Source organism: Panthera pardus, unplaced genomic scaffold (assembly GCF_024362965.1).
Source record: "Panthera pardus isolate Hobbes unplaced genomic scaffold, ASM2436296v1 HiC_scaffold_24, whole genome shotgun sequence".
NCBI lineage: Eukaryota > Metazoa > Chordata > Mammalia > Carnivora > Felidae > Panthera > Panthera pardus.
Window position 1 is genome coordinate 129,079,892 of NW_026526810.1, and position 111,623 is coordinate 129,191,514.

The 111,623-nt window shown below is 51.4% G+C and overlaps 3 protein-coding genes across 8 annotated transcripts; all 3 read right to left on the bottom strand.

The window, feature by feature from the left end:
- Nucleotides 1-8,602: 8,602 nt before the first annotated feature.
- SERPINA11 (serpin family A member 11) lies at nucleotides 8,603-23,893 on the bottom strand. Of its 2 annotated transcripts, none has more exons than XM_019462165.2 (5): nucleotides 23,760-23,893; nucleotides 19,566-20,211; nucleotides 13,716-13,989; nucleotides 10,818-10,965; nucleotides 8,603-8,951 (listed from the first exon to the last, which is right to left on the bottom strand). In XM_019462165.2, exons 2-5 carry the CDS (start codon nucleotides 20,206-20,208, stop codon nucleotides 8,748-8,750), a joined length of 1,269 nt encoding a protein of 422 aa, XP_019317710.2. In that variant the 5' UTR covers nucleotides 20,209-20,211; nucleotides 23,760-23,893; the 3' UTR covers nucleotides 8,603-8,747. The 2 variants fall into 2 exon arrangements, with proteins under 2 accessions (XP_019317710.2, XP_019317711.2); XM_019462166.2 differs by lacking the exon at nucleotides 23,760-23,893 and adding an exon at nucleotides 22,645-22,800.
- Nucleotides 23,894-43,188: 19,295 nt separating this feature from the next.
- Nucleotides 43,189-57,054, bottom strand: SERPINA9 (serpin family A member 9). Of its 3 annotated transcripts, none has more exons than XM_019462170.2 (5): nucleotides 56,999-57,054; nucleotides 53,298-53,930; nucleotides 47,174-47,447; nucleotides 44,846-44,993; nucleotides 43,189-43,459 (listed from the first exon to the last, which is right to left on the bottom strand). In XM_019462170.2, exons 2-5 carry the CDS (start codon nucleotides 53,911-53,913, stop codon nucleotides 43,256-43,258), a joined length of 1,242 nt encoding a protein of 413 aa, XP_019317715.2. In that variant the 5' UTR covers nucleotides 53,914-53,930; nucleotides 56,999-57,054; the 3' UTR covers nucleotides 43,189-43,255. The 3 variants fall into 3 exon arrangements, with proteins under 3 accessions (XP_019317715.2, XP_019317713.2, XP_019317714.2); XM_019462168.2 differs by lacking the exon at nucleotides 56,999-57,054 and adding an exon at nucleotides 56,797-56,925; XM_019462169.2 differs by lacking the exon at nucleotides 56,999-57,054 and adding an exon at nucleotides 56,787-56,902.
- A 9,117-nt stretch (nucleotides 57,055-66,171) lies between these two features.
- SERPINA12 (serpin family A member 12) lies at nucleotides 66,172-80,678 on the bottom strand. 3 transcript variants are annotated; one of them, XM_019462171.2, is made up of 6 exons: nucleotides 80,444-80,678; nucleotides 75,242-75,365; nucleotides 74,041-74,691; nucleotides 72,042-72,312; nucleotides 68,222-68,369; nucleotides 66,172-66,643 (listed from the first exon to the last, which is right to left on the bottom strand). In XM_019462171.2, exons 2-6 carry the CDS (start codon nucleotides 75,249-75,251, stop codon nucleotides 66,452-66,454), a joined length of 1,272 nt encoding a protein of 423 aa, XP_019317716.2. In that variant the 5' UTR covers nucleotides 75,252-75,365; nucleotides 80,444-80,678; the 3' UTR covers nucleotides 66,172-66,451. The 3 variants fall into 3 exon arrangements, with proteins under 3 accessions (XP_019317716.2, XP_019317717.2, XP_019317718.2); XM_019462172.2 differs by lacking the exon at nucleotides 75,242-75,365; XM_019462173.2 differs by lacking the exon at nucleotides 75,242-75,365 and having other exon boundaries at nucleotides 74,041-74,707.
- Between the last annotated feature and the right edge of the window lie 30,945 nt (nucleotides 80,679-111,623).

Consider the following 111,623-nt stretch of genomic DNA (forward strand, 5'->3'; position numbering starts at 1 on the left):
GTGACAGTCAGCTTCAAAGAGGTGGAGAAGGCCTGGAAATACAGTAGATCTGTGATAAAGGCTTCTAGGGGGTTGAACAGAAAGGACGGTAAATCGCGGCAGCAAAAGAGAACTATTGTTCGGGACTGCCATCCGCATGACAGAAACTGAAAGAGTTGAAGCAGCGTACTTCTCAGAAATTTTGATGGTTTTCAGTTATTTTTAACGACTTGCCCAATTCTTAGAACTGGAGGAAAAAGCCATGCGTTTTTGTTCTCTAGACAATTTGCACAATCTGCATGCCGCTTTTCTTTTCCTTTTTCCACTCCAGGATAATGGAAATGATGATTCTTTTTGTAAGGGATTCTCTGGAGCTCCTCTTGTTGAGAGTAGAAGGAACGGACAATGAAAAGCAAAGTGAGTAAGAGGCCCTGGCTATAGAATTGGGAACCAACAGAAAGAAGCAGGTGGGGAGACAGTATTTAAAACATCAGTCATGCCAGCTCTCAACACCCACCCCCCCGAGCGTGATTCTTCCAAGATACTTACTGCGGCCTGAAATCTCACCGTTGCGTTCAGGTAGAACAAGATCCAAGAGAAAATTAGGGAAAGCCTCCTGGTCTTGAATCTCTTCCCGCTCTGTCCGAGACCCCACAGACCACTTAAAGAAAGCAAAGCTTCACATTGACAGAGCACATGGTGGAAACAACAGTCAGCTGTCTCGAGACACACCCTAGGGGCAGGAGGGGCCGGGGAGCTCAGCGGAGTGCAGCTGGGCATCCTCCATCTGGAAGGGAGGGTGGCTCTCTCAGGACAAGGGGCAAGGGGGCTCAGAGGCTGCCAGAGTTCATGTGATGGGGGAGAAAAGGAAACTGTTAATCAGGAGCTCTTTCGTGCACAAAAGTCACACATGTCTACAGGTGCAGATGAAACTAGAAGACTAGGAGGCTTTGGGCCAGGACAGTAAAAAATCCAATTAGAACATTCCAGCCAAGGCTACCTTTTGCTGAGATAGCTGCTCAACTCTGCCCCCAGCCCGTTTGCAAATCCAAACTTCAAGATTCTTCCTTCCCTCTCCGGCCCTGAGCAGAATACCCTGGGCGAGGCAACAGAATACTCATTATATGCAGACGCCGTGCGTTATCGTGATGGCAAAGCCAAGAGAAAGCCTGGAAAGTTGTTGGATGCAATCATCGTGTTCAAAATGTTCATGGAGGTGGTCAGTTGAGATGTGAGCCTGTAGTTTTCCTGTATATGGCATAAAAGGCGGTCATCGGACGGAAGAAAAGGTCTTATGCACAAAAGCAACAAAACGTACAGTATGCCCGTGGATAATAAGAATAAGAAATGTGCAGGAGTTTTAGGAAAAAAAGAATCAGCATAAAGAAAACCTCAGCATAAAGATAAGGGTAAGAAGAGCTTCTTCTTGTTCTTAGATGGGAAGACTCTACATGTTATAGGGTATAAATTTCTTCGAGATTGATTTATGGATTCAATATAATTCCTATCCACATTCCAGCAGAACTCTTCCTGGGTTCTGACAAAAGGATTCTAAAATTCATCTAGAAGGCTCATTTTGTTTTTAAGAAATCCTAGAAAAATAACACAGGACACTTTTCTCCATGAAGTAAAACCACCGTATTAGCACGTAAGGTACCAGGGCTCAAAAACACAGACGCTTCATTCTAGCCAAGAGATTCAGGAAACAGATCCATGTGTATATGAGAGTTCGATTTACAAAAGATCACGGCTCAAACAGCCTATGGCTATCCAGTTGATCTGGTAACAACTTTCGGGGAAGGTAATCTGAACGAAGATGCTTCAGTGTCCTGTAATCTGCATGTCCTTTAAGTGAGCAACTTGAATTCTACCTCTAGAGTTAAAGGGTATGCATCTTGGTGTTTTTAAAATTTGGAAACAACGGAGAAGCCCATTAAAAGAGAATTTTCAAACTAAAAACTTATGGCACACCTAAAATTTGGAAGACTATACAGTTATTAAAACAATACATTATTATGTCTAAAAAATGTTTAAGGAGCAGTGTGTCTATCTAGAAGGGGTCCATTTCAGTGTGTGTGTGTGTGTGTGTGTGTGCATCTATTTCAGCCTGAATGTATTTACATAAGAAAAACATATAATAAAAGGCTAATGGGACTCAGTCTGGGTGGTGGGTTTTTGAGGGACTACATTTTATTTTTCATATTGCTTTTATGGCTTTTATGAAGTGTGTATAATGGGCATGTATGATTCATGGAACTAAACATTAATAAAGGCAGCTTTTGTAGAGGGGCTTGAAAAGCCTATTGTTGGCAGAGCAGCTCTGTCTGTCTTCTCCTTTGCTAAACCGTACAATTGATGACATTAAGTGTCTTACTCATCTAGCTACAGGGCACGTTAGTCCTCAGGAAGAGCCCTCTGGGGGAGCGGAAGTGTCTTAGTGGACACTGAAAAATCTGCACCCCGATTTAGCTTCCTATTTGTCCCGATCACCTGAAACCTGAACTTCAAATTCAAAGCCCCATTGTTCGGACGGTCTTATCTCATCACGCTAAGTCAGACGTCCGTGGCGTACCCTTGATCTTTTTGGAGCCATTGGAGGTGTCACTCACTTGAACAATACTTCTGTGTCTTTTAAAATCAGAACAGAAAGAATGGTGCCAATATAAAGCCCAATTCAATCAGCGCTGGATTCCAGGAAGAGACGATGAAAGCGTTTTGTGCCCACAAACATCCATGCTGTCTCTTGTCACTAAAAGCTATGTAGGTCACATATTTCCCTTTGCTTCAAGAGCCAAGATCTTCTAACTGAATTCAGTGCACAGTGTGGGTGATATAAATGAGTGCCAACATTTATTTCTGCTTTTTTCAGACTCTTTAAAATGGCCTTTTTTATCATTATTTTTCATTTTGAGATACCTTCTTTCATACCGTTTCGTTCTGTAAACAGCCTCACACCTTGTCGGAAGAAGCTTAGATTTGGAGCCCCTTTCCAAGGAGGCCGAGATGACAAGGACACTGTGATCTTCAGAGACATGTATAGCCCCACAGGCTTGGAGGAGCCCAGTGCTGCAGGTGGGGATTCAGCCCCTAGGCTGGTGGGAACTGGAGACGGGGTGTCCTGGGGGTTCTGTCTGGTTTCTCTCATGCCTGCAGGGAGCTTCCTGAGCACTCCCAGCCCCAGGAGCTCGGGCTTCAGCCTGGGGGGTGACCCCAGAGAGAGGGCGCTGCCGTGGGTGGAGGCATTTGAGCCAAGCATGTCTCCTGCAGCACGCGAAAGGCGGCAGGGACTGACAGCGAGGCCCAGTGGTGGTGGCCACAATGGGGACGCTGACTCCATCACTCAGCGACAGGGCACTTGTGGCTACGTCCCTGTCCTTCGGGCCCAGTCCTGACTCCAGGGGCTCTGATTCTCCAACAACGCCCCTGACTCCCGGCCCATCTGCCAATTCATTCAACCTGCTCTGGCTCGCGAGCGCCCCCTGCCCCTGGGGACCCGCCTCTGTGTCCCCGGTGCAGAGCATCCCTGAGCATGCGCGCAGAAGAGTCTGGCCGGATGCAGAGTTGAACTTCCCCAAGAAGGGACTCTGTCCCTCTTTGGTTTCCCTTCTCCTTCAACCCGGAGGATTCTCTCGCCTGCCTCTCAAACCCCGTCATATCTCAAACCGGTGCCTTTCACTTAATGCAGGGCAGCGGTGGCTGCTGTTTTAGGTTTTCTGCGTGTAGGGTGAGCGTTTCTAATGCTGCCTGCTAGTCTATGCTGGGAAGGCACCAGGCTTAGTCCAGGTTTTCCCGTGAGTCCCAAGTGACCTTGGGCAGAACAACTATGTCTTTTGGCTTCAGATGTTTCTTTAAAGAAAATGGGTGGAGGGAGGAGAGAAGGAAGGAGAAAGAAAAAAAAGAAAAGACTCTAGATACAGACAACGCAGACCACAGAGTGCCATTCCTTAGAGTGGGTCACACAGAGCACCCAATCTGTGGGATGCAAAGAAGTTTTATAGGAAAAAAATATTCCTGTGATCCAATGTCCTTGGTAAGTACTGGACTAAAGAAAGCAAAGCAAGTTTCTCACTGCAGGACTTATCTGTGCCTTTGACATGATTATGCATTTAAAGTCTTTTTTTAATTAAAAAAATTTTTAATGTTTATTATTTTTGAGAGAGAGAGAGACGCACACACACAGAGCAAGCAGGGGAGGGGCAGAGAGAGAGGGGGGGAGACACAGAATCGGAAGCAGGCTCCAGGCTCCGAGCTGCCAGCACAGAGCCCGACGCGGGGCTCAAACCCACGGACCGCGAGATCATGACCTGAGCTGAAGTCGGCCGCTCAACCGACTGAGCCACCCAGGCGCCCTGCATTTAAAATCTTTAAGAGGGAGGTACCTAATGAGGTGCCCCCCAAAGTTATTTAGATCTAAGCTTTTCATAGAGCTCCTTAGGGGACCTGTGTGTCACACAATCCGTTTTGGGAACATGACAACAGTGCCCTATTTTGTTCTCCCCTACAACCTTGGGACCTCCAGCACTACCTGGCAAATGGCGGTACTCAATGAGTAGTTTCTAAACAAACGAATGAGTGAACGCATCATTGACTGAACAAATACGCTGCCTGTGCACATTAGGAACTCAAAACATATTTTTAAGTTAAGTTTAATTGATTAGCTGAAGTCATTCCTAAAATGCAATTCTATTATGAGGGATTTGACTTGGCCTCTCCTCAACTATATTCAATCCATAAACCTGAATTCTTTATGAAGCAGAATTTGGGAGGCAGGGGCCTCGTCTTGGTCTGGTAGGTATCCCCCCGGTAATGGGGTTACTGCAGACAAGGAAAGTCAATCAGTGCAGAGAAAGGAACCGGCGTTGAGGCGGAGCTCAAGCAGGAGAGAAGGTTCTGGCATAAGGGTCTTCAGCTCCCTAGACCCAGAGATCACCAGCAAATTCCCGGTGCCAGTGCTGAGTGCGAGAAGGGCCACTCTCTCCCCCTTCTCTCTCCTGGGCCACTCTGCGTCTCTCTGTGCGTCCGTTTCTTCTAAGCTTTTCCATGGCCTTTAGAGACCCATGACCTTGCAGCTCTAACCCACAGCACTCTGACAAATTGCCAGGAAGGCCTTGATTGGTCCAGGCCACACTACTCATGGGCAGTCAGCCAGTGGAGCGTTGGTTGCCCATGAGCCTGGTTCTTTCCCCGGCTGAGTTGGCTCTCCAGGGCTGGAAGATTCCTGAGATGGAAGGCATGAGCAGGGACCTCAAAACCTGCTGTGTCAGTCCTTGGGGAGAGGACTGGGGAGAACTCAGAAAATTGGGGCGCTCGGACCCTCAATCTGTCACCCTGTCTTCTCCGTCTGGAATTCCCAAGTCCCATCACCCCCCCCCAACACCCCCTCTTTGCGTTGGTTACCTATGCTGCATAACAAACCATCCGGGAGTTAGCTCAGGAACCTGCAGGCCAGCCGAGCGGTTCTGGTACGGGCCGAGCCGGGCTGACCTTGGCGCGGCTCAGCATCGACAGTCAGCTGGCAGGTCAGCTGGGCTACTGGTCTAGGTGGCCTCACAGTTTTGTAATAGGCTGGATATCAACCTTGGTGTTGGCGGCACCTGAACCAGATGTCTCCAACCCCTTAGCAGACCAACCTGGGTTCGCTTACACAGCAGACGCCGGGGTGCTGAGCTGGAACCATCTCACAGTTCTCTCTTCTCTGAATCCTCTTTTAACCAAACTCACTGCTCCTGCCACCCCGGTGCCCTGGCTAGCCTTCCCTTCAGCTTGATGAACTTTCTTTTCTTCTGACCCTCTCGTGAGTGTGGACCATATATACCCTTCCCTGGGTGGCCTGATTTACAATAAAAATATAGGGCACCCTGTTCAAATAACTTGAGTATTACGTACACAACAACAAAAATTTTTTTTAGTGGAAGTGTATCCCAAACATTGCCTGGGATATACTTATACTAAACGAGTATTTGTGGAAATTCAAGTTTATCTGGGTATCGTGTAGTTTATCTGGCAACTCTCCCCTCCCACAACTCCTGAGCCCAGCCTCAGGAGAGAAGAGGGTGCACGGACGTGCTCCTAGGGTGCATCTAGGACCCTCTGTAACCAGCAGGGGGCAGGACTAGCCTTTGACGATGGGGGAGTAGGTGTGGGATCAACATCTTTCTCTCTCACTGCTTCTTTCCATGTAAGTAGTGGGTGATAAAATGTAGGCTGAGGGTCGCCATGGTTTGAGGGGTCCCAATTAATTTGAGAAAGATTTCACTCTCAAACGTGGCGTTAATGGAGGCACCGGCAGGGGTGCGTAAGAGTCAGTGTCGCCTCATTCACTGTACTCTGTTTGGTACTGAAGTGGGTGGACTTCTCAGCCCAGGGTATTTGTTATTTGGACATTTAGGAGCCTGAACGTTTTGTAGTATTTCAAGCTGGTGGCCCACAAGCTGAGTTCGGGACCTGGATCGGGAACTTCGCCCATGTGCGCAGACCCCGTGGGTTAAAATGTCAGTCGAAGGATGTGCTCTCGTCTTTGGCTTTCCGTCCACACAGGAGAAGGCTGGGCTACCACACCTACTTTCTAACAACGTTGTGTGAGTCCAGGAGTAAGGGGGTCCAGGGCAGAGCCCTTCAAGCAGGCTTTGGTCACCCCTTCTTCTAACTCGGGGGGAGGGTTTTCTTGCTTACGTGGACAGCCAGCCCTTGTCACACATTCAGCATGAGGCATTGGGGGAAACATTTGTCCTAGAAAGTAAGTCCTATGGGCTGGGCTTACTGTTTGCTCTGTTCACTGCTCTGTTCCCCAGCCTAACTACAGGTGCCTGGCACACAGCAGGCGTTCAGTAGGGCTCTGAGGGAGCAGGGAGTACGTGTGTCCCAACAGCCCTGCGTGTAGCCAAGAAATAGGTGCCCACACGCTTTAATAGAAGTACTTGTCCAGAGTCTATCTCCCCTGGGAGTCTGTGAGCCCCGTGGCATGAGACCCACGTTCATCAGGTTCTCGACTTCGCTCAGAATCTTCCAGAATGTCTGACCTAATATAAAATGTTCGATTCCGGAAGCTCTTCCTTTAACATCTCTGACTTGCGTGCCCCCAGGAAAATTAGTCACTTACTTCCGCAGGAGCCAATTCCACAGTTGGAGAGAGTTTTGGCAGATCTTCAAGCGTTTGAAGGTAGCTAGTACTCAATGTCTAGTTCAAAGCAACAGAAAGATATGGCGTGTGTTAGATTGCCCAGGGCATGGGGTGGGCTCTCTGGGATTCCTTCCTTTCTAATAAGAGAAGTCGTGTCCACAGGACCAATAGGCAGGGAGTGTAGGGTGGGGAGGTGCCGAGGGCCACAGGGGTCTGGCTGGGACAGGGGACTAGTGTGCCGGTGGTCTGTCAGAGGAGGGATATGGGCCAGGACAGGGTGTGTGGTCGGGTGGACCCCGGTGTGGCATCTTCCCTGCCGGCCCCCACCCTGGCCTCGCCACCCTGGGTCTTATCTAGACTCAGCTCTCAGATGATTTTCTCAGTTACACTTTGTCCGCATCCGCATCTGCTCGCTGGCCCACAGCTATTCCCCACCGTCTGCAGGACGAAGTCCACGCTTCTTATCTGGTATCTAAAGCCTCCAACCTTGGACGCCAAATACCTCTCCGGCATTACCTTCCACTGTCACCCTACGTGAACTTTCTATTACTGCAAAACTGGGTCTCTCTCTTTTTTATCAGAGCATACCCTTCCCTTCCTTTCTCCTTTACCCATAGAGGGTCTCCACCCTCCCCCAGACTGTCTTACCTTCTTACCTTTTATTTGTGGTTTACCTGGTTTTCAGGATCCAACTCAAGTCTGACCTTCTTAGGGTGTGGATAGGAGTATTTCTTCCAGTGACACTTGTTGCGATGACTCCTTCCTAGATGTGACCCACCTGCAGCTACCCTCTAGGTCTTGGTACCAACTTCACTATGGGGATGAGTATTGTCACATGCGTGGCACATACGTGCAGCTAGGTTGACATCCTTTGGGTTCCCCCAGTAGATTCAGACAGATGCCTCCCTGAGACTGGAGGGGCGCTTGTGGCAGTGGAGGGAGCCTCCAACCGCTAAAGAGGCTCCATTGCAACTGGTTATGGCTCCCCAGTGCATCCCACAGACCACGTTTGTGCCCACCCGGCCATGTTGACCCTCGCACTTTCTTTCATCTTGCCCTTGGGCATTTGACCTCCCATGCTGCATTGGCCCATTATTGCGCTGGCCATCCCCACCCCGCCCCCCTTCTTTTCACAGAGCGTGATTTGGAGCCCCTGCCCTGGCCCCAATCTCCTCTGAAAGTGATCTCGTCCCTGACACCGGGGCCCTGACATTTCAGGACGGCCTCACTTGGCTGTAGAGCCGAGGTCAGCCACCGTGAAGGGAGAAAGCTCTTCATTCCTCCTGATGTCCTTTGTGCCTTTTCCTGGGACCCTCAGGAAAGATCCACTGTGATGGAAGGGGTGGTGGGCATCTCCCATGGTGGGGGGGTGGGCACGGCATGAGCCGTTTTCATTTTTGACCATCCAATCACGGTCTATCCTGGGTTCCACGAGATCATAGGACATACGGCTCAAGGCTGCTCTGCACGCTGACCTTCCCTTGTAAACATTGCACCTCAATGTTCACAAAACCCAAGATCGACTTTATTGGGATCTTTGCACACTGAGTAACTGCTCCTCACGGCAGCCCACGGTGCAGGCTGCCCATCTGCCGGCCTTCCTGATTGTTCCGGGGCAGACAAACCGCCACCCGGCCTCCCACTACGGTCACCCTGCAGCCGGGTTGACGACTTTCCCCAGGAAGAGCAAACTCTGAGTGGTCACCTCCCAAAAGAGCACCAGGAAAGGCCTGTTGAAACGTGCCTGTGGGGCCCAAGTTGTGTTCAGAGCCTGAGGCTGAGAGAGCAGGCCCGAGGCAGCCGCTGCCCTGGTTCCCCACACGTTCATGTCCACTGCCGCCTCGTGTGACACCTGGAGGGGGAGAAGGGGACAGGGACAGCATCAGCCCCGGGCGCTTTCAGGGGACAGATCCCACCTGGTGTGGTTCTAGGGAGATGGAGGTAGAGTCACCCCCTCGGGCGCCTTCCAAGGAGGCAACTGCAGCCTTCGTTTTTCTTGCTTCTTCCCTCTTCCACATCCCGGGGGCTGGCCTTGATGGTGCTGTTTGCTCTCTGGCAGAAGACAGATGGGCTTGAGCCGGGCCGAGCATGAACCTGGCCGCAAACTCCCAACGGCAAGTTCTGGGAGCATGACAGAAGCATCTGGGCACAGGCGACACGGGCTGAGGGCCATTTTCCACTCCGAGCTGCACACACATTCTCTAAGCCTCGGTCGCCTCTTCTCTATAACGACTTGCTCAGCCTAAATCAGTGGTTTTTAACATGAGCTCCGGGAGCCGGGTTGTCTGATGTGCCAAACCTTCTATCCTCCTCTGTGAGAAGATTCCCTTTTTTTTAAACCCTCATTGTCACACAGTTTCTTCGGAAGAAAGGATTCTGAGGCTTTAAAAAAAAGTTGAAAAATTTTGGCCTTGACAATCCCTTTCACTTCTAAAAAGTTCTATGAAGGGATACACTGAGAAATAAGTTCTTTAAAAAGCCAAGTTATTTCTTTTCCTTCTTGTTCACACACATGCACGTACACACTCCCGTGCACACACACACTCCCGTGCACACACTCCCTATTGCCTTGTTTTACGTTCCTGATCTCAGCTGATCTTTCCCAAGCAAAAGACAGAATGCTTTCCTTATGAAGTTTGTAGCAAAGGGTGCCTGGGTGTCGTTAAGCCTCTGACTTCAGCTCGGGTCATAATCTCACGGTTCGTGAGTTCGAGTCCCACATCAGGTGAGCACAAGCCCAGCTTTGGGTGAGCTCGAGCCCTGCTTTGTGTGAGCCCTGCTTCTCTCTCTCTCCCTCTGCCCTTCCTGGGATTCTCTCTTTCTCTGCCCCTCACTCCCGTCTTTTCTCTCTCTCTCTCTCAAAAAAAAAAATTATAGCAAAGACTCAAGCGACAATTAATGACTCTCTCCTAAACCATAAAAGATAGAGCAGGGGAGGAAAATTGCATGGTTATCCCCAGTGGTTAACTCTCTCTTCCTATTAGAGAGTCATGGATCCCCACCCACGCCTTGTGACTACCAATGGCCTCCTTCTGGAAGAGAACACAGACCCACCCCACTGATGGCCATCTTGACTACGGGACTTGCTTTGGCCAGCAGCACGTGAGGGGCCTTGACACAGGCCACAGTGAAGAGAAACGCGGAGAGCGATCACACAGTTTCTCTTGCTTTTTTCCCATCACCGTGGGAATGGCATGTCCCATACAGGGACTTCTCCTTTCTCCTGCATCCTGGAAGGGAGACGCAGTGTGAAGTAAGTCTACAGGCCTGTGGTAGTAACATACCTCTGACATGTACCGTAGACAGGAAATAGGCCACTGTCACCATAATGCACTGAGATTTGGGGCTTACGGGTCTCTGCAGCAAGGCTGATGGATACATTTTTGTATTCATGCCCCACTACTCTCTCTAACTATAACAAAGACAGATGGAGTTTCAATGCTTGCCCTTGGGGAAGTATGGGGAATGAAGGCAAAGCTTTTCCCACACCTGGGAAAATTCTGGCACTGTGGATGACCCCTAGCGCGTGTCTCTTCAGGACTCGGTGTCCCTGCTCCGAAGGATAGAGAGGAGAGGTGGAAAGAGCGCTGCCCCTGAAAATAAGCCTTGTAGATGGCGATCAAGACCCAGAATAGGAAAAGAAAAGGGAAACTTGACTTTCAAACGCACACTTCAAAGGAGAAAAGACTGTCCCCTCCATCCATATTTACCACCTTACCCGGGAGATGGTTTTGTTGAGCTGCTCAGTGATTCCTGATAAGTCAGCTTCTAGGTTGAAGATGTTGGTGAGACCAAGGTGGGGAAGTATTTTTTCAAGGTGGTATGTTCCAGAAATGGAAAACCTTGGCAGGTGTAAATCCAACAGGCTGGAGGGAGAATCAGACAGAGAGGAGGTGTGGTTTCATTAACTGTGCTGCTCCCGCCTGGTCTGTAGGCCGTCCCCAGCTTTGGGAGGGAGAAGCGTTTCCCAGGGTGAGGGGGAGCCGGGCCTACCACAATATTCCCTGCTGTGAGAGAACATTCCACCCCCCCCCCCCCCCGCAGCTCCCTCCTCTTCGGACCTTTCCAGACCTCTTGTGACCTCCTCAGCCCTCCTGTGTTTGGATCTGAGAAGACTCCCAGCATGGCTATGTGTCCTCATCTCGGGCACGTTTTTGGAGGACTTTCTACATCGGGCAAGGGATTTCACAAGGCTTAACTGATCGAATGCAAATAACAGCCACGCAAGGTAAATACTGCTAACATTCTCCCGCCTCTGCATCCAATTAATCATCAGGTTCTGCTGGCCCCGCTTCAAAACTGAATCCTGAATCTGTCTGCTGGCAACCCCCTAATATAAGCCACTGTCAGCTCTTCCTGTCTGGGCCTCGGGCCATCGTGAGGATCTTACGACCGAAAGCGTGTGTAGAATGTGGGCCAATCTCTGCCCCACGACTGGCCTTTGCCATCAGATCAGCACCCTGCCCGTGGTAAAGTCACAAGTCTCCTTTGACACTAAGTCTGTCCTTCCATTCTTGGGATTCTTCTTCTCGATTATTGCTTGACTGTTGCCAGAGCAGGGCACCTGCGAGCTGGGCTAGGTAAGAACCGGCTTGGAAACCTTTGCTTCTGATGAATTCAGACCCTAAAGCTGCTGATCACGTCCTTGCCAGTTAACTGCTGGGGCAATAGGAGTGTCCAGATGCCCAGGGGAAGTACGAGACAGTTGGAAGTCAAGGGTTGAACAGCGAAGAGCTGGGGAAGGTCGTGGGAAACAGAAAACAAGGCTGTCTCGGCCCACTCGGCAAACTGTCCGCAGGGAGCCCTGAGGGCAGGCCCAAGCCATGAAGGGGTCTGAGTCGAGTCTAATAGAGGCGTGTCTGGCTGAGAGCCCAACACACAGCAGGTGTTCGACCCACATCAATGAGGAATGAACAGGTGCCAGTGAGCCCGAGTCCCCTGGGCAAGCGAACCTTCCTCACAGCTGAACGGAGGGAGGCCTGGCAGTCTGAACTATTCGTGTCGGAAAGCCGCCCGGTGTTGCTGTGGTATCATAACTTTCTGGCGCGAGGACCAGGAACAGGGGACGTCTGAGGCTTAGAAAAATAACTTCAGTTGGTCTTGCTTCGTGAAAGTCAGAGCGAGAGGTCAAAACAGACCTTCTGGAGGGAAAATCTGTTGGTCTAGAAGATGCTATGGTATTTCCTTCTGTGCTGGGGGGAAGGGACAGGCTCACCCCAGGGGGGCTTGAGAATATGGGGCTGGAATCAGAAACCAGCCACAGTTATGTGGATTCATAGACAACAGGGCTGTTCTCTTCTCGTCCTCTCAAGGGCAGAGGTCCTTGACCTCTGTCTCTCTTACTTGGTACTTAAATCTCTGCCCAAACACAAACACCTTTTCCTACCCCTCAGTGCGGTTGGGGAGCTTAGGGGAGGCTCCTGTGGGCACAAGGGCGGCTGGTACCTACCAAGTGATGGTGTATTAGAACTTCAAGTCGGCCATCAGGTTTTGGTATATGCACCCTCCCCCCACACCAGGGTGGGCTCCGTGACTGCTCCGGCCGAAAGAATATGACAGAAGAGACACTTTGGAGCCCAGATCTTCAAAGAGCAGGAATTTTCGCTGCCTGTCTTTGGGAACACCCCTTCCCGGAGACCTGAGCTGCCATATAATAACATCAGCTGCACCAAGCTGCCATGCAGGAGCCCAAGCTAGTCTCCTGGAGATGCTGCACGGAGAGAGAGACACCTGTCAGCCCTTATCTGAGGAGACAGCTAGCCCAGGAGACACCTGAGGCTTCAATGCTCTAGCCCCAGCCAGCATCTGACTCTAGTGCAGGAAAGCCCCAAGTGAGAACCACTCGGCCGAGCCCAGTCCACCCACCGAATTGAGAGAGAGAACAGATATTCTCTTTCCTTTTCTTTTTTAAGTTCGTCTATTTTGAGAGACAGAGAGTGAGGGTGGGGGAGGGACAGAGAGAGAGGAAAACAGAATCCCTCACTCCTGTTCATTCAGCATTACACCACCCAGGAGGTGCACTAGCAGATTGGGCACCTAAATAAAACCTACCCTGTTCATGGAGATTCTCGCAACTGTGTCACAGGTAGTGGTGTCCCTTTCTTCTACGTTTTGGTCAAATGAATTTTTAAGTAAACTAAAAAAAGTAGGAGCTCTTTTGAGAAATATACACTGTTCCGTGGGAGTCATAAGTATTCTTCATAATTGTCCTTCATCTGATTTTTTTTTGCCTACACTTCGCTACATTCTGGTGGTAAATCATTCGGGGAAAAGGGAGACACCAGAGGAAGGACAGTTGGCCAGAGAAACCCTCGGGAAGGGATACGAATGATGCATGCCTGCTGAGCACTTATCGTGACCAGTCTCAGGACTTTATATGTATTAACTTGATCAATCTTCCAAGCAACCCTATGGGGGCAGTTATTATGACCTCATTTTACATTTGAGGCGATTGGAGACCCAAAAGGCAAGAAAATTGCCCCAAACCCACATAGGTTAGTTGACGGGCAGAATAATGAGCCAAACCTAAGGGTTGGGCTTTTGCAGTTGGCATCGATCAAGGCCGTCCTGGATTCTTGAATCAAGTCTGCTGGGGTCCTTCTGCTCTGACACTTACCTGGGCAGAAGCCGTCGATCCCATTTTCTCAGGGTCTCTGGCTCCAGAGCTGCCTCCACCTGCTCCATTTTCCCTGGGTCGGGGAGGATCAGCAGGGCCAGGGCGTTTCCACTGTATTCTATCTGCAGGACGGTGCAAGCCATTTCCTGGTCATAGAGGAATCTGTGCATTTCCTTCTGGTGCATCATGGGGATGCGGAGGGAGGTCTGCTCGTCCACAAAGAAGCTTTCTTGCTTCTGGGTCTGGTAGCGATCAAAAGGATGCTTCCACTTAGCTTAGGACACAAAATCGATAAACTATGAGAACACACTCCAAGAGAGCAACTGTGGGCAGACACGTACTAAGCCGCACTGGTTTGGTGATTCCCTCTTGGGGTGTATATAAATATAAGGCAGAGAAGTGGCGTGGATACAGAATCAGGGGGCCAGAATTTAGGGCCGGCTCAGCCGCCAGAGTGAGCCCCCCAGAACTTAAGCTCCAATGGTCTACGATTTTGTTCCATTTCAGAGCAATGTAACTTTCAAGAAGCTAAAAGGTTCTTCTATCTATTAACCACCTTCCATGTGCAAGGCATTATCTCTTTACATCTGCATGAACATTAATATTAAACAAGTATTAGGATCTCCATGTCAGCAACGAGAAGCTGAGTCCCTGGGAATTTATAGAAGCATACCCAATTTGCAGAGCCATTAGGTGGTAGGACAGGGACTGGAGCTTGACCGGCTCCCCAGCTCATGTTCTTTGCACACACTGACTTGACCCTTCACTGCCACACTAAACAATCCCCTACAGAGAAGGTCAAGAGCCCCCCCGCCCCTCTGAGCTTCCTAATACTCAGGTTGAAAAAGGAGAAAGATTTCAGTTAATAAAATGTTACGTATCATGCCAAAAAGCTCATTAAGACACAAGAAATGTGGCATCTGTGGGTCACAGCCTTGTCCACGTGTGCAGTATCCTCTCTTTCTCCTTACGGTCTCCACGCACCACAGCCTCCAGACTTGGCCTCCTGAGAGCCCTGGTCTTGGTGATGGGAAGCTGGCTCATCCTGTCCCTCTTGCCCACATCCCATCACTGGCCAAGTATTGCCGATTCCACCTCCAAGGCTGCAACTTTATCCAAAGCGGCCACCTTCCTTACTTTGGAGCCCTTCGAGAACCTCCTGACTAGTCTCTGTTCTCCCACCCTTCCTCTCCTCCAAACCATTTTCCAGATTGTAGCCAGACTGATCGTTTTAAAACAGATGTGATCATGCCACGCCACTGCTTCAAACTTCTTGGTAATTCTGGTATCCTGCAGGTAAATCCTAGAATTCTCCACACAGTTCCTGCTTATCCTTTAATCGCAACTCTTGATACTGTCCCCCAGGCACTGCGCTCTTGTGTTCTGTGTTCTAGTCTGACTAGATTCATTTCAGTTCCTTGAAAGTGCCATAGTTTTTTCTTTTCCTTGGACCTCTGCACGCACTGGGCTTTCAACCTGAGCCCTCTTTTCCCCACCTCTCTTACGGCCTCTTGGCTTGAGTAAATCCAACTCACTCTTCATGTCTGGGCTTAGATGCCTTCTCTTCCAGGAAGCCTTCCCTCACTCGCCAAGTCTGGAAAGCTGTATCTTTCGAGAGCTCCATGGCACCCATGCCGACTCAAGCAGAACTTACTGTCCCATTGAGTTGCAATGGCCTTTTTACTTATTTGCAGCTCTCCTGGGACTATGAGCTACGTAAGGGTAGGAAAACTCTATCTTATTCATAAAGTTCCCCAAGACGCTAACAAAGTCCCTGAAACGTAGTAAGTACTTGATGTATATTTAATTAATTCATTCATTAATTTATTTATTTTTAAATTTACATCCAAGTTAGCATATAGTGCAATGATGATTTCAGGAGTAGATTCCTGAGATTCATCCCCTATGTGTCACACCCAGTGCTCACCCCACCAAGTGTCTTCCTTAATGCTCCTGGCCCGTTGAGCCCATCCCCCCACCTACAACCCCGCCAGCAGCCCTCAGTTTGTTCTCTGTATTTAAACATGAGCGTCTGCTGTGTTTTGCACCCCTCTTGTTTTTATATTATTTTTTATATTGTTTTTATATTATTTTCGCTTCTCTTCCTTGTGTTCATCTGTTTTGTATCCTAAATTCCACATAAGAGTGAAGTCATACGGTATTTGTCTTTCTCTGACTAATTTCGATGTATATTTGAAAACAAATTGGGGCGCCTGGGTGGCGCAGTCGGTTGAGCGTCCGACTTCAGCCAGGTCACGATCTCGCGGTCCGTGAGTTCGAGCCCCGCGTCAGGCTCTGGGCTGATGGCTCGGAGCCTGGAGCCTGTTTCCGATTCTGTGTCTCCCTCTCTCTCTGCCCCTCCCCCGTTCATGCTCTGTCTCTCTCTGTCCCAAAAATAAATAAAAAACGTTGAAAAAAAAAAAATTAAAAAAAAAAAAAAAGAAAACAAATTAATGAATACCGTTCCTAGAGGCCTCAAAACGAGACCTAAGTTCGACTTGAAATCATTCACTCGGCAAACATTTTAAACATACTTGACCTCTCTTTCCCTTTGACTAGGCGGCTGAGTGGTTTGGGGGCCGTGGCCTTGTGGCAGAGGCAGAGAGGCAGAGCTTTGTGAAGACCTTGACGGGCAGCCCCATCACCATCACGGTCGAGCCCAGTGACACCCCTGAGAATGTCAAAGCCAAAACTCCAAGACAAGGGGGGCATCTAATTTTTGCGGGCAAACAGCTGGAGGATGGCCGTCCTCTCTCAGGCTACGATGTCCAGGAAGAGTCACCCTGTGCTCGGTGTGTCACCTGGGAGGTGGCATCCCTGGGCCTTCCCACCGCCAGCCGGCCCAGGAATGGGACTATGACAAGGTCATCTGCTGCAAGTGCCGGTCTCGCCTGGGTCCCCATGCTGTCACCTGCCACAAGCACTGTCCCCCAAGAAGACACTCAAGTAAGTCCCCTCTCCCAGCTCTTCCTTTATCTGCTCTAATGGAAAAATAAATAAATAAATAAGGAAATAAATAAATAAACAGCTGAGTTCAACAACAAGACTCAAAGCTTCCAGATACAAAGCAGGAATGTGTGTCTCTGATTTGGAAGTCATTTGGCTCAGGGGTTATCAGAATCAGATACAGCCCTTCAGGGGTGGTGCTTCATGCCTTCTCAGGGGAAATAAATAAAATTCAGGACCACGCTTGGGACCGATCTCTCTGTAAATAGTCAAAAGCTACGAAAGGCAATCCCTTCCCCGTCCGGGAAGACTGGATTGGAAAACTCTGTCAAGCAGCCCAGGGATGAGGTAGGATAGGTCACCACATTCCCGGGCTGAGGGGTGGATGGGAGGAGTCACCTGCTCTGGGTTCTTTGTTGTTATTACTCATTCGGGGCAGGGACTCCCCAACCTAGAAATTAAAATAGAATCAGGGAAACCAATAAGACTATACCAGAGGCAAATGTGAAACTGTCTCCCAGAGACCTTGCCACAACAGGCCATAAGAAACTCACAAAAAGATAATTTCCACTGAAGATGAGCTCAAAGCTGAAAATCTCAATCCTCTCCTGAAAGAGAAGGAGTTGGGGTAACGAACCCAAGAATTCACAGTTCAAGATCTCCAGATAACAGAATAATCCAAAAGACATTTTTAAAAGTGTGTTAAGGGGCGCCTGGGTGGCTCAGTCGGTTGAGCGTCCGACTTCGGCTCAGGTCATGATCTCGCGGTCCGTGAGTTCGAGCCCCGCGTCGGGCTCTGTGCTGACAGCTCAGAGCCTGGAGCCTGTTTCGGATTCTGTGTCTCCCTCTCTCTGACCCTCCCCCGTTTCTGCTCTGTCTCTCTCTGTCTCAAAAATAAATAAACGTTAGAAAAAAAAAATAAAAAAATAATAAATAAAATAAAAGTGTGTTAAAAAAACGGAAGGACTAAAATTCATCAGATGGGCCACTGGGACGAAACGATAGGCAGATTTGAAAAACTAAGACCTCAAGGCGAAAATACAGTCAGTGAGATCGAGAACTCAGTGGATGGGTTTGAAATAATAAGTAGCATGGCTTTTGAGGTAATTAGTAAAAGGGAAATTGGGTGGAAGGAATCAGCTAGATGGCAGCATGGAGAGACAGAGACGTTTTCTGGGTGGGGGGGGGGTGGGGGGGGGTGGGGCAGGAGTTATAAAAGATGAGCTTGAGGTGTCCTGCCAGAAAGCGAGGAAGTGCTCCAGAAAGGAAAAAAAAAAATCAGCAATGATGGGGGCATATCAAGGAACCAACTGGAAAGTTCTCCTGATGATCAGTGCCAGAAAATTTTAACCAACAAAACTAAGTATTAGTGGATTACAACCCAGAATATGAAATGAATACCCTTGAGTCCATAATGATGTAAGCAAATGATTGAACAAATAAATGCGAGAGAAGAGAAAAATCTCCCATACCGAAGAATTCCAAATAATTGAGGTAGGTCCTCCTTTCTCAAGGAGAGGGAACATAACTTCCCACTCCCGAAGTGTGGGATGCGCACGGTGACTTCCTCCAAAGAGCACAGTCTGGCAATTCGGAAAAGGGTAACTTCACAACAGAGAAATATGACAGGCGTGACCCTTAGCCGGACGGTCGAAGTCAACATCAACAGTGGTAAGTCACGCCGGGAGTACGTGTCCTTGGCGTGATGTGATAAGAATGGCCCTTCACCTGTGTGGCCCTCCTCTCCCTGTCCCATTACCCCAGTTTTAATCATGAGAAAAACAAGCAAGTCCCAACTTACAGACATGCTACCGAGCACCTCGCCGAAACTGGCAAGGTCATTACAAGCAAGGAAAGTCTGAGAAACCGTCACAGTCCAGAGGAGCCCCCAATGACGTGGCGATCCAGGGTAATGTGGATCCCGGAAGAGACACAAACATCAGGTAGAAACAAACAACAGCTGAAGGGACCTGAGTTTAAAACAATGGAGGAGCTCACTTTCCTAGCATCACAATCGAGATACATGCTACTAAGTCAGGAAATAACCCGAGTAAAAGAAATGAGCCCTACAGGGAGCGAGTGTTCACCTGGCAGTCACAATAGGCTAATAAGCTGTTCACACAAATTAAGATGTGGTGAGGGCACTAAAACATAAGCCCGAGGTAATATGTACAGGATGATACAATTCTGGTAAAATTTAGAACGCATGGGACAGTGGTTGCCTCTGGGAGGAAACGGGACCAGGGAAGGGTGCAAAAAAAAAAAACAAAGGGTGCAAAAAGGGTGCAGGTGAACTCTACCTGCAACATTGCATTTTTTAAAAAAATAAAATAAAAATCTGAAGCCAATGGTAAAATGTAAACATTCATTCCTGGCGGGGGAGTATATGGTGGTTTTAACATGCTATACGCTTTTCTATGCTCGGGAGCGCCTGGGTGGCTCAGTCGGTTGAACGTCTGACTTCCGCTCGGGTCAGGATCTCGCGGTTCATGGGACCGAGCCTCGCACCGGACTCTGTGCTGACAGCTCAGAGCCCGGAGCCTGCTTTGCATTCTGTGTCTCCCTCTCTCTCTGCACCCCCCCCCCCACCCCACCCCGCTCTCTATCTCTCGCTCTCTCTCAAAAATAAACATTAAAAAAATTTGTCTATGCTCAAGATAGACAGTCATACAAAAAATAAAATTTTTCTAAAAGAGGAGTTATTCCTAGGAGAGCAGGATAGGGTGTATAACAAAAAATAAGTAAAAACCGAACAGAAGGAAATGGCAAGAGCAAACGAATGTCGGTAAGTCAAGAAGTAGCCCTCTAAGACGTTTTAAATATATGGAGCCGCTGCAGGGCTTCAAGACAGGTGCCTTTCAGGGGCAAGGAGGCGGAAGGGATTCGGCCCGAGCCAGCCCTCACCTTTGAAGAAGATGTAATTCAGGACAACCATGAGTGTGTCTCGCGTGAACTCCTGGAGGCAGTCGGCCACCTGCCCGTACGTCTGCTTTCTCACGTACTCGTTAATCTGCCTCCTGGTCGTGGCGGGATCTGTGAAGTTGGCAGAAAAAGCAAACGCTCTGTACAGCTCCCGGACGGTGTCCAAAAAGTGCTGCCGAGGCTTTAGCTGCTTGTCCAGAAACAAGGAGTTGCCTACTTTCAGTTCAAGTTTGGGGCTGGGCAGGTCAAGGGTGCGGATGAGGCTCTGGAAACCCCGGTGGATGTCCGCTTCCGAGATCTCCGTGAGGTTGAAGCCAAGGCCCTCCAGGATCTGAGTCGGGGTGTCAGCCTGGGCCCCCAGAGAGAGCAGGGCCAGGGTGGTGGAGATGCTCACCGGGGAGAAGAAGATGTTGCCCGAGGCTTCTGCGGCCAGCTGCTTGTACAAGCGCAAGGCGAAGTTGGTGATGGTCGGTGTGATTTTGTGGTAGGCGGGGGCTGGCGCGGACAGCTGATCGCTGGGGGCTGGAGGCGCCCCCGGACTCTTATCTCCACGGGCAGGAAAGGGCCGACAATAGACAGAGGGCAGGATCGCTGCTCCCAGCAGCCACAGCCAAGCTGGACCCATCCTCTGAAAACAAGACAGTGAGCACGCCATTCTACCGCGTCCGGAACCTCAGGGTCCCCGTGGCTCGCCCAGTGAGCCTCACGCCCAAGCTGTACCCCGCACAGGTGTCGTGAGGGGCCCTGCAGAGGACGAGGTGGGAGGTGAGCCGGCGGGGCTCTGTCGCTCTCCCCCGAGTCTGAAGAGCTGCCCTAAATCTGCTTGACTATTAATACGTCTACAAGGTTTGGTTGACAAAAGGACTTGGGCTATAAAAAGAAACTTCCCTGGTTTATTCTCTCTTCCTCTCTTCCCCCACCTCCGACCTCCCTCCGCCTCCCTCCTCCTCCCTCCCTCTCCCTCCTCCTTCCTTCCCTTTTCCTTTCTTTTTCTTCTTTCAAGTATTTCTTTGAATCACTCATCACCTTTCAAGGATTGGGGTGACTACGGAGCAGACGTTCAGGACACTGTGACAGTGAGGGACGCTGGGCCTTGCTAGCACCGAGGTGTGGCCACATCAACTTCCACCCTTGCCCGTTGGAAGGGAGAGGATGATGGGAGCCGCTCTTGGGTCAGGTCCCCAAGGAAAGGGGAGTGTTCGCCAGTGTTTGGGGTTTTCATTAGCTGGGGCGCTGATGTGGTGGTGAGTCACGGGGGCCCGGTGGACGCGGGCCACCCACGAGGGGTGGCAAAGCCACACGATGGACGGAGCCCGGGAGCACAGACCGACTCCGTCTCCATCAGACTTGCTGTCTGAAGCAGCAGCTGTCGCATGCAGCCCCTGGTCACATGCAACGGCTGTATCTTAATTGATGCAGAGGGTTAGGGAAGATGCCTGTTGACCTGGGTTGAATTGTGCACCCCCCAAATTCATAGCTCGAAGCTCTACTCCCCAGTGTCTCAGAATGCGATCTTGTTTGGCAATGGGGTAGTTGAGGTATAATTAGTTACGACGAAGTCATTAGATGGGCCCTGATCTAATATGATTGGTGTCCTTCTACAAAGGGGACACTTGGGCACAGACTCGCACACAGGGAGACGGCCCTGTGGAGACAAAGGCAGAGATCGGGGTGATGCTCCTACAGCCGAGGATGCCAGAGGTGGCCAGCAAACCCCCAGCAGCTCGGGGAGGAGCCTGGAGCGGGTTCTCCCTCCCAGCCTCGGAAGGAAGTGGTCTACTGTGGACACCTTGATCTTGGACTTCCGGCCGCCATGACGGTGGGGCCATACCTGTCTGTCATTGAGACCCCCCGGGGTGTGGTGCTTTGTAGCAGCAGCCCTAGGAAATGAATACTGTCTCTCTTATACTTCAGGTTATAGAATGTGCCAGAGAAGCCTTCGAGCTACTTCCAGGGAGTCAAAGTGGTGCAGGGGCAGGAGACTCCTTCCTCAGGGGATGGAACGGAGCTCCAGCTCGAGGTGACGCTGCAGCATAGACGTGGCTGACCTCTGCTCATTCTGACCCTCGTCTAGTGCCCTTTCAGGGTCTCCATGCACACACCGCACATCTTCACAGCGCACACGCTGTCACATGGCCACCTGGAGCCCTCCCCCTCTCCCCCCCGGACCTCGATATCCTCAGTAAGGACAGTGTCGTCCCCCTGCTCCCTTCAGAACTGACCCTTCCGCTGACCACACGATTCTTGGTGCTCCTCTGTCTTGATAACATTTGCGTCTTTTTAAAAAAAATGTCTTTAATTTATTTTTGAGGGAGGGAGGGGCAGAGAGAGAGGGAAACACAGAATCTGAAGGAGGCTCCAGGCTCCGAGCCGTCAGCACAGAGCCCGACGCGGGGCTCGAACCCACGAACGGCGAGGTCGCGACCTGAGCCGCAGTCTGATGCTCAACCGACTGAGTCTCCCAGGCGCCCCACATTTGTGTCTTAATCGGCACCGTTTGCGCAAACCAATGTTTTCTGGGTCCCTTACAGATGCCACGGTGGTGTGGGAGAGTTCGTATTTTTAGACGGTTTATAGCACTCGGGGCCCTAAATGCCCCAAAGGCCGGTTGTTGGGAGGGACCGGTACAGCCTGATTATCAGTTATGTTGAAACTTTGCTGGACAAAGTACTGCGGGCGATTTCCCAAGGCCGTGACCTCCCTCCCTCCCGCAAAGCTCTGGTGGGCTCCCTTAACGTCGGGTTCCATTCACGCTGGGAAGTCAAACAATTTAAAGATCAGTTTGCTCCTGGAGAAAATCAGGAATACAGCTGCCGTGGGGCACCTGGGTGGCTCAGTCAGCAAGCGTCCGACGTCAGCTCAGGTCACGATCTCTCGGCTTGTGAGTTTGAGTCCCACATTGGGTTCTGTGCTTCGCTTCTGATCCTCTGTCCCCCTCTCTCTGCCCCTCCCCCACTAGCGCGCTTTCTCCTTCTCTCTCAAAAATAAATAGACATTAAAAAAAAAAAAGAAATACAGCTGTAATAAAACTGGTCGGTTCTTTTTATCCCGCTGAACTCACCGTTTTCTACCCTTCTGCACCCCCAGGATCGCCAGACTTGCAGAAGGTTCTATTTCCCCAAGAGGATGAAAAGTCGGAGGGCTTGGGTTTGAATTAAGGCTCTGCAGTATCTCACTGTGGGATCTGTGGATCCCACTGTGGGAAGGAAAACTCTCTGACCGGCAGTGTCCACATTTGCAAAATGCAAAGGACAATGCCCACCTTCCGGGGGCGGAGTCACTTAGGGGTTACAAGGCATACGGTGTGTGAAACACCCGACATGTAGGAAGCGTGCAATTGAATTGTCACTGCTTTCTACAGAAGCTGGGTGTAATTATACCTAATCTATTTCTTTATTTCTCTTCCAGAAAGATCCCAGGGGAAGACTAAGAACTCCAGTAATTGATGATAATATTCCCACTTATTGTTTATTTTGTGTGGGGATATTTTATCTGGTGTACCACAGCCTCCTCCCAGCCAGGTGTATTCTCAAATGCAGGGGGATCCGCTATATTTTTGGATCGTCTCAGAGACTGGAGAAGGGCGTGCTATTGGAGTTGGGTGGGAGAGAGAAAGCTCTCGAAATGCCAGAACAGTCCCAGGCAGTGAAGAGTGGCCGGTCCAAGTGCCAGTGCGCGAAAGGTACTTCGCGCGTGTCACTAGATTGAATCCGTATGAGAGCCTTAAGACACAGGTATTGGTGCCTTCTTGTGCCTATGGGGACACTGGACGCAGGCTCAAGATAGGCACCTGTTAAGTGGCTGGAGGGTGGTTCGGATTCCAGACAAGGGCTCTGAAGCTCAAGCCTTTTGCTACAACCGAGTCTCTAGTAAATTTGCTGCAGCAACGTTGTCGTCTTGCTTTGGGCTGTGTTACTCTGCTTTCTTGTCTCTCCCAGGAATACTGGGAGTTCCTCTCTCAAAATTTCCGATGACCAAGCTTTCCGTAAAAGGTCACTTGAAACCTGGAGTTCCGACTCAAAGCTCAGAAGCAGTACATCATCGTATTTTTCCTTTAGGGGCCTCATTTCTCCTCTCCCTGCTGCCAAAGCCAGAGGAGGGGGAGGAGGAGGGACAGAGAGGGACAGGGAGGGAGAGAGAGGGGCAGAGCCGCCCCCGCATAAGCCAGGTACTCACAGCAAAGCTCCCTGGGCTGGGGGCCCCGGGTCGTCAGCACCGCGTGGCTTCCTACCCACAGGAAATGGTGTCGGAGGGTCACAGCGTCCTGGTCAATATTTGCCAGGTCCATTCCTGGAACAGTGCAAAGACTGTGCGCGGCGAACAGGAAGGGACCTTTTTTTTTTTTGAAGGCTCTGTCCTGCCTGCCTGCCCTACAAACAGTGAGTCATGATTCCGGACTCAACTCCCCTTGAGGATATTCCGATACCGGTGATGACGGCAGGGGTCGCGATGCGGTTGCTGCTGAACCATCACGGGTGTTTTGTGGGTTCCGGACAGCGTACTTTCCAGATCACCCTCACGATAAGAATGCGAGACGCTAACGCCTCCTGTTGGGGTCATCATTTCACCACATGCGTAAACCCGACCATCATGCCGCACCCCTTGAACACACACAGCGACGTACATGGGTTATTTCTCAATAAAACTGGACAGAAAAAGAATGGGAGAGAGGCACAATCATCCCTACCTAACAGATGGGGACACTGAGGTTCCGTGAGGTTAAATTACTTGCTCGTGAAGTGGGTGGTGAGGCTCCAATATCTTATTGATTCTTACCATTCTAATCCTTTACTGACACTTAAAAATTTATTTTTTAGAAAGAGGGTAGGCACAGGGGAGGGGCGGAGGGAGAGGGAGAGAGAGAATCCCAAGCAGGCTTCTTGGCCAACACAGAGCCAGACACGGGGTTCAATGTCATGAACCGTGAGATCGTGACCTGAGCTAAAATCAAGAGTTGGACACCTAACTGACTGAGCCACCCAGGCATCCCTTTACTGATGCTTTAAACAAATATTGTCCATATGTAGAAAAAGAAAAAGATAGACGGAAATTGGAAAACGGAGCAAAATCTTCTCTCCTGCTATTTTGAATCCCCATAAAAGGTACCACTGGGTCTTGTTCACCATGAATCACCCAAGATCTAGAACGAAGCCTGGAACTAAATGAGTATTTCGTGTGAGTGAAATTTTGGTGATGGCAAGTCACCTTGGGGTGACTTTTATGTTCTTCTTTGTAAATTTTTGCATTCATCTAATTTCTCACAGAGAGCGAGTATCTTATTTATACAAACCCCCGCCCACAATAAAAGGTTAGAGTAGAATTATATTATCATATGCATAAAGCAAAACAAAAGCACGTCCGGGTTGGCACAGTGGCCCCAATCAACAGGCACTCTTTTTTTTTTTAATTTTATTTTTTATTTTTTAAAATTTATATCCAAATTAGCATCTAGTGCAACAATGATTTCAGGAGTAGATTCCTTAGTGCCCCTTCCCCATTGAGCCCATCCCCCCTCCCACAACCCCTCCAGCCACCCTGTTTGTTCTCCATATTTAAGAGTCTCTTCTGTTTTGTCCCCCTCCCTGTTTTTATATTATTTTTGTTTCCCTTCCCTCATGTTCATCGGTTTTGTCTCTTAAAGTCCTCATATGAGTGAAGTCATATGATTTTTGTCTTTCTCTGACTGACTAATTTCACTTAGCCTAATACCCTCCAGTTCCATCCACATAGTTGCAAATGGCAAGACTTCATTCTTTCTTTTTTTTTTTTTCAACGTTTTTTATTTATTTTTGGGACAGAGAGAGACAGAGCATGAACGGGGGAGGGGCAGAGAGAGAGGGAGACACAGAATCGGAAACAGGCTCCAGGCTCCGAGCCATCAGCCCAGAGCCTGACGCGGGGCTCGAACTCACGGACCGCGAGATCGTGACCTGGCTGAAGTCGGACGCTTAACCGACTGCGCCACCCAGGCGCCCCAAGACTTCATTCTTTCTGATTGCTGAGTAATACTCCATTGTATATAGATACCACATTTTCTTTATCCATTCATCCATCGAGGGACATTTGGACTCTTTCCATACTTTGGTTATTGTTGATAGTGTTGCTATAAACTTGGGGGTGCATGTGTCCCTTCGAAACAGCACACCTGTGTCCCGTGGATAAATGCCTTGTAGTGCAATTGCTGGGTCGTAGGGTAGTTCTATTTTTAGTTTTTTGAGGAAACTCCATACTGTTTTCCAGAGTGGCTGCACCAGCTTGCATTCCCACAACAGGCACTTTAAAACACAAAGGCCCCCCAGGAGACCGAATCTGCTTCTTGGCGGGGACGGGGGCGGGGGCGGGGGTGGGGGGGACTGGAGGCACCTCTGGCCTGTCCTGTGTGTGTCGCACAAGAAAGCCCTGGGAGGAAAGCTGTAGGTGCCCAAGGTAGGACTCGGTCAGTGTGCGCTGTTGAGATGAAGGTCAAGGACATTTGGACCAAGCACTGATGGGGTCTGCTACACCCACCGACATTTGAGACCCTCCCCCTGGGTCTAGAACAGTGCTGAGAACCCACTAGACGTTTTGTAAGGACACATTTGCAGTACAAATAAATAAGACAATATATATGGCTAGAGTTTTTTGTTTTGTTTTGTTTTCTCACCTAATAGGAATCCAATTCATGCTTGGCTTGCACATAAGTTACTCGGCCCTTTGCAGTACCTTATAGCACGCTAGGGGAAGGAGAACTAATCCTGGGAGCCTTGCATTTTGGATTCGATTCCAGACACTGGCACGGCAGAGCCCCCCTCCTGCAGCTGTGGTGGGAAGCAAAGGCGATTTTATGCGGGCAGGGTCTCCGCTGTCCCTGGCCCACAGCAAGCAGAGAGCAAGAGGGCGGGAGAGTGAGAGAAATATTAGGGAACTGATTATGGACGATGACGAGTTCAAAATCTGCAGAGCGGGCCCATGAGGCCGGAAACCAGGAAGAGTAGACGTTGTAGTTCAAGTGCGACTGCCGGTGAGATTCCCTCTTGCTTGGGGGAGGTCTGTCAGTGGACCTTCAACTGATTGGATAAGGCCCACCCACATCATGGAGAACATTCTGCTGTACCCAAAGTCCACCAATTTAAACACCGATCTCCTCCAAAAACACCTTCGCAGCAACATCCAGAATAACGTTTGGCTACGTATGTGGCCGCCCTGGCCCAGCCGAGTTGACACAAAATTAACCATCACACACGGCACGTGCTGGTGGGAAAGAGGTTTGAGCCGCATCTCTTAGGGGATCCTCGCCTTCCTTCCTGGAGCGAAAACCTTTGACCTTGGTGCACAGACACCTCATCGGTACATCCCGTCTCAGAGTCCAAGAACGTGAAAGTGTGCTTTTACACACTTTCAGGGATGTTAACTCATTTCATCTTCAACTTCACCTTGGAACCATACCCGCTCATTGCCACAGGCAGGAAAAAGCCTATCCTGGCCTCCCGTGAAGGCGTCACGTGTCGTGGCACCAAGGTCTGTGAGGAGGCGCGGTTTCCTGTGACCCTGGGGCAGCCGGGCTTTGAGGAGCCGACGGAACTCACTTGGGTGCCTATTTCTTCTCTGTCCTGCCCTAGCCTTTTTCTTACATGTGCCAGTGTGTAGATTTATTTTGTCTCATGGATCACCGCCCACCCTCCTTTAGCACGGGACACCAGGGCCCTACCACCCTCCACGCACACCCTTCAGCTTACGGGGCACGAGGGCTGAACGGTGTCTGTGAGTGCCCTTCAGCACGAAGGACATGACGCTCTCACTGTCCTCCGTGGACACCATCTACTCTGTAGGACACGAGGCCCTCGGCCTCCTCTGTGAGCATCGCCCTCCCAGCTTGGACGTGAAATATTCACAAGCGGGGATCTCCAGGCCTCCGTCCATCTGCTTACGCTGTGGACATCACTTCCTCCACATATTCTAGAACAATCTATCTTACTGCTCTTCTCTCAGGTGAGCGTCTTGCCCGAGCTACTTCTCCGGGCCTCTCCTCTCTTGGAGCTCGTGTGCTAAGTGGGATGCATATGGCAGCTCTTCCCCGGGCCATTTGGACATACTTGTTAAATGAAGGAAAGTCCAAGCCCTGAAGCGACTCCTCTGGTAACAGATGGGGTTCCCTCAGGGTCACGTTGTCCCCGGAAAAGAAGAGACTTGTGTCCTGTCCTCGATTCCGCCACCGCTGGGCTTGCAGTGGACCTTTTGACTCTGGCCTCCCTCCCCCCCGGTCCTGGCTCCAAGATCTAATGCCCCACCTCCAGGTGACTCCCACTTGGTCACGTCTTTACGTGGCTTAGCAGCCCCTGGTGCCCCGTTTTTGGCATCCAATCTCATCCCTGGCCTTGCCTTTCCAGCATGGCCTTCCGGCTCTCTGCCAGCCCAGGTCTATTTCACCCTCTGACCTAACCTTCTCTGGGTTACTGAACCGAACTAGCCCACCCAGGTGAGGTCCAGCCTTCTGGACGTCACTCTTGGGTCAGCTTCTTTGCTCAATGTCTTTGCCAGACCATGCCCATGGTCTGACCCCTGTGGTCAAATGACTTGCTGCTATCAGACCCCATGATCGTACGTCCATGGGGCAAGTCATGGCCAGCCAGGTGGTATCCAGGTCCCAGGGTCCCCTACACACACACACGCACACGCACACACCCCATTCTGTGCATGACTGCCTTCCTGGCTCTTTCCACCTCATCCATTTGACTTCTTATTCTGGGGGGTGGGGGGCAATGATAACTTTCTCATAAGGGGTCTGGACAGAGAAGTTGCTGCCGACATACTTGGGGGCCTTTGCCTTCCTAGGTGCCTTATTTCCCCATGGAGCTGGATGGACACACAGAGGCCCACTGAGGTGTTTGTGGGTGCTGTCTGTGGCAGGACCCTGCCTCTGCACACCCAGCTTCCTGCCTGGGGCTGTCTGACAGGGTAGATGAGGGGACAGTGTCTGACTGCCAGCTGGGCAGGAAGCAAGACCAACGAGATGGCCACATACAGAAGAGGCCCTCTCGCACCCAGCTCACACCCCTCAGCGTCGCTTCCCTGCCCTTTCTCAGGACAGAAGACACACCCATCAAACGTCCCTAGCAGGCCCCCCACCTCTCCTTGTCCTGCCCTGTTCCAGGACAGAAGGCCAGCAAAGACGACCCATCCCAATTCCATTCTCAGACCACAGCTCTCAGCCTCAGCTTCTTTGGATTCAATAGCAGTGGATTTTACCCACTTTATTCAGAAGCAACTGGATTCCAGCTTCGCGGAGCCCGGCCCCATCTCTACTCTGCCGCGGGGTTGAAGACGTTGCCCATGAGGAGGGCTCTCTGAGTCATCCAGTCCAACACAAATAGGAAGAAGGGTCTGTTGAACTTCGCCACCAAGGGGGCTGCTGTATGTGAGTGAAGGGGGATGGCCTTATCCGCGTCTGTGACCTTGCGGGCGTCCAGCTCGCCTTCCTTGCTCACCTCCATTGTGGCCTCATGTGTCACCCGGGGAGAAACAGGTCCCGTCTCAACTCTGGGTGTGAGCTCGCCTGGCTGGCTCAAGAGCAAGTCAGGGCCGTGTGCCAAGCTGGCCCAGCGCGGCCCAGGGCAGGGAGGCCGGCTCCCTCCATGGCTGAGGCAGGTGGGGGAAAGCTGACGCCCATTCCAGAAGAACCACCGGAGGCTCTCCGCTGTCTGACCCGCCCTTGAAGGCCAGATGCCTCAGGGAGGGGTTCGCACTAACTGCTGAGCTCGGTCTCCCCAGTGTAGGCAGAGGGCTTGAGGAGTTTGGGTGTTTACATGAGAGGAAAGGGGGATTAGAGTTCAGAGGGAAGCTGGGTGGTCTCAAGGCTTAGGAAAAAAACCCTGTAGAATCACTGAGGGAGGGGCCTTTCAAAGGCTTTCGGGAAGGATCCCCGGAGAGAAAGGGCCGGAGGGGGCTAGTTTTTCCTGTCTCCGTGCAAGCACACACAGTTTTCCCTCTGTGGGGGAGCACTTGGGTCAGAACACCCAGGTCCACCCCTCTGATCTATAGGAGGCCTTGGGGGGTGAGGGATGTGTGGTGACATGGCTCCTGTACGGTGAGGGGCCTGGCATCCTTCAGACCCGGCCCCACACCCGCACTCAGGGAGCACTGGCCCACTGGGTCTGTTTGAATGGAACACAGTAGGGAGAGCTTATACCCGCGAGAGCAGCATCCCAGCCGGTCTGGCCCTGGGAGCTCCACGCCGCCGTGCCTTCCATGAGTGACAGCTCGCTCAGATCCTGTCCCCTCCCCCGGGGTCGTTGGGAGAGTCAGGTGAGAGAAACCTGCAAAAGTGCTTTGTGAGCTATCGAGTGCTGCGCGGTGGTGAGGCTTGCGATCGCCGCTTACGTCCAGGGCGGCGTGTCACGGGGTGGGGGGCCCAGAGCAGCGGGTCAGCGGTGACCTTGGGGGAGTAATTGGCGGGCAGCGCCTCATGCCCACAAACGCGCCACGGCGTCTGGACGTCTAACAGGTGTCTGGGGCCGGGAGAGCCGGTCCCTGCTTGCTCATCCGCACCCCGCCCCCCTACCTCGGGCCCTGGTAGCGGGAGCTGGTGTCTCTGACTCTTCCTTCCCTGTACCCCAGCTCTGTCTTCAAAACGCACGCAGAGCTCCGCACCTCGGCTAGCGCTCCGGCCGACGCCCCATCAAGCCCGGTTCACCCCTCCCCTGGGTCATCAGCCACCCCTCCTCCTCACCACGGTGGGTGGTCTGGCATAAAACACACGTCAGCTCACGGCAGCCTCGGACGCCCCCCATGTGAGTCAGAGCAGACCTCGGGCCTGTGCAGGACGTGGGGACCCATATGGCCCGCCCTGCCTGTTTTCCACACTCGCCCTCCGCCCCTCTCCTGCCCACGTGCCACGCTAGCTGCGTGGGCCTCCTTGGGGGTCCTCGAGGATGTCAAGCCCACGTCTCCCTCAGGACGCACTTGTTCCCTTTGCCTGGAACGTGCCTCCCCTCGACGTCCCCTCCAGGTCCCCTGGCCCTCTTCTTCCCTTCCTCAGGCCTTCCCAGCCCCAGGCCTTTCCTGGCTGGCCCTCCCCAAGTTGCCCACCGCACCCGGCACATTGTTCACAGTTTCTCTGCTTTCCCGTCTTCACAGAACGTGTCACTGGTTGACATGATACGGACCTACCTGTTGGCACGCTCACTGTCTGACCCCGTCGGGAGAACGGAACATCTGCGAGGGTGAGACTTTGTCTGGCTCGCTCATAACTACATCCTCAGAGACTGCAGATGTGCTTGATGTAATGATCTGTGAATATCTGTGTGACTGAAAAACCCCAAAAGCCAATGGACCAAGATTTATAACTGCTATTTTCTGAAAATTGTTTTTCTTTTTTCTTTTTTTTTTAATGTTTATTTATTTTTGAGAGAGAGAGAGAGAGAAGGACAGAGAGAGACAGAGACACAGAATCCAAAGTGGGGTCCAGGCTCTAAGCTGTCAGCAAGAGAGCCCGACATGGGGCTCGAACCCACAAGCCGTGAGATCATGACCTGAGCTGACGTCAGAAGCTCGACTGACTGAGCCACCCAGGCAAAAAATTGTTTGTCAATCAGGACGGTTGTGAATAACACAGAAACTCTAGAAATTGCTCTGCGCACCTCAAAAACAGCTGGGAAATCCTCCTGTGTGATGCCGGAGAAGTCCGCTGCTGGAGTAAACACATTTCTGATGCCCACCTTGGGAAGCAGTTTTTTTAAGTCTATCTTGGAGGAGATCTTGCACTTGGGCATAATTAAGTGCACCAGTCTGTTAAGAGCGAAACCCCCAAGGAAGCTGAAATACGTCTCTCTCCTTGTCCAGGGGAAGCATTTTGCTTGGGCTTTAAGACCTCTTCCAAGAGAAAGGGGAGAAAGGGCGGGGCACGAGTGCGTGTGTGCCGAGGGATGAGTGGTGTGGAAGCGTGGGCCGCAACCAAACACATCACTTCTTAAAATCTTCCTTACTATTCAAGCTGTGCCCTCCCCATCCCAGAGAAGACGAGGGTCAGGCCAGGGGATCCCAGCCCTGTGTCTGGGCAACCCTCCAGCTATAGGCAGGGGCGTAGTTGCTCAGAGAGCAATATAGTTTAGCCTGTGCCAATGTGATGTTAAGCTTCTGGCTGGATAGTAACCCAGTTATTAGTTGGGTTCCTCTGTTGGTGTACCCCCCGCCCCCCCCGTTCCAGCCATGACATGGCATGAAGTACGGCTGTGGCAGATGATGGCACGCACACTCTCTCAGGGCCCTCAACCGCAGCAGGTGCTTCCTGGGCAACGGTCTGGGCTTCCACGTGGCACGGGCCGAAAACTATCCGGAGATTTCTTCCCAGTCTACGCATTTACTGCCCGAAGACTGCCCCTGCCCCCGCCAAGCTCAGTGGGCCTTTGAGAATCACGCTTTCATTATGTGATCTGTCCATATCCGCTTGGGCCATGGTGGACACCTTACCTAAGCTGGATCAACCCGGTTCTCCCTTCCAGGAATATGTAATTGGAACCGAAATAGGTTAGACTCACTCCGGAGTGGAGCATTTGCTTGGCTGGAAAGCAGCCGTGTCTGCCCATAACGGTCTCCGCTGAAAATTTACCTCTTGGGATCCTTCCCCAATCATCATACCTAATTAAGATCCCCAATTCATACTGAATCTTGTCTTCTATCTCCCTACTCATTCTCTCCGTAGCTTTCAACGCAATTCGAATTTACACCTTTGTTAGTGGACTCACTGCCTCTCCCACCAGATGGAAAATCCCACAATGGCAGAGACGCGTTTGGCTAGCCATTCTGTTCCCAGCACCAGGGGGTGTCTGGTGTGGCGTAGGTGCTCAGAAAACATGTGTTGGGTGAGTAAACCACGCGCTGCATGGACGAGAGCTGGTTTGCTGAGCTAGAGAGGTTAGGAGCAAGGATGAGTGGGACATCAGGGAGACGGAATTTCTAATGACATTGCTGTCCCATGTCTCATGACACCTGGCTGTGTCGATGCCCTTGCGTGTATCTTTCCAATACGTTCCTTTCTTTACCCCCTTGAGCACGTATGAAGTGGGTTTCTGATACATGCAGCCCGAAGAACCGTAATTAAGACAGTTTAAGGGGCGTCCGGCTGGTAACAGAAGCCAGGCCACCATTGTCCCTGCTTGGCTTGTTTCATTTTCCACAAAGATGCTTGGAAGTAAGCAGAATCTCAGTTCCCCAGAAATAAGACTTTTGCACAGAGGAAGTGAGATCTGAGCAAAATTTCAACGTGAATCTAGAATGTCCCTCCAGAGTAGCATACCTCGTGCCACTGGATTTCAGAAGCGTGGCGTTTTGAACAATCATGTGATTTAGGGCAGAGTCGGGCTTTCCCACATCTGGGAGCATGAGGACTAGGGACACGTTTCCAATGTTAGGAATTTTGACCGTTGTAGCAAACAGCTCCTCCAATCGGCTATAAATCACTTGTTCTGTCTTCCACATCATGTCCACCCGCACTGTGGTGTGTGCTCATCCACAAAGAAGTCCTCCTTGCACATGAGGTCGGGATGGAAAGCCATTTCCCAGATGCCTAGGGGAATCGGGAAGGAAGAAATCAAAGAGTGACCTCTTGGAGAAGGCATCAGCACCCACATGTTTGGGGGACCCAAGAGGGGATCATCTAGCGAAGGGAGCAGTCTCCTTCCAGTGATGCCTTGACCTCAGTGAACAGAATATTGAAAATTCCGGATTGATGCAAAGGAAAGAAAGGCAAACACATGAATTTTGAAAATATTCACCATAGGCTTTCTTTAAATCTGTGTTCCTCAGAAGATGTTTACCAAAACGCTACCTGCCTCTGGACCTGTAGCACCAAGAAAGGATTCTCCTGTCAAATAATTTGGGAAACATTGAGCCCAACATCCCTTCTTTGAAAACTCCCAATGCCTCTTAGCGTGTTAAGAGTTCTAAGAAGTCCTATGACAAAAGAAATCTGTTTGATATGGTTTAACTTATTCAAGGAGGGAAATGTTTCGTCAGAAAAACATACACCTGCGTGCACATGGCTGCCCACACACTCCTGCATGCGATCTGTTTCTACCATCAAGAGTTACTCCATTTTACTCCAAAATATCTTAAGTATGGCAAACGATATGATTGAGAGGGTTGGGAGCAGAAACACTTAAAAAGGCGAGACAACACAATGAAATTAACACAAATCAAAACGTTTCGGATCTGCTGGTCTATGGGAAATGGGATATAATTACAAAAACTACATGTGTTTCTGACTGAAATCTTTTAGGAAGTGCAAGGGCAGACGTTATACCCAAACAGGAATTCACGCACTCGATAAACCTTACCTTTGAAGAAAACGTAGTTAACGAGAAACGGGAAGGTGTGAGGGTTCAGAGAGGTGATGAATTCCTTGGTTTTGTGTGCATTTTTTTCAGCCACAAAGTGCTTGATCTGCCTCTTGTTTTTTTTCTGCATCTCGAAAGTCAGTCATCTGGGCCTTCACATCATATACGCCCTCTGTGTCCCACGGGGACATCGAGGTGAACTTCCTATCACCATCGATAAAGAGGATGTCCCTGTGCTTCAGATGTCCCTCCCTCTTCAGCCGGCTCAGCATCCGAACGACACTCTGGAACCCCTGGTGGATGTCCCACACCCTGATGACTTTGAGGTCAAATCCAAGGCCCTCTAGGAGGTTAGTGCACGTTGTGGATCTCGTACCCAGGGAAGTCATGGCCAAGGAGGCAGAGATACTCAGAGCGGAGAAGATGCTATTCTTTCTGGGATGCTCCACTAATGGAGTTTTGGACAATTTGTGGGTGAAGGCCTTATTGCCAGCTTCTAGCTTGTGGTGCAGAGGTGAAGTCAACCAGACTCTTGGCCCTGAGCAGCCTGCCCTACGCCCTCATTGTCCCCTCCAACCCCCAGCAATGGCCCCCCTATCTCCCACGCCCTACCCCCATTGCCCCAACAGCCCCCATCCTTCACTGCCTTCTTCATCCGCCTCGTATGAAGGGGGGATGGGGCGGTGAAGGGTGGAGGACACTGTGGTTGAGGAGGCCAGGGAACGGGAGGGGGCTCTGGGATGGGGAACAGTGGATGGAGGAGACCCCCGAATAATACACACACGCGCTTATTACGCTGGATCTTCCATTGTCTTCCCTCAGGCAGGTACTACCTGAAACATGGCAAAAAAGAGCAAGAAAACACAGTCAGGTGGAACCCACTCTGTCCCCAAGAGAAAGGTGGCTTACCTTCCAGAGGAAACTGCTGTTGCCACAAGCTCTTTGCATCTGCCCGTGCCATATTTATATGGCCGCTGGGGCAGTGGAATGGATAAACCTGAGTTAATATTAATGACCAACAGATCATGTTCAAATACTGTCCAAAGCAAACCACAACTGAATCATTTATGTTATTTTCTTCCTTGCGCATCAGTCCCCCCCTGAGCCAATGAGCAAATTAATGGTTACGGGGCCATTTGTGTTACTGGCCATGAATTTGCTCAGGCAGAGTTTCGGCACACATCTACTTAGGGTAGAGAAGGACCCAGTGAATGACCTGGGGCCATCAGCAGAGGGTGGCTACCTTTCATCTAGGTCTTGAGAATTAACGCAGGAGTCTACACATCCTCAGGGAAGTTTGAAGAGGGAATTCTAGGTGGTGGGGTATGTATGGTGGGGGCGCCTGGGAGTAGGGGTGGGGAATCAAGGCTATGTGTGTAGGGTCATTCCGAGTGTAGAAGGAACTCACTCCCGGCGTGTTGGAGACAAACCACTTACGAATCCTCTTCCCAGTAACAACTAAAGAGCTGGATACAATCGTCAAAAGCAACCATTTCTGTGCTCTCGTGATCTACCAAAGGCCTGTGGCAAACAGAAGCATTCATTCATGAAGAGTACGGAATTTTGAGGAAGCACAGAGTGAGTCTGTGACATTTTTGTCTGGGGCTGCTTCCCCCCAACCCAGATCTGGTGGTGGGTGGTGAAACCACTTGATTTGGTACGTTGTCTGTTAAAGCAACGATCTCGGTGGTGAGCAGTGTGTGTGTGTGTGTGTGCAGGGGGTGGGATTGTTGGGGGGCGGGAGTTCTGCTGGTCTGTGGTTGGGTTGGGGGCACTAAATAGGCCAGCGGAGTAGCAGGAGGTTCAACAGGGAGTCCCAAGAGCTGTGGCCACTCCTGGGGGCCTGATGAGCCCTCTTCATATCCCAGGTGGTGGGGTGGGGTGGGGGCCCTTCGTGTGCCCAACAGAGACTAGAGAAGGTGAAAGCTACACATAGCTACACATAACTCCCCGGTCCAGGGAGAAGCGAGAGAGAAGAGTAGAATGTACAATCTGGGGGGTACTTGAGGGCTGCCTGAGGTTTAAATGGGCTCACCAGCCTCCGTACAGATCCATCAGCAGGAAGTGGAAGCTTTATTGGCTCAAGGTGTTTGAACACAGTTTCTAACCAATATGTGGCTGAACGATAAGCAACACAATTACAGGGGTGACCTCTAGGAGTCAGGCTTATATATAAAATAAAGACAAGAAAAACAGAAAAAACATCAGTGGCCAGATCACAGAGTCCGTCCAGGCAAATTACTAAGTCGACAAACAAACCAAATCATCCAGGTAAATGACTAAATCTCCCCAGGTGGGAAGATTCAGAATCCAGAGTTACTATATTATCTAAAATGTCCAGTATTCAAGAAAAGAAAAATCACAACACATGCAAAGAAACAAGAAAGGGTGGCCCATACTCAGGAAAAAAAGGAGTCAATAGGACACTGCTGGTGAGGGTCTCCAGACACCGGACTTTGCAGCCAGAGACTTCAGAGCAGATAAATAATAATAAAAAGAGAAATAACCCAACTTAAAAATGGGCAAAAGACTCTAATCGGCATTTCACCAAAGAGGATGGCCAATAAACACATGCAACTGTGCTCAGCATCACCAGTCATTGGGGAAATACAAATTAAACCCACAGTGAGATGGTATTACGTACGTGTCAGAAGGGCTGTAATAAACGAGACAGGAAATACCAAGGGTTGACAAGGATGTGGAGAAACCGGGACTCTCGCTCATTGCTGGTTGGACTGCAAAACACGACGCCAGCCACAGCATGGACGGACTCTTAGAGCGTTATAGTGGGTGAGAGCAGTCGCTCAGAGCCCTGCACACTGTCGGATTCGATTTATACGAGAGATCCAGAAAAGGCACATTTTTAGAGAGAGAAGGCACATCAGTGGTTGCCTGGGGCTGAAAGAAGGTGCCAGGACAGACCGAAAAGGGGCTTGAGGACAGGCTTTAGTATTGTTGCAAATGTTCTAAAGCTGGGTTGAAGTGAGGCTGAATTGACTAAAAATCGTGGACTTATACACGGCCAATGGGTGGATTTTATGGTATGCACAGTAGTAGCTCAATAAAGCTGTTAGGAAAAAAAAAAAGATGAGCAGTGGCAACAGGCTTTGTTGGAAAGATGGTGGGCCTGGGGGTCACATGGAGCTGGAGGTGAGCGCCAGTGCCCCAGCTGGCATTTACGGGGCCACCTCGAGCAAGTCATTTCTCGGAGCGCTGGCTTCCTCATCCGTCGTGGAGGAAATAGTGCCCATGCTCAAGGAGATGATGCACGTACACAGCGGGCACCTCATCCGTGACACCCTCCTGGCTGACATGTGATGATGTTCTGTGGGGTTCGGAGTCCCCTGGTGGCCAACCTGATTGGGGAATCTCTGATGCCTGGTCCCCAGGTATCTTTTGCCCTTGTGCGCTAGAATCTCCCCGTTCCCCATGCCCCGATTTCCAGAACTGGGTCTCTGCTCTGAGTCCCATTTGTTTGTGTGGCTGCCTGTTGGCTGGCCTCCTGTCGGGCGTCACTGTGTTTCTCCTTTTCTACAGTGCCTCCTCGCTGGTCCTGGCTTCCCACTGGCCCTTGTCTCTCTACTACCTGCCTCATGGCTCATGTCTTCTGCCTCGTCGCTGGCCCCCTGTTTGCAGGAGAGCCACCTCCATGCATTCTCCAGTCTGGTATGGAATCGGCCACTTACCCAACTCCAAAGCCTTCAGTGGCCCCTTTCTCCCAGGACCCTCATGATGTGCCTCTGCTGACGGCCAACTTCCTATCTCACCGCTCACTTCCTCAGGCCTCTGCTCTCCAGCCGGGCCAAATCCTTGCCGAGAAGCAAAGAAACCAGGTTTTTTCTTAGCGCGTGCCGTTCTGCCTGCCCGGAACCCCACTTCTCTGCCTTCTCAGGCTAACACAGCTCCTACCTACTCGTCAGGATTCACTTCTGATCTCTCCCTGAGAAAGCCTTTCCTGACAGCCACCTCTCTGTCCTTCCACCCAGGCAGAGTTAGGTTCCGTGGGCTCCCATAATACCACGTTCTCGCCTCTCGCATATCATGCTGGCTTGCAAAATACATTGGTTCATTTCCTGGTGGTCTGTGAAAACTTTGTTGGAGAAATCTGTACATAATATGATTGCCTCCTTCATCCTGGCCCACAGGATGTACAAATGGGTGTACAACTGTTCCGTAAATGAACACACGAGTGTATTATATTCCCCCGGGGGACTCCGTCTTCTCCATAGAGAAGCCCTCGTTCCCTTCCAGGGCCATTCCTCTGCCAGTAGGAGGTGGGCCATTTGGGGAGCTGCTCCGTTGCTTGGGGAGCGAGCCCTCCCTAAGTCCCCTTGTGGTGTCGTACAGGAACAGTGGTTATCCCCGCGCCGAATGGCACCGCGTGCGGGGCTCCCTCATCTGCAATCAGGCGTCGCACCCCCGATCTGCAGTATCTCACCTAACGCCCAAAACAAACGTGCGAGGCCGCTCCTGTTATTACTGCCCCCATTTTAGAGGGGGGCACCCACCTCTCTGATGCTCAGTGACTTCACAGTCCCCCAGCGGAGCTGGGGACTCACACCCACATCTGCCTGACACCGCAGCCGTGCTCCCAACCCAGAACCCCCTGACCAGAGATCTCCTCTCTGCGGTAAGCGGGCCCTGGACTCAGTGGGCGGTAGGCAAACTTTTACGGGTACGGGCGTGGGGCTTGAACCCACAAGGGTGAGATCATGACCTGAGCCAAAGTCAGATGCTTGGCCGACTGAGCCACCCAGGCGCCCTGTTGTGTCATTTTAAAGCTGGGCCTCTGAACATATTTTGTATGGGATCGGGGGTGCTGAGGGGCCAGGGGTGTATTGGTACCAGAGATCACACACACCCCAGGGAACAAAAAGGGGGGTTGTAGATGGTTCTGAGACCTGAGTGGGACAGAGGATGTTGGCCGCACAGTGTGAGCGATGCTTCAGGGGACGGAGGCGGGGGGGGGGGGGGGTGGTGGGCAACATTCTGCGGGAATGCCTGAATTTTCTTCTGGGCTCTCAGCTGGGAATTGAGCTGGAAAAGGACACCTTTTTTGAAAGGTTTCCAATATGGGTAACAAATGAGCACAACGACTTTTACAGGTCACACTTCCTGGGCACCAACAATTTGCAAGGTATTGTCCTAAGCACTTTCTGTGTGTTTACTGCCATGACAACCCAATGACGCAGGCACCATGAGTGTTTTCAAGGAGGGTGAAGCCCAAAGAGATTCCCTAAGGCACTGAAGGTCCCGTGGTTCCACGATGGTGGGGCTGGGATTCTGGAACCTCATGAAATCCTCTTTTCTTGAGTTCTGTCTTCCTCCGCCCCTGCCCCCCCCCCCCCCCCCCCCCCCCCCCGCATCTGAGCTGCGTCCATCCTGCCTGCGAGGTCACCGATGCCACAGCCCCAGGAACAGCTTCCGTCTGCCTTGGCACAGGGGTGGCCACCAGTCGCGCCAGGGGCGGCGGCACCAGTTGGGATGACTACACCGTACTTCTCAGTGCTGGAGACCAAGCCGGTCCTTTTGGCCACATCAGTAGCTTCACTTCCTAGTCCTGGAATTTAGAGAAACGCCATATTGAGGCGCCATACTGGCGATGTCTCCCCCGCCTCCTCTCTGGATTGTAAACTCCATGGTGCAGGCAGCTCTTCGTGGGACCCGAAGCCTCCGCTCATTCACCCGGATGGCAGCACAGGTGGGGAGGCAATACCCACCTGGAAAACTGAGATGGCCCGGGGGCTGCTGGGAGCTCTGCCGACCTACTAGCTATGCAGCCCTTTAAGACACTCCAGCACAGACAGGAAGGAACTGGTAATGATTTTTACTTACATTCTGGGGGCAGTTAGTCAACCTCCTGGCAGATCAGGAAGATACAGGGCAGGAAGGATACAGGATACAGGAAGGTACAGATACTTAGCGTTTGAAAGATTCTAATCAGAAACCCATACTCCATACTTCAAGATTTGGCTAGCTAGAATCAACTAGTTTGATCTGGAACACTAGATTAAGAATCAACACTAGTGAGGGGCCCCTGGGTGGCTCAGTGGTTGAGCAACGAAGCGATCAACTCTTGATTTTGGCTCAGGTCATGAGCCCAGGGTGGTGAGATCGAGCCCTGAGTCCGGCTCTGCACGGGGCATGGAGTGACTGCCTCTTTCTCTCTCTCTCTGTCCCACCCACACTCGCGCTCTTGCTCCCTGGAAACAAAATCAACACTGATAAAAGCCCACGGATGACTTTTTACAAAGTGATTTTCCAATCATGAACTGGCCGTACCGTCAGAGGTGTGGGTTGGCTAGAAATATTGCATGGGTACCTCTGTCCCTGGCCTCAGGATTCTGAGCTTGTTTTTTGTTTGCCCCTTTAGATGCTTTCGTGGGGTTTTGTCACCTGGCTCTGACGAGCACGTTCTCTGAATCTGCCTTCGGAATATTGTTACTTCTGCCCTGAGGGAAGCCTTCACGCAATTCTGTAAAAATCATTCCCTGATGTTCCGAAGTTGATTTGGCATCGTTAAATCATGGGTCGGACTAACACCTGAAGCTCTTCCCCACCGCGGGGAGGCTGCGTTTTCGCCGACACACGAGAATCTGATGACGAACCCGCCAGCCGCGTCCTCAACGTCTGCGCCTCGCCTCCTGCCCAATGGGGTGTTGTCCCCACCGAACCGCTTCTCCGCACTATAGCGATAAAGGCTCGTGTCCGTCTTTCCCCTTGCTCCTTCTGCCTCCCGACCACCCCTGGGGCTCCAGCATGTGGCCCTGCGTGGTGGACGTGCCTTCTCTTCTTGGGAATTGCAGGTAATCCAGCTTCTCTTAAAGGCGGCCGTGTCTGCGCCTGCCATGTTACCATACCTTTAAAAAAGAATTTTTTTTTTTTTTACATTTATTTGTTTTCGAGAGGCGGAGAGACAGAGCACAAGTGGGGAGGGGCAGAGAGAGAAGGAGACAGGATCCCAAGCAGGCTCCAGGCTCCGAGCACCGCGCACAGAGCCCGACGCGGGGCTCGAACTCACGAACCGTGAGATCATGTCCTGAGCCCAAGTGGGACGCTCAAGCGGCTGGGCCACCCGGGGGCCGCTGCCATTTTGCCATATTTGATGAGGGCGAGTCATGCACATGTTTCAGAACAAATGCAAGGGGTGGGCGTCTGAAAAAACAAAAACTACAGAGAGAGCTGAGAGCTGGCAAATCGGTTTTATGACCGTTCTTGCCCCTGCTGGCTAATACAAGTGTGAACGGGCACAGGAAGCCTGCCAAGGCCGGCTTTCACTGTCGTGGGCCACCTGGGGGCGAGGCTGCGGGGAAGGAGGCCGGCCGCCCTCCGCCGCCCTGACGACTGGGGGCTCCGAACGGTCACAGAGCTAGAAGCTGGGCAGGGCAGATGCGTCTTTCCCCGGTTCCTCACGCCTGCCACTTCCTGCGTGCATGTGCGCGGAGTCGGTTCCTCCCCAGGTGCTCCTCAGAGGACAGCATCAGTGGCTCAGCACCGTGGTTTCGTGGGCAGAGCCCTGTGCGTGTGGCAGGGTTCGGGACAGGCAGCATGGTGGAAGCCAGTGCGGGAGTCCCCGGTAGGAAGATATTTAGAATATTCTCCACCACGAGAACTGGGCTTTGGTCCCGGTTGTCGTGCAGCCCAGGGAGGCCCTGTGGTTAATTCCGCTCTCTGTTCTCCTGTGGGAGTGTGGAGGTAGGGGGTTCCCCCGGAGCTTCTCTCCGGCTATCCGGCATAACCCCCTTCTGTCTTGTCTCTTCCTGTGTAAAAGGGCTCAGAAAAGCCAGTGTGAGGGCCCTGGCATGCTGAGGTCGTGTGAGGCACCAGTCCCCCCCCCCCCACCAAAAAAAAAAAAGAAGTCTCTGGATCTGATGGGCATGGGGGTTCCCGTAGAGGCTGCAGGAGAGACCCGTGGTGACGAAAGGTGAGGTAGAAGGAGCCAGAACGGCCTGTCCGGAGGAAAGCAGGGAAGGATGGAAAGGTTGTTTCGGCCTGGAGCTGCTGTGGCCCACTGCACCACATGAGGCTTTCGGGACTCAGAGTAAGAGAGCCTGGTCGTTGTCTCCAGGAGCCAGCAAGGAGGAGGCTGAACACCCCGAGGGCTCTGTCTGTGTGTGTGTGTGTGTGTGCGCGCACGCGTGTGTGACAGCGTTAGAGCCAAGAAGGCAGCCAGCCCTGACAAAGCCTGGCTGGAGAACCATGGCACCCACTCAAGAGAGGTCATCATACCCAGACACTAGCCTTCCAACTTCTTGTCTGAGACACTCAACTGGTTTAGTGGAACCCGCCCCCACGAAACCCAGACCGCTATCCTCGGCCAACAACGCTGACCTCTCCGACCTCGACCTCGGTTCTACCATGCCAGTCACAAGGACCTCCTTCTGTCCCAGCATGCCTACGCATTGTTGACTCAGGCTTTGTGCTCACAGAAGCACTTCCTCTGCTCCGCTCCCCTCTTGCAATCACCCTATTCTCTGCCTTCACAGCCTCCATCGTTCTTTTTTTTATTAAAATTTTTTTTTAATATTTATTTATTTCTGAGAGAGAGAGAGAGAGAGAGAGCATGAGCAGAGGAGGGGCAGACAGAGAGGGAGACACAGAATCGGAAGCAGGCTCCAGGCTCCGAGCTGTCGGCACAGGGCCCGACGCGGGGCTCGAACCCACGGACCGCGAGATCGTGACCTGAGCTAAAGTCGGATGCTTAACCGACTGAGCCACCCAGAAGCCTCCATGGTTTGTTTATTTATAGGTTTGGTTATATGTTTTGGTTGTGGACTGTCACCCCCGTCTAGGCCCAGGAGTGCAGGGACCTTGTCTGTCTGATTCACTCCTAGCGCGTATTAGGTCCTCAGTGAGTTTTTGTTGAAATGGATGAATGAATCCACCCAGCCGCTGAACTATCGCGTCGTGGCACCCTGGCCACTGGGAGTTAACGGATAAGCCATTATCGGATTAGGGCCCTGAGGGCATGCGGGAGCAGTGTTCTTGGCTGAATTCATGCTTTAGACTTGTTGAGTTTATTACTTTAATTTTTCAACAAAGGTGACTGACCTGCATATTTCCATGCCCAGGGGCTCCGAGGAATGGGAATAGGCCAACCAGAAACATCCATGAAGCTAGTTACCTGGTGGGATTTGTAGAGCACTGATTGGGTCTCAAGCTTTGGTCTGAGACCCCGATCTCTGCGGATCTGATGGCTGAGCCTTAAAAGCGGCATCCCAGAAGAAAATGCAGCTCTGCCAGGGTCAAATGGACCCTCAGAGCAGGAGGGGACACGTCCTAAAGTCACACCGGGAGCATCATACAACATGGTTTATTTCCTGGACATTTTCAACCTGTACTCAGCCAGCAGGATAGTTCCACCTAGGATTTAGTTGGATTTTCAACTTTCCCTAGGAAGAGAATGGCCTCTGTGGTTTTGTTTATCAGCAGCAGCAGGAAGGACCTATTGAAGCGGATGACGGTGTAAGAGGGGGTGTCCTTTGACCGGACTATGAGCTTGGTGGCGGTGGCTGCTGTGGCCTCGGTCCCCTCCTCGCTGACATCCAGCACAGCCTTGTGGGCAACCTGCCAGGGGAAAAACAAACGTCAGTGGTCCCCGGGGGAGGGGCACCTTTACTTAACTGAGCTTTGGGGTTCTGCCTGGGAATGGCGATGCCCCCCTGTCGAGGGGCTTCAAGCTTATATACGCCAGGTGCCTGGCGTTAGGTTTGCGGCTCTCATTGGTACCAGTCCACTGGTCTTTAAGTGTGGAGTTGAGATTCACACCAGAAATGACCCAGGTTTGACTCCCAGTTCTGCCACTTATTGTTGCAAAAGATATTTAGATGCTGCAGGCTTCACTCTCCAAATCTCTGGAAGGGTCATCATAATGGTGTATATCCCACAAGGTCATTGGGTGAATGAAAGGAGATCACACAAAGTATGTGTGCGGGGAGTGTTGCTGCATGCGTGCCCTGGAGACATAAGGAGGTGTTTTTAAGTGCTGGATCCCTTCTGGGTCTCCTAGGAAAGAGACTTACCCTGGGGCTCATGTTCTCCCAAGCTTCAGGGGGGCCTGAGGACTCCCAGAAATGACAGTCATTATTGTTCAGATGTGCCCATAAACACGTAATGGGAAAAGGACCATCACGCCCAGCGTATTCCATTGGGACCTCCGTATTCTTTCCCTGGACGCCAATGACAAAGCTCCCCTTCCATGACCCGGGGACGCTTCTGACCATTATGATGTATTATCAAAATACACTTTTAAGTTGGGGATCAGAAACCCATGAGCAGACAAGGACTAGACAGGGAGACCTCTTGTCAGAGCAGGGAGCCCACAGGGGACCTGGAGGGCGCACCCTCACTAAAAGGGACACTCACAGCTCAGCTCCAGCTGATGGGTGCTATGTAGGGCATTGGGCTCACTGTTGCCGTGCGGGAATTGGACTCAGAGATTTGTTTCAAGACGGTCAGAAATCTATAATTTCAGGTACAATATCCTACATGATAGAAGTGGGCTCTCTTTCTTTTTAATACTAGAGGTCACACACAACCCATCTGCAGGGTAGTAATGGCCCATGGGCAGCCAATTTGACTGCAGTGGGAAGTCCCAAGCTTCAGGGGTGAGGTCGAATGCCAGGGGGCATCTGCTTATCTGCATGGGTATCGAGGGAGCAGAGTTACTTTCCCAAGACAGGACTGATTTTCACAGAACTGTGTGGTTGGACCTTAGGGACACTTGTTTGAAGAGGGATAAAAGTTGCCTGTGTATCAGAGGTATGATGGCCATAAAGCCACAGACAGGCCTGGCAGCCATGAAATTCAGCCCAACTTCTGCCCCAGAGAAGTCACTGTGCCTCTCAGGGTCTGCGTTTCCTTATCAGTGAGATGTGAGAGCTCGATTAGCCAGGTACTGGAAACTCTTCCTGCTCTCCCTGCCCAGGCAAATGTTCTCGTGGACCAACTCACTTTGGAAAGCTGCAGGAAGTCTGTCTTTGTGATTCCAGAAAAATCAGCATTATTATTAAAGGCATCCCAGATGCCCATCTTCGGGAGGATGGTTTCCAGGTCATAGGAGGCAGAAATGGAAAATTTCGGAATGAACACCTCTATCCACCTGCAGAGATGGAGAAAAGGAAAAAGTGAGGTCACAAGCCCCTTGGTCTCTATCTCTGCTTCTAGGTGGCATTTCGGGAGACTCTGTTCTTCCTCTAGGCTGATGCCGAAGCAGACAACCAACCCAGGTTGCTCTGGGGGTAAAGCCCCCTATCTAGGGGCAAGTCTGGCCCTGAAGATAAATGAGATGAAAGGGAGGGCCCTAATGAAGGAAGGTACAGAGAATACACGGGGATCCAGCGAGGGAGCCTATGGCAGAGACCAATGGGGGACACCAGGCAGTGATGGAAGTGTGTCTGCCGTCCCTGGCCCAGCACATCCCCCACCCCCAGCCCCTCCCGAGACAAACTCTGCTAACCCCTGAGAGCAGCAGAGTCCAACAGAACTTTCTGCAAGCGTGGACACAGTCTCTATTTGTGCTGTTCCACATTTTAGCCATTAGCCACGCGTGGTTATATCGAACGGCTTAAATGTGGCTAGTGCCAGGGAGGAAAACATTTTTTTTGTTTTACTTATTTTAGTTAACTTAAATTTATATAACTACAGGGGGCTAGTGGCTACTACGTGGGATAACACATCCCTCCAGGTCAACATAAGTTTTTCTTCCTCAGCAATAATTTCCCTGAACCAAGAATGAACAGCCTGAATTTACTGAGCATTTACTATGCGCCAGGCATCGTCCCAGATAATTTTAGTCATTTCCATTTTAAAGATGTCAAAACTTACTTGTAGTGCTTTGCGCAAGGTCATGTACTCGGTGAGTCACAAAAATGAAAGCACAAAAGTGTTGGATGGACACTCAAGTCCTCACTGATGGGCATCATCACAACGGACAGCTCTCTCTTTCCTCTTGCTTCTCCAGCACCCGCCTGGCCATCTCCTCCCTGCTCTGTCTGCCGCTCTTTATGAACCGCCCCCTGCCCCAGCCTCCGTGCTGCCTCCTCTGTCCAGCCCTGGTTGCAGTCAGAAAAGAGAAGAAACCTCTGAAGGATCCTACAGTGTTCCTTAATTCCCAACTTCACCTCTTTGCCAGGGCTGTTTCCTTTGCCAAAAGTGCCCTGCCTCAGCCTCTATGTCCTGTCCATCCCTCCACGTCCTATCTATGCTCCTGACTCCAATGTATCATCTCTTCGAAGCCTTCTTCCGTCTCAGCTAAAAGTGATCTCTCTTTGCTCTGAAGCTCCTTAGCACTTTGCCTGCCTCCCCCTGGGCATTGATCTTTGTCTTTCTTAAATTACAGTTATCTTGACCCTGTCTTCTCTCCTCTTGGACTGTGGGCACCTGGGAATGATGCCAAGAATGCCAAGAAAATATTGCTAAGAGATTGTATGTAAGGCTTTGATAGTCCTTTGTATCTTATGGTTAACATCCTCTTGATACTCTCCATAATGGTTACAGAACTAATAATAATCTGGGATGCCTGGGTGTCTCAGCCAGCTAAGCAAACGACTCTTGATTTCGGCTCAGGTCATGATCCCACAGTCCGTGGGTTCAAGCGCCATGTTGGGCTCTGTCCTGGCAGTGTGGAGCCCGATGCTTTCTCTCTCTCCCTCTCTCACTGCCCCTACCCAGCTCATTCTCTCTCCCTCTCTCTCTCTCTCTCTCTCAAACTAAATAAATAAACTTAAAATAAAAAATAAAATACAAAACTTAAAAGGGAAAAGGAAAAGAAAGAAACTAATCAGCTATGTACTTTATGCATAGTAACTCGTTTTATCTTTTCAACAACTTATGGGCTCAGTAATATCATGATTCTCATTTTATAGGTGAGCATCAATGCTTTCTTTGCTTGTTTATTTTTATGGAATCAGTCCATGGAGTTTAATATTGGATTGGCTGATAGGGTGAGTTCTGCTAGCCATGACGGAACAGCTTCGCAAGGACATATTAGCTACGTGGCTGTGGGCAATTCACCTCCCTTCTCAGAGCCTCGACTTCCTTACGTGTGGGTGGGGGTGACGGTGCTCCAGTGCTCTTCACCTGTCGGGTGACTGTGAAGTTCAAGTGGGAACACACACGCACGGCACCAAGTTCACCATCCAGCGTGCAGCTGCCGCTCAGTTGGCAGGAGCGATTACTCAACAGCTGCCACCCTCGGATGTACGTCCTCATCCCTTGCCCCATGCTTGGGTGTACACCATCACCTGCCCCAGGAGTCTGGAAATGGACACAGATTCCCACCTCTTCTGGAGTAAGAGTCTCCATCGCCTCAGTGTCCCGGCTGACAAGGCCTGTTCCAGCTGCCTCATCTTGCCCTGGCCAGGGAGGACAAAGAAGGCCACGGTGTTGCCACTGTAGTCCATCTGTAGTACAGAGCAGCTCAGCTCCGGATCCACCCCAAAAGCAAATTGTTCCACCTGGTGCATCATTGGGACCTTCACAGTGGCCCCCTGGGCCACCAGGAACGGAGAGCTCTTTCTTGTATATCCAGGGTGAAAGGGCTTCTCCCACTTGGCTGGCACAGAGAGAAAAGAGAGGTCTTTGTGTCAAAGTGCTGTCAGCAAAAATGATGAAGTAAGGATCTCTGAAAACTCTGTCCTCCATAAAAGCAATGGGAAAATTGCCAACAGTGATCAGAATGGGCTTTCTTAGAACTCTAGAAATTAACTAAACTCTTTCAGCAAATTAGGGAATGGTTTGTTCAAGTGAAGCAGCTAAATCTTGGGAAGAAGGTGAACTTTGGGGTATTTTAACTTGCCCTCGTTCCATTCCCCATGTTCTAACTCTTCAGGAGACTTGAAAAACAAGAGTGTGCATTTCCAGTGAAATCCAGAAACCTGGCAGCCCCAGGAGGGGAAAAATAGGGCTGGAACCCTTTCAAAGACTCAATCCCTAAACACTGTTATTTGACCTGTCCTGTGCTTCCCTGGGAGGCATCATTTGCAGAACTGTCTGTACTTGATCTGATTTGGAGCTCAACCAATGCAAAAAACTCTATTCCTCAGAGGAAATTAGTCAAAAGCAGTCACAGGCAGTGATACATTTTGCAGCTGCCGGGGGCAGTAGATAACACTTGAGGCAAACAATAAACTAGTCAAAAAGGTTAACAGGACAGGCTAGGGGTAGGGGTGGGGGGTGACATCTGCAAAAACGACAAGAGTAAGGACCTCTGCATTGTCACCCTTCCCTAAAGACAATAAGGAAAACTGGCAAAAATATTCAGAATCAACTTCTTTGGAACTCTGGAAATTAATCAAAGTCTTATAGCAACCTAGGCAGAGTTCATTCAAGACAAATGGCCGAATTTCAGAAAGAACAGTCAATTTTGTGGTTATTTTAACTTGTGCCAGTCCTGTCCTCTACTCTCTAGCTCAGCAGTAGCCTTGACAAATAGCAGCCTGTGTTCCCACTACCATTGGGAGAGGGATTGACCTGGAGGTCTTTCAAAGACTCATTTTCGAAGAATTATTATCACTTGACCCGTCAGATAGTTAACTGGAAGCTCTCACTTCCAAGGTTGATTGGTGCACAGTCAGTGATTAAAGCCTTCTCCCCAGGGGGCTGGAAGTTTTTTGCTAGAAACAATTACAGACAAATGTTTTAGTTTTATGGTTGCCTGGGTGGGGATAACAGATGGGGCAAACAACAAAGTGATAAAAAATTCTGGAAGGAAAAGCTGAGGCATAAGATGTCCATTGGAGCTTTGGAAAGCTCCATTATATCCTGGGCATCTAGAGGCTTCATGCATGTGTAAAGCTGTGTGCGTATTTGAGAAAAAATATGAGAAGGCTGTAAGTTCTCACTTACGGCTGACCTTGAGGGTCTGCAGAAATAGAAAGTGAAGACTGGGTCAGAGTTATAAACTGCCTGGCTGGGTGTTGATGACAACCCCACCATGCACACAAGAGTCCTCAGCAAAGACTAGGAGATTTATTTGGTCCAAGCACTTAAGAAATCTCTGCCCAAGGGGGCGCCTGGGTGGCTCCGTAGGTGGAGCGTCCGACTTCGGCTCAGGTCATGATCTCGCGGTCCGTGAGTTCGAGCCCCGCGTCGGGCTCTGTGCTGACAGCTCAGAGCCTGGAGCCTGTTTCAGATTTTGTGTCTCCCTCTCTCTCTGCCCCTCCCCAGCTCATGCTCTGTCTCTCTCTCTGTCAAAAATAAATAAACATTAAAAAAAATAATAAAAAAAGAAATCTCTGCCCAGTCATGACAACCAATTGACTAACCAAGAAGACACTTTGGTGGCCACACATGACAAAGTATAGACTTTAAAGAATTAGCTCGGAAAAGTCACTCAAGAAACAACTATTGCAACAAGCAAAAACAACAAATCCTTGGGATGAGGTAAATCTGATTTTCAGAGCTGCAACATTGCATTATTTTAAAAATCCAGCTTTTACAAAAAAATATGAGGCATAAAAAGAAAGTATGGGCCATGCACAAGAAAAAGCCAATCTGCTAATACGAGAAATAAAAGAAGGGACACTGAAAAAGATCTTATGGACATTAAAGGAAAATAAAGGAATACTACAAACAACTCTATGCCCACAAATTTGATAACTGAGATGAAATATTCCAATTTTCCAAACCTTAAGTAAGAATAAATAGACAATGTGAATAGGTCTATATCTATCAAAGAAATTGGCAATCATTAAAACCTTCCAAAATAGGAAATACCAGGTCCAGATGGATTCACTAGTGAATTCTACCAAACACTCAAGAAAGAAATTACAGGGGCATCTGGATGGCTCAATCGGTTAGGTGTCTGACTTCGGCTCAGGTCATGATCTCACAGTTCGTGAGTTCGAGCCCCACATCGGGCTCTGTGCCGACAGCTCAGAGCCTGGAGGCTTCTTCGAATTCTGTGTCTCCCTCTCTCTCTCTGCACCTCCTCTGCTCATGCTCTGTCTGTCTCTCTCTCTCTCCTTCAAAAGTAAATAAAAACATTTAAAAAAAGAAAGAAATTATACAAATTCTTTACAATCTCTTTCAGAGGATAGAAGCAGAGAAAATACTTCCTAATTTGTTCTATCAAGCCAGCATTCCTTTAATACCAAAATCAGACAAAGACATTGCAAGAAAACTACAGGCCAGTATCTTTTATGAACACAGATATAAGAATCCTGCACAAAATACTAACAAATCAAATCCGATAATGTATAAAAATAATTATACGCCACAACCAAATGGGGTTTTTTCCGGGTTTGTAAGGCTGGTTCAACATTTGAAAATAAATTAATACAATCCATCACATCAAGAAGCTAAGCAAGAAAAATTAATCATATGAATAGATGAAGCAAAAGCATTCGACAAAATCCAACACCAGTCATAATAAAAATTCTCAATAAACTAGGAATAAAGGAATAACTTCTTCAATTTGATAAAAAAAAATAGCTACAAAAAGCCCACAGCTGATATAATACTTAAGGGTGAGAAACTCAAAGTTTTCCCACTAAGGTCAGGTATAATGCAAGGACGTCCCCTCTTGCCACTCCTGTCCAACATTTTACTGGAAGTTCTAGTTAATGCAATAAGATAAGAAAAAAGAAATAGAGTGTATACAGGTTGGGAAAGAAGAAATAAAACTTTCTTTGTTTGCAGATGACATGATCATCTATGTAGAAAACCCAAGAGTCAACAAACAAAAGAATCCGTGGAACTAATGAGGGAGTATAGCAAAGTTGCAGGATACAAGGTTAATATACAAAAGTCAATTGCTTTTCCATATGCCAGCAATGAATAAGTGGAGTTTGAAATTAAAAACATAATCTGTTTTACATTTGCATCCAAAAAAATACTTAGGTATAAATCTAACAAAATACATGCAAGATCTATATGAAGAAAATTACAAAACTCAGATAATGAAATCAAAGAACTAAATGAATAGAAGGATATTCCATGTTCATGAATACAAAGTCTCAATATTGTTAAGATGTCAATTCTTCCCAACATGATCTATAGATTCGATGCAATCTCAATCAAAATACTAGCAAGTTATATTACAGATATTAACAAACTAATACTAAAGTTTATATCAAAAGCAAAAGACCCAGAATAGGCAATCCATTATTGAAGAAGAACAAGGTTGCAGCACTCTCACTAACCAACTTCAAGACTTACTATAAGGCTGTAGTACGCAAGACAGTGTGGTATTGGTGAAGAATACACAACTAGATCAATGGAACAAAGAGAGAGCTTACAAACAGACCCATGTAAATATAGCCAACTGATCTTTGACAAAGGAGCAAAAGAAAGCAACATAATAGAGCAAAAATAGTCTTTTCAATAAATGGTGTTGGGACCACTAGCATTTGTATGCAAAGAGAAAAAGAAGAATCTGGACACGTACTTTACATCGTTCATAAAAAATTAACTCAAAATGGGCCACCTGGGTGGCTCAGTTGGTTGGGTGACCAACTTCAGTTCAGGTCATGATCTCACAACTCGTGAGTTCGAGCCCCGCATCAGGCTCTGCGCTGATAGCTCAGAGCCTGGAGCCTGTTTCGGATTCTGTGTCTCCCTCTCTCTCTGCCCTTCCCCCACTCACGCTCTGCCCCTCTCTCTCAGTCAAAAATAAACATTAAAAAAAAATTAACTCAAAACGGACCACAGACCTAAACATAAAACACGTAGAAGATAATATAGGAAAAAAACTAGATGTCCCTGGGTACGGCAAAAAATGTTTAGATACAACACTAGAGGCACAATCCGTGAAAGAAATCCCTGGTAAGCCAGACTTCATTAAAATTTAAAACTTCTGCTCCGTGAAAGACAATGTTAAGAGAATGAAAAGCCAAGCGACAGACTAAGAGAAAATATTTGTAACAGATGCACCTGATACGAGACTGTTATCCCAAATATACTAAGAACTCTTAAAGCTTAGCGATGAGAAAAACAGATGACTGGATTAAAAAAGTGGGCTAACCACCTCGACGGATACCTTGTCAAGGAAGAGAGGCAGGTGACAGATAAAGATGAAAAGATGCTCCATGTCATATGTCACCGGGGAAATGCAAATTGAAACAGCAACGAGATATCAACAAAACACCCATTCACGTGGCCCAGATCTGGAACACTGACAGCACCAAGTGCTGGCAAGGCTGTGGAGCAACAGGAACTCTCACACATCGCTGGCATGAATGCGAAAATGGTACAGCCACTTTGGAAGACAGTTTGGCGGTCTCTTTCCAAACCAAGCATGTTTTTGCCAAACAATCCTGCAAGCATGCTCCTTGGTATAAGGAATTGAAAACTGTGTCCCCACAAAACCCAGCACATATTATAGGATTCTGTTTATATGAAATGTCCAGAAGAGGCAAACTATAGAAACGGAAAGTGCATTCTTGTTTCTGGGGAAGAACATAAATGAAGAGTGAGTGCTCACGGAGAGGTGATGGGAATGTTGTGGGGTCACGTATGGACGTATTTGCACAACCTTGTGGGTATACTAAAAACAAGACCCACTGAACTGTACAATTTAACATAGCGAATTTCGTGCTGTGTGACTTTTTTTCAAGAAGAAAATAAGATTAAGTTAAATGAACAACGTAGATAAAGCACAGAGGACATAATAGGGGCTCACGGCATATTGATTCTTTTTCCTTCCCCTCCCTCCTTGCAGAATGGATGGAGAAATGGGTGGAAAGGTGAGCGGGTAGATAGAGGGAAAGATAAATGGGGGGTGGGGGGACGGCAGGAGGGAGAAAGGAAGGGAAGGAGAGAGAGGAGAAGCAGGGAGGGATGATACAATGGCATCCATGATAACTCAGCCCTGAGTGTCCAGCACACCAGCAGAAGCAAAAGCCCATGGTGCTGGCTGTATCATCACCCATCCGGTTAGTAGACAGACTCACACATTAGGCACATGCCCGGGACCATGGAGCAAGTAAGGGGTAGAGGTGGAATCCAAACCCAGGGCTGTCCGACACCAAAGCCGTTGTCCGTTCTGTGGCAGCACAGTGTCTTTGCAAACTGTAAAGCTCGAGACATTTGCCCAGGGGGTGTGAATGGCAGTTAAGCTGGCCTGTCTACACTTCCATACACTGGCCAGTCTACACATCCACCTATAAAAGTGCTCTCACCTTTGGATTTGCTGGGCTGCCCACGGAGGCCAGGGTCAGCCTCTCAGGACGCATAATCAGGCTATCCAGACACAGAGCTGAATGACCCCCCGCCACCGTAATTGATAAACTAAAGCTAGCAGAGGGAACAGGAGGTCTCATGCAGCCAGCTTGTGACACAGCTGATTCAAACTCAGGCTTCCCCTTACTTCACCGTGCTGTCTAGGGCTTGTCTAGTTTGCTTATTCAACTGGGGGTAAAAAGAAACAACATTAAAATCAAAATCAGCCTCTCCAGAGCCTTACCTTTAAAGAAAACGGGGTTCACCAGGACCATGGCCGTCAGAGGGTCAAGGTCTTGGATTAAGTCTACAACCTTCCCTTTGGTCTCCTTCTCCACATAGCTGTTGATTCTCTTCCGGGCGGTGGAGGTGCTGGAGAAATCTGTAGAAAAGACCTTCGAATCATACAGCCTCTTGGCGTCGTCCAAGAAATTTGTCTGTAGGCGCAGCTCCTTTTGGATGAAGAGGACGCTCCCCATCCTCAAGTCTAGGCCTTTGCCGGGGACACTGAGCGAGTGGAGCAGGAGCCGGAAGGCCCGGTGGATGGCGGATTCCGGCTCGTGCGTGAGGTTGAACCCCAGGCCTTGGAGGATCTGGGTCTTGGTGGCTGAGCGGGCCCCGAGGGAGAGCGTGGCCAGGGAAGCGGAGATACTCAGCGGGGAGAAGAAGACGTTCTGATCCGGGGTCTTCAAAACCAGCCTCCGGTAGAGGCGGAAGGCAAAGTTGGTGTTGCTGGAAGATACCCAGGCGGTAGCGCTGTTCCTTGTGGGGGAAGGGCAGGGGCCACTGGATGGGGGCACACAGTAGACCGGAGCACAGACGCTGACGACCAGGAAAAGTCGATAAAAGGGAGAGGCCATTTTGGGACGAAACAAGTCTGCAAGAGAGGAAAGGACCGCCGAGGGAAGGTAAGCCGAGCGTCCAGCCTGGAATCAGAGACCTTGCGACACCCCGTCCCCATTCGCGATAGAACTGGGACATGCTGGACGGTGAACAAATCTCTCGCGTAATCTCGCTGCCTCTCGCAACCCCCCTGATGCAGATATTATTGTTGTCCTTGTCTTACAAACAAAGAAACAGGCCTCAGAGAGGTTGTGTGATTTAGGCCACGCAGCTGGGTCGTGTTCTGTCTGGGATTCAAAGCCGGGTCTTAAAGCCACAATCTCAGATCCCACGCGCTTTGCTGTTTCTTTTTTTTTCTTTTTTTTTTCAACGTTTTTTTTTTTTTTTTTTTTTTTTAATTTATTTTTGGACACAGAGAGACAGAGCATGAACGGGGGAGGGGCAGAGTGAGAGGGAGACACAGAATCGGAAACAGGCTCCAGGCTCCGAGCCATCAGCCCAGAGCCTGACGCGGGGCTCGAACTCACGGGCCGCGAGATCGTGACCTGGCTGAAGTCGGACGCTTAACCGACTGCGCCACCCAGGCGCCCCTTTTTTAATTTTTTTTTTTTCAACGTTTTTTTTTTTTTTTTTTTAGCGCTTTGCTGTTTCTGCTTCGCAGGCTTATCGTTCGGAAAGTAACACAGTGAGACCAGATGGTACAGTCCCAATCGTCGCAGCCAGACGCGCCCTCTTACCCCTGAGAGAACCCTCCAGATATTCTTGGTCCCTTTTGTGAGGACACGATCACAGCTCTCCATGGCTGCCCACCTCATGCCCCAGGCATCTGTTGGCATGTCCCTCAAAAAGTGGACACCCCGGGGGGGGGCCCGGGTGGCCCAGTCGGTTAAGCGTCCGACTCCTGATCTCAGCTCAGGTCATGAGTCTCACGGTCTCACGGTCATGAGTTCAAGTCCCGCATCGGGCTCTGCGGGGATATTGCAGCGTCTGCTTGAGATTCTGTCTCTACTTCTCTCTGACCCTCCCCCACTTGTGCTCTCTCTCTCTCTCTGCACTTGATCTTAGCCAAAAGGCCGAGAAGCGATCTCTCTTTCTCAAAATAAGTGAACTTAAAAAAAAAGTGGAAACCCCAGGCTGGAGGCTGTCCTGGAACCAGAGGCCTGCACAACCCCTGGTATGCCGCGTGTCCTCCCGGGGTGCCCCCCTCGCTCCCAGGGTGTTCCCCAACCCCCCATCTGTGAAGAAGGATGGCTCCGAGGAAGAAGTGAGAGGGTCTGTATAGCACCCAGAGCCATGTCTGGCCCGCGGAGGGCATGAGGTCAAAGCTGCTCCCCCCCCAACCCCCACCCCGGGTGGCTGCTGTTGTGATTTTGCCTTCCTCACTTGGAAGCAAGGTGAAGGGCAGGCTTGTCCCTGGATCTTCCTGACTGTGGGAAGGGAGGGGGTTGAGGGATGAGAAGGCCAGCCGTGCCCAGGGATGAGGTGCCACACGAGAGGCAGGGGCCTCTTGAGGCAGGTGCGGGTGGGGGCGGGGCTCTCGGGGCACCTGCTAAGGCCGAGGATCCACACCCCCATCAGCAGACATGGCCTTGCCAGAGGAGATTGGTTCTGTGTCCCAAGTCGCGGGCTGAGCAGGGGAGACCGGCCTGACCGGTAGCCCCGCCAGGCAGTCGACTAGTAAATGTCTCGGCCCCTCATGGCCCTGACCTTAGGCAAGCGGCTGCTCCTCTCTGAGCCCCAGGAAGGTGGCCTCAAAGGGGTCTGTGGCCATGGGTCTCAAGGGGGAGATCCTTATGCTCTTGAGGAAAAGCTTCACAGAAGCTTGTTCATTCGGCTCTTGACATCCAACCTCCTTTGACACTTGGCCTCTCCCCATCCCCCACTCCTGTCCCCCTCCGTCCCCCCACCCACTTTTCACCTTCTCTCCCCTGCTCAATTTCCCACTTGGCTCCCAGCTGCAGTCACTCAACCACACTGCAGACAGGGGGAGCTTTCTAGCCACAAAGCTCACGTGTCCCTCAGCTACTCAGATTCCTCACTGACCTTGGGAGGAAAGGCCAAGCACCTGTCGTTCGCGGTCCTTCTCTGTTGGGCTCCGACTTACCTCCCCAGCTCATCCTCAAGCACAAAGCTGTTCCAGTTCCCGGGAAAGATGGCATGGCCCTCAGCCCCGCCCCCCCTGCCCCGTCCTCATCGGCCTCCTTAGCTAGCTCGACTGTCTGAGGGCTTCATTCCATTGTAAAACCCTACCCTCCCTGTGACGCACACTCCTGGCGAGGCCCCAGACCTGGAAGAACCCACCCGTCTGCTCCTTCTTTGCCAAATGTTGGACAGACCGTGGCTCAGCAAGGCAGCTTGGTCCGCGGTGAATCCCCAGTCCCCAATTTTTATTTGCCTGGCAGGAGAGCACGGTCACCTCACCCTCCCGTGGACTAGAGGGCGCAGCTCAGTCTTTTCCGTTTCCTTCGATGGATTCCTCGCCGTCCACGAATGCACGTGTGCGTGTGCACACACACACACACACACACACGTCAGACCGCCTCGTCTCCTGCGTCCCATGCAGGACCCTCAGAAAAGGAACCTATCTCACTCCTCCCCTCCACCCCTCTCCAAACTTCAGAGAGCATCCGTATGTCCGTCCCGGGGCCCTCACACCTCTCTCTTCCGTACTTAAAACGCTCCCCCTCAACTACGTCCGTGCCATCGGCCTTTAAACATGTTCCCGGCTGGGACGAATGGCCCACCGCCATCAGCCCAGCGAAAACCTTTCTTCAGCCCCTCATTGCCTTCTAGCTGCTGCCCTGTCTCCGTCCTCCCCATCCTGGCCCGAATCCTCACGAGCTGTGATTCGGATCCCGGCCCGGATCCTTCACGGTCCTCATGGTCTTACTTCCGCTCACCCTTGGCCCACTCCAGTCTGGCCTCCGGGTCCACAGAGACGGGACCAGCCTGCAAACACGTCTGGGTTCACCTCAGCTGCCTTCCCGGTAGCATCTGACACTGGAGGCCACCCCCCTCTTCTTATCCAGTCCCTCCCCGTGGCTCTGTGACACCACGTTCCCCTGCGTTTCTCCTCTCGCTCTGTTCCTCCTCCTGAGTCACCTCTGTGCTTTCTGTCTCGAGCCCGGCCTCTGCTGTGTTCTCCACCTCCGCTGATCTCATCAGTCCCGGGGCTTCATGACTGAAAAGCAAATTGCGTATTATTTTTAATCCCCAGCCCACACCTTTCCTCCGAACTCCGTATCTCTTTTTAAAGTTTATTTATTTATTTTGTGTGTGTGTGTGTGTGTGTGTGTGTGTGTGTGTGAAAGGTGGGGGGAGGGGCAGAGAGAGAATCCCAAACAGGTTTCATGCTGCCAGCACAGGGCCAGACAGGGTGCCCGAACTCGTGCACTGTGAGATCACGACCCGAGCCAAAACCAGGAGTCAAACACTTAACCGACTGAGCTACCCAGGCACACTTAAAGTTTCTTTTAATGTTCATTTATTTATTTTGAGAGAGAGTGAGAGAGAAAGAGCACACATGAGCAGGGAAGGGGCAGGGAGAGGAGGAGAGAGAATCCCAATCCTCTGCTAGAGCAGAGCCCGACGCGGGGCTCGAACTCACAAACCGCGAGATCGTGACCTGAGCCGCAGTCGGACGCTTCACCGACGGAGCCACTCAGACGCCCCACGGACTCTGTATTTCTAACCACCTACTTGATACTTTCTCCTGATGTCACAAATGAACCTGAAACTCAGTAAGACCCTAACTGAACTCACACGGTTTGCCAAACCCCATCTCCCAGTAAAAGTTTCAACTGAGACTTTCTTTGAACATCTCCGTCCACGGCGCTCCCGCTCACCTAGTTATTCAAGCCCAGGGCTCATCTTTTCCGTCCTTCTTCCTCTTTCTCCATGCCGACACATCGCTTACCTCTTTTCACGTGTTCCAGTAGCCTCCCATTTTCCAGAGCGGGTACCAGTGTCCCATCCAGCCTGCACAACCTGGGATCCACCGGCCCCTCTAACTTTAGTTCAGATGTCAGAGCCCCTTGCTCGGGACTGCTGCGTCCAACCGTTTTCCCCATTTTTTTGATCCTCACAGGTGATCTTTGTTGTGCCCTGCTGCCCTCACCAAACTTTCCTTGCCCTCCCCCCCCCCCCCCATTAATTTCTTTCTACTGTTTAGGTCCTATGTCATGTCATACCCTTAAGGAAGTTCTCTGGCACTCAGATGAGGAAAATTCCCCCCTCGAAACGTTTTTACAGTACTGTTAATTTTTTAGTGAGATACTTACCATGGCTACAATTTCACATTTCTTTGTGTGATGCAAAATTAAAGGAGTCACAGGGAACTTGCCCCTCTGGTACCTGCTGTACATCACGGTGTGGCCAGTACAAAGGGCTCAGTTAAGGGTTTGAGGAAGGAATGAATTGAAATAAATTAAGTGGGCAATTTACCTCTGAGAGGTGATACTGCTTGGAAATCAGCGAGAATGACCCTTGCAGGGTCTTAATTAAGGTGATACTTACATGGCATCCCCATCTATGAAATTTGAGTTGACTTATATTTCTGGCCAAGACAAAGTAACTGACACTGACCTTGGACAAAAGGGGCGCCTGGGTGGCTCGGTCGGTTAAGCGTCTGACTCTTGATTTCGGCTCAGGCCGTGATCTTCCAGTTCCTGAGATCGAGCCCTGCGTCGGCTCTGAGCTGATAGCATGGAGCCTGCTTGGGATTCTCTCTCTCCCCCTCTCTCTACCTTTTTCCTGCTTGTGCTCTCTCTCTCTCTCCCAAAAAGAAGTAAATAAATAAACTTAAAAAAAAAAGAAAACTGGGGGCGCCTGTGTGGCTCAGTCTGTTGAGTGTCCAACTTCGGCTCCTGTCATGAACTCGCGATTCATAGGTTCGAGCCCCATGGCAGGCTCTGTGCCGACAGCTGAGCCTGGAGCCTGCTTTGGATTCTGTCTCCCCCTCTCTCTGCCCCTCCCATGCCCCTCAAAAATAAATAAACATTACAAAATTTAAAACCATAGAAAATTAGGTAAAATACATGAAATAATCGAGACCCTAAAAAATATGTGAGACAATTCAGACATTGGACAACAGGCAGAGAAGGCAAACAAATCAGGGAAGCCCTGTGATTGTCCCAATATTCTGTCTAAAGACACTTTCCGGATACAAGGAGGGAAACTCAAGCAGAGGCTTGCTGATGGTCTCAGAGTTTAGGAAAGTGGAAGCAGCTATGGTTTGTGCAGCAAAAGTGTGCATTAGCTTCGGTCCGAAGCTAAGCACTCAGCGCTGCGTGCGTAAAGTGAAATTCCACCAGGATGGTCCGAAAGCAAAAGCAAAACCCCAAAACCGCCGTGAAGATATAAACAGAACAATTTCCAGAGTTCTCATAGCACGGGGAGGGAGGGAGGTTCCGACTGGACACAGCTGTGGGATGTCAATGAGCATCTAAGGCATTCAGCAGAGACCCTAGAAGTGTCACATCTTGATGTTAGGGGTCAACTAACTTTAGTTTAAAGCCGCTGTAGACACCTTAACACACTTGATCTGCAATGCAACATTTTATCATGAGAAGATGATAAACCATGATAAGATCCTGGACAGGATTAAACAAACAAAAAAAAAAGTCCTGCGTGTACTTGTGTTGGCTGTTCCAAAACAAGTGTCAACACGTTGTAAAGAGAGACAACAAACTCCAGACCACAAAGATTATAAGAGAAAATCTAAATGGTTGAAAGAAAAGCTCAGTGAGCTTGAAAACACATCAACAGGAGCTGTCCAAACTTAAAAGAGAGCAGGTGGGGGGAGGAAAATAACAGAGCCCAGTGATCTGTGAAATGAAAGCAAGCGGACGAACAGATGGGCAGCTGGAGTCCTAGGCAAGGAGGGGGTGGGAGAGAAAAAGCCTGGAAGAAATAACAGGCAGAAATATGTGTGCCCCTTACTCTACGTAAACGAAGTAAAAAAAAGACTAACTACAGTAGAATGAATACGGCCCTGTCATTTCTTCCCCCTGAGCTGTATGGTTGCACTTGACTCTCAGTCTGTCTAGGCTGCTCTCCCCTCCCTCCCCTTCTGACAAGCTGCTTTGCATCCTGCCGGCTCCAGCTCCAAACTTCCCACCCCGCAGAGTCTTCCAGATCCCACGGAAAGTCAGCCCCTCCCTTCGCCCACACCTGGAGCAAACCATTGCAATTTACCTCCTCAGGTCTCTGTCTCCCCGAGTGCACAGTCTGGATCTTGTGTGGCTTCCTCCAGGGCAGGGACCATAATCGGTGAGTGACGGGGAGAGAGGGAGAACAATAAAGGGAGTATAAAGTTGGGGGAGGAGGTGGGAGGGCAGTGGGAGGAATGTAGGGAACCCGAAGGGCCAGGCTCTGCTGACTGGCCCACACCCAGGGACTTTTGTAAAGGCCTACAGTTGGCGAGACAGGTTGGCATCCTGAAGGATGGAGTTTCCCAGGCTGGGTTAATTGTCAGGAGAACCTGTGTTCTCATTAAAATGCACATTCCCAGGCCCCGCCTAGAACTACTGAGTCAGACTTTCCAGGGAAAGATGAGCCAACTTAGGAGTGAGGGGCGCTGGGTGCTTCCTTCCCGCACGACTTCCGCTCAGGTAGCGCAGAGAATCTCTCTGGGGCTTCTCTGAAGCTCTCAGAGATATTCTTATCTCTGGCTCTGAACACCTCAGGTCCTGGGAAAAGCAAACCCCTGTTTCTCCCCAAATTCACAAGACCAATCCTGCTGCTGGAGAAATGATGCCTCGGACGCAGATCCCACGGGCCCATCCCAGGTCCCATCTAGATGGAGCCTTATCCCAAGTCTGTCCATCTCCTCGGGGCCTCTCCTGCCGCGCCTAGGCTGCTCTAGACTCTTCTGTTCCTGGCTGTCAGATCTCCTGCCTACCTCACACATCTTTATGATTCTGCCCCATTTCTGGTTTATATGGATCTTCCCATCACTTTTTAAATCTGGCTATATCTTGGTACTTTTTTCATATATTTTTTAAAGTTTATTTCTTTATTTTGAGAGAGAGAGAGAGATGGCACAAGTAGGGGAGGGGCAGAGAGAGAGAGAGAGAGAGAGAGACAGAATCCCAAGCAGGCTCTGCACTGGCAGCACAGAGCCCCCATGCGGGGCTCGAACTCAGGAAACCACAAGATCATGACCTGAGCCGAAACCAAGAATCGGCTGCTTCACTGACTGAACCACCTGGGCGCCCCGCATATATATTTTTAACGTCGCCTATTCCTGCTGGGACCGTGGGGCACATGGGACACCTGGAGGCTGGAATTTGCCATGTCACGTCAACCAGAAGCTGCTGTTCAGAAGCTTGCCAAGAGGGCGACCCCACAATGTTGTCGGGACCCAACAATACCCAGTGTGGACGTGAGCACCTGTCCTGTGGTGGGGGTGCTCCCCAGAGCCCCCTGCGCTCTCTTGCTGCAACCCTGCTCATCCCTTAGCCCGCCCAGAGTGGCCGCGTGAGCGGGGCTGAGGGTGGGAAAGGGGGTAGATCCAGACGGACCCTCAGGCCCTGAGGAGTTTTGTCTAATTGTTCCTTTGTTTTCTGTTGGTTTTGGCAAAGAGGTCACTGTTTCAACATTCCAAGAGACACAGGCTTCCTGTTCCAGGAAGGATCTTCACCCTGCCGGGACTCTTTCCCAGCCCAGTCTTGGAATCTGGGATTCCTTCATTGGCATCCCACCAAGAGAAACCAACTGAAAGGTTACCTGTGCTGGAAGGTTACCTTGAGAGACACCCACCCAGTAGCCTTCCTCCCTGGCTCTGGATGCCTTTACCAGGCGTCACTAATGCGGATGGGTGCCTACTGTGTGCAAAGTAGGTTCATATGCATTACATTATGTAACCCCCTCCCCCGCCCAAATATCCTCTGAGATGAATATGATGATCCCCGCTTCACAGAGAGGAAAAACCAAGGATTGGGCACAATTAAGTGCCTTGCCTAATGTCACGAACCAAATACACAGCAGAGCTGGGATTCGAACTTCAGCCTGTCCGACTCCGGGACCTCCCGCCCACCTCCAGCTGCTTGAAGCCCCTGACAAAGTCCCTGAAATGGAAGACGGCCGCACCAGGCGTCATGGCGTCCTGGGATGTATAGATGATGTATATACGTTTCTATAGATGATGCCTATCATCTATAGAAAACCAGATATTAGTTTTTCTGTTCGAACCGGTTGCTTTCTTTTTAACGTACACTGATTTAAAGATCCATCTTGAGTAAAGAGTAGCACAAAAGAGATGTGGATTCAGCCGCAATATCAAGAGCAGCTTGGGACTGAAAGTAAAGGAGGAAATTGAGTGGAAATAGACAGCATGTTTCCCGAAGAGAAGGGAGTCCCGGCCTCACACTCCTACTGTCGCCCCTGAGCACCGATGTGACCCAGCTGGGCCTGAATGGGAGGCAGCAGGGCCACGGGTCCCTAAGCTCTCATCCGGCTTCTCCACGCCTGGGACCATGCTTGGCACACTTAATGTTTAAGTATTTGCTGGCTAAATGAACGCATGGCAGTGAAACTTTGGAGCAGGCTCTATCGTTTCCAAGACGAATGTCAAAGTGTTGTTGGAGATAGGAGGGCTTTTGGAGATCATCCGGGGCCACCCCGTCATCGCAAAGGTGGGACACTGATGGGGGCACTTCCCTTCTTGGTTGGGGCTGTAACCCTGCTCCTATCGTCAAGTACGCTCTTGGTGGGCATTCCTGGGGCCAGAAGTCTCCGGAAGCTGATCGTGCCACAGAAGCCGTGGAGAGCAGAATCACAGAATCTACTGTCTGAGCAGTAGGCCTCCTCTTCTCAGGGAGGCCGAGCTGACCCCCGCCAGCGCCACCGGCACCTCGACCACCCTCACCTGTCTTCTTCATTTATTAACCCTATTGTTTATCATATGCCTCTGTCTGCTAGCTTGGAACCCTTGGGGGGCGGGCAAGGAGCTTTGTATGTTTTGTCCACTGATGCGTTTCAAGCCCCTAGAACGGTCCCTGCACAGGACGGACACTCAGAAAATATTTGCTGGATGGGGGGGAGGGGGTGGACGAAGAAAAACTGAAATGCTCAGGGGACTTGCATTTAGTCCCAGATCTGTGGCTTTCCAGCTGTGGGAACTTAGGCAAGTTACGTGGTCTTCCTGAGCCTCGGTTTTCTCATCCGTAGAATGGAACCGTCGCCCAGCTTGAAGGGTTGGTGGGTCGGTTTCTTGGTGGAAAAACCGACACGATGCCAGTCCCGTGGGAGGCAGGTAGTCAGTGTTGGTTGCTTCAACGGCGAATTTACTCACTTATTCATCCGTGGGGTCAGTCCCTCCACAAACAGGTGGCCTGTGAAGGTGTTCTAGCAGAAGTAGGCGTGGATCTTTCTGGAAGCGGGAGTAACGCGCTGAAAGGAGCTGGTGGGTGTAGCAGAGAATGGGGAGCAAGAGCAGGGTGGGGTGGAGTGAGCAGGTGCAAGGAGGTGGCAATCCCCAGGGGGAGAAGCAGGCCTGGCCAGTCCCCCCGGGCGGTGGCCTTCAGTCCCAGAGGAGTGGGGAGCTCTCGAGGGGGGGCTGGCCGTGTCCTGAGCAAGGGGACTGCTGTGCCAGTCTTTCATTGCAGCAAACACACACATGGCCCAGGCAATGGGGCCAAGGGACGCCCCAGTCTGCAGCCAGAGGGACACATGTGTTTGCCCAAGACACCCTCCAGCTCAGCACCGGTGACAGCTCACCGTGGTTCTTGGGCTAAAGATCAGCGTTCTCCCTGTAGCCCCCGAGGCCCCAGGCTCACTCACTGCCCACCTCCTCCTGCTTTATTTTGTTGTTCTGGCCAAATTAATCTCGTTTCAGTTCCTCATCCCTGCCGCTTGCCTGCCCCAGGTCCTCTGCACCTGCTGTTTCCCCTGCTTGGCGGAGTCTGTCTGTGTTCCCACTCCACGTTCTTCCTCTTTCTTTCCCCCACGATAGGATTTATTTCTGTCGTGCAGAGCAAAAGTATGTCTGTGAAGGTGGGACATCGTCTGAAAAGTATTTAAGATGTGCAACAGTCACTTTGACAATAAAGTTGGTCAGAGGGAAGACCAGTGAGCATTGGAGCTTGTGCTCAACTTCTATCTGGAAGCCCAGCCAGCATTTTCTAGATCGCTAACCACACTGAGGCAGTCATACCTGCGTGCGGGTTTAACTGTGGCGATTCAAGAACAGATAAGCTCCCAGCATTTGGAGCTCTCTCAGCCTTCTCGGAGCCCCCAGACCGGGTCGGACCCCCGTTACCTACCTTGGAAGGCCCCCAGGGTTGTCTTTTTTTTTCATGCTCACCGGAGCTCGTGATCAGAAATGCACGTGTGTGTGTCTGCAACTCACGGCTGTTTCTCCCGCTGGATAGTAATGTCACGGAGGCAGGGGCCAGGTCTGTTTGTAACGGCCACCGGTGCACAGGCTGTCGCCCCATAAATCGCTGCTTAATGCAGGACTGATTGCCGCCCGCGTGGGGGTGGGGGGGAAATTCAGACCCAGGAGCCACGGAGGTGAGTGCTTTATTGAGGGGCTGCTTGGAAGATGCCGGAAAGGTAGCGACGGTCTCATAGAGATATCCTAATGGACTGGGCACTGGAGGACGAGCAGGAGCTCGTTAGGCAGGATGAGGGCATTCCCAGTAGAGGGGAATGCCAAGGCAAGGGCCCGGAGCACTGAGTTTTGGAAAAGAGCTCGTCATCTCAGACGCTTGGGGGACGGTGGGAGGAGAGCATAACAGGGGCCACTGCCGAATGCCTGCCATGTGCCGGGCATGGATTGCATGTCATGCCTTGTGACCCTCAGAGCTCCTCAGCCCCAGGACCTAGGTATTATTGCACGTGTTTTAGTAAAGTAAACGAGGTTCAGGGGGGTTAAGTCACATGTCCAAGCCACCCAGCTACTATGTGGCTTGTCTGACTGTCCCTTGTCCCCAGTGGATAATGTCGCAGACCCGAGCCGACCACTGAGGGTTCCCGTGTGTATCTGGTGTCTTCCCACCCCCACCCCCCCAACTCCCTCAGGCTGGTGCAGGGGAAATGGTGACCGTCAACAATGTGCTCTGCAGGGATTCCCTGCTTTTTGCCCCACATCTGTGTCACTGGCACAGGGTCTCAGCCTTCTTTGTCTCCCACCCTCTCGAAGAGGGGTGTTTACTCCGGTGCCCCCCCATCTTAGCCCTCACCACACTGTAAAGTAGCCCAATCCCTCTCCAGACGACCTCCTCTGCCAGCCCACGTGTGGGCTGCATCTCCAGGGCCTTGAGGGTGCCCAGGACGGAAGAGAGGGTGCCCGTTGGATACACCCATGCTGAAGTGGACTGGGCAGCTCTCTTAGCTGGGACAGGAGCTCAGGAGTGGCTAGCCAGGCCCCCAAGTCCACGTGGAACCCCTCCCTGCCCTGGCCCAGAAGACAAGTGCTTGTGGCCCACGGCAAACCACAAGGCTGTAGGAAAATCACTTTATGGCTCTGCCTCAGTTTCCACGTCTGTCCATTCTGGCCACCCCACGGGGCAGCTGTGACCAGAACACAAAAGGCACAGTAAGCGGTGAGCTGCTAGGCACCCCCAGGGGATGCCAGCTGATGCCAGCTCAGGCTTCTTCATGGCCACGCCACTCAGGACCCCCTCCCCCCAAAACACGTGGGCAGTGGGCATTTACTGCAGGAGGCAAAGGAATCAGCTGCTGGAAACGAGGGCCCCCATGCTTCTGATCTAGATAGCTCCATGGGCATGCGGGACAGATCTTGCGGGGCCACATTTTCTAGGCAGGTGCAGGGAACCCCCTCCCCCCACCCCATTCACTCTTGAGCTGAGCTCGATAACAGGTTCAAACCCCAGGCTCTTCTCTGTGGGCTCTGGAATCAGATACACCAGGCACTGAACCCTCGTCCCTGCTATTCCAGGCTCCACCCTCCCAGCGCTGGGCCAGCCCCACCCCTACTTTACCCTCCAACTAGATGCCTGGCTGATCCTGGAGTTCCCATGGGGACACCGTGGGCGACATAACTTTGTAGATTGCATACCAAAGATCCAAGGCTAAGGGCTCACCAAGGGGAACTAACTTTTCTAACGAAGGCTGCTAGTTTCCTCAGAGCCCCAGAAGGGACTTGTCACTGCCCTCGTTTCAGGAACACAGAAATAGAGGCTCAGAGGAGGTATGTGGCTTTCCCAGAGACACTCTGTTCCTAAGATGTGAACCCAAGTGTCTCTCCCTCCAAAGTCTGGATGCTCATGTCATCTCATTGCTTTCCCCAAATTATCCACCAACAGACAGCAGAACTGAGGGGGTGTTTATTAAATCACGAAGCCCCTCTGCCTCTCCGGGGAGAGAAGATCACAGCCAGCCAAGTGGGTGGTGGTGGGGGTCCGAGTCCTACACTAGAAAGGGCAGGGAGAGGGCTGAGGCACAGGAGCCCCCAAAGCCAGCCGTGCTGCCTGTGTGGACGGTGGTCTTGGGAGCTCTTGATGGTGTAGGATTGGATTAGAAGGTCCTCAATCCCGATCTCAGGCAGACAAAACGTTCTCAGCCCCGAGCCATCGCTGGAAGTCCCCGTTACGCCCCAGTAGGATTAGTAATCTTTCCCATGAAGATTATAGTAGACAGGACGCTATCCTCAATAAGCACCAAAAAGGATCTGTTTAGAGTGATGGAGAGAGGCTTCTCCATGGGCAGCGTCTGTGCTCCGGAGCCCGCTGCGCCCTCCGTCCCCTTCTCATCCATCTTCAGCACTGCCTTGTGCACCGCCTGCAGAAATCAGGGGTGGGGTCAGTGTCACCAAGCTCCTCGGAGCTCTGGAGAGGGAGAGGTCGCGGCCAAGGCTGCCCAGCACGGCAGTAACCTGGCTGGTGCCAGCTGCCCCGGGGCTCCTCGTTCTTCTGCCGTCATTGCAGAAGGTTATGGGCAAACAGCGTGAAGGAAAGAGTGAGGCGAGGGGAGTGCCAGCTGCAGCGGGGAGGGTGGGGTGGTTTGCTAACCTTCCGTGAATTACAGGGAAGCGTCGAGGGGTGTAAGGGCAGAAGGAGTCTATTGAACCTCAGCTAGATGGAAGGGAGGGGATCGTATCCCCACCAAGTCCTGTCCGTAGTCCTCTCATCTGCCTGGAGGACAGCGAGGAAGGAGCCAGATTCTGGGGGAGCCGTTGGAGATGACTGACACCCCAGATCTACCCCAGGACACCGACATCTGTGACCAGGTGACCCGCCCTGGGGGGGATGGATGGGCTTCCCGGAATACTGACGCATTGCATTCCACTCTACGGAATTCTACCAATTTCACTAGCGGGCGGGTAGCCGTTGTTGACACATAGAATCACAGCCATCAGCACGTCTAACTGTGGAAAAGAAACGAGCCACTGAACCGAATAAAAGCCTGCCGGAAAGGGGTAGCTGGCATTGACTCTTTACGGGAGGAAGAACTTAAAAGCAAGAAAATTCTATTAACTGTCTTTCTTCCTCTGGCAGAGTGGGAAATAAATCCGAATCAGTGCCTGGTGTCAGCTGGGCTTGGCAACCAAGATCTCTCCCAGATCGGCTTGAACTTCCCATGTAGCACCAGCCAGTCTCCACCACTCGGGACGCCGTGCTCTCCAGCCTGCAAGGCTTTGGCCAAGCCGTTCCCTTTAATGGAAGATCCTCCCTACGCCTATCCCTGCTTGTTGAAATCTCCCCACCCCCAACGCCCTTTTATCTTAAAAGTAGAGTTGCCAGATAAAATATAGCATGTACAATTCAAGTTGAATTTCGGGGAAATGATGACTTTCTTCTAGTGTAAGTATATCCCATATTCTGGACTAAAGAAACTATTTGTCATGTATCTGAAATTTGGATTTAACTGAAGGTCCTGTCTGAGATCTGCTATATCCCAGGACACTACCCCATGCGGTTCTCTCTGCCCCCAGCACACAGGCGTTCAGCCTCGTTGGAAATCACGAGGCCCTTGGCCTGCTCACGTAGAACATGTTTGCGGCTTACTCCCAACAAGCCCGTGAGGCCTTTGGGACAGACTCTGGGTCCGAGCTAGACCAGTCCTAGGCCTTGATAAATGTTCCAGGCCCTGAGCAGTCATTCGTTGCGCAGAATCGACTTCCAAAATACCATCAGGAGCTTGGTATTTCCAACTCCAAAGACCAGAAACATGAGGCATGGGGAAGTTATGTGGTCCCCCCAGGATGACATGGCTGGTTAAGGACAGAGCTGGACTGGCACCCGGCCTGACTGGAGGGATGAGACCTGGCTCATACAGATGCTGTGACAATGGCTTTGGCCCAGGGCTGTGCGAAGGCTCCCCGTGGGAGGGGGTGGCATCCAGGCCAGGCCCGCTTACCTCACCCACTTTTAGGCTTCGATGAGGGGAGATCCGGGTGAGATCACCATGCTCCTCAAAGATTTTGGTGATACCCAGGTAGGACAGCGTCCTCTTCAGGTCATAGGTCCCGGTGATGGAGAATCTGGGCAAAGATATGTCCACGACCCTGGGGGAGATGGGAGAGACAGGTGAGCAGCAGGGTGTCCCTGCTTCCCTGGGCAGGTGCAGGGCAGGGATGAGTGGGACATTGGCCCTCTCAGCACTGAGGGTCTCAGACCTTCTCTCTGTCCCCAGAGTGAGGAGGGACTCTGACCTTGGGACCCTGGCTTCAAAACACCTCTCAACTATGTCCCTTCTCCCTATCAAACCTGTCCCAGAGCCCTCATCCACAGAAATGTTCTCAAGTTTTCACTGTTTCAGGGCCCTGTGGGCCACAGACGTTGAGGCGTCCCCACCGCGGTCTCAGCCTCGCCCAAGCCCTGAACCAGTCCTGACCCAGCGAGCCAGATGCCAGAGGCAGCAAGGTCCTGGGATCTGAAGCCGGGCAGAACTGAGTTCAAATCCATTCTGACTCTTGGAACAAATGATCTCACGTCCTTAAGCCACTTGGGCGAAATGATGATGCCAATCACGGCAAGCCTGAGGCAGGAAGCATGCTAAAGCAAATGCGTGTAGGCACTGAGCAGCTGGTGACCAACCAGCAAGTGTTTCTCGTTTCACCCATGAGTTGGTGGCTTCGCATCCTCTGCAGGTGGAATCCGGATCGGCCTCTCCACCTGGGGCTTGGGGCCAGGGGCCCTGGGGTACCCGTGGGCCCTGGGTTCCTGTCCGCCTGGCTCTAAGCTCTATTTCTTGTTGCCTATTCACAACCTCATTCCTGCCCACGTTTCTTCTCTTCTTCTGCAGCCCCATCATAAATGGTATCTGCCCGATCACCCCCCAGGAACAGGTCATGTTCTCTGATGACCTCTATCCTACAGAACAGAAGCAAACTCATCTCCCCTGGCCCCGAGTCACCTCTCAGCTCCCAGCCCATTTCTTTTCCTCCTTTTCATAGCAGAAATTAATCATCTCTGCCAGAGATCTCTACTTCTCCCACTATTTCTCGGCCCACTCCACCTAGACCTTTGCCATCAACATCCCACTGTCCAGGGCCACCGTTGACCTCTGCTTGCTTGACCCAGGAGACAGCTCCCAGACAGTGGGTCCCCTTTCTCCATGTGGAAGCATTCCAACCTGAGTCCAGCTCTCTCTCCTTCACCGGCCACTCCTTCTCTCCCCCTTTGCCAGCATCACCTCATTGCCCATCTGTACTGTCTGTGATGTTCCAAGCCCCACCCCTTCGGTCCTCTTATTTTCTATCTTTCCTCCCTCCAGAAGGATCTCATTCAGTGTCATGGCTTTAAATACAAGCCACAGGCCTGTGGCTCCAAGACTTACCTTCCCACTCATTCATTCACTCAACAAATTAAGTGCCTCTTGTATACAGGGGGTGGTGTTCGAGGTGCTTGGATGCATGTGTGAATGAAAGAGGCAAAGCTCGTGACCTTGAGTGTGTGCTCTAGCAGGGAAGACAGACAAGAAAACACGGATGATGAAAAGCATCCCATAAGCATCGATGCATAGACGGGGAGCCTGTGTATAAGGAGGCAATGCATGCAATGGGAAAAAATCCAGATCAACTTGGGGGAATTAGGGGTGCTGAGACACAGGGAAGATTGGAGAAACTTTGAAGGAGACAAAGGAATCAGGCAAGCTGGATCATTTTTTTCTGAGTGAAATGGGGAGCCACAATAGGGTGCTGACCAGAGAGGCTCGACACGCTCTTGCTTAGGGCTGAAAATGGTCATTTTGTCCACTTCGTGAAGGATATGCTCCTGGTATGGGGCGGGGGTCACAGGAGTTGGTGCCAGGAGTCCCCTGGGAAGCGGTTGCAGTCCTACCGTGATGTGGGAGGGTCAGGAACAGGAGCCAGCTAGGATGCACTGTGGAGGAACCCCTATGAGCCGCCTGTGCTTGGACTTCACAAGAAGCCGCTTCTATGCGCTATGAGTATCCCCGGGCCTCTGCGAAGATCTCTGGTTGTGTTAAGCCCAAGCCTCCAGGAAGGCCTTTGTTGGCCTGCAGGAAATCTCAAAGGGCCTATCTCACAAAGGGTGGAGTGTGGGCCCCTCTCCCGGAACCAGAGAGATGGCCACAGTTTTCCAGGAACCGGTGTCCTGATGGCAGTCTCAGCTCCAAGGGCTGCAGAGGGGCTTGGGCACAGGCCACACGCAGCACCAGTTACTGGGACCAGAGCTGCGCCCCATGGAAAACTGGTAGGAATAGCCCAGAGATGGGGATGTTGAGTCCCTCCAGGCCAGCTGCAGGGTCTCTGGTCATCATAATTTGAATACTAAGAGAAATGTGACCTTATGGAGGTCACGTCTCATGAAGCCAGGACTTCTGGATAAAGTGTGGGTGGAGGGTGTGCAGCCCACTTTTCACACCCTTCCATACTCTTCATTCCCCAAGGCACCTCTGTGAACTCAGAAATTGGAGGGCACAGGCTGGAAACTGCCAGCCTCCTTGGTGGCATCCCCAGGTTAAGAGAGATGTGCCTTCATCTTCAACCGATGGGCTGCCATCCCGGAGGTTCACCACGTAGGTAAGGGGACCAGACCTACAAGACGCCAGTCTTTCAATAAACCTGAAGTTCAGATGCTCTTCTAAGAACTTTGGAACCCTGCCTCTTCAACCCGTTGGAAGGCGAAGGTCTGTGCCTTCCGTGGGGTCATGATTTGCTACGGCACATTTGATCCCCTCAAGAGTCCTTTGAGGCCGGCGTTAGTGGACCATGCCACAGAAGAGAAAACTGGGTCTCAGCTAAGGTTGGAACCCAGACACTTCTTCCCGTTTCAGGGGCCAGATGCCATTACCCACCGCGGGCCCTGGTTTTCAGCAGGGAGGATCGGGGGGTTGCTGTGCAGATCCCAAGACATAGCAGCCCTCTTGGGAAGACCTACCATCTAGCCTGCTGTTCCTCCCCTTTCTGATACAGTGACTTTATCTGAGGCCTTCAGAACTGGAATTTCTCTTTCATGAGCTTTCCGCTCAATTTAGAGATCCAACATGTGTTCAACAGTTGCTCCGGGGATACGCTCCTGTGCACTTCCAGCTGCCATATGCTTGTCCTGGCCCTGAAGCTCCCCAGGCACCATGCACATCTACACTGACACCAAGTCGACACTGATGCCGAGTCCCCAGCCCTTACTCTTCCCAAGAAAATCTACTATTAAGCCAGTGCCTGAGAAGAATTCTGTAGGCTCATCTTAAATCTGTTCTAATTTTATGTTTAAAAAAATTAGTTACTCACTTTAGTCCGTCAACTGTTATTAGTATAACTTATTTAGGCTGCACTTCACCCGTTTTATGATAACATTACAGTTAAAACCATGATTCTGCGTACAACAGACAACTCCCTTTGACACCTCATGTTTGTCCCTGCAGTTTCTCTCTGCCTAGGATTCCATCACTTCTTTCTCATCCGCACACACCACTGTTCAGCCTTGAAGACTTAACCCCAATGCCACCTGCTCCATAGAGCACCGCCCCCCACCACTGCCCACCATGATTTTTCTCTGTCCACTCCACTCTTATGATATAACCATCTCCCTCTAAGAACAAGTGTTTTGCTTTATTCCTAGGACTCGTTTTCTGGTCTACTTCCTACCAAAATACAAGTTCATCACGGAGCCCAAAAATAGGACTTGGTCATGGGGTTAGAGCTCAATAGATCTGGACTAGAAGAAGTGAAAAGGAGGAAGGGAGTTGCTGAGTATGGCAGGCACCCTCTTACTTTCGTGTTGTTAGTTTTTTCCATCTGGCCAAAGTGTCCGTCTTTATGGCCTCCTCCACATTCTTCATTTTGCCCTTATCAGGAAGAATGAAGATGGCAGTGATGGTGCCCTGGTAGGGCATTTCCAGGACAGTGCAGGAGAGCTGTTCATCATAGCCGGCTTCATATATGCCCCCGCGGAACATCATGGGCACCTTCACTGACTTGTTTCCATCCAGGATGAAGTCTTCCTCTTTAGTTGCTTTTGGATCAAATTCTTGTTTCCACCTGGCTTAGGATTGAAGAAGGACAAAGTCACATGAGTTTCCTGAAAGGGAAGAGGTGACTGGACCCAGCTAACCGATGATCTCTATCCACGTGGATTCAAGGACGGGGTTTGGATACTCTGGGATATCAGGACACGTCTCCAGGAATCCTTGCCCATGTGCCATACCCTGAAATCTCCTGGTAAGGTGGCATGGGTCTGACTGTCAGTTCCCAAAGAAGCCATTATCAGGGCTGCGGGGCTGAGAGGGAACCTGTGGACTGCCTGAAGCCCAGGTGCTGCTGAGGCTGAGACAGCCCTTGGATTGTGTCCCAGTAGAGAGGCCTGGGCTATACTTAGTAGGAACTATTTGGTCTTATGTGAGTGAAAATACTCAGCTCTGTTCTAAGTCAGTCCTGGAATAGCTGCCCTCAGGTAGGACTGAGAAAACTGATGGAACAGGCTGCTTTGGGGAGCCTACCAAAGAGAAGAGAACACTCAAAGCTGGGTGTTTGGACCCCTCCATTTTGATCCTGACTACTCTTTGATACCATTTAGCATAAAGTGAGACCTCGGTCTTTTCACACCCACTAATCTCAGAGCCCCCAGTATGGCACCCTGAGGGCCAAGTCCCTGAATTCAACTTCTGACTTCACTGTTCCAGAAGGATGACCTTGAACAAGTGTCTCAATTGCATTCAGCTTCAGTGTCCTTGTCTGAAGAATGAAGAGATTGATGAGTACCTTAGAGGGCTGCTATGTGACTGAGTGGGAAAAGCAGCACAGATCAATGACCTTGTACACTGAGTATTGAGTGCATGCTAGTCATCATCAGCATCATTGTTGCCATTGCTTTTAAAATCTAGGGGATGTAGAAACTTTGGGAAATTCCAGATTCTCCTGTCTCCCTCTGCTCTTTTCCTCTATGCCATCAGTCTCACTGTGGATTTGGGAAGAGCTGAACTTCCATATTCAGGACCATGTTTCTGATAGCCCCGCCATGATCTTGCCTGATCTGAGGGCTGTTGGCCTCTGATTCTTGCCTATGTTGGCCAACCTTTGAGTGTGCATGTGGCATGTGAGTGGCTGTGTGTGGTGGTGATTGGCTGGGTGGGTGGTAAATGAAACTTAGATTTGGGAATATTCTTTCATCTTCTTTTTCAGTCTCTCACCCTCAGATTCAGTCTCTCACCTTGTAGATTTGTCACATCTACAAAATGTGACAAGGAGACCAGGACACCCACCAAAGTGAACCTCATCGCCATCATCAACACAATTACCATCCTGGGTGTCTACTTGGAGTGCTATAAATGCACAGCCTGCGGGTCAAGAGAAGTAGATTCTAGTCCTGACTAGAATCCAGTCCTGGCTAGTCCTGCTTTGACTGGCTTTGTAACCCTAAATCAATCTCTTTCCAAGCTACACATCCCTCATCTAAGAAATAGGGAAAAGAATGTCACTCCAATCTCTACAACCAATGTTGTATTAGGATAATCAGTAATAATGAAAATGCACATATGGAGAATAATTTAGACTTCCCCAAATTAGTTTTTCATACATTTTTACTTTGGATCCCAATAAATGCCCTATGAGTTGTGAATAAAGGTACTCATTTTGCAGATAGGGAAAGTGGAGTTCTGATAATTTCATTACATACGAATTAAGGTCACAGAGCAAGCAAGTGGCCAACCCAGGTTTTTAATCTAAGTCTACTGGTCATCCTATCCTTTCCATGCCAACATGCCCCAAGCCTTACCTAGAAAGAAAATACAATTTGTAAGAAGCATCACAGTGCCGGGATCTATATTCTTGATTAGGTTGTTGATTTTCCCCTGGGTTTTCTCATTGATATAGTCATTGATCTGCCTCCGAGTATCTTCCAAGTTCTGGAAGTTGATGGGGACGGTGTCTGCATTGTACTGGTTCTTGACATTTGTCAGAAACTTCTTCTGTGGCTTCAGCTTCTTGTCGATGAACAAGGTGTTTGTGAGGTTCAGCTTCAGGTTCTGGCCCTCCTGGTTTATCCTGTGGATGAGGTAATGAAAGGCTTCATGAAGGTCTTTCTCTGGAATATCCCTGAAGTTGAAACCCTCCTTGATCTCATCCAGGGTGGAATCCTGGGCACCCAGAGAGAGCATAGCAAAGGCTGAAGAGATGCTCAAGGGGGAAAAGAAGATGTTCTTGTCGGGGCTATTGGACGCCAGCTTCCTGAAAAGCTTGAAGCCGAATTCTGTGTTCCGCTTTGTGAGCTCCTGGGCTGCCCTCCTTCCCTTCCATGATTCAATCTGGCTCACTGGTACATGATTCTTCAGAGGGAGGTTGGGCTGCTGAAGACTTTCCACAGTAGGAAGGCCAACCAAAAGTATGCCCAGGCCCAAGATGGGGTTCATTTTCTTTGGCGATTGTCCTGTTGAGTAGTAGACCTGAGGTTAGTAGAAAAAAGAACAAAACAATCCTACTGCCCTTATATTATTCATAAAGGCCAGATGAAAGAAGCAGCACAGTGAGGTTTATAAATTCTTTGACATCCATTTTAGCGTTTACGCTTTACAATCACTCTGGGGACTAGAAACACTTGTCCTTATTTCATAAATGAGAGGACTGAGCGTAGAAGAAATCTCTTGGTTTTGTACTCCTCTCCCCATCCTATAATCATGGTATCTCAATTCCTTTGAGAAACTCCCTCCACTACATTGGATCATAATAAGACTACCCCACACTGTGGGCATGTGACTGGGGCTAGGCCATCAGAATACTCCATCCACTGCCACACTGATTGGTTAAGGGATGAGAATGACCAGCATCAGAAAAGTCGTTGTCTTTCCCTGAGAATGCACAATACTCTTAACTTTGGGGTGTCTGGCTTCATTATACAGTCCTGGAACTCAGTGTGGCCATGGGTTCCATATATAGAAGGAAAGAAGAGAGAGAAGGATGGAAAGAAAGAGGAGACATACTTGGTGACATCTTTGGAGTCCCTGGATCAAGCTTCACCCGAAGCTCACTCACTTCTGTTTCTCCAAGTTATAAGAGCCAGTAAATTTCCCTTTATGGGTTGGCTGGTTTGAGTTGGATTTTTTCCTTAAAACCAAACAAAAATCCTGACTAATTTGCAGAAATAAATCCCTTTGTCTAATATCGCATGGTCTATAAGTGGTGGATACCCAGCCCAGGAGAGCCCAGGTCTCTAATAAACCTCTTTCCATATCCCTTTTCCAGGAAAGAGAGGCAGTGTTATAGAGAAGAAAAGCCAAATCTGCCTGGCCCCAGAACTCCTGCTCCTTTTTGCCACTTCTCAGCACGGCATCTCCCAATAAGCCTGAGCTTTTGGGGGACAAAAGTTTCATTTTCTGCTTTTCCCCAATGTCTAGTCCTAAGGCTACAGAGAGATGCCAAAAGCATGATATTCTAAAAAGTGTGTTGACTTCTCTGGCTGGACATGCTACTGTCAATGATTTTTACACCAATTTATATTTCTTTGCTCTGTCCTTTGTTTTTACTGTGTATTTTCCTGTAACTTATATTTCTATTTATCTGCAATCCATGGGAAATAATGTGCTCCTCAACAGTCAAGACTGTTCATGGTTGTCTTAGAGTGGGTTCCCAACAAGCAGAGCCCACAGTGAGAATTCAGGAATTCATTGCCTGTGTAGGCGGAGTCCCTCGGGAAGCAAGGCAAGCAGGACAGAGAGGGAAAGAACTGAGCACGGATGTGGCCCCATGTAATATGGAGACTTGGCCTGATCCACAGGAGAGGGCTCTGGAGCATCAACCATATGGCAGCACTGACCCTGTGAGACAAAAGGGGCTGGCTTTTGGACAACTGTCAGTGGCTATGGTCAGTCTGCACCCCAAGATGCAGGGCCTGGGGTAGAACTTCCCAGGTCAGTTAGCTCCTACCCACCGAAGGCAATTTTCCAGAATGGGGAGGGGAGTTGTGAGCTATTAGCAACCAACCTCAGGATCCCCAGCCTAGGGGAACTGAGCCCACCTAATGGGCTCTTTCCAGTTGAGTGACTAAGAAGGTAACTAAATACCTGAACAGGATCTACACCTAGGGGTGCCCTGAATCCCCAAGTTCTTCATGTCCTCAAACCCTCGATGCCAGGTCCTTTGGACACAGCCTTCAGCACCGTGGACAGGGTCTTCAAAGAGGCTCTGACCCAGTGTTTGAAAATTCTAGTGAATCCTACCCATTTCTTCCATTTTCCTAACAGGACTTTATATTTCTAGGTATCTCCCGCTCCTTAGACAGACAGCCCATGTGCCTCAGGGGCAGGGCCCTATCTCCAGCTCCAAGGGGGCCCTGACTGTGGTGGTTCAGGAGCTGGGCCCAATCCAAGCAGGATGCGGTGAGGTTCTGCCCTGATGGCTGTTCAGGGAGGGGCACATGACTTATGTGATCCAATGAATGAATTTTGGGGCTCTTTGTTGGCATATGGGGGTGCTGCACTCTCTCTTTCTCTGGATGTCCTGGGCAGGAAGGTGTGGATGCCAGGGACTACCATTTGCCCCATGGGGGAAGTGACTCTGGGGCAAAGCCAACACAGAGAAGGGACATGCAGGGTTCTGCAGAGAAACCAGAGCTGGGCCACAGATTAGGTGAACTCAGAGCCCGCCCTGCCTCCAGACTCCCAGTGGTGCTGGTGTGAGTCATGTAGTCAGCTACTCAAGGCCAAAAGCATCCTAAAAAATACAAATGTATATTTAAAAATGCCTGAACGACCAAGCAGTAAGGACTCTGGGCTCTGATCTCAGATCTCTTGGCTGTGTGACACTCAGAAAGGTCATCCCCCTCTCTCAGCTTATGTGATCTCTCAGCATCTTATACTCCTCATGATGTACATTTTAGTAAAAATTAAAAATTGATGGTGATGCACAAGGGCTCTAGGAGCTGTCTGAAAATAGGTAATAAAAAGGAAGATTCATAAAATCCCTGAGGATGTTTCAGATAAAGGAAAGAACACAGAAACTAGAAAGGAGTCGATCTCTCGGGCTAGTGGGTTAGACTATTTATAAAATTTGTGTGGTTTAAAAATAGAAGCTTCTTGTATTCAGAATAGATAATCGCCTGTATGGATGCTAGTTCTCGATACCCAGGAGTGGAGAACTTATCCACCTCAGTCAAGGAGCTGAAAGAACCTACATTCTCGGCAGTAGGTTCACCAGCCAGGTGAGATGCAAAGCCTTTGGGCAACTTACCGGGAGTGGAGTATGGGTCTGGGCAGGGGGCCAGACCTTGGAGCAGAGAAGGGAAGCTGCTGGAAGCTTCTGGCATAGACCACACACACACACACACACACACACACACCCCACATTTTTAAAGCGATGTTTGGTTAGTGGTCCCTACAAGTGTTTTCTACTTCTCCAAGCTCTTGGAACAAGAACTGATTAGGGAATTTCAAGTGTAGATATCGGTCCTCTCCTGCTTGTGGGTCTGTTAGGTGGCGTGGAATAAGCCTATTAACCCTTCAGAGCCTCAGTTTCTTCATCTATTAAATGGGGAGGGGAGTGACATTTTGACTTCCTCCCCACCAGTTGCGGCTACTCATCTCACTGCCCCTGGCCCTGCAGACGCGGACCACACCCCGGCCGGGTCTCAGCTTCCCCCACCTCCATGAGCCTGCGTCCCCCACCTCCTCACTGGCCTCCTGCACCACCTCCTCACCGGCCTCCTGCCCCACCCCACTGAGTCCCAACAGCCTGGCCTCTCTTCCCCCCAAATGGCCCACAGTAGCCCCATTTCTGGGCCTCTCCATCTATCATCACGGGCTCTAAACTGACTCAGACTTGTCAGATGGGCTCTGGTCCCAGATGCCTGAGTAGGCTAACTTTTATTTCATTCATTAAAATAGCTGAACAACTGGTTGTTTCCCAATAAATTGATAGACTGCCCGTGTTGAGCAATTCTTTGTTGGTTTTTAGTTTGGAGTGAGCGTGTGTGTGTGTGTGTGTGTGTGTGTGTTTTGTTGTTTCACGAATAAAATAATAAACAGAATAAGAAGAAAAGATCTGAACCTGGTTGGAGCCACGTCGGGGGAATCAATCTTTCAACTCTTCTCTGACCATCCTGGTCCCACACTTCCTATTAATTTCAGGAAACAATTCCCTCCAGTTAGGAATAAATAGTATGGCCCTGACTCAGGAGTCATTCCTCTTGGAGACAGGTCCAAGCCAGGTGAGGAGCCCTCTGGATGAGCAGCTCAGGTACCCTCAGTCTGCATGTGGAGGGCCGCTGTGGGGAGAGGCCAGGCAGGGGGGCTGCGGGGAGAGCCCAGGCAGGGGTGCCTCAGGGAGAGGCCAGCAGGGCTGCTGCAGCGAGCTCTGGTCTCCCCTCCCACACCCTACTGATGAGCTCAGTAACTGGGATCTGCCCATCAAAGGGACTAAGGGGTGGGCAGAGTGGGACATACTATCACTTTCAACAAGAATGCTGAAAGTCCTTTCATTCTTACTCTTACCAGTAGTTTGGGAAAAACAATACAGCGGCCACAGCGGTTGGAGGCTCTTTGGAGCCACCTGGCAAGAAAAAGCTCATGTAGTGTCTGTCTTCACGCCAACGAGACTGAAAAGTTCAGGGCGCTTTGGATGAGCTCCCCTCCCCAGTGGCCGGAGCCCTGCTGAGTGACTGCCAGCCAGCTACGGTGCTATTTGCTCCCTGAGGGGCCTCTTCCTGCACAGGCTGGACAGAGGCGTCCTGCCATGCCCTGTGTAACCACAGGCCCTCTGAGACCCCAGCTTTCTTCCAGTCCCTTCCAGAGTTCTCCATGGAGGGCACAGCACTTGCATAAACTTAATGCCTTCCCTTGGACTGCGGGACCTGAGGGACCCTTCCTAAAGATGTGCCTTGGCATCCCGGAAGACCGGCGCCAAACCCTGGGCTTGAGGAGATGTCCCAGGCACGCTCTGCGGTCTACCTACTTTAAGGGGTTAATACCATTTTTTAAACAATTTTTTTAAACATTTACTGACTTTTGAGAAACAGAGAACGAGCAGGGGAGGGACAGAGAGAGATGGAGACACAGAATCCGAAGCAGGCTCCAGGCTCTAAGCTGTCAGCACAGAGCCCGACGCGGGGCTCGAACTCATGAACTGTGAGATCATGACCCGAGCCGTAGTCAGTCACCTAACCGACTGAGCCACCCAGGCGCCCCAGGGGTTAATACCGTTTTAAGAAGAGATCGCTTTAGACAGAGTAGACAGTATTATTTTTTGAAGCAAGTTGAGAACGAAGTAGTGGTGAGACATACCCTCCTTCCCCTGCTGGATGTGAGAGCTGACCCGGGAACCAAATCTGATGACTATTGTAGGAGACTTCGTTCTCCTTCCTGGGAAACAAAGAGGGTAGAACACAAAGACATCGTCTCATCCCCAAATTTGCCCTGGAGATTTCTGCCTTCACTCTTTTCCTTTTTAATGTTTGTTTATCTTTGCGAGAGATTGAGAGAGAGAGAGAGAACGAGCAGGGGATGGGCAGAGAGACGGGGGGAGAGAGCATCTGAAGCAGGCTCTGCACTAACAGCAGAGAGCCCGACGCGGGGCTCGAGCTCACGAACCGCAAGATATGACCTGAATCGAAGTCAGAGGCTCAACCGACTAAGCCACCCAGGTGCCCCGTGCCTTCATTCTTTTAAGAGATATTTTGAGCCTTCCCTCCGTGCCAGGCACAGGGGCAGAGGTGCAACGCCCCCTGTGACCTTCCTTGGAGCCTAAACATGGAGCTGTGTCTCCTGAGAGGCGATGACCACAGCCAGCCCCACAGACTTCTCCAAATCCTCAAGCACTTTCCAGCTATTTGGCCCGTTTTTCCTGCCTTCAGTGACCTCATTCCAGGATGAGGGAATATGTACGTTGGGAAGGCTGAGCGACCATAGATTTCGGGGCCACTTGTGCCATAAAGGGGAAACAGAGGCACAGAGGACAAAGGAGCTGTCTAAGGTCACGACATGCATTTTGCCGGATCAGAGTGGAAATCCCTGCTCAGTCAGGCTCTTCAAGAGAGGGGTTTCCCAGATTTGGAACTCCTCCGGAATTTCTTCAAGACACCCACCCTGGGACGGCGCCGCATTTTCCCACGGTCTGAAGCAAACTTTGTTTGGAATAGACAGCAAACAAACAAACCACACTGGGCTTTTCCAAAGAGAAGATATCATACTCACAGCGCATTCAGGAGAAATCCACTGAGCCAGCCAAATGGATCTGGTTTTCTTGCTTTATTATTTATACTTCCATGGCCTCTTGGTAATGTAGACCGAAGGCCAATAAAATTAGCTGGCTTGAGTGGGCAGGTGATGGAGACTCTGGGAGCAGTGGCCACGCCACTTCTCGGGGGCTTCTCCTCATCCCCGGAGGCAGCAGCATGATATTTAGACCACACCTGCTGGGTTGTGGCTTCTCTAATGAAGTCCATTTATATCTTTTGCAACCACCGTATTTCCCAATCGCTGTGGATCTGGGGCTTGGAGTATTCTACAGGTGCACCAACCCGCAGTCCTGACATTAAATACTCAGCCCAAACATCACCGCTGTCACCGATGGGAAGAGGCAGATAGCTGGGTTTCTTGGGGTCATTCCCCTCATCCCCCCCGTTTCTCGCTTTTGCGATTTTTCGAGTACTCTACAATTATCAGTTCCATTGCGTGAGCTCGCATGGAGTCCTTTAGGGGAAGAGAAATCATTACATAGATGGTTCCTCTTAGGGATGACGGGAATCAAACACTCCCATCAAAGTTCGTGCTCATTCAAGAAAATCACAAGCTGCCTTCCGGCCGCGGGTTGCGCGGGAGTAGTGAGACTATGCGGGGTTTGACTCCCCTTACTTTTCTGCACTTTCTGAGTTGTCTTTAAGGAACAGGTGTTACCTGAGAAGTACTTTTGAAGAGATTGGAAATAAAATGAAATTCTTCTCTTATCTTTCAAACCCGCTGACCCCAGGATGGAAGAATGAGGAACGCAAGGCGCCTGTTTTCAGTTCTGCCTTCTCTCACTAATTCTCATGAGCAGAAAAATCATTCAAATATTCCCCCCCCCCGCCCCCCGCGCTTAGTGACGTTTCATAATAGGTCTTATGTGACCACAGGACCAAGAGTTTATTGTTTTTTGAAGCAAGTTTAGAACGAAGTAGTGGTGAGACATACCCTCCTTCCCCTGCTGGACGCGAGAGATGACCCGGGAACCAAATCTGATGACTGTTGCAGGAGACTTCGTTCTGCTTCCTGGGAAATGAAGAGGGTAGAACACAAGGACATCATCTCATCCCTACATTTGCTCTGGAGATTTCTGCCTCCATTCTTTTTCCTTTTAATGTTTATTTATTTTTGCGAGAGATTGAGAGAGAGAGAGAGAGAGAGAGAGCACGAGCAGGGGATGGGCAGAGAGAGAAGTGTTTCCTCCCTCTGGGATGCTACTTTACGCAGAGATGGGGCTCGCATCCTCAGAGCTGTATGGAGCAGACGACCCAGCGAAGCCTTCTAGAAAAGAGGGGACCCTGGCTCTTTCCCAGGCCTGGGTCAGCCACATCCTGATACACTCAGAGACCAGACCAACCAGGCCGTGGGGATGTGGGGCTCGAGCTGCGAGAATCAGGAGGAGCCGCTGCAGGAGGCCGTGAGGGGCCACCTTCCCTCACCCTGGGGGGCGGGCCTGCCCGCTGGGGTGCATCCGGGCTGCATACACCGAGTGGAGTTGGTGGGAGGCCTCGCTGCGGGGTTCCACTCACTGAGGGGTGTGGATGGACACGCGGCCACGGCAACGCGATGGGCTAAGGGGAGGGCGTTGGTCCTGAGATCCAGCCGGGCAGATGCTGACCCAGAATCTGGGTCTGTGCCCTGGTTTGGGAGGGGAGAACCCTGCTTGCTAATGACAGGGTGGGACCTGTGTGAGTCTTTGGACCACACCTGCTGGCTGCTGCAGACATACTCTGCTTCTGGGCAAACTCCCACGGGAGACACGCGGGAGAGGCCGGAAAGGGACAGCGCTGCGGCCAGGTGGGGATGTTTGCTGAGCAGTACTGGGCTGCACCGGGGGTGCCTGAGCTCAGACAACGCCCAGGGGCCAGTAGGCCACGGCGGAGGCCGGCCACGGCGGAGGCCGGCCACGGCGGAGGCCGGCCACGCAGGGAGGCCAGGCCTTAAATCTCCGCGAACGGCTGCCCACCCCTGCCGGGGAGGAACCCTTGGGGTTCTGATGGGCCAAGGTGGCCTTGCAGAGGTGGGTGCCGGTGGACAGCAGTGGCCGTGGGACGACCAGCCCCTTCCCAGCACCCATCGAGGGGCCGCGGCCTGGACTTGGGGCTGCCCTGACCACCTGTAGATGGGAACATTCGAGGCCCATGGATTTGGGCCTGGTGTCCGTAGAGGGTTAGGAAGGTGAAGATGATTGTCTAGTCTGGGGACACCGCAGTGAGCTGACAGACCGGAGGCAGTAGCCTGTGACAGGGGCATGGCCTGAATATGTTTTTATGGTGCAGCCACGTGTCGAGGTGAGGGGGGAACAGGGGGCTTCCGGCTGTACCCTCGCTCTTTGGTTGTCCGAGATGCTGGGCCTGGAAGAGGTCTCTATCCTAGATCTAGGAACATGTTAGTGACCATGCCAGTCCCCGCGTCCAGGAGCACAGGTCTGCTTGGAACACGGGAGGGCACAGAGATGAAGCCACACTCGGTAAAGGCTTATTACTGTGCATTATTAAAAGGTACTTGCTGATGGATATATTGCATTTTTCACATCAACTTTGTAAGTTAGGTGCTGCGAGACCCATTTTACGTAAGAGGAAACTGAGGTTCCTCTAGCCAGATGATTAGCAGACCCGAGACTGAAAATCAGACCTTCTGGCTCCTAATCCCTTGTTCTAGCAACGGCTCCGGAAGACCATGGATGAAATCGGGGACCACGGCACTTGGACAGCCAGCACTGGCCTCGACTCCCTGTCCACACTGGCGCTCCATGCAGCCAGGCATGGAAAAGGAGACAGAGTGTCTGTCTCTTTGATGGTTTTGTTTTAAAAAAATTTAGTTTATTTATTTATTTTGAGAGAGAGTGAACGAGAGAGCGTGTGTGCCAGTGGGGGAGGAAGGGCAGAGGGAGGGGGAGAATCCCAGGCAGGCTCTGCACTGTCAGCACAGGGCCCGACGTGGGGCTCGAACCCATGAACCATGAGATCATAACCTGAGCTGAAGTCAGATGCTTAACCTACTGAGCTACCCAGGCGTCCCCCTTTTTTCGATGTTTAAAAAAATGTTTTTTAGTTCATTTGTTTATTTTGAGAGAGAGAGAAAGAGAGAGAGAGAGAGAATGTCTGCTATTTGAATGGTCACCTCAGCCCTTGGTTCTCTCCCCTAAGACACACACACACACACACACACATACACACACACACACACACAGTTCTTGGATTGGCCTCCCCGTCCCCTCCTTTCCCCTTTGTGAGTCTTTCTTGGGCTTCCCTAGGTCTCCCTCTCCCGGTTACTGGGCCTCTGTATGTCTCAGTCCTGCAGGCTCCGGTTTTGGAGCAGGCTCCCTCTAGGCTCCCCAGCCCCACAAGCCCCTTCGGCAGGCAAACCGGGTGGGCTTCTGCCCAGGACCCGCCAAGCCCGCTTCTATCACCTCCTCCCTCCCCCCGGCTCAGCCTGGCCAGTCGACCCTGCTAGGGTCCCTGCCCAGAAGGCAGCCTGCCTGGAGCTCTCTTCCTGCCTGGAGAGGCCCGCACCTGCTTTCCTCGCCCCCACCCGACACGGCACTTGGCGCTTTGCGGATACCGTGGGAGCTCTGTGGATCCACTGACGGAGGCCGAGCTCATGGGATCTGAGCGTTCGGCACCCGGGAAAGCTCGGACACAAAGGTGAGGCCACGCTGCATACCAGTCCTTGGTTCCACGGCCTTGATGTCTGTAATGTCTCCGCGTAGAATCAGCCACCCCAGATTCCTTCCCTGGGGCAGGAGGGGAGTGACAGAGGTGGCCTGACACTGCTGTAGGACACCAACCACACCGCACAGTCCCTGCCCCGCTTCCCAGGCGTAGGCTGGAAGCAGGCATCGTGCCCTGCCCTGCCCCTAGCTCTGGGAGGTCTAGAACCCACAGGCCCCGGGCCTGTGCTCTGGGCTGCTGACTTAGGTCGCCTGTAACACACAGGTGACTGATGAAGGCATATCTTGCCCTTGATCTCAGTTTACCCACCTGTTCAGCCGTGGGGGCGGTGGGGGGGGGGTAGATATTAGATCTATGGTTGCCCGAGGAGGCCAATCTCTTGGAAGTGCTGCCGGGAATCAATCGCCCTTAAAATAAACAGACCTGAAGTCTGTGTTGAATGACGTTCTAGCTGGGACTAGAGTCCGGTCTAACTGCAGAACAGCAAAGGCATCGGGGGGGGGAAATGTTCCAGAAAAATCTTTACGGAAAAGCAACCACAAATCACACACTAAAACTTAAGTCCCTAATTTAATGCTTTACTACACTTTGGGATAAGTTCACCAATTTGATGTCAGCAGTGTGTGTACGTGTAAACACGCACATGTATGCACACACACACACACACACACACATTTAATTCTTAGCAGCCTATGAAGGAAACACTATTGTGATTCCCACTATAGAGATTAAAAACCTGAGGTTAGAAATTGCGAATCAAATGTTGAATAAGACGTGGTTATTAAGTGGATGGACATCCTCGTAAGAGTATCTTAATACGAAAGAAGAAAACATTAATGGGGATGCGATTAGTGGTGACATCGGGGCGAGACTGAGGAAACATGGGGACGGTCCGTAGCTGCACGTAGAGTCGCTGCTTTAATGGTCTGCAGAATTTGTTGCGATGGCTCACCGGCTTCCACGTGGCCCAGTGGCCACAGGAGACCTCGTTGCCCTCTGTTCTCCATTTCTGAGGCCTGCTCTCCTCCAACGTGGCCTCCTCTCTGTCACTGGCTGGCAGAGCTTGGGTGGAAACACGGATCAGGTGTCTACAACGCGCACTGAGCAGCAAGAAAGAACCCAAGTCGGCCCCGGGAGCGAGTTCCGCGACCCAGGCCTGAGCGAGCCCTTGTGAATTCCTGGTCAAGGGCTGCGTCTTAGCCAGCCAGGAGAGCACGGAAGGCTTTCTGGAGTCAGTGATGTCTTTCTAAAGTGAGGTCTGGGGCGCCTGGGTGGCTCAGTTGGTGAAGCATCCAACTCTTGACTTCTGCCCAGGTCATGATCTCATGGTCGTGGGACCGAGCCCCATGTTGGGCTCCGTGCTGAGCACAGAGCCTCCTTAAGATTCTTTCCCTCCCTCTTCCTCCCCCCCGCCCACTTGCACACGTGGGTGTGCACGCGCTCTCTCAAAAAAAATTTTTAAGTGAAGTCTGAGGTTTCACTCCAGCAACCCCAGCGTGGTTGCAGCTGGACGAAGTGTGGCCCTAACAAAGCCACAGGAAGCTATGGAACGTGCATAGGTGAAGGTCGGCCTTGGGCCTCTGGAAGTCCTCCCGCCCTAAGCCCCCGCCCCCCTCCCGCCAGAGCAAGCCCAGGTAGGATTTCCGCATCTGTGCACACACACGCACACACACACACACACACACACAGACGGCTGATTTCTGTCTACTTCTCCTCACAGGGCCTCAGTGGGTTTTGCTGCAAAATGCATTATTCATCTCCCACCTGCTTGGGAACCGGGGCCAGGAGCGAGGTGGAGCCTTCCAAGCATCAGCCGCTGGCTTAATCCTTTAGTCGGCAGGAGGGAGAAGCCGAGTGATGCCCCCTGACCTGCCCGTACCCCTCTCCCACATTCTTGCAGCCTCTCCCGTCGCGCTGGGGGTGCTTTGATAGGGATTCACGCTAAATGTGTAGATTGCTTTTGGTAGTATTCGTTCTTTCAATCCAGGAGCAGTTTCTTTCATGAGTGCTTTATAGAAGCCCGATGTTGAGGTGGAGCCCAGGTCCCGAAATCAGAGAGGCCTGGGTTCAAGACCTGCATCCATCATGCGTTAGCTGGGCCACCTCACCTGGGCCATTTCTCCTGTCTGTGCCTCACGGCTTCCCTCTGTTCAGTGGGATTAGCTGAGGCCCAGTGGTGGGCAGTCCTTCCCGTCAGACAGAATATGTGTTATAAATAATGGATCAGGCGGCGAGAGTAGCATTTCAAGGAAGGCGGGGGTCTGTAAATAATTCTGTCATTGACTGGCGTAGAGACAGGAAAAGATGTCTCTGTTTGGGTACCTACTAGCCGTTTTATGTGCCACAGTGCAGTGAAGTGCGAAAAAAGCTCACTTCTGAGTTTTGAGAGATTTGGGGTGACGGAAAGGCTGTCTACTAAAGACCCCCAAGCCACGGGACTGGGGACGCTGAGCCGAGTGGGTGGAGAAGCGGTGAGGAGATACTCGAGAGCCTGTGCTTCCGTTCGGTCCACGCCATCCCCCAAATCCCAATCCAGGACCGGCAGCGTGGCACAAGGCAGGAATGACTCCGAAAGCCGTTCTCACGGGGCTCACCCTGCAGGTGGACGGGGGCGAAAGGCCCATCAGAAATGTGGAAGGGGAGGTTCCTCTCCTTCATCCACGTTTCTAGCACCCCTCCCTGAGTGAGCGAAAGCAAGCTGGTAAAAAATTGTGTGGGGGCCGGTAAGGAGATCTCCTTGATTTGCAAGGGTGTATTCTGAGCTGTGATCTGATACCAGCCAGACTTTAAGGAGGACCGGTCTCTACAATCCAAGACAAAATGAAGGACAACTACTTTGGGAGAGAGAATACAGTGACTGAAACTTCATACTGAGGTGTGAGTGACTAATATCAGATGGCTTCAGCGGGGGCAAGGAAAGAAACAGTAGCGGCCTAGGGATCTGAAGCAGGGAGGAAAAGACTGCAGAGTGGGGAAAGACGACAGAACAAGGAGATGGAGGGTGGGGACCGGAGGACTGTAGCTGAAGTCAGCGAATGTGGGTCCTGGTTCCCCATCTGCTGCTTCCCGGTGACACAACCCTCTTCAAGTTGCTTCATTCTTGAAAGATCTTCATTTCCTCACCCATAAAATCAGGGAATGCTTGAGAAATCCGCTGGGAGGACTGATGAAACACGACTGTCAGAGGTGCTGTGTCAACCATTGCCGCCCCCCCCCCCCCCCCGGGCCCGGCTCTTCCAGGACTTGGGAATTTTGCAGGGGGTCCCCGATGGCTGGACCAGCAGCCCTTGTAGTCCTCCCTTCGGGTGTGTATTTGAAAAAGTTCTGTGTGCTGGCCTCCAGATCTGTGTGGGGGAAGGATTAAAACATCAACCCCTCGCAGCTGCCAACGTCATAAAGTCGGGCGTTTAGACACCCGCATAACCTGACCTGTGGGGGCTTTGTCAGCACCTCTGTGTCCCCTCACGAGGCCGGAAGCGATTTGCCTCCTTAACTGAGCAGCCAGGCTGTTCTGGGGGCCCCTCAGAGGACTCGTGGCCCGAGCAGGGGGCTGGGCATGAGACGTGCCAGGCTCCCGGCGTCACCTCAAAATCTCAGGCCCCTGCCCCTCGACTTGCTCACCTGCAAAATGGGTATGATCATCCTCACCCCTCCACAAGCAAAGCCCCCGAAACTGTGTCTGGCGGGCAGAGGCGCTGCCCAGGAGCTGCTTTTATGGTCCTGCTATTATCGTGATCATTGTTATGCCTAATTGCGATTGCTTCATGATGACACTGGTAATGGAGGTGAGCCACGGAGGGCGGAGCATTTCCACGGGGGTGTCCGCATCACCTCGCCACACCCACCCCACCTTCCATCACAGCTGCCTCCCACCTGACACGCTCCGGAGGCCTTGGGCAGGCCGGGCCGGGCGGGAGGCGTGTGCCAGAGGCACGCGGGGGGTGCTGGCTGTCAGAGGCACCACCAGGCAGACCTCTCCGCCGGTCCCTGTGCAGCTGGGAGTCATCCCTCAGTTACGGCCGGCGGAGGTGGGAGAACAATGTTCAGAACTCCGTCCGAGGTGGGGGCAACCGGGCAGGACTGGGGCGGGTGGGGTTGGGGGTTGGGTTGCATCCTCGGAAGTGGCCCTAAAGCCCCTGGTCGTGTGACTGGGTCCATGTGAGCCACCAGGCAGGGGGATTGCGGGTGGGCCCAGATTTTCTCTGGGCCAGTGGGTCCGGTCCCGAGGACTTGATCTGGGCCAGTGCCGGTATCTGGCGGGGGGCAGGGGAGGGTTCTGGGAGGTGCAGGGCTTCTGAGGTGGTGGCGGCTGGTGACTGGAGACAGGCAGGTGGTGGAACTTTGAGTCCAGAGTCATTTGAGGCAGGGCTTCGGTGACCCCTGGGCGTAGGGAGTGAGCAGGGGGACAAGAGTGAGGCTGGGTGTCAGGACAGGGAGAGGAAACAACGAATCAGGACCTCGAGGACTGTGCTGGGCCCCCAGCATGCCACCCCCTAGCCCTTCTCCTGCCACAGAGACCGTCACTCCTCCGTGTTCAGACTCTGTCCCGTGGCTCTCTGCTCCTTCATTGCCTCGTGGTGCCTTCCTTGCCGAGGGGACACACCTGGCTGCAGCCATCACTCTCAGCATCTCCCAAGGCTTATGTCTTACCTTCTGCCTTAGCTCTCCCGGGTCCCACCGGCTAATCCCAGGGCCCAGTTTGTCCCTCCCTGGTTCAGGTGTCTTGCTCTGGGCCAAACACCTTTGGATGAGGGGTCAGGGCAGGACAGGTGATAAGATGACAGCTCGTGCAGGCCCCTGGGGAGGGGTCGTGTCCATAAGAAGGACGGGAAGGCACTTCAGTTATCGCACACACACGCACACGCACACACACGCACGCGTGCACACACATATGTACATGCAGGTTATGTTAATACAATAGGACGATGTGGAGGAAGACATAGCATTAAGAGGAGGGCAGCCGGCAGGCCGGCCTTAAGCATCAATGAACTTGCCCTCTGGAGTATGCCGCGCAGCCGCCTGGGTGCTGGGGCCAAGGACCCGGCGAGGAAGGCCACGTGGCTATCGGTAGCTCTGCAGGTCTCGGTGTGAATGCACGCGTGGGGCTCGCCCCCTGGCCGTGCCGTGGGCATCGGAGCAGGGGGACCGTGTCTAATACGTTTGGCGGCACAGGTGCACCTGTCGTGGCAGGAAGCACAGCAGAGGGTTTCAGGGTGCGTTTGGGAGGCGCGTGTCTCAGTAGAACGGCCTTCACCGGTCTCTTTCCTCCAGGAGGGCATCACCCACCTTCGTGTGAAACCCTTCGTCAGCCTCCACTCACTCCATCCAGTCGCAGACGTGTATCTGGCACCGACCGCAGGCTGAGCCCCGGGACACGGCAGCGGGTGAGGCTGACGCGAGCCACGCCCTTGTGCACCTGACGCCGGAGTTAGGGAGAGAGACACGATGACCGCTGTCCAGGTATGTCTGCATGTTTGGACGCCCACCGTCTTGTGCGTTGGGTCCATCGTTTTCTTTTCTCTACGTGTCGGATGCTTGCGGCAGTGGTGGGGGTGGTGGTGACAGTAAACAAACCCTTATCCCGATAATTGGTTAATTACAATTGTCATGTGACTGAAAAGAAGCACGGACTCTTTTCCTTTTCTTCGTCTTTTTAACGTTCATTATTTTTTTATTTTTGTAATATAATCTATTGTCGAATGGGCTAACATACAGTGTGTACAGGGTGTTCTCGGCTTCAGGAGTAGGTTCCCATGATTCATTGCTTACATACAATACTCGGGGCTCGTCCCAACAGGCGCCCTCTCCAGTGCCCCTCACCCATTTGCCCCTCCCCCCGACGCCCATCAACCCTCAGTTTGTTCTCTCTATTTAAAAGTCTCTTATGGTTTGCCTCCTCCCTGTTTGAAACTATGTTTTCCCCTTCCTCTCCCCCATGGTCTTCTGTTAAGTTTCTCAAATTCCACATACGAGTGAAAACATATGACATCTGTCTTCCTCTGGCTGACTTATGTCACTCAGCATAATACCCTCCAGTTCCATCCATGGTGTGGCAAATGGCAGGATTTCATTTCTTTCTCATGGCCAAGTAGTGTTCCGTGGTACATATAAACCACATCTTCCTTATCCATTCGTCAGTGGATGGGCATTTAGCGTTCGTCGTATAGTGGTTAACATAGCTGCCTTCCTTTTCTTCATCTTAACGTTGAGATACATTGAGATCCTCAGCCCTCAGCTTGCCCTGTCCTTGGCCATCTATCCCTGAGTGGGAATAAGGTTCTGGAGGTAGTCAGGTGGACTGCGAAGACGGGAGGGAAAAATAGCAGAAGAACAGGGGCAAAAATGGCGGTCTTGGTGCTCAAGGTGGAATTGCCTCCCTTGGGCTGCCCTCCACTACCTTTCATTCATTCGTCAGTCATTCATTCATTCATTCACTCATCCACTTGTAAGTTTTTACTGACTGCGTCTCTGTGCCTGGCACCGTGTCAGGCTTGGGGAGACAGGGCTCAAGAATTCCCTCAGGCTGCCGCAGGTCCGGCTTCCCCTAGGGAAAGTGCAATGGCACTTTAGTCCGGACTTGAGACAGAGACATGTCTGTAATTCCTCTGTAGTTCCCCTGAGCCAGTCCGCTGAGGGAGAAAATTAAGCCCCCACTCCAGAAATTTAACAGAAGGAAAAGGAGTACAGGCTGGAGTCTGGAGAGGGAACTGAGGCAACTGTCCGGGGAAACTTCAGACTCGGGCCCAAGACGAGGTGAGCGGGGGAGCAGGCCGGTGTAGCCAGGCATCCAAGAGGGCAGAAGCCCCTCTGGGCCCTGCAGTGCCACCTGGCATGAGTCCCACTGCCCAGCACGGGCAGGAGCTGTGGGGACAGGAGGCGTTAAGCACGGCCACTAGGTCTCTCTAATAGAAGGGACGAAATGTGTCAACGACTCTCATCTCCTCCCCCGGCGGGTGATAACGACAGCCACTGGGGCTTCTTAAGAAGATGAAAGCTCCAATCTGCTTCTGGGGAATTGTGGCAGAAAGCGGATTTTTCTGTCACTTTTGGGGCCACTTCCATTGATCCTGTTTCTATGCTGTCCTCCCTAGGGGTTTCTAAAGCAACGCCCTAAGCCAGCATTGCCTTGAGCTGCTCGTTCCTTCCAATGGGACTTGGATTCTGGAGCGGTTGCATAATGTCACCTTCTGCTGGGGCGCGCCGGCCACCTGCTCGCTGACCTGGTCCCGTTCCCCAAGCAGCCCTACGGGAGACCGGTCCTCTGCTTGCAGGAGAAGCAAAGGCAGCTTCCACTGCGGGGTAAGTGCTTGCCTCTCAGCACCTGGCCCGCCATCCATGGCCCCGTCAGTGGCCTCCACCCACCTCTCTAGAAGCATCCCAGCTAACCGCGTGTCTACACCGCACATCCTTCTGCAGGAACGTTCGCACTCCCCCCTTCAGGACTGCCCTTTCTCTTGAAAGCCCCTCTACTCCAGCTTCTGTACAATAAGCCCTTCAAGTGAAGTTCCAAAGCCTCCGGAGAGCCTCCCCGATTCCTTGATTAGAAGAGGCCGCTCCCGCCTCTTCCCCGCCAGGCTCAACCTGCGTGTTTCCAGGGAGGGCACCGATCACGGGCTGTTTGGTGCTCATCATTTCCTGAGGTTTCAGCACCACCAGTAGCCTATGAACGTGTGTGTCCGGCCCGGGTCTGGTGGATGTGAAGAATGTGGCCAGCAGACAGCATCCAGCGCTTGGCTCCTTTTGGGTCTACTGTTCCCCGGGGAGGCTGTGTCCTGAGATGGAGCTTCATGGGATGAGAAGGCCTGGCCGTTTCAGCCCACTGAATGGTGCCCCCTCTCGCGGGAACCGACCAAAGCCCTGTCGGTGAGCATTGGAGTCCACGTTCCCATCTGCCCACCTTGCTTCCTCCCGTTTCCGTTCACGGGTGCTGGTCCCCCCCACCAGGCATCTTGTACCCCAAACCCCATCTCAGCGTCTGCTTCGGAGAGCCCAGCCAGCAACACCAGGCCTTCTCCTCCTGGGCTTCCTCGTCCTTTCATTCGGCAGGTCTGCGTGGAGCCCTGACTGTGTGCAGACACTGTTCCGGGCAATTGGAATCAGGCAGCAAACAACGTGGGGATGCAGAACAGAAAGAAGCACATGCATGGACAAGACGATGTGGGATGTCGTGAGAACGGACAGGGAAGGAGTCAGGGGAGTAACTTGGGGGTAACCACCGCAGGCAGAGAGAGGGGTGCTGTGGGAAAGCTTGCCTGGGGAGGAGACGTTCTAGCAGAGCGTTGAGGGTGTGGCAGTCGCCGGCCATGGGAAGCATGCATCTATCTCGTTCTTTTTGCTCAATGGCCTCCTGGACACCTCACCAAATGTTCCCGGGCCCCAAGTGGCTTAGGAGGCTTCAACTGTCCCCAGTGCTTGCTACCCTCGTCTGCCTGTGTCCACGATCCCGGGGAACCCCACCCTTGTCCATCAGTCACTCCGCCCCCTCCCTCTCCCGAATCACCAGGTCCCGATGCACCAATCTTCTGGGCTGACCACACCCCCAAGCCGACTGGACTGCTGTGCCACATTCTGGCCCTCGGCACCTGCCATCAGTTGTTGCAATACTCGCCCAACAGATCGCCCTGCTCCAACTGGAAGCATCCACCTCGCTCTGGAGATCCAGATCCGGTGTGCCTGCCTATGCAAGCCCTCTGCCCGACCCCACCCTCGCCTGCCCCATGAATGAGCCACCCACCAACTTCGGGGTCACACATCACCTGGTATACTAGTGTGCTCAGGCCGCTGTGACAAAGAACCACAGCCTGGGCGGTGAAACAGCAGACACGAGTTCCCTCACGGTTCTGGAGGCCAGAGGTCTGAGATCAAGGTGTCAGCGGGGCCGCGCTCCCTCTGAGACTCTGGAGAGAGCTGTTTCGTGCCCTTTTCCAGTTCCTGGGGGCCCCAGGCAGTCCTTGGGGTCCCTTGGCTTGTGGCTGCGTCAGCCCAGCCTCTGCCTCTGTCGTCACGTGATGCTCTCCCTACATCTCTGCACATCATCTCTCTGTGCACGTCTGTCTCTGTGTCCCAATTTTCCCTCTTCTGGAAGGAACACAGTTACATTGGATCCAGGTTCACTCTAATGATGTCCTTTCAAGTTGATTACCTCCGTAAAGATCCTATTTCCAAGTAAGATCATATCCGGAGATAATGGGGTTAAGACTTCAATGAATCTCTTTCAACCCATGGTAGCTGCCATGACTCTACCTTACTCTTACTCACACCTTGGCTTCCACTGGGGCCACTCCCCTGCCCTTTCCCATTCCGATGCCTGGATCAGTGGTCTTCAACCTTCTTTGATTTTGCAGCATGCTTATTTTTAACATATAATTTTATATGCTACCCTGACATAACAGACCCAAAATGGAGGTGCTCTCTGATTAAACAGGAAGGTGGTGAAAATTGGAGGTGACAGCCCCTGCCAGGGCACCCTCACTGGCTGGCCTCTGAGGGAGTCTGGGGTGCCACGGACCATGGTGGAGAGACACCAGCTGGACAACAAGACCCGTGGCCAGGAGCCTGGGCCTTGGTCAACTGGAACCCTAGGACCCCAGGTCTGTGCCCTCCTGCCTCGAGCTTCTGTCCAAATATCAGCTTCAGAGACCTCTCCCCTGGTGATCCGGCAATAGATCTTAAGGCCTCACTTCCACCCTCTTCCTGTTTTACTTTCCTCTCTGGCACTGGCTACTATATTTGTGTGTTTTCCATCTCTCTCCCCCCACCCCTCGCCGCCCGCAAGGACAGCCGCCTCCTTGCTGTTCCCCCAGGGCCTGGAACGATGCTGGTAGCTGGTAGATGGTCACCGAATATTTGTTAGATGGATGGATGGATGGACTTTTTCTTTTCACAGCTTTATTGAGAAAGAGTTCACATTCTATACAACTCTGGCCTTTAGCGCGCACAAGTCAATGTGTATTCGTGGAATACGTGACATTCCAACGTGAATTCCAGCGGATTCGTGGAGGCGGGGGAGACACCACGGATCACTATCACGAGAGGCCTTCCCCTGAATGATACCAGAAGAAAGAACATTCTTGTTACTGGCATAATAGTTTGTTACACATATTAGTGTGTGGAAAAGAGAAAATCGGGGGTCTGGCTTGTGAGACAAATACGAACAGGTAGGTTTTTGTAGGTAACATCTTTCTGTTTTGTTTTGTGGGAAAATGTAGGTGTTAACGCTAAGAAATGAAATAACTTATGTAAGTGGACACCTGATGCCTACATATTAAAAGTTGTTATTTAATTAAATGCTGCAGCTTCATTAACTTTAAAATAATTGGGGGCACCCGGGTGGCTCAGTCGGTTAAGCATCCGACTTCGGCTCAGGTCAGGATCTCGCAGTGTGTGAGTTCGAGCCCCGCGTCGGGCTCTGTGCTGACAGCTCGGAGCCTGGAGCCTGCTTCGGATTCTCTGTCTCCCTCTCTCTCTGCCCCTCCCCCCTCACACTCTATTTATCTCCCTCTCTCTCCCTCTCTCTCTCTCAAAAATAAATAATAAAACATTTTAAAAAATTAAAAAAAAAATAATTAAATAGCTGTAGCTGACACGTATGGTTTCTGTTTGCTGAGAATCTCCTTATTCAGAACCTTCCCGTTCCCCATCTCTGGATGTTTACCATCACCCTGGCACCTGCCACACGGTACAGCGTGTCTCCAAACTCAACACGTGATTGGCTGGTCCCAGGGGAGCTCCAGACGCCAGCTGGGCCTGTCAGCCCCCTTCCTCTGGGATCTGGACGCCAAACTCATGCCTGCTTCGCCAGGCTGCCCTTGGCGGTAGAGGAGACGTAGGCCTGGAGAACTCGGCGGCTTGGGTCTGCCACATGGACGAAGGGGGAATAAGCTGCTTGTTGGGAAGAGAGAAAAATCAAGCATCAGAAGCAGGAAAGACGGTGGGAAAGAAGAAGAAGGGGGAGAAGGGCCAGGTGGAGGGAAGGCTTGGACGCAGGGGATTTTCTGCACCTGCCGGAGACCGGGGTCTGGATGGGTTACCATCCACAGGCTTCAGGAGACACCCGGAGCTGGCCCCTTGCATCCATAGCAACTGGCTTAGGAAAGCATCAAACAAATTAATGCATGTGGTTAAGTGTGACATTGATGGACAGGATCGTGTGCACCATAAAGCGTCTTTTGGCGGCTTTCTCCCTTCACCCCCAATTATCCCCTGTTTCTTGCGATCCTTGTAGATTTCCATCTAAGGGCTGCAAGGAGGAGAGCTTTGGGGTTCTCTGGGCAAAATTCCCTACCCAGACACTCTCTCTCTAAGCCCCTGTGGCCCACTGGGAGGGACCTAGCCAAAGCCCCTTGCTCCTGTCCCACCCTTTCAGCCTCAGTGCCCTGCTCCCAGCTGACACATAAATTCTCCAGGGAAATACGGTTTCAGTCTGCCCGGTCGTGACAGAGCCCCAGACTTTGAGCACAACACCCACTCCATCTCCCTTTCCGGAAGGGTCTCTGCCACCTCTAGACGGGTCCTGTGCCTTCTCTTCTCAATGGTGGCTCCTCTGGGACGGTTGCAGTTATGAGGACAGATCGGTGAAAAATTAGCACCAAATCTGTGTATCCCTTTGGTCTCCTTTTTTTGTGGTTCTCTCCCATGACCACCCAGGCATCCCTAACGAACACAGATGGTGTCGTTTGCAGGCTAAGGTGTCACCCCCATGCAGAACTTTGTGGTTCAAAATGAACTATTTGAGAAAGAAGTCAAACCATGAGAATTTATAAGGATTCCGATATAAGGTGGCCATTATCTTCTCTAGCTGCAGGGAGCAGGGCCACTTCTAAGTGCTGGCCATTGCGTGTGTGTGTGTGTGTGTTACCTTATTTAATTCTTGCCCCCACCATGAGGTGGGTAATTTTACCCATGTGACTGAGAAGGACACTGAGGCTCAACGTTGTGCAGCTGATGAAACAGAAAACCAGGACCCAGCTCAGTCTTTTCAGACCCCATCACTGAATTCTCCTGTGCCCTCTGCTGTTTTCCATAGAGTTGCCTATTTGCACATCCAGTTTTTAAAAAAAAAATTTATTTATTTTTGGGAGAGCACAAGTGGGGGAGGGACAGGGAGAGAGAGGGACAGAGGATCCGAAGCAGGCTCTGTGCCGACAGCAGAAGACCCAAGGTGGGGCTTGAACTCATGAACCGTGCGATCGTGAGCCAACGTCAGACGCTTAACCGACTGAGCCACCCAGGTGCCCCTGCACATCCAGTTTGTAAAGGATTTCATTTCTGCTGCATTTTGAGATTAAATCGTCTTCTACGTTAGAGTGAAAAACAGCTTCAGGTGCAGAATTTTAAACCACAGGCATCCCACCCTTACCCCATGACCCAGCTTCTGGAAAGGACTACCTGGTGCCCTGGAGGGAACTCGAAATGGTAAAGCCTTCTGAATGGAGAGGGAGGACCCTCTGAGCAGCAAGCTGGGGTGGCGATGTTATTGGTCACCAAAGAGAACAGCATGTATTCCCCAGAGCATTCAATAGTTCCACTTCCAGGAAAAGGAAGAGACTGGGGGCTTTGCAGGGAAACTGTAGGGACAAAGAAGTGTGTGTACAATGTTCAGTGATATCACTTAACTAAATAGAAACTTAGGGGGAAATATGTGTTTTCCTCATGTACTTAATTCACGATGCAACCTCCTATCCGAGGTCCTAATCTTCTTCCCAGAGGCTACAGAACAGACCAGTGTCAACAAAAGAGACTAATTCAAAGAAAGCACCCGGGCACGCTCTCAACAGGGCTTGGGAGACGGTGAAATCCTAACATTCATATGGCGAATCGCAAAGCTCTTGGGTCGCCTAACTTCAGTCTCCTCAGTGACCTTGTGAGTGGACAGTCACCCTTCTTACAGGTGGGAAGCATAAGAGAGGTTAGACATTGCATCAAAGATCACTCAGCCACAATAATAAATGTTAACACCAGCCCCCAGCCCTATCCCCCGACCCTGCCTGTCCACACCCGCGTCGCCCACCCCTTCCTAGTACAAACGCTCTGCCAAGTCCAGTAAAAGTGAACTGAGTTATGAAGAATGGAGGCAGCTGGTCCCAGATGGAGTAAACGCCACACGTACTCATTCACGCACCATTTAATTGAGTCACTGCTTGTGCCGTCCCGGCATGGCACCTCTGGGCACCTCTATGCCCTCCACGGTCTCCCAGGCCAGTAGGAGGGACGGACAACAGGACAAGGCAGGAAGTGAGAAGCCCAAATGGTGGGAGACCAGAGAAGGGCTCCTAACTCAGCCTGACACGGGGAATAGGCAGGAAAACTGTCTTGGGGAGGTGACACTTAGGGTGGGTCTTCAAGGACTTCGCTGGGCTCAGAAGGGGGACGTCAGAGGAAAAAGGGGTAAGAGGAAGCAGAAGAGTGAGTGAGTGCAGAGACTCGGAGAAGGGAGACAGGCTGGCACGTTTAGTTCCAGAAGCTGTAAGCTACTTAGTGTGACTGGTTAGTGGAGAGAGGGTGGAGACAGCGACAAGGTCTGGGGTGGGGTGGGGACAGTCCCGACAGACCTTGGAAGTCCATCAAGGGAGTTTGGACTTTCTGTGGGTGCAGCGCCTGGAGTTTAGGAGAGAAGAAACAAGATCGGCTTGGAAAATTCTCTCCGGCTCTTGCTTGCCGGGGAAAGGACAGGGACACCAGGGGGACAACCGGAAGGTGACTGTCACGAGTCAGCCTAAGTGACCTCTAGTGCCGCTTCCTGGTGGTGCTGCCGTGGTTTGGGGTACGGTGAGGAGGAAGCAGGAGACCAGAAAATCCCAAACCCCATTTTATTCATTCATTCATTCATTCATTCATTCATTCATTCTTGAGAAAGAGGGCGTGTCCGTGCACATGCATGGGAGGAGGGCAGAGGGGGAGAGATTCCAAGCAGACTTCCTGCTCACTGCAGAACCCACCGCAGGGCTCGATCCCACAACCCTGGGATCATGACCCAAGACAAAATCAAGCATTGGACACTAAACCGGCTGAGCCACACTGGTGTCCCCAAACCACATTTTATTTTATTTTATTTTATTTTATTTTATTTTATTTTATTTTATTTATGTATTTATTTATTTAATTTTTAAATGTTTATTCATTTTTTGAGAGACACAGAGAGACTGAGTGCAAGAGGGAGGGGCAGAGAGAGAAGGAGACACAGAATCCGAAGCCGGCTCCAGGCTCCGGGCCGTCAGCACAGAGCCCGACGTGGGGCTCGAACCCACAAACTGTGAGGTCATGACCTGAGCCGAAGTCGGCCGCTTCACCTAGGGAGCCACCCAGGCACCGCCCCCCCCCCCCCCCCCCCCCGCCAACCACATTTTATATCCAAATGCAGATGTGATGCAAGCAAAAGGGCATAAGGGCATTTGGGAGAAAAATGAAACAGAACTCTTCTTTTAGCCTGGGCACATTTTAAATACCAATAGCTCAGGAAAAAAAAATACATGGTTCCAAACAGAAGCGTGGGTGCTGTTTAAGAGCAGGTGAGGCAGAGGGAAAAGGGAGAAGGGACACGAGGGAAACAAGGGCTCTGACGGGGAAGGAGGTCATCGCTGCCGTTTCCTGGAAATTTGCGCACCCAAGGGGCGCCCACGCCAGCACACGACACGTTAGTGCTAACGTGGCATGAAGTCAGATACCTGACGTCCACTCCCAGCTCGAGCCTTGGCCGCGACGCTTGTATCCGTTACCCACTGCCATGAGAGCGCCGTGTAACAAACAGCCTGAAGGCTTCCAAGGTGTAGGACCAGCGCCCACGGTTCATGACTATGGAGCCAGCCAGGTGACTGGTGACTCGATTTGTTCTGGGCTCAGTCGCACGTCTGGAAGCCGCCGGCCTCCCCCCAGCCCAGGCTGGGTTCCCACAGGATGACGCAGCTTTCTTTTCTTTTCTTTCTTTTCTTTCTTTTCTCTTTTCTTTTCTTTTCTTTTCTTTTCTTTTCTTTCTTTCTTTGTTTCTTTTCTTTCTTTTCTTTTCTTTTCTTTTCTTTCTTTTCTTTTCTTTTTTTCTTTTCTTTCTTTTCTTTCTTTCTTTCTTTCTTCTTTCTTTTTTAATGTTTATTTATTTTTGAGAGACAGAGAGAGACAGAGCACAAACAGGGGAGGGGCAGAGAGAGAGGGAGACACAGAATCCAAAGCAGGCTCCAGGCTCTGAGCTGTCAGTACAGAGCCTGACGCGGGGCTCAAACCCACAAACCATGAGATCATGACCTGAGCTGAAGTCGGACGCTTAACCAACTGAGCCACCCAGGCGCCTCTTTAAACTTTTTTTTAAGTTTATTTATTTACTTATTTTGAGAAAGAGTGAGTGAGTAGGGGAGGGTCAGAGAGAGAGGGAGAAAGAGAATCCCAAGTGGGCTCTGAGCTGTCAGCACAGAGCCCAACACGGGGCTCCAACCCGAGACCTGGAGATCACGATCTGAGCAGAAGTCAGATGCTTCACCGACTGAGCCACCCAGGTGCCCCCCCAGCCTGCTGTTTGAATCTCATCTCTCCATTTTCTGCCATTTGTACCCAGTGGCTCAGTCACACCAGATCACTACCCATTCCCTGCCTCACTGGCCAGGATCCACACCCCATGTCAGTCACTAGCAGCAGCTGCTAGGCTGCTGTCCAACATCCTCTCTCTGGGACCCAGACCCCTTCCCAGGCGCTGCTGTTCACAGTGGCGGTGGGGAAAGGAAGCACAGTGAGCCCATTCCCATAAGGGACACACATCACTTCTGCACACATTTGAGTGTTCACGGTCAACACAGCATCTTTCCGGGAGGGGGGCGGCAGACCTAACAGCCCACCTTCACTTCAAACTCCCGAACTCTGGGGCGCCTGGGTGGCTCAGTCGGTTGAGTGTCCGACTTCGGCTCAGGTCATGATCTCACGGTCTGTGAGTTCGAGCCCCGCGTCGGGCTCTGTGCTGACCACTCAGAGCCTGGAGCCTGCTTCAGATTCTGTGTCTCCCTCTCTCTCTGCCCCTCCCCTGCTCGTGTACTCTCCTTCTCTCAAAAATAAATAAACATTAAAAAAAAAAAATAAAAAAAAAAAACCCAAATCCCTGGAACTCTTTATTTAGAAAATATTTTTAAGCAGATTAAAAAATCTATTGCCAAACTTTTTCAAGTTTACAGATATATGAGAATTTTTATAAGTGACAGGTTTACAGGGCTTCCAACATTAATTAACAATAGAACTCTTTCCGTATACCAGTTTAAAAAAAGAATATTCAAAGAGTGAGCCTGGTTTTTGTTTGTTTGGTCCTTTGAAAATAGTTACTGTCTCACTTATAATTAAAATTCCTTTTATATAGAAGAAACCTTTTTTTTTAGAAATAAATCCACTTGGAAAGGAGATCCATTTTTTGTTGCAAAAACAAAATAAAGTCAACAAATTTGAAAACACCTATACTAGTAAACGCAACAAAATATGCAACGTATCTTTAAGAACCAGAGTGAACACATATGGTGTCTGTCTTTCTCCGTCTGACTTATTTCACTTAGCATCACACTCTCTAGTTCCATCCACGTTGCTACAAAAGGCCAGATTTCCTTCTTTCTCATTGCCCGGCCATAGCTCTGCTAGGAATTTACCCGAGGGATCCGGGAGTGCTGATGCATAGGGGCACTTGGACCCCAATGTTTATAGCAGCACTTTTAAGGGCTTTCAACATAATTCTTCATCTTGTAAAGATACAATGTGAGATGCTCTTTTTACAAAACTCTTTATATTGATAGTATCTTTCAAATCAAGACACTTGGAATGACTCTGTATCTTAATGTAAAAAATTACAGAGTTTTTTTTTTTTTTGTAAAATTCAACACATCAGTAATATAGCTTGCTTGCCCAAGATATAAGGGAAGAGTTTCATATATGATGCTGCTTTTATAAACATACCTTAGAATCCTTTGCATATTCTAGTCCAAATGGATATGTGCCCGTGCCTACACTCTTTTCCCATAAAAATACTGTTTTGACTTAATAATGAAGTGTTGAAAAATACATATTCTTCGGTACATTTTTCCCTTAGAATTTCACCAAAAACCAATCATTTTTTAAGATACACTTTGTTGCTGCCACAGGATCTAAGAATGTAGCAAACCTGCTAATTTGAGACATATTAGACTCAATGTCGTCATCCAACCAGAAGCAAACCACCCACGTGAGGAGTTTCTTCTAGTCAATCTCTGTTTTGGATCTTTAGCAACGTTTTACCTCGTTCACTAAACAGTGTTTGCTGACAGATGAGTTCACTGCTATCCTGTGGGTTTCGCTATATTATTTGAATCATTTTTACTATGACCAACAATATGCGTCTTTTTGTTTTCGCTATTAAGAAAGAAAGATAGAAGGAGGCTTCCCCCATAAAGATGGTCATATTCTTTTTCCTGATCTGGGTCCTGCCCATTCGGATGTGTTCATTTTGTGAGTAATTAATGAGCCATGCGTTCGTCGTATTTGCTTGTTTCTATATGTGTGTTACACCTCAATGCAAAGTGTTTAAGGAGATTTCTCAAATGTGCTGTCGAAATGAATACCATTTTGTAATGTTCCAGACTGAGCGACACATGATCTTGGACACCGCTGCAGAAATTTACAGATGGGTCTTAGTTCTTAAACTAACTGGGATCATTCCGTACTCTTAAAGCTAACATTTCAAGGCACGATACTCACTGAGGGGTGAATTTGCCAGAACTGCGTTCAGCTACAAGTAACACAAAACCTGACCCCCAACACACCCCTGCTTGAACAGATTAGAGGGTTGCTTTTTCTCACCTAACAGAAAGATGACAGTTCCTGGCACTGTCTCAGCAGCTCAAAGATGTCAGGACGAGTCTCTACCACCGTCTTGCCCTTTCTCTCACGATGACGATACAGCGGCCACATCACTGGTCGGCACATCTGCATTCCAGAAGGAGGAGGAAGCCATAAGGGGGAGGGGTACTGCCTATGTGAGAAAAAGAGAGTTCTCCAAAAATCCTTAGAAGAGGTCTCACTATTTCTCTTTAGCTAGACTTCTGCCCCAGTGCTCATCCTCAGTAGTACGGAGAGGCGGAAATGGAGCTTTTTTGCTGGGCACGTGGGTATTCCTACAAGAGGAGAGGCAGTGGGCGGGGTCTCCAGGACAGGCCTGGCGTAGTTAGTTACCGACCGTGGTTGTCAACCTGTGCTTCAGACGGTCTCTGTGGCCTCTTGAGCACTTTGGCTGGTTCCTTATGGGATGTGGCTTGGCCGCCAAAGTCCCTTGCAGCGGGGCTGATGGCAGCCAGTACCAGGAGGATGTGCAGGCCACGGGGAGACCACAGCAGCCTTTGTGCGAGTGCGGGGAAGGTGTTCCATCCAGGCGGACACAGCCCCACGTGTGGCAGGAAGAACTGGCCAGAGGGGTATAGGTGGGATTTCAGGCCCCACTCGCCTCCTGCTTGGGTGCCTCTGTGCAGTGCGCAACCTGCACAACTATATATGGCCGCCTCTAGTGCAAGACATGTCGGTTCTGCCATTTTCTGTTGGGACAGTTCTCTTTGCAGAATCCACAGCTTCTCGCAGGACTCTCTTTAGGTGGGTTACCCATTTGCTAGTGTTCCTTACCGGTTAACCCCTGGGTAATATATTCTGTATAAAAACTAAACAAAGTTCTAGTTTTTCTTCTTCCCCCGCCCCCGCCAGTGGATCATCTTGCACACTTTGCTTGAACACCCTCGTACTGTATGGGGGGTGGGGGGGGCCAGCTCTCGTGAAAGCTACATTCCAGCGGGGCAAGATGGACAGCAAACAGAAAAATGGGTGCAATGATTTCAGGTAGGCATCATTGCCTCGGGGGGACTTCATGGTGCCATGTGATTTGCAGTGACCATGGGCAGAAGGTGGAGAAAGCTTTCTATGGAGTGTCACCGAGGCCCTCCCTTGAGGACATTGTATTTGAGCAGAGACCTGCATGACAAGAAGGATCTACCTTGGAAGTGTTCTCTTGGCAGGGGGAATAGGACGGATGTGCAAAGGCCCTGAGGCATGACTAAGCTTAGCATTCTGGAGGAACGGAAAGAAGAATAGTGAGGCTGGAGGGACACAAGCGAAGGGAAGGAGGCAGTAGGAGGTGAAGCCGCAAAGTAGGGGGGAGCCTGGTCATTGTGTGTCCTCCGGGTCAACGTTAGGACTCTGGGTATCATCTCATATGAAACGAGACGCCATCGGACATGGGAGTGGCAAAGCCTACCCCTTCCCAAACACTGGGAAGTCTTCAAGCTCCTTGGGAAAGAGGGCCGTGCCTGGCCTTGTGTCCCCAGATCTCTGCTTGCTGCTGGCACATAGATGCACTGGGTAAGTATTGGCTGAGCGCACGGCTGACTGGCCTTCAGGCATCTCAGGTTGCACCTCAGCATGTGCCTGTATCACCTCTTGTCCGACGTCAATGGCACCTTCTCCTTACCCAGGCTTCAGGACACAATCCCAAGAACGCTCGTCACCCCTGTCTGTATTCTCAGGCCGTGGTCCCCTTGTCCACACCTGCAGGAGGGGGCACGCTCTACGGGAACCTTGGCTCCAGGCCAGGCTGGAAACGGGCAGAAAATGGGGGGCTTCATCTCCCTTATTCTAGATTCTATTCTTCTTTTAAAGCAACCCCGGGGTGTGACACGAGGAGAGTGACATTAATTGAGCACCTACTATGTGCCGGCGGGTTATGTACATGATCGAAGCTACTCCTAATAGCCTCGTGGGGGAGGTGTCCCCACTTACACATGAGGACTCTGGAGCTCAGGCAGCCGAGACATTTAACCTGTCACCAGTTGTTTGGCAATAGAGCTGAGTTCTGTAGGCTCTGAAGAACCCACCTCTTCCTGAAGCCTGGGCTGGTTCCAGATACTGGCTGTTCCCACGCCTGCTCCCCAGAGGGGCCTGCACTGTGCCCCTGACAGTCTCCCTGGCTCTGTTTCTGCCGGGCAGTCACCCATTCTCTGGTTCTTTGATGAGCCTCCCAAATGCCCCCTTCACCTCCTGTCCCTGCTTCCTTCCCCAACTCTGTTATCTCGGCCCCACCCTGGCAAAGGAAAGCAATGTGGCCCCAGAAACCCTTGGCAGAGAGAGAGAGAGAGAGAGAGAGAGACAGAGAGAGACAGAGAGAGAGACAGAGAGAAAGAATGAGGGAACGGGCTCTAATCCGGCCTGGTTCGTGAATCCTCACCAACCTCTCTGTGCCTCAGTTTCCCCAGAGGGTTGGAATCAGTCAGCCAGTCCCCATGTGGGGCTTAGCATGCCTTCGGGAACGTGGTGCCAGCTAAGGGTCCTGTCTCTGGATCAAGGCACGGTGCCAAGAACCCCCCAGTGGGCATAAGGGAGCTGCCATGGGCACCCCTGCCAGCTCAGGGGGTCAGACCCACGGATGCTGTGGCGGGGGGGGGGGGGGGGGGGGCGGGGCGGGAGCCAAGGGTGCGGATCAGACGGGAGTGAAGACGTGCAGAAAGAGTGAAGGAGTGAAGCTGGGAAGCTGGGGAAACCTAGGTCAACCGCTGTTGCAATCGTGTTCCCCAGAAAAGTTCATCCAGCCAAGGCCGCCTTTGTCTGGTAAAAATGTAACAGACACAATCAAGGGAGGGCAGCAGGGGGCTGAGGCTAAAAGTTCCAAAGGTTTATCAGCCTCGGGGCCTTGGGGGGATGAGGGAACAAAGGCCAAACAAGCAACAAAAGCCTCGCCATCATGCTTGTCACCGGGACAGCGTGACAACCTCATCTAATTTGCTGTTCGGTTCACAATCGAGTCCTGGCAGGTGCTCAGCTCTTCAAAATTTAGGAAACACCTTCCCACCCGTTATCTCAAGAGATACGTCCAACAGGGGCGCCCGGGTGGCTCCGTCGGTTAAGCGTCCGACTTCGGTTCAGGTCATGATCTCACGGTCCGTGGGTTGGAGCCCCGCGTCGGGCTCTGTGCGGACAGCTCGGAGCCCGGAGCCTGCTTCGGATTCTGTGTCTCCCTCTCTCTCTGCCCCTCCCCTGTTCACACTATGTCTCTGTCAAAAATAAAATAAACATTAAAAACATAAAGAAATACGTCCATCGGAGCTGCGAGGGGAGTATCATCACTCCCATTTTTTTTTTAATTTTTTTTTAACGTTTATTTATTTTTGAGACAGAGAGAGACAGAGCATGAACGGGGGAGGCGCAGAAAGAGAGGGAGACACAGAATCGGAAGCAGGCTCCAGGCTCCGAGCCATCAGCCCAGAGCCCGACGCGGGGCTCGAACTCACGGACCGTGAGACCGTGACCTGAGCTGAAGTCGGACGCTTAACCGACTGAGCCACCCAGGCGCCCCATCACTCCCATTTTGCAGATGAGCAGGTCGAAGCTCACACTGGTGATAGCACTTGGCCAAGCGGAGCAGAGGCGAAGGCTGAAGTCAGAATATACTGGAACGCTGGCTTCAAAGGCACCACAGATGGAGGGGTAAGCAAGGAAACAGGGGGGTTCCACAGAGACGGCACAATTGGACTGGCCAGCCTGGAGCCAGAGCCCAGAGACGCTTGCCCAGGGCCTCCTCAAGGACAAAATTCCCCAGAAGAGTCATTCTGGTGAGCAACGTGGTCTCCATCCTGCAACAACGTAACATACCGCGTGCATCCCCGTGCTGGTCCGTTTGCCACGAGTCAATCCAGAGGACTTAGGAATTACAAGAAAAATTCTCTCCAAGGGAATCTGTTGCTTCCCAACCTGTATTCTAATATCTATCCTAAGATCAGCTCAGACCAGAGCTCCAAGCAGCCACTAGGAGCTGGTCGGAAGCCAGTGCCAAGATGCACCGATAGCCCATCTTTAGGCGTGAAGGGACCGATTCAGCCCAGTTCAGCCCACTCTTCCAGAACATTCCTGCTGGACTCGCAGAGCTTCATCATAGAGACCTCTCATCCCATCTCATAACCGTGGTGGCACGTCGGCCTACAGTCACGCTACCCCTCGTTGACCCATCATAAACCAGGGTTTCTCCGCCATGGCACGACCGACGTTCTTCGTGATGGGCTCTTTCCTGTGCACGGTAAGGTCTCTCTCCGGTCTCTACCCACTACAAGCCCGTGGCGCCCAATCCCCCCATCTGTGACCACCCCGTGCGTCTCAAAGACACTGCCCGATGTCCCCTAGGGGGCGCGCTCACCCCAGATCGAGAACCAGGGCACTGAAGCGCCTCTCGGCCCCAACATTATCTGGTTCTCAGAGTTTAGGCAGGACACACGGAACGACTCCAGGTCCTTGAAGGGCTCGGATGCGTTTCTGTGCCATCTGCTGGCAACCCTCCCATCAGCGATGCAAACACATCTGGAAGATGGGTGCCCAGAGGCTCCGCCTGGGGAAACGGCTGGACAAGAGAGAAGGTTGAGACTTGCGTGTGTGCTTCGTAGAAGATGCACAAGTTAGGCCAGAAACCAAGGCGAGAAGGGTCCTGAGGGGAAAAACTGCAGGCTCCTCTACGCCAGCATGTCCCAAACGGGGACAATTCTGCCTCCCCGGGGACATGTGGCCATGTCTGGAGACATTTTGGGTGGTCACACCTGACAAGCTACTGGCACCTAGTGCGTAGAGACCCGGGTTGTGGCTAAAAATCCTACAGCTCATAGGGCGCCTGGGTGGCTCGGTCGGTTAGGCATCTGACTCTTGGCTTCAGCTCGGGTCATGATCTCGCGCTTCGTGAGTTTGAGCCCCGCATCGGGCTCTGTCGGGCTGACAGTGTGGAGCCTGAGTGGGATTCTCTCTCTCCCTCTCCCTCTCTGCTGCTCCCCTGCTGGCTCTGTCTCTCTCTCAAAATAAATACATACACTTAATAAATAATAAATAATAAAAGAAAACTCTTAAGTCTGGGACTGTTTGGAACATCCACTGTCCACGTCACCAACGACTCCAAACCTCAGTGGCTGAAAACGACGATCACTTGATCTGCACCGGGTTCAGTGGGCTGGGAATTCAGGCAGTGGTCAGCCAGCGGGGGTCTTCTGCTCCATGTGGTGCTGGCCGGGGTCATTCACTCGGATGCCCTCAGACCCTGTCTGGGCTGGGCCGGAAGGGTCATCTGCATGTCTGGAGCCTCTGTCCTAGGACCTCTGTCTCCACTGGTTGGCTTGGGCTTCCTGACAACATGGTGGTCCCAGGGAGTCTCACATGGTAGCTGGTTTCCAAGAAGGAACGTTCTAGCATGTGAAAGCAGAAGCTGCCAGTGTCAAGGCTGGCCCTCGGGAGTTTACAAAACACCACTTTTGCCTCCATGTTAAGATAAGTCACAAGGGAATCCCTGACTCAGGAGAGGCAGCCTCCACTTCCGGATGGGAGGACCAGGAAAGACTTTGACGCCATATTGAATTCACCACAGGGACTGGTCCCGTCGCAGACCCTGCTTGAAGAACCCAGATTGTTATGCCCCAGGCACGTGGGGTAGCGCCCCACCCTAGGCTACTACCTTGACGAGTGTGATTATTCACACGGCGCACGAGCCAGATGATGGCTAAGCAATAAAGGACGGGCTTATCGAACACACTTACGCTAAGGACAAAATTGACAGAGAATGTTAGCCCAACTTAAGAGAATATCATCTCTTTATTTGTCAAGTGTGTTGATAACTGTGCTAGTTACACCCCTGTTGGTTGCCAAGGGACTTAGGACACTTCGGGTTTCATAAACAAAGGATTGCAAGGCTGTCAGAGAACCTCATGGAATCCAACATCATGTGGAACAACCAGACCACAGGAGGGACTTGTTGCCTTTCGCCCAGTTGCGTCATCGGTCTCAGCCTGAGAGGCAGAGGCACCGAGGACCTTCCCGTGTGTTGGGGGAAAACCCTAGAGAAGGCGGTTGTTGAGAACCAGAGGAGGGATAGACTCTGTCCTAGCCAGCTTCGGCTGCTGTCACGGAGCACCACAGATCTGGGGGCTTAAACAACAGGTATTCATTGTCTCACTGCTCTGTGGGCTGAAAGTCCAAGCCCCGGGGTCAACGGTGTCGGTTCTTTCTGAGGGCCGTGAGGAACACGGTTACTCAAGATCCCTCCCCTTGGCTTGTAGATGGCCGTCTTCCTGCTGTATGTTCACACGGCGTTCTCCCCCTGAGCACGTCTGTGTTCTGATCTCCTCTTATAGGGACACCACTCGCATTGGATTAGGGCCTGTCCTAATGACCTCATATTAACTTAATTAGCTCTTTTAAGACCCTGTCTCAAAAAGTTACATTCTGGGCACTGGAGGGGGAGTTGGGCCTTCAACATGTGACGAGGTGGGGGACACACGGTTCGGCCCCTACTTTAGTTCGACCTCCCCCAACTAAAATTTGGTATGGACGTTGAATGATGACACGACACGTACACACAGGGGGCATAGAAAGGTTACCACTCACACAATGAGACTTTCTGGGGCGAGCAGGGCAGGCTCCCAGGATGGTCCAGAAGTGGCTTGAGAAAGCAAGACTGAAGGCTGAGCTTGGGGTTTTGACGGTGGTTGGTGGGTGAGCTGGGTGAGGGTTCCCAGGCAAACCAATGGGCTTTTTCATCAACTCGCCCGGAAGGGGGCAGAAGGGCGAGGGCGGGGTGAGGCTTAACGGCCACCAGCAGCCAAACATCAGGGTTGCTGGAGGCGGGAGTGGGCGGGGGGCTGGGCTACATGCACGAGGGGCATTAAGGAGGGCACTTTTGGGGACGAGCACTGGGTGTTATATGTAAGAGATGAATCACCGGGTCCTATTCCTGAGGGCAAGACTGCACAGTATGTTAACTAACCTGAATATAAATAAAAAGGAGAAAAAAAAAAACCTATGGATATCAGGCTACGGCAAAAAAAAAAAAAATAATAATATTGTAGAAGTCACAAAAAAATGGAGTCAGACTCTATCACAAGAGCCTGCTGTCAATCCTCTACATCTGCCCAATCATTTATAAAACCCATTCCTTCTCATTTCCCCATTTCCTCGGCCCTAAAGTGCTGAGATCCAGAGACCTCTGAGCTGAGGGATGAAGAGGCTCATGGGCAGGTGCCTTAAAGCCTAAACTTTGCTCCGAGCTGTAGAGAACGGTGCTCGTAGAAGAGCCTGGGGGGGCTGGAGCCATGGTGGGGAGAGAGACAGAGTTTGGAGGACCCAGCTGGCCCTTGAAAACAAGAAACCCTCATTGCCCTCCCTTCCCTCTCCGTTCAGAATGATTTCTACCTTCTGGAATAATCTGCTCGGGATCAGACAGAAAATCCTCACGGCTAGGATGACAGCTGCACACTGTGAAGTCAGAGAAAGGAGCCAAAAGCCCTTAAATCAAACCGAACGGGGATCCACCCAAATGTCATCTCCTCCGTGAAGCCTGCCCCTCCCCCCCGCCGTGTCCCCCTTCCAATCCCTTGCTCTGTGGCTTGTGACCTTGCCCGGGGCCGTCTCCTGTTAGTGCCTGCTCCTGGTCAGACCTTGTCTCCTGGACCCTGGGATCGAGGTTGTATCCTATGCACCTGCGAGTCCCCGATTCCTACCCGTCCCTGTCCTTTCCCACCAGCCTGCCTTTCATGTCCTGACCCCCCCGGGCACACCGGCATCTTTGGATCTGTCCTCATTCCAGGCTCCCTTCTTCTGCAAGACATCGCACATGCTGTTCCCCTTTCTGGAACCATCTTCCGCACGGCACCCCCCTGCTTTCACTTGGCACCTCCTCATCCGCTCTTGGCCCAAGTGCCCGTTCCTCGGGAAACCCCTCCTAACCTCCCCTCGCTGCCCCTGGCGAGAGCAAATCCCCATACGGTCAATGCTAACTCCTGAACTTCCCCTTCGGAACCGCGTGTTGTGGGGTGGCTACAGCCGGGTGTTGGGCTCACCCTCTCCAGCCCCCTCAAAGGAGGACAGAGTGATGTTGCTCCTAACGATGGAGCTCAGTAAGTAGCTGGAACGACTGAGCAAGTGAATGGACGGATGAATGCAAGGACCCGTGGGTGTTTCTGTTTCTCTTCCAGCCCCAAGCAAGCCTGAGCTCGGAGGGGAGGGGAGCGCAGAGGTGTGCCTTGTTTTCTGAGCCCAGTTCTGTCATTTACTTGCTTTGGGCAAGTTGCATCCCTTTCTGCAAGAGGAGGTGTTTGGCTGGATGAGCTAGCTTTAAAGCTCTTTCGTGACAGCGGAGGGTCCGCTGTACTGTCTTAAACACAAACCTCCCCTTTGTCACCCAAAGCCCCGGAGTAGAGGGTTACAAGAATGCCTGACCCTGGAGACGCCACTGCGATTAAGAAGTGGTGGCGCGCCCTCTGGTGGTCGAACGGCAAACTGCGGGAACCGGGCCCCGCGAAGCCCTCGCTTCCGGGCAGAGGGTGATTTTTTGCAAGACTTCTTGGGGGAGCTCCCCACCCGATGCCAGCCCCATGACTCTGATTCAGGAAACTTGAGGGAAAGCCTGTGGTTCTTCGCTTTTAACAAGCACCCGCTCATGGAGGACCCGAACCCATATTTTGAGCGATGTTGGTCTTGGGCAAAAAGCAGCGAATCGGTCAGTTTCCCAGCGGCCTATGTGGGCAGCTGTCTCCATCCAGCCTGTGACCTTGAGTGTGGCTTCAGGAAGTAGCAGGGCCAGGTTCGCACACAATCTCACCCTCAGAGGCTCTCACTCCCAGCATCCCCTGGTTAAAGAAAGCCCTGTTCCTTTGGAGGGGAAAGTCGGGGGTGTTGTGGGCTGAGATTAAACCATCCCGTTTCTAATAGGGGCCAGAGTGGAGGCTGCGGGGGGCCCCTGGGTGGCTCAGTCGGTTAAGCATCCGACTTTTGATATCAGTTCGGGTCATGATCTCAGGGTCATGAGATGGAGCCCCGCGTTGGGCTCTGCATTGAACACGGAACCTGCTTGTGGTTCTCTCTCTTCCAATCTCTGTGCCCCTCCCCTGTTCACATACACACACACTCTCTCTCTCTAAAATAAATAAATAAATATTAATTTACATTAAAAAAAAAAAAAGAAAGAAAGTGGAGGCTACGGTCTTGGGCTTTGGAACCAGATATCCCCGGGTTCAAACCCCAGCTCTCCCATGTACTAGCTGTGTGACCTTAAGCGAGATACTTAATCCCTCCTGGCCTCCACTCGATCTCCCAGTTGATGGGAGAAAGCACACTTCGTGGGATCCCTAGGAAGAGGGATGCTCTTCCCAGGGATGCTCCCTGGGCTGAGCATTGAACGTTAGAGGGAAGGCGACAGACGCAGAGGGAAAAATCAGTAAAATCCTGTCCCGGTTTCCAAAGAGCCCAGAGTCTCTTTGGGGGACATGAGATGCTGTGGTTTCAACGACTACTGCTCTACATCTGGGGTGGTTTGTTACCCTACAATACGCGACCCCCATGCATGTGGACCCACATATCTCAAAGCCAGGCACAAGGTGGTGGGTCAGAGGGGGACAGGGAAATAGATGCGGTGAGTCCGCAGGAAGTCTGAGCAGCCCGCCTGCACCTTCCACGTTTTCCAGACAGGCAGCAGGTGTCCATCCACCGGG

Bases quoted from the DNA above. Each gene is read 5' to 3' on its own strand.
- SERPINA11 (XM_019462165.2), bottom strand. From the start codon at position 20,208: ATGGGTCCAGCTTGGCTGTGGCTGCTGGGAGCAGCGATCCTGCCCTCT. The intron at 10,966-13,715 runs GTAAGTGTCAGA...TTCTCCCTCCAG, and splicing joins GATCGACGGCTTCTGCCCAG to CCTGTTGGATTTACACCTGC. The intron at 8,952-10,817 runs GTAAGGTGGTAA...CTCCCCCTCCAG, and splicing joins TCAACAAAACCATCTCCCGG to GTGTCACACGAGGCGGCAGT.
- SERPINA9 (XM_019462170.2), bottom strand. From the start codon at position 53,913: ATGGCCTCTCCCTTTTATCGACTTTTCCTGGTCGTCAGCGTCTGTGCT. The intron at 44,994-47,173 runs GTGGGAATCTGT...CCATCTCTGCAG, and splicing joins AGACTCTTACTCCAGAAGAG to GTGGATAGAGGTGTTCATTC. The intron at 43,460-44,845 runs GTGAGTTGGTCC...TTCCCCTGGCAG, and splicing joins ACTTCCTGCAGCTTTCCAAA to GTTGCCCACAAGGCTGTGCT.
- SERPINA12 (XM_019462171.2), bottom strand. The intron at 68,370-72,041 runs GTAAGAGGGTGC...CATCTCCCCCAG, and splicing joins AAAAAACTAACAACACGAAA to GGTCGTGGACATATCTTTGC. The intron at 66,644-68,221 runs GTAAGCGGGCCT...TGATTTCTGCAG, and splicing joins GAAGCCTAAAAGTGGGTGAG to GCGGTGCACAAGGCAGTGCT.